The sequence below is a fragment of the Triticum urartu genome, chromosome 2A (genome assembly GCF_056163025.1).
Source record: "Triticum urartu cultivar PI428250 chromosome 2A, HENAU_Tu73, whole genome shotgun sequence".
NCBI lineage: Eukaryota > Viridiplantae > Streptophyta > Magnoliopsida > Poales > Poaceae > Triticum > Triticum urartu.
The window spans coordinates 199,317,649-199,461,827 of NC_141874.1; positions in this window are offsets into that span (position 1 = coordinate 199,317,649).

The following is a 144,179-nucleotide window of genomic DNA, read 5'->3' on the forward strand; positions in this document are numbered from 1 at the left end:
ACAGGATCGCCCATTGTAGCCCTGTGTAAGTACATGGACAAGCATGTTAAGTACAACAGGGTTAGCATCCACCAAAAATAGCAAATGGGCAGCAACTGTTAATTGCAACAGGCTTAACAGACATTGAAGCCGATACTGATAAAAATGCAATGGGCATAGTTAAACATCACAAGGCAGGTGCTACCAGAGCAGAGAATGGCCCAGATGTCTATAAAAAGGTAGGGAAAGTAGCAAAAATGTGTTAGGCATGTTTACTAGAACATGCTTAATACATCGACCGTACAGAACATAGCCATTAATTGCAACTGGTATTGGTAAGATTGAACTGGTGAGTACATACTTGGTAAGTCCTAAGAGGTAGTTGCTAGGGCACTTCATCTTGGCCAGAGCTCGCCCAAAGTTAGTGACGACGGAGGCGAGCTGTTCCTCTGGGTCAAAGCGTGGATCAGTGCCACTGACATGTGTAACTACAGGAAACCAGTAAATGGTAGAAGTTCAACTGCAATTGCACAAATTATGTGAAATACTGTAAGACATGGGATGCAGCTCACCTTGACGGCAAACAAAAGCATCGGCCGTTATGACCCTGCGTAAGTACATGGACATGCATGTTAAGCACAACTGGGTTAGCATCCAGTAAAAATAGCAAATGGGCAGCATCTCTAGTGATATCCTGAGTCATGTATTGTAAGTTTGTTGCTGGTATTGGTGAAATTGAGCTGGAGACGGTAATATTTGAACATCACACAGTGTGCAGTACTAAAATAAACAAGGCACGAACATGCTTAATAAATCAATTGTACAAATCATAGCCGTTGCAAGTGGTATTGGTAAGATTTAGCTGGTCAGATATTACCTGTTAAGTCCTGGGGAGTAGTCGCTGGGGGACTTCATCTGGGCCAAAGCCTGCACCATGTCGGCGGTGGCGGCGGAGGCGAGGTGTTCCTAGGGGTCAACACGCATAGCGGCCATCGCGCCATGGACCGCCATAAGCTCCTGGCGGGGGGGGGGGATTTGGAGGCATGAGGATGTTTCGCAGGCGCCATTTAAGCAATCAGGCCGGGGACGTGATAGAGATCGGTGGGTTACCTGACTGGATCCGAGCAGAACGTAGATGTGGTTGAAGCTGTGGTTGCGGCGGTGGCGGTTTGAGATGCCGGTAGGGGAAGGCGCGAGGGAGGGGGAACTGAGGGGAAGGGGATGTGGTTGGCGGAATAAATTCTGAAATCGCACACGTAATGAAAATTTTGGTGCGAAACTTGAAACTTGGGCGGGGAAACACACAACGCAGACGAAGCGCGTAAAATACTCGTGTGCGAGAAAAAAGAAAGTTGGCAGATCCCATCTCCACACGTGTACTTGATTTTTTTCGGTCAATGGTACGCCTGGTTACTTAGGAAACATCCAACAAGTAACTGACTTATGGGTCATTAACGCAAAAAACGCGGATGGGTACGGCATAGAAACCGTGTGTTTTATGATCTTCTAATGATTAACGCAAAAAAACGCACATGGGCACACATGCTAATCAACGCTCAAAGCCCTCAAAGGATGCTCTTACCGACATTGTACGTTAATACTACAAACTTAAAGTACTACGGGTAATTTGCTCTAATACTACAAACTTAAACTACTTCTCACATGCTGCCATCGGGGCATGCTGGCCAGACGCCGACGTTCTCCTTCCCGGCCTTGTAGGCGGCAACCCACCATGCTTCGATCTCCGCCAAGCTCTCCTCACCACGGCGTGCGGCCTCTTTTTTCTTGTGGCGGCGGTACTCTCTTTTCTTGACTGCTTCTGCCTTTTCCGCTCCTTTTGTGCGGCTTTGGCCGCCTCTAGATCCACCACCCATTCGGCCATGGCAGCCTCAAAGTCCGCCCATGTAACTGTCTGGCCGCCGGCAGCGATGAACTCGGCGCGACGAGATGCTGTTGCTTCCTTACCAAGTGTGCGGTCGCGGGCGGCGAGGAACGCGGCGCGGCGGGATGCCATCGCTTCCTTACTAGATACTGTCCGCCGCGGTGCCATGGACGATGCCTGGTGAGAGCTCTGGAACAGAGGGGCCGAGCAGCCGTACAATGCGGTGGTATTCAAGAGCTCAACAACAAACGACAACAGAAATTTGGCTTCCCTTACAATTTTGCCCGTTCATTATCGCACACGGTTCATCTCCGCCGCTTTCGGAAACAGTGTGCGCTGAGCCTATTATGTGTTGCGTTATGATTGGCCAGAACCCCGGCCATGTGGATCGCACGTGTGCACCATAGGATGTCCCGCGATCGAACGGCAAACCACATCCCTCACATCACACCCGTGCACCTGTAGCGGATTGGATTTATATGCGCTAAATGCCTAGAAAATGCACATAATCCCCTAAATATGGTAAATGACCCCGGAAAAATGCCAAATTTGAACACGGTGATTTGCAGGGTGCATGTTCATCATAGATAAAAACTCTAGGGCAAAGAATGAAGAAAAATTGAATTCCCCTTCAATCTTGGGGATTTCCCTCTCGAAAGCATGGAACTTCATCGATGATGGTTCGATTTATGAAGGGCGTGCATGACGACATAAGCCAAGCCTTCTCAAATGTTTACCAGTGCATGGTGAGGTCATACCATGGCACCATGCCATGCATCATGTTTTTAAGTATTTATTTCATTTTTTCTATAGTTGAAAACCCAACAAACAAACATTTGTGGTTGACTATTGCCACACATTTCATCGAAATATTTGTCCACTCCTTGTAAAAGGCATGAGAATTTGTGGTTTTCTAGGCCATTCTTGTGGACCCTTTCATGCACCGATTGTTTGAACTTGAATTATGCGCATTAATGCCTAGGAAATGCACATAATCCCCTAAATATGGCAAATGAACCCGGAAAAGTGCCAAATTTGAACACGGTGATTTATAGGTTGTATGTTCATCATAGAAAAAAACTCGTGGACAAAGGACAAAGGAAATTTGGACCCACCCTTCAATCTTGATGATTTCCCCCTTGAAACCATGAAACTTCCTCGATGATGGTTCGATTTATGAAAGGCGCGCATCACGACATAAGGAAAACATTCTCCAAATTTTACCAGGGCATGGTGAGGCTATACCATGGCACCACACCAGGCGTCATGTTTTCTAACCATGTGTTTCATTTTTTGTATAGTTGTTAACCGAGTAAACGACGCGTTTATGGTTGACTATTGCCACACATTTCCTTGAAATATCTTCCCATTCCTTGTAAAAGGCATGAGAATGTACTAAAATAACATGAGCATGCTTTTCCAGACCGTTCTTGTGCACCTTTTCATGCACCAATTGTTTGAATTTGATTTATGTCCATTAATGCCTAGAAAATGCACATAATCCCCTAAATATGGTAAATGAGCCCGGGAAAATGTCAAATTTGAACACGTTGCATTTGAGGCGGTACGTTGATCATTGGAAAAAAACTGAATGACAAACTAGGATGGAAATTTGGATTCCCCTTCAATCTTGGGGATTTCCCTCTCGAAAGCATGGAACTTCCTCGGTGATGGTTCGATTTATGAAGGGCGTGCATGACGACATAAGCCAAACCTTCACAAATTTTTACCAGGGCATGGTGAGGTCATACCATGGCACCATGCCAGACGTCATGTTTTTTAAGCATTTATTTCATTTTTTCTATAGTTGAAAGCCCAACAAACAAACATTTGTGGTCGACTATTGCCACACATTTCATCAAAATATCTGTCCATTATTCCTTGTAGAAGGCATGGGAATTTACTAAATGGCACGAGCATGGTTTTCCAGGCCGTTCTTGTGGACCCTTTCATGCACCGATTGTTTGAACTTGGATTATGTGCATTAATGCCTAGGAAATGCACATAATCCCCTAAATATGGCAAATGAACCCGGAAAAGAGCCAAATTTGAACACGGCGATTTGTAGGTTGTATCTTCATCATAGAAAAAAAACTCGTGGATAAAGGACAAAGGAAATTTGGATCCCCCTTCAATCTTGGTGATTTCCCCCTCGAAACCATGAAACTTCCTCGGTGATGATTCGTTTTATGAATGGCGTGCATGACAACATTTTTACCAGGGCACGGTGAGGTCATACCATGGCACCACACCAAGCGTCATGTTTTGCATGCATGTATTCCATTTTTGTATAGTTGTTAACCCATTAAACGACGCGTTTACGGTTGACTATTGCCACACATTTCCTTGAAATATATGCCCATTCCTTGTAAAAGGCATGAGAATGTACTAAATAGCACGAGCATGGTTTTCCAGACCGTTCTTGTGCACCTTTTCATGCACCGATTATTCGAATTTGAATTATGTGCATAATTAATGCCTAAAAAATGCACACAATCCCCTAAATATGGTAAATGAGTTTGGAAAAACGTCAAATTTGAACACATTGCATTTGAGGTGGTATGTTGATCGTTGGAAAAAAACTGAATGACAAACTAGGACGGAAATTTGGATTCCCCTTCAATCTTGGTGATTTCCCTCTCGAAAGCATTGAACTTCCTCAGTGATGGTTCGATTTATGAAGGGCATGCATGACAACATAAATCAAACCTTCTCAGCTTTTAACCAGGGCGCGCTGAGGCCATACCATGGCACCACGCCAGCCGTCACATTTTTCAGGCACATATTTCATTGTTCTATAGTTGATAACCCAGTAAATGACGCGTTTGTGGTTGACTATTACCACACATTCCATTGAAATCTCTACCCATTCCTTGTAAAAGTCTTGAGAAATTACTAAATACCACGAGTATGGTTTTTCCAGACCATTCTTGTGCACCCTTTCATGCACCGATTGTTTGAATTTGAATTACGTGCATTAATGCCTACAAAATGCACATAATCCCCTAAATATTGTAAATGAACCCGAAAAAGTGTCAAATTTGAACACGGTGATTAGTAGGGTTTATGTTCATCGTAGAAAAAACTCATGGATGAAGGACAATGGAAATTTGGATTCCCATTCAATCTCGGTGATTTACTATCACACACGATTCATCTCCGTCGCCTCCGCGAACCGTGTGTGTTCACTCACACATGCAAAAGGAAAAAAGAAACCCTCACCCACTTCGTCCCCACTCACTCGCCGCAGACTCCTCCGCAACTCTCCACCCTAAGCTCTACGGCTGTTGGCGGCGGGTGTAGGTCGTGCTCCAAACCACACCAGATTTCACCCCTACCGCTTTCCGCCGCCTATCTGCACCGACATTCCAGACTCTAGTCGACTAGGGTTTTCTGCGGGATTCGGCCGGGGATTTTTCTCATGGAGAAGGTAATCAACTTAATTAGCAAAATATTCACTCATCTCTTATCACAGTCCGTCCCTCGCTGTTAATCAACTGACGGAAATCACCGTGGAATCATTTTTGTTCTAGCTGATTCGTGGGTCTTCATTCATGTGTCCACAGTGCAAGCACAAATCGGGCAACTGTGGTCATGGCCAGTCGGAAACTAAGTTCTATCTCACCATTCTATATGACTTCAGGGAGCGCTCGGTATGTTCAATCTCAACCTACCACGGCCAGCATGGCCTAAATTTGTGAACATATACCGTCTGTTGCTACATTATCTATATATTTGCATCAAATCTTTGTTACATTATATATTTTTAATTCTATATTTTTTTACTTTGCTTTCTTCTATATATATGGATCTATTCTATCAGTTACTCCCATATTTGCATCTTGCTCTGTTATTTCAATATATCTAATTTACGATATTAATTTTCATTTCAAGCACTACATCCCTTGCTTTGCAAGAACAAGAGTAGAAGGAAATCTTGGGCTTTACTTTGATGATGACTCCCAGGATGTCATATTGACAACGCAACATGGATTTACAATGACGGCTAGCGTAAAACTTGATAAAGATGGTCACTCCTATTTTAATGCGGACCTTTGGAGAAAAATGTCTAAGTGTTATGAACTGAAAGCTGGCAATAAAACTCTAGTGCGTGCACCACAGCCTGGTCTAATTAACATGGATGTTTACTTCCCCAACGTCATCGGCCAATCAAAGTCTGATCGAGGTTAGTGTCCTTTCAACTTTCTCCATGCTGTCATACTATTTAAGCAACCAATTGTGATATCATATTTTCACTCTGTTTCTAGGCAGTAACAAATTTTATTTACCAATTTATGTGCACTATATATTCTTCTGCCATGTTCTGAATAAATAATACCTTTCCACCTTTTAAGCAGGATATGTTGGATGCATAGTGAACTATCTGTATGTTACTAAGCGTACCAAATTTCATTGGAAGGACTTGAAGCATGTCATAAACTTTGTTGATAATCTGACAGAGATAGCACAACGTATGAACGCTGTATTTTGGATGGGCTTAATTAGACCTATGGTGCACACACTGAACAAGACCAATTGTGTGCACAAAACACTGGTAAAAAGTCTTATTTTAATGTTGATGCTCATAAACTATATATATCTTCAACGATATGTTACAATTGTTTTTTATTCTACATGTCAACAGAAATTTCCCCTGTAGTAGTTCCTGGATCGATTTCCCGTCGTGGTCGAATTACACTTGTGCCTGCTAATAACGCCAAAGTGATTCCAAGGTACTGCATTTCCCGCAGAAATGGAACCATTCAAATTAACAAGTTCTCGCTTCTCGTGGCAATGCATCCATATTGGAAAATTGGAGACATTGTTCTACTCATGCTCTACCAAGGCATAGGAGGTCTCTTCCTTTTCATTGACGAGATGTCGAGTCGCCGTGATCAAGCTGCTTCCAGTGGATAGTTGTGGTTGTTGGCCCTCAGCCTCTTAAAATGTGCTAGATGTTACTATATATGTTAAGTATGTAGATATGGACCATATGTAGATATGGACCATATGGTTGTCAAAACCGTGTTACGAAGATCCTCCTTTTGTCGAATGTGTAACCACTATATATATATGTTACTCAAATATTGTTACCCAAATTCATAAATTTTCATGGAAAGTATTAGTATCGTACACAGTTCATTGACTTTAAGCATGTGCCCGATGTCCAGAAGGCATTTGCATATTAATTGTCCATATTGCAAATTCACACACATGTTAACATAAGGAAACGTATGTGTAACATACTAATCATCGGACACGAGTACTCACAGATGCATCGTGTGCGATACTCGCCACTGTAAGCAACTAGTTTGCATTTTTCAAAGTTTTTTGTACACACAGAATCACACATGAAGTAACTGCATTGACCGTCTGTGTTGTAATTTCTTATCGCAAACAGTTCATCCGAGTCGGCTGTTTGCCACGTATCACACACATCTTGTTTACACGACTCATTTGTGTTCTTTTGGCTCATCGCAAACAGTTCATCCATGTGAACTGTATTCCGCGTATCACACACATCTTGTTAAGTTGATCCATTTCTGTTGTGTTCCCTAATTGAAAACAGTTCGTCTGAGTTAACCGTATGCCGTATATAGCACACACATTGATATGGCTGCCTTTTTCTGTTGTTCTACCTCATCGCAAACAGTTCGAATGGATTAACCGTGTGTCCTGGATCGCACACACATTGTTATGGCTGCTAGTTTTTGTTGTTCTGCCTCATCGCAGACAGTTTGAATGGATTAACCGTGTGTCCTGCATCGCACACGCAACTAAAATCTGAACCGTGTTTGATGGCTCCGCCATTGCAAACGTTTTGCACCTTTTTTGACGGTTTTTTACACCACCATTTGTGATTATCGCGTCGCACACAGTTTCGGCAAAGGGTCTCTGATCGTAGTGTCGCATTAGCAGTATCCCGCAGTTGTGGGTATTCAAATCTTTAATAGCCAAATTTGGCGAGATTGTCATGATGATATTGAATGATTGAGGTTTTCATACCGGATTATATTATTCAAATCTTGAATAGCCAACATGGCTGGATTATTATTATGGTTATCAATAACCAGTATTATGATTGAGGTTTTCAAAGTCTCTTCAGCGCAATGACTATTATTTTATCAATGGATATGATTTATTCTACAATGGAAGGAATAGTCCCGAGTCGCTGCAAGCTTACGACCCGACACTTGGGGGCTACATTATTCAAGTTGAGATTACATCAAATATGCAAGTCCCATGTCACTGCCAGCATGCACCATGGCACTTAGGGGCTAATGCAAAGTTATTTTTTGTTCGTCTTATTAAAGACCCGACTCATCACATCGTAATGAGCCGGCCCTTGGGGACTACTAATTGCTCCTGTCAAAAATTCAAAGTACACAAGCCTTAATCCATTACATTGTATGGTCCATTGCTCAGTTGGTAGAGCACAAGGCTCTTAACCTTGTGGTCGTGGGTTCAAGCCCTATGATGGAGGCTACATCCTATGATGTTATTTTCAATTAAGTATATATAAAGTCCTAGCTTAGTATTGTTTTGCTGAGCTGGCCCTTGGGGGCTACATGTTGTTGTTCAAGTCTACATGATCATATCTACAAAGTCCTTGCTCATTATTGCATAATGACCCGGTCCTTGGGGGCTACACTGGTAGAAATTTTCATGAGCATAAGGCAATTACAAGTCCCAGGTTGCTGCAAGCATGACAACCCAGTACTTGGGGGCTATATATGTTGAATGTTCAGTTTTGACTAGTGATTGAGATGAACAATTTGGATTTCAAGGTTGCAAACATTTATATTGAAGCAAGTCTTAAGCTATTACTATGCTCCTTTCTTAAGACTTGGGGGCTACAAGTGATATGCATATAAGGGAGGTACGCTTTCAAGTTTGATGTTAACAACAATTATGATCCGGTACCATCAATATTTAAAAACTGGCAATTTTGGCAATGATAAACCGGCAAGGACTAAATCTTCAAGCCGGCTGAATATCAGTTGAATATTTCAAGACCAATATTTTTGACAAGTCAGAGCATTGAAGGCTGACTCAAACGAATTATTCTTCACAACATTTTTTTTGTGAGAAACCAATGTCAGCAAATTGATTATGAGGCTGACCTATTGGCCCAGATTTTCTAGAAGAAGGAAATGACAAGGACTTAAGGATGATCAGGTGCCGGCTTACAAGAATATTTAACCCAGAGCACAACCTGTCAAATTTGTTCTTGTGTTTATGTTGTAGGATCAGTTTAACATGGATAAATCCAAATTAAACCGGGGGCTAATGTCGGGGATATACCCCGCGGTATGAACCGGTCGGAAATATGACCCGGCTGGACTTGGCGGCTCGCCAGAGACTCGACTGACACTTGGCGACTCACTTGAGACCCACCCGAGCCTCGGCGACCTATTAGTGACCCGGCGGGTGGGTCAAATGATCGACAAAGACCCAACGGCCCAGAAGGCGACTCGTGGGAAGGCCGGCTTATGTTCTGGTGGGCCTGCTTAAGAGGAAAGGCATGAGGAATATTTTCCTTACAAGGAATCAAGACCCGGACTTGTATCCGGCTTGTGTTAGAAGATAGACTAATCCTAATCCTATTGGGATTCCATATGTAACCCGCCCCTTCAACTTATATAAGGAGGGGCAGGGTACCCCAAGAGGGACACGCTGAATAATCTCGAGGGCTAGACACAACTAGAGGAGAGCCGGTTTATGCGGCAACTCCCTCATGAGCATACGAGATACGACCTAGCCACAAACAGCATATAGGGTTATTACCGGATGATGTTTCCCGGGGTCGAAGCTGTCTAAATCTTGTCTCATGTGTTAACCCGCCTCGACGATCTCCTCGCGCATCTCGGTTTCGACCAACCCCTCTCAAGCTACTATGTAGATGCGTTGGCCTCGCGACTAAGTCCTTTTCACGAGGACATCTGCCGTGACAAATCCACGACATCCCCCAAGGTTGGCTAAAGCCAAGGGGAGTGGCCATACCCGATACTTAATTCTCCTTTGGTGGTGAAGAAGGTGATGTTGGTGAAGAAGAAGAGATCTTGTCCTCGGATTTCCATGGCGATGGTCCACCATCATAAGAGGAGGAGTGAGTCTCATGGGTCCTGCAACTAGCAGCCAAACTCATACCTTTAAACCTCGCCTCATATTCAAAGACTTGGTTTTGAAGATCATAGATCTGGCTTTAGAGAAAGTTGATTTGCTCGTTGAGGGTGAAGATGACGTCCTTCATGGGCTTGCCATCCACCTTGAGATCACGGGAAAGGTCCGTGATAATGAGGTGATTGGCAATGAGCCCATGCTCCACCATCCCCTTACACCGGAAGACTTCCTGCTCCATGGCTTCAAGCCTGGCCTCCATGGTTCCCGTGCCCTTGGGACCTTGCTCATCGCGGATGTACAACGCCCCCTCATGCATCTAGATGGTTTGAGGGTGCTGCACCACCTCCCGCAGATATGGGTTGATGACATTCTTGAAGAACCTGTCCTTGGAGGTACTTGAAGAGGCCATGGTAGATGGGATCTGACAAAAAATAGCAAGAACAGATAACAGAGGATTTCTCCACGGTGATCAACAGGTTCGGGAAGTATGTATAGATTTTTTATCTTGGAGGACAAGCATATGGTAGAAAAACGGAGTTCGGAAGGTGTCCCAGGTGGGCACAACCCACCTGGGCGCGCGCCCTGGTGTCTTGTGCCCACCAGGGGACGCTTCCTGGAAGTTTCTTTATTTCCAAAATTTCTAAGTATTCCAAAACTGATAAAAATAGTTTTGCATATTTTTCGGAGTCCGTTTACTTACCGTATCACGTACCTCCTTATTTTCACGATTCTGGAGTGTTTCGGAAGGACTCTTTTATATGTTCTTTCGGTGTCAAAGTTTGGATAATATTACTTTCAACATCAATGGGCGTACTTGAGATATAATGTTTTATTTGTTGCCCATTGACAACCTTCGGGTTAGTACCTTCGGAATTATTTATTTTGATGGCTCCAGACCGGTAAACCTCCTCAATAACATAGGGGCCTTCCCATTTTGAGAGGAGTTTTCCTGCAAAGAATCTAAAACGAGATTTGTACAAAAGAACATATTCTCCGACTTTAAACTCACGCTTTTGGATTCTTTTGTCATGCCATCTTTTAACTTTTTCTTTGAATAATTTTGCATTTTCATAAGCTTGGGTTCTCCATTCATCTAGAGAGATAATATCAAATAACCTCTTTTCACCAGCAAGTTTGAAGTCATAATTGAGTTCTTTTATTGCCCAAAATGCTTTATGTTCTAACTCAAGAGGAAAATGAAAATCTTTTCCATAAACCATTTTATAAGGAGGCATACCCATATGATTTTTATATGTTGTTCTATAAGCCCAAAGTGCATCATCTAATTTCTTAGACCAATTCTTGCTGGACCTATTGACAGTCTTTTGCAAAATTAATTTTATTTCTCTATTGCTATGTTCAACTTGACCACTAGACTGAGGGTGATATGGTGATGCAATTCTATGGCTAACATCATACTTGGCAAGCATTTTACGGAAAGCACCATGGATAAAGTGTGAACCACCATTAGTCATTAAATATCTAGGGACTCCAAACCTTGGGAAAATTACTTCCTTAAGCATTTTAATAGAGGTGTTGTAATCAGAACTACTGGTCGGAATAGCTTCTACCCAGTTAGTAACATAATCAACAACAACCAAAATATGCGTATACCCATTAGAGGAAGGAAATGGTCCCATGTAATCAAATCCCCAAACATCAAATGGTTCAATAGCAAGTGAATAATTCATAGGCATTTCTTGGCGCTTACCGATATTACCTATTCTTTGACATTCATCACAAGATAAGAATAACTTACGGGCATCCTTGAATAGAGTAGGCTAATAAAATCCAGAATAATACTTTATGAGCAGTTCTATCTCCAGCATGATGCCCTCCATAGGCTTCGGAGTGACATTTTCATAGGATTTGCCCCTGTTCATGCTCAAGTACACAATGTCTAATAATACCATCTACTCCTTTATAAAGGTGTGGGTCATCCTAAAAGTAATGTCTTCAATCATAGAAGAAGTTTTTCTTTTGTTGGTATGTAAAGCTAGGTGGTAAATATTTAGCAACAATGTAATTAGCATAGTCAGCATACTAAGGAGTACTATGAGCAACATTTATTGCAGCTAACTGCTCATCAAGAAAACTATCATCAATAGGTAGGGGGTCATCAAGCACATTTTCAAGCCTAGATAAATTATCAGCTACTGGGTTCTCAGCTCCTTTTCTATCAATGATATGAAAACCAAATTCTTGTAACAAGAGAACCCATCGAATAAGTCTAGGTTTAGCATCTTTCTTTTCCGTAATATATTTAATAGCAGCATGGTCTCTGTTAACAGTTACTTTGGAATCAACAATATAAGGTCTAAACTTATCACAAGCAAACACCACTACTAAGAATTCTTTTTCAGTAGTAGCATAATTTCTTTGAGCACTGTCTAGAGTTTTACTAGCATAATGAATTACATTAAGTTTCTTATCAACTCTTTGTCCTAGAACAACACCAACAGCATAATCACTAGCATCACACATAATTTGAAAAGGCAAGTTCCAATCAGGTGGTTGAACAATAGGTGCAGATATTAAAGCTTTCTTAAGTGTTTCAAATGCTTCTAAACAATCATCATCAAAAACAAAAGGAATATCCTTTTGCAAGAGACTAGTGAGAGGCCTAGAAATTTTAGAAAAGTCTTTGATAAATCTCCTATAGAAACCAACATGACCTAGGAAACTATGAATACCTTTTATATATTTAGGACATGGCATTTTATTAATTGCCTCAACCTTAGCCTTGTCCACTTCAATACCTCTTTCAGAAATTTTATGACCCAAGACAATGCCTTCATTAACCATAAAGTGGCACTTCTCCCAATTCAAGACAAGATTTGTTTGTTCACATCTCTACAAAACTCGATGAAGATTGCTTAAGCAATCATCAAAAGACTTCCCATAAACAGAAAAGTCATCCATGAAAACCTCAACAATCTTTTCAAAAAAGTTAGAGAATATAGTAGTCATACATCTTTGAAAGGTAGCAGGTGTGAGGGAGTCCTGGATTAGGGGGTGTTCGGGTAGCCGGACTATACCTTCAGCCGGACTCCTGGACTATGAAGATACAAGATTGAAGACTTCGTCCCATGTCCGGATGGGACTTTCCTTGGCGTGGAAGGCAAGCTTGGTGATGCGGATATTCAAGATCTCCTACCATTGTAACTGACTCTATGTAACCCTAACCCTATCCGGTGTCTATATAAACCGGAGGGTTGTAGTCCGTAGGCAATCAACTCCATACACAACAATCATACCATAGGCTAGCTTCTAGGGTTTAGGCTCCTTGATCTCGTGGTAGATCTACTCTTGTACTACCCATATCATCAATATTAATCAAGCAGGAGTAGGGTTTTACCTCCATCGAGAGGGCCCGAACCTGGGTAAAAAACATCGTGTTCCTTGCCTCCTGTTACCATCCGGCCTAGACGCACAGTTCGGGACCCACTACCCGAGATCCGCCGGTTTTGACACCGACATTGGTGCTTTCATTGAGAGTTCCTCTGTGTCGTCGCCTTTAGGCCCGATGGCTCCTTTGATCATCAACAACGATACGGTCCAGGGTGAGACTTTTCTCCCCGGACAGATCTTCGTCTTCGGCGGCTTCGCTCTGTGGGCCAATTCGCTCGGCCACCTGGAGCAGATCGAAAACTACGCCCCTGGCCACCGAGTCAGGTTTGGAAGCTTAAACTACACGGCCGACATCCGCGGAGACCTGATCTTCGACGGGTTCGAGCCACGGCCAAGCGCGCCGCACTATCTCGAGGGGCATGATCTAGCTCTGCCTCCAGACAGTGTCCTAGAGGCCGCACACGCATCGGTTCCGACCCCTAACTCGGAGCCTATTGCGCCAATCGAGGATGAGCGGTTGGACGTCACCTCGGGGGCTGCGATCCCAAAAGCGATCGAGCCGAACGCTAGCCCCGCACTCTGCACGACCCGTGACTCCGAGGATCCGGACTCCTCCCCGGACTCCGAACCCCCCGCGCCCCTGCCAATCGAATCCGATTGGGCGCCGATAATGGAGTTCACCGCCACAGACATCTTTCAGCATTCGCCTTTTGGCGACATCCTAAATCCTCTTAAGTCTCTCTCTTTATCAGGAGAGCCCTGGCCGGACTACGGTCAGCGAGGATGGGATACAGACGATGAAGAAATTCAAAGCCCACCCACCACCCACTTTGTAGCCACTGTCGACGATCTAACCGACATGCTTGACTTCAGCTCCGAAGACATCAACGGCATGGACGACGATGTAGGAGACGAACAGGAACCAGCACCTGTAGGGCGCTGGAAGGCCACCTCGTCATATGACATATATATGGTGGATACTCCAAAAGATGGAGATGGCGATGGAACAGTGGGGGATGACGCCCCCAAAAAACAGCCAAAGCGCCGGCGTCAGCGGCGCCGCTCTAAATCCCGCCAAAGCAAAAACGGTGATTCCGGCACGGGAGATAATACTACCCTGGATAGCGCCGAAGAACACCCACCTCAGCAAGATTCAGCACTGGAAGATGGAGAAGCCAGCCCTCATGAGAGAGCGGCAGACCGAGAGGTCGAGGATGATAACTATACGCCTCCCTCCGAAGACGAGGCAAGCCTCGATGACGACGAATTCGTCATACCATCAGACCCCGCCGAACAAGAGCGTTTTAAACGCAGGCTTTTAGCCACGGCAATCAGCCTCAAGAAAAAGCAACAACAGCTTAGAGCTGCCCAAGATTTGCTAGCTGACAGATGGACTGAAGTCCTTGCGGCCGAAGAGTATGAACTCGAACGCCCCTCCAAGAGTTACCCGAAGCGCAGGCCGCTACCCTGATTAGAGGAGGAAGCACCTACATCACCAATGCATGACATGGCAGACCGGCCACCTCGCGGCCGCGACAGAGAGGCCTCTCGGCCCTCCACCCAAGCCATGCCCCGACGCCGCTCAACTAAGGCACGGGAAAATGCGCCCGACCTGCGAGACATACTGGAAGATAAGGCAAGACAAACAAGATCGATCTACGGATCGCGCAGGCGCCCTACGGCATGTGACAATGATCTTCATGCCGGATACAACAAATCCGGCCGGGCCGAACACAACAGACATAGCTCTTCCGAGCTGCGTCGTGATATAGCCCAGTACAGAGGCGCCGCACACCCGCTATGCTTCACGAATGAAGTAATGGATCATAAAATCCCAGAGGGTTTCAAACCCGTAAACATCGAATCATACAATGGCACGACAGATCCGGCGGTATGGATCGAGGATTATCTCCTTCACATCCACATGGCACGCGGCGATGATCTACACGCCATCAAATACCTCCCGCTCAAACTTAAAGGACCGGCCCGACATTGGCTTAAAAGCTTGCCAACAGACTCAATCGGTTCTTGGGAGGACCTGGAAGCCGCATTCCTCGATGACTTCCAGGGCACTTACGTGCGACCGCCGGATGCCGACGACTTAAGCCACATAATTCAGCAGCCAGAGGAATCGGCCAGACAATTCTGGACATGGTTCCTAACAAAGAAAAACCAGATAGTCGACTGTCCGGACGCAGAGGCCCTAGCAGACTTCAAGCATAACATCCGCGACGAGTGGCTTGCCTGGCACCTGGGACAAGAAAAGCCGAAATCCATGGCAGCCCTCGCGACACTCATGACCCGCTTTTGCACGGGAGAAGACAGCTGGCTAGCTCGCAGTAACAACTTATCAAAGAACCCTGGTAATTCGGATACCAAGGACAAAAGTGGCAGGACACGTCGGAATAAGCAAAAACGCCACGTTAACAGCGACGGCAATGAAGACACGGCAGTCAATGCCGGATTCAAAGGCTATAAATCCGGTCAGCGGAAAAAGCCATTCAAAAAGAATACTCAGGGCCCGTCCAGTTTGGACCGAATACTCGATCGCTTGTGCCAGATACATGGCACCCCCGAAAGGCCAGCCAATCACACTAACAGGGATTGTTGGGTGTTCAAGCAGGCAGGCAAGTTAAGGGCCGAAAACAGAGACAAGGGGCTGCACAGCGACGACGAGGAGCCCAAGCCGCCGAACAACAATGGACAGAAGGGCTTTCCCCCACAAGTGCGGACGGTGAACATGATATACGCAACCCACATTCCCAAGCGGGAGCGGAAGCGTGCGCTACGAGACGTATACGCGATAGAGCCAGTCGCCCCAAAGTTCAACCCATGGTCCTCCTGCCCGATCACTTTTGATCGAAGGGACCATCCCACTAGCATCCGTCATGGCGGCTTCGCCGCATTGGTTCTCGACCCAATCATCGACGGATTTCATCTCACAAGAGTACTCATGGACGGCGGCAGTAGCCTAAATCTGCTTTATCAGGATACAGTGTGGAAAATGGGCATAGATCCCTCAAGGATTAAGCCCACAAGAATGACCTTTAAAGGCGTTATACCAGGTGTAGAAGCCAATTGTACAGGCTCAGTAACACTTGACGTGGTCTTCGGATCCCCGGACAATTTCCGAAGCGAAGAGTTAATCTTCGATATAGTCCCGTTTCGCAGTGGCTATCACGCCCTGCTCGGACGAACCGCATTCGCAAAGTTCAATGCGGTGCCGCACTACGCATATCTCAAGCTCAAGATGCCAGGCCCTCGAGGAGTAATTACGGTCAACAGAAACACCGAATGCTCCCTCCGTACGGAGGAGCATACGGCGGCTCTCGCAGCGGAGGTACAAAGTAGCCTTCTCAGGCAATTCTCCAGTCCGGCCATTAAAAAGCCAGACACTGCCAAGCGCGCCCGGAGTAACCCACAGCAGGACCGCCCGGCACACTCTGAGCAAGCGTAGCAATGCGGCCCCAACCCCAGCTTTCGTGACATAGCGAAACCAGTACCTCGCGTACATAACTACGCCCTTGAAATACCATGGGCACAGGGGAAGGGTCACAATAACGGCACGCCCAGAATACGGCTTAAAACGTACTAGGGGCTGCCGGATTCTTTTTTTAATTTTTTCTTACTTTCAGGACTCCATACTTCGGACGACCTGTTCGGCAATTCGACTGCCGCACAAACGATGCAAGATCCAGGGAGGCAGACAAGACATGCCGCATTATGGAACTCCCAGGTGGTCTCTGTTACGAGCGGTATACCTGTTTTAAATACAATTCCGCGGCCTACCCCTGGTCAGGACATACTGAATAGTCCAATATATTTTGCTTACCGCACTATTTGTATTGTTCGGCTTTGATAAATTGCCTCTCCGCCCTTAAAGTCTCATCTAGTGACGTGCCACTCGCGCTCATTAAACCTGGGGGCTTCTTTAAACAGAAGCTTATTTATATGGGCTTCACGCCCAACACATGCGTTAAACTTCCGCATGTACCTTTTTCTTCACCATTATATGCATCGATATGACTTAAGTTTTGGCCAAGCTGGGTTGCCTGGCTCCTGTGCTTACCCCTACGTTCCCGATTGTTCGGCTAGGAGGTAAAGGGAGCACCTCTGCGATTGTTACTGCCGGGTCAGCCGGATGTGTACCTCAGACTGGGTGAAGCCGAAAGCTAGCGTTCTTAAGGGAATATTCGGTCGGTGAGATAAAAGATGATCTTTTTACTCATTTTATGTGCCCCCAGATGCTTTTTTCTGCGTCTTTTTACACAGTCCGGACATGCACTTTAGGGCATGCCTCCCAGCGAAAGGAACCCCTAACGGAACTATTCTCTCTGGAAAATGTTTCTTACTAACCATGTAATATAACATAACTTGTTGGGCACTTGTCTGATAAAGCACTAATGACCCCTACGCCTGGTCTCCACGCATACCACGGTTCTTATATAACCGCTATGGTATTCGGACACACTCCGGACCATCAGGTCCCGAGGTTGAAGCGAAAAGGTCGGCAACGACAAACGATCTACAATCCGGCTAGAAGGCATTACACATGTCAATTCAAAATTACATAGTCATTTTGACTGATTGTATTCCTCTTCTATACCATCTAACAGGTTGTCTAATTTATAATCCGATTGCCTGGTTCGATGTGCTGAGCGCCTCCCTCGAAGGACCCAACTATGGGAAAAAGAGCGCTCAGGTTTATCCCGAACACCCCAGCACTAGTGGCATGGGGGCAGAAGCCGACGACTGGCCATCTCTCAATTTTTTGATAAATGGCCGCACAGAAAATAATATTTTAAATTCAACAAGCATTGCTTAAGCGCCTATGAACAAGTTTTCAGCGCACAGGATAAAAACGAGCGAGTTTATTCAAAAATTACATCCTTGGTACATTCATCCGCCACAAGGCGGGCACCCGCAAGAACATCCTTGTAATAGTTGTCGGGTTTGCGATGCTCCTTCCCCGGCGGCGGCCCGTCCTTCACAAGCTTCTCACCGTCCAGCTTACCCCAGTGCACCTTTGCACGGGCAAGGGCCCGACAGGCACCTTCGATGCAGACGGAGCGCTTGATGACCTCAAGCCTTGGACAGGCCTCCACCAGCCGCCGCACCAGCCCGAAGTAGCTCCCAGGCAGGGCCTCTCCGGGCCACAGCCGAACTATGAAGCCCTTCATGGCCTGTTCGGCCGCCTTGTGGAGCTCGACCAGCTGTTTCAGCTGGTCGCTCAAAGGCACAGGGTGTCCAGCCTCAGCATACTGAGAGCAGAACACCTTCTCCGTCGAGCTTCCCTCTTCAGCTCGGTAGAATGCGGCGGCATCGGATACGCTGCGGGGAAGATCTGCGAATGCCCCTGGAGAACTCCGGATTCGGGTAAGTAACAAGTAGTTTACTTTTATATTTCTGCTTTGCATAAAGAATGCCTTACCCGCTGCTATCTTCTTCATCTCCTCCAACTCTTGGAGGGTCTTTTGGGCTTCGGGCTTGGCAGACTTGGCAGACTCAAGGGCCGCCGCAAGCTCGGACGCTTGGGTCTTTGACTCAAGCTCCAAACTCTCATGTTTTTTCATGAGAGCCTGAAGCTCTTGCTGCACCTCGCCGACCTGAGCCCCAAGTTTCTCTCGCTCGGTGCACTCCACGGCCATTTTCTTTTCGGCCTCGGACAGCGCCTGCTTGAGGGTCGCCACCTCAGTCGTGGCCCCTATAATAAGCAGTGCAATCCTGTTATTTTTTGCAATCACGCCTCTCTATAGGCACTTTTTCTGTAAGGTATCTCTTACCTTCTTTCTCCTCGAGCCGCCGCTTGGCAAGGCCGAGCTCTTGCTCGGTCTGCTCGAGGTCCTGCTTCAGGACACCCACCTCCGCAGTCAGTGCGGTGGTGGATAGCAGCGAAGCCTGCATACGCATATTGACTCTTTTTGTTAGACTCCTGCGAAATTTAATAGATCCTCTATTCGGCTTTTCTTTCCGAACGCCAAACAGAGCATCAGGGGCTACTGTCTATGCAGTTATATTTTTACATATTTTTACTTACCTCGAAGCCTGTTAGGAGGCTAGCGCAAGCTTCACTCAGTCCGCTCTTGGCGGACTGAACCTTCTGGATCACTGTACTCATAATAGTACGGTGCTCCTCGTCGATGGAGGCACCGTCAAGAACCTCGAGCAGATTGTCCGGCACCTCCGGTTGGACGGAGGCCGCCGGCTCAGAAGGCTTGCTCCTCTTGGAAGGAGTTCGCCTACCGCGGTCCGGAACTGTTGAAGATTCCGGCACGGTGTCCGGCACAAAGCCGGACTTGGAGCCCTGGGGGGCCTTATCCCCTTCACTCCTGGAGTCCGGGAGGTTGCCTTGCGGCTCCTCTGGGACCACCTCCTCCTACCCCGGAGCTTGTCGCGACGCCACTTCGGCGTTGTCTACAGTGCGGGGGGAGACAGCGGGCGGAACTGAGTTCACGTCCGATGAGTCCAGGGAGCCGCCTGATGATTCATCGAATTCGGCCCGGGGCGGACTGCATAATTACATTCAACATTAGGGAAAGCTGTGCAGCAAAGGAACATCATGAGTTATTCTGATATCCGAACTTACGATTTCGCCGGACGCTTGGCCCTGTTTGGCCACTCCTCTTTGCCCTCTTCGGCGTTGGGGGCGTAGTCCGGCGGAGGGGTCTTCCTTTTCCTAGACCCCTCGGCCTCCCCCGTTGGGGCGGCCTTCCTCTTCTCTCCTCCCTTCGCTGGGGGGGAGAGTTTTCTTCTTCCTCCTCCTTGTTTTCACGGGAAGAGGGCGTCTCGGACTCGTCGGACGACGAGTCCGACACCACCACGTTACGGGCACTCTTTAGAGTCCCCGTGGTCTTCTTCTTCTTGGCCTTCTTTTCCGGCACCACATAAGGCGCCGGAGCCAGCAGCTTCACTAGTAGAGCTGGGGCTGGGTCTTCGGGCAGCGGAGCCGGACAGTTAATCGGCCCAGATATCGCCCGCCAAGCCTGTCAAAGGTAAGGGAGTTTAGATCCCGCATAGAGTTAAACTATGAAAAAAGCTGAACACCCTATAAAAGGTGAAAATAGCTTACCTCGCTAGCGTGACGCTGCGAGCTGTATCTGCGGTCCTCGGAAGCGGATGCGGGAGCCTCGGCACCTTTGATTAGGTCTTCATACGTCGTGCCGAAGAGCCTGTTAAGGGTTCGGTGCTGTGCCGAGTTGAACTCCCACAGAGTAAAGTCCCGTTGTTGACACGGGAGGATTCGGCGAACGAGCATGACCTAGACTACATTTACAAGCCTGATTGGCTTGTTTACCAGGGACTGGATGCATGTCTTCAGTCCGGTCACCTCTTCCTCGTTACCCCATGATAGGCCCGTCTCTTTCCAGGACATGAGCCGCGTGGGGGGGTCCGGATCGGAACATGGGGGCTGCGATCCATTTTGGATCGCGTGGCTCGGTGATGTAAAACCACCCGGCTTGCCACCCCTTTAGGGTCTCTACGAAGGAGCCCTCGAACCACAGGACGTTGGCAATCTTGCCCACCATGGCGCCTCCGCACTCCGCCTGGCTGCCGCGCACCACCTTGGGCTTGATGTTGAAGATCTTGAGCCAGAGGCCGAAATGGGGGCGGACGCGGAGGAAAGCCTCGCACACGACGATAAACGCCGAGATGTTGAGGATGAAGTTTGGGGCCAGATCATGGAAATCCAGGCCGTAGTAGAACATGAGCCCCCGGACGAATGGGTGAAGTGGAAAACCCAGTCCGCGGAGGAAGTGGGGAAGGAATACTACCGTCTCGTGGGGACTTGGGGTGGGGAGGAGCTGCCCCTTCTCGGGAAGCCGGTGCGCGATGTCTTTGGACAAGTATCCGGCCTTCCTAAGCTTTTTGACGTCGCCCTCCGTGACGGAGGAGACCTTCCACTTGCCTCCCGCTCCGGACATCGCTGGAGAAGGTCGAGGTGGGAAGTGCGGGCTTGGGCGCTGGAGCTCGGGTGCGCAGGAGATGGATAGGCAAAGGAGGAAGAAGGCGTAGGTAAAAAGGGTGGATCCTTGTCCCCTTATATGGGCGGATGCGGTGGTGCGTCCCCACCAGCCTAGTAAAACTCGCTTGCCTCCCAAGCGCCGTGATAAATGGCGCGGTTAGGGTTACCCACGTCCGTATTGATGAGAATCCCGTAAAGGGGGTACACGATCTCTGCTTTGACAAGACGTGCCAAGGAAACCGCCTCGCAAAACATGCTGAGGTGGAAAAGTAAAAACGATTCGAGTAAAGGACTTGGCTGTAGTGTGATGACGCACTGCGGAATACGTCAGCAGATTTGATTTGTGTTAATATTATTCTCTCTATGGCAATATGTGGAAGCTTATTTTGCAGAACCGGACACTACTCTTGGTGTTTACAATCTTCTATGAAGGACTTGGAGGAGGAACCCGCCTTGCAATGCCGAAGACAATTTGCGCGCCGGACTCGTCATCATTGAAGCCTGGTTCAGGGGCTACTGAGGGAGTCCTGGATTAGGGGGTGTTCGGGTAGCCGGACTATACCTTCAGCCGGACTCCTGGACTATGAAGATACAAGATTGAAGACTTCGTCCCGTGTCCGGATGGGACTTTCCTTGGCGTGGAAGGCAAGCTTGGCGATGCGGATATTCAAGATCTCCTACCATTGTAACCGACTCTATGTAACCCTAACCCTATCCGGTGTCTATATAAATCGGAGGGTTGTAGTCTGTAGGCAATCAACTCCATACACAACAATCATACCATAGGCTAGCTTCTAGGGTTTAGCCTCCTTGATCTCGTGGTAGATCTACTCTTGTACTACCCATATCATCAATATTAATCAAGCAGGAGTAGGGTTTTACCTCCATCGAGAGGGCCCGAACCTGGGTAAAAAACACCGTGTTCCCTGCCTCCTGTTACCATCCGTCCTAGACGCACAGTTCGGGACCCCCTACCCGAGATCCGCCGGTTTTGACACCGACAAGGTGCATTACATAAACCAAAGGGCATACGTCTATAAGCATAGGTTCCAAAAGGACAAGTAAAAGTGGTATTTTCTTGATCAGGTTGAGAAACAGGTATTTGTGAAAAGCCAGAATATCCATCAAGGAAGTAAAAGTGTGTGTGCTTGGATAATCTTTCAAGCATTTGATCAATAAAAGGCAAAGGGTAATGATCTTTTCTAGTTGATTTGTTTAATTTTCTAAAATCAATCACCATCCTATAGCCTGTAACAATTCTTTGTGGAATAAGTTCATTCTTGTCATTAGGAACAACAGTTATACCTCCTTTCTTAGGGACACAATGAACAAGACTTACCCATCTACTATCAGCTATGGCATAGATTATACCTGCTTCCAGAAGTTTTAATATTTCCATTCTTACCACTTCTTTCATCTTTGGATTTAACCGACGTTGGTGATCAACAACGGGTTTAGCATCAGGTTCCATATTAATTTTGTGATGACATAGAGTGGGACTAATGCCCTTTAAATCGTCAAGAGTATATCCAATAGCAGCTCGGTTCTTCCTTAGAACTTTCAATAATCTTTCTTCTTCATGTTCTGAAAGGTTAGCAATAATAATAACATGATATATCTTATTTTCATCAAGATAAGCATATTTCAAAGTGTCTGGCAATTGTTTCAATTCAAACATAGGATCACCTTTAGGTGGAGGAGGACCTCCTAGAGTTTCAATAGGCAAATTGTGCTTAAGTAGAGGACGTTGTTCAAAGAAAATTTTATCTATTTCATTTCTTTCATGCATATGTAAATCATTTTCATGGTCTAGCAAATATTGTTCTAAAGGATCTGTAGGTGGTACAACAATAGAAGCAAGACCAATTAATTCATCCTTACTAAGTGTCGGTGTCAAAACCGGCGGATCTCGGGTAGGGGGTCCCGAACTGTGCGTCTAGGATCGATGGTAATAGTAGATGGGGGACACGATGTTTACCCAGGTTCAGGCCCTCTCTATGGAGGTAATACCCTACGTCCTACTTGATTGATCTTGATGAATATGAGTGTTACAAGAGTTGATCTACCACGAGATCGTAATGGCTAAACCCTAGATGCCTAGCCTAAATGACTATGGTCATGCGTATATCCTTTCCGGACTAACCCCTCCATTTTATATAGACACCGGGGGGATCTAGGGTTTACATAGAGTCGGTTACATAAGAAGGAATCTTCATAATCGGTTGCCAAGCTTGCCTTCCACGCCAAGGAGAGTCCAATCCGGACGCAGGTACAGTCTTCGGCCTTCATGTCTTCACAGCCCATCAGTCCGGCCCATGGATAACAGGCCGGACGCCTGAGGACCCCTTAGTCGAGGACTCCCTCACTAGGCAATTATTTTTCATGAAGATTTCTACTAAACTTGGAAAAATTAAACTCATGGGACTCATTACCAAAACTAACAGTGACAATTTGTTTCTCACAGTCTATTCTAGCATTAACAGTGTTCAAGAAAGGTATACCGAAGATAATGGGACAAAAGTCATCTTGCTGGGAACCAAGAACAAGAAAATCAGTAGGGTATTTAATTCTCCCACACAAGACTTCAACATCTCTAACAATCCCAATTGGTGATATAGTGCTTCTATTAGCAAGTTTAATAGTAACATCTATTTCTTCTATCTCTACGGGTGCTATGTCATTCATAATTTCTTGATATAAGGTATAAGGAATAGCACTAACATCTAGCACCTATGTCACATAAACCATGATAACAGTGATATCCTATTTTAACTGAGATGACGGGCATGCCAACAACAGGTCTATGTTTATCTTTTTTACCAGGTTTGGCAATTCTAGCAGCTTCTTCATAGAAGTAAATAACATGCCCATCCATATCTTCTTCTAAGAGATATTTAACCATAGCAATAATAGGTTCTACTTTAATTTGTTCATCAGGTTTAGGTGTTCTAATATAGCTTTTGTTAACCACAGTTGAAACTTTATGTTCCTTTATCCTAACAGGAAAAAGTGGTTTCTCAATATATAAGTAGAAGGAGCAACTGGATCAACATTATAAAGTATAGTTTCTTTTTTAACTGGTACCGGTTCTTTAATTTCTTCTTTAATAGATGGGTGACGTTTAAACCACTTATCTTTAGGGAGATCAACATTAGTAGCAAATGGTTCACAAAAGGAGGCTACTATCTGAGAGTGAAGTCCATATTTGGTGCTAAACTTTTGAAAAGCATCGGTATCCATAAAAGACTTAACACAATCATACTTAAGTTTAATACCTGACTCTTTACCTTTGTCGAGTTCCCAATATTCAGATTTGTGTTTAATTATTTCCAAAAGATCCCACTGGAATTCAATAGTCTTCTCCATAAAAGAACCGACACAAGAAGTATCAAGCATGGTTTGATCATTACGAGAAAGGCGAGCATAAAAGTTCTGGATAATAATTTCTCTTGAGAGATCATGATTGGGGCATGAATATAACATTGACTTAAGCCTCCACCAAGCTAGAGCGATACTTTCTCCTTCACAAGGCCAAAAATTATATATATAATTCCGATCACGATGAACTAGATGCATAGGATAAATTTTTTGGTGGAACTCCAATTACAAACAATTCCAATTCCAAGATCCAATATCATCGCATAGCCTATACCATGCCAATGCTTTTCCCTTAAAATATAAAGGGGAATCCTTCTTCATAACTTCATCCCTGGGTAGACCTGCAAGCTTAAACAATCCACAAATTTGTTCTACATATATCAAGTATCAGGATGTTCGGTTCCATCTCCTGCATAAGGATTAGCTAGCAGTTGTTCTATCATACCTGAAGGAATTTCATATTCAATATTTTCAGTAGGTGCAGTAGGTTGAGGGGTAATTAATTGTGGTCCCGAACGAGGTGAAGATACCCCAAACAAACCCCTCAAAGGATTGTTTTCCATGGTAACAAGTAACAATAAATTTCAGCACACTATATAAATGTTTCCTTACCAAATTCCACTTACCAAAGGCACTTCACTCCCAGGCAACGAGGCCTAAAAATAGCCTTGATGACCCACAAGTATAGGGGATCAATTGTATCTCTTTTAGATAAGTAAGAGTGTCGAACCCAACGAGGAGCAGAAGGAAATGGCAAGTAGTTTTCAGTAAGGTAATGTCTGCAAGCGCTGAAATTGTAAGTAGTGGAATAGTTTGATAGCAAGATAATTTGTAACAAGCAAGTAATGATAGTAGTAAAAAAGTGCAGCAAGGTAGCCCAATCCTTTTGAGGAAAAGGACAGGCCAAAACGGCCTCTTATGATAAGCAAAGCGTTCTTGATGGTAGACGGGGATTTCATCTAGTCACTTTCATCATGTTGGTTTAATTCATGTTCGGTACTTTGATAATTTGATATGTGGGTGGACCGGTGCTTAGGTGTTGTTCTTACTTGAACAAACCTCCTACTTATGATTAACCCTCCCGCAAGCATCCTCAACTATGAGAAAAAGTATTAAGAATAAATTCTAACCATAGCATTAAACTTTTGGATCCAATCGGCCCCTTACGGAATAGCGCATAAGCCGAGGTTTAAGCTTCTGTCACTCTCGCAACCCATCATCTAATTGCTACTCCACAATGCATTCCCTTTGGCCCAAATATGGTGAAGTGTCATGTAGTCAACATTCACATGACACCACTAAGGGAATCACGACATACATACTATCAAAATCTCGAACACATATCAAGTTTGAAGGAAATATGCCCTAGAGGCAATAATAAAGTTATTATTTATTTCCTTATAATCATGATAAATGTTTATTATTCATGCTAGAATTGTATTAACCGGAAACATAATACATGTGTGAATACATAGACAAACAAAGTGTCACTAGTATGCCTCTACTTGACTAGCTCGTTAATCAAAGATGGTTATGTTTCCTAACCATGAACAATGAGTTGTTATTTGATTAACGAGGTCACATCATTAGTTGAATGATCTGATTGACATGACCCATTCCATTAGCTTAGCACCAGATCATTTAATATGTTGCTGTTGCTTTTCTTCATGACTTATACATGTTCCTATGACTATGAGATTATGCAACTCCCGTTTGCTGGAGGAACACTTTGGGTGCTACCAAACGTCACAAGGTAACTGGGTGATTATAAAGGAGCATTACAGGTGTCTCCAAAGGTAGATGTTGGGTTGGCGTATTTCGAGATTAGGATTTGTCACTCCGATTGTCGGAGAGGTATCTCTGGGCCCTCTCGGTAATACACATCACATAAGCCTTGCAAGCATTACAACTAATATGTTAGTTGTGAGATGATGTATTACGGAACGAGTAAAGAGACTTGCCGGTAACAAGATTGAACTAGGTATTGGATACCGACGATCGAATCTCGGGCAAATAACATACCGATGACAAAGGGAACAACGTATGTTGTTATGCGGTCTGACCGATAAAGATCTTCGTAGAATATGTAGGAGCCAATATGGGCATCCAGGTCCCGCTATTGGTTATTGACCGGAGACGTGTCTCGGTCATGTCTACATTGTTCTCGAACCCGTAGGGTCCGCACGCTTAAGGTTACGATGACAGTTATATTATGAGTTTATGCATTTTGATGTACCGAAGGTTGTTCGGAGTCCCGGATGTGATCACGGACATGACGAGGAGTCTCGAAATGGTCGAGACGTAAAGATTGATATATTGGAAGCCTATGTTTGGACATCGGAAGTATTCCGGGTGAAATCGGGATTTTACCGGAGTACCGGGAGGGTTACCGGAACCCCCCGGGAGCTATATGGGCCATAGTGGGCCTTAGTGGAAAAGAGAAGGGGCTGCCCTAGATGGGATGCGCGCCTCCCCCTTCCCCTAGTCCTATTAGGACTAGGAGAGGTGGCCGGCCCCCTCCTCCTCTTTTCCCCTCTGAGGAATCCTAGTTGGACTAGGATTGGAGGGGGAATCCTACTCCCAGAGGGAGTAGGACTCTCCTGCGCCTCCCTCCTTGGCCGGCCAGCCTCCCCCCCTACTCCTTTATATACGGAGGCAGGGGACACCTCTAGAAACACAAGTTGATCCACGTGATCTATTCCTTAGCCGTGTGCGGTGCCCCCTGCCACCATATACCTCGATAATACTGTAGCGGAGTTTAGGCAGAGCCCTGCTGCTGTAGTTCATCAAGATCGTCACCACGCCGTCGTGCTGACGGAACTCTTCCCCGACACTTTGCTGGATCGGAGTCCGGGGATCGTCATCGAGCTGAACGTGTGCTCGAACTCGGAGGTGCCGTAGTTTCGGTGCTTGATCGGTTGGATCGTGAAGACGTACGACTACTTCCTCTACGTTGTGTCATCGCTTCCGCAGTCGGTCTGCGTTGGGTATGTAGACAACACTCTCCCCTCATTGCTATGCATCACATGATCTTGCGTGTGCGTAGGAATTTTTTTGAAATTACTACGAAACCCAACAGTGGCATCCGAGCCTAGGTTATTTATGTTGATGTTATATGCACGAGTAGAACACAAGTGAGTTGTGGACGATACAAGTCATACTGCCTACCAGCATGTCATACTTTGGTTCGGCGGTATTGTTGGACGAGACGACCCGGACCAACCTTATGCATACGCTTACGCGAGACCGGTTCCCTCGACGTGCTTTGCACAGAGATGGCTTGCGGGCGACTGTCTCTCCAACTTTAGTTGAACCAAGTATGGCTACGCCCGGTCCTTGCGAAGGTTAAAACGGAGTCTATTTGACAAACTATCGTTGTGGTTTTGATGCGTAGGTGAGATTGGTTCTTACTTAAGCCCGTAGCAGCCACGTAAAACATGCAACAACAAAGTAGAGGACATCTAACTTGTTTTTGCAGGGCATGTTGTGATGTGATATGGTCAAGGCATGATGCTGAATTTTATTGTATGAGATGATCATGTTTTGTAACCGAGTTATCGGCAACTGGCAGGAGCCATATGGTTGTCGCTTTATTGTATGCAATGCAATCGCGATGTAATGCTTTACTTTATTACTAAACGGTAGTGATAGTCGTGGAAGCATAAGATTGGCGAGACGATAACGATGCTACGATGGAGATCAAGGTGTCGCGCCGGTGACGATGGTGATCATGACGGTGTTTCGGAGATGGAGATCACAAGCACAAGATGATGATGGCCATATCATATCACTTATATTGATTGCATGTGATGTTTATCTTTTTATGCATCTTATCTTGCTTTGATTGACGGTAGCATTATAAGATGATCTCTCACTAAATTATCAAGAAGTGTTCTCCCTGAGTATGCACCGTTGCCAAAGTTCGTCGTGCCTAGACACCACGTGATGATCGGGTGTGATAAGCTCTACGTCCATCTACAACGGGTGCAAGCCAGTTTTTGCACACGCAGAATACTCAGGTTAAACTTGACGAGCCTAGCATATGCAGATATGGCCTCGGAACACGGAGACTGAAAGGTCGAGCGTGAATCATATAGTAGATATGATCAACATAACGATGTTCACCATTGAAAACTACTCCATCTCACGTGATGATCGGTCATGGTTTAGTTGATTTGGATCACGTAATCACTTAGAAGATTAGAGGGATGTCTATCTAAGTGGGAGTTCTTAAGTAATATGATTAATTGAACTTAAATTTATCATGAACTTAGTACCTGATAGTATCTTGCTTGTTTATGTTGATTGTAGATAGATGGCTCGTGCTGTTGTTCCGTTGAATTTTAATGCGTTCCTTGAGAAAGCAAAGTTGAAATATGATGGTAGCAATTACACGGACTGGGTCCGTAACTTGAGGATTATCCCCATTGCTGCACAGAAGAATTACGTCCTGGAAGCACCGCTGGGTGCCAGGCCTGCTGCTGGAGCAACACCAGATGTTATGAACGTTTGGCAGAGCAAAGCTGATGACTACTCGATAGTTCAGTGTGCCATGCTTTACGGCTTAGAATCGGGACTTCAACGACGTTTTGAACGTCATGGAGCATATGAGATGTTTCAGCTTGTTTGGAGTTATGCAGAATAGGTAGCCTGACGTAGCTTTTCCAGGTCTAGATTTCCAGCTGCCGGAATTCTCCCTCTTGGTGTGTACCTTGCAAATTATGAGAGAAAAGACATTAGAATTACTCCAAAAAGCATTATTATGGATAAAAACATCATAAATAACAGTAAGAAAACATGATGCAAAATGGACATATCAATGATCCGACTATATTAACAAAGCCTGTGATACATCAAGATTGTGACATCTCAAGAACACGAGAGAGAGAGAGAGATTAAACACATAGCTACTGGTTCAAACCCTCAGCCCTGAGGGTGGACTACTCCCTCCTCATCGTGGTGGCCACCGGGATGATGAATATGGCCACCGGAGATGATTCCCCCCCTCCGACAGGGTGCCGGAACGGGGTCTAGATTGGTTTTCAGTGGCTATAGTGGCCTGCGGCGGCGAAACTTCTGATCTAGGTTAACCTGAGGGTTTCTGGAATTTTTGGGAATTTATAGGGTAAAGAGGGGGTGCGGGAGGCCACCGAGGTAGGCACAACCCACCTGGGTGCACCTGGGCCCCTAGGCACGCCCTGGGGGGTTGTGCCCCCCCTCAGGGCACCCCCCAGGTGCTTCTCTGGCCCATCCCGGGTGTTCTGGTCCATAAAAAATCTCCAAAATTTTTTGTGGTGTTTGGACTCCATTTGATATTGATTTCTTGTGATGTAAAAAACAAGCAAAAAAACAACTGGCAGTGGGCACTCGGTCAATAGGTTAGTCCCAAAAAATGATATAAAGTTTCTATAAAATGATTGTAAAACATCCAAGAATGATAATATATTAGCATGAATACTTCATAAATTATAGATACGTTGGAGACGTATCAACATCCCCAAGCTTAATTCCTACTCATCCTCGAGTAGGTAAATGATAAAAGAAATAATTTATGAAGTGTGAATGCTAGCAAAGTGCATAAGTTTGATCAATGATAATTTCAATCATTTTTCCTAGCATCATGACATCAATTCTTTCTTATAAAACTTCTCATGTTATAGTAGCAACCAATTCACATGTTGAGGTTTAAACAATGAATTCTCTTGAAACTCAACAACCTATGTTCTCAGTCACCAAGCAATTGCAATTCAAATTATTCAGTAGAGTCTAAGTAAGAGCCTCAACCATCATATAGTCTTCTATGATTGCTAACACTCACCGCATACACATGAGCAACACATTTCAACCGGACACATAGAAAGATAGGGGCTTATAATTTCTTCTCCCAATGTATTCACCTCAAGGGTGATGTCAACAATAATAACTCATGCTACCCATATCCAACTAGATATATGTGCCTAGATCTTTCCTCACCACATGATGCTTGCCAAAAGATAAAAATAAAAAGGAACATAGAGAAAAACTTTGACTCTTTCATAAAAGTAAATACATAAAATTAAAAGATAGGCCCTTCGCAGAGGGAAGCAGAGGTTGCCATGCGCTTATTTGTTTGTATGCTCAACCCTTAGTGCAAAAGAACGCCATGTTGTATTGCCCCTTATGATAGCAACCTTTATTATGCAGTCTATCGCTTTTATTCTTTGCCATCACAAGTTCATACAACGCTCAATTTTCTCTTACACTAAATGATCTGACACTTTTAGAAGCAATTTTTATTTCCTTATTACACCAATGACAACTTACCTGAAGGATCTTGCTCAATCATTAGGTGGGTATTGTGGAATCTTGAAGATAAGATTTGGGTTTAAGGGTGTTTTGGATGCACAAGTAGTATATCTACTTGGTGCAGAATTTTTGGCTAGCAAAGATGGGGGGCAAGCACCACATGTTGAAGGATCTATGACAATATAACTTCTATGTGAATATGAACAAACATAAACCATTACATTGTCTTCCTTGTCCAACGTCAACAATTTTGGCATATAATATTTTGATGGGGGATCACAATCACAAAAGATTTCCATGATAGTGTATTTGCATGTGAAAGTTATCTTCCTTATACTAATTATTCATGAATTGCTTGTATGACCAATATTGTGATTGTCAAGCCACAAAAGATTTCACTTTCTAATCCCAATGTGAAGCTACCACTAGGCATGATATGATTTCAACTTCATGACATTCAATTCATTCAATGATTTACTCATAGGATATAAGTGAAGCACAATAGTAAATGACAAGCTACTCCAAAAACATATAAGTGAAGATCATGAGCATAATATTTCTTTCTCTCAAATTAATTTAAGTGAAGCAAGAGAGAATTTCTTCAAAAATACTAAAGCACACCATGCTCAAAAAGATATAAGTGAAGCACTAGAGCAATTCCATAGAAAAGAGCTTCGTTGATGGGATGTGAATGCCGCTTACCTAGCCTCCCTCGCAACTATTTGAGGTCTCTATTTCATTTAAAAACTTTCAGATCGATAATTGTTGAAGAAGAAAGGTGGGATGCCTACCGGGGCATCCCCAAGCTTAGATGTTTGAGAATTTTTGAAATATTATCTAGGGGTGCCTTGGGCATCCCCAAGCTTGAGTTTTTGTGTCTCCTTAATTCTTCTCATATCACGGTTTTCCTAAATCTCAAAAGCTTTATCCACACAAAACTCAACAAGAACTCATGAGATAAGTTAGTATAAACCAATGCAAAAACCTTATCATTATCTACTGTAGAAAATCACTAAAATTATTATTCAACATTTCATACTAAATTCCTTTGCATATTTAATACTCCTATCCTCAAATAGAATCATTAAACAAGCAAACATATGCAAACAATGCAAACACAACAGCAATCTGCCAAAACAGTACAGTCTGTAAAGAATGCAAGAGTATCAATACTTATTAAACTCCAAAGATTATGAAAATTTACCACACTGTAGAAAATTTATCAGAGATTATTCTGCAAAAAGTTTCAACATTTTATCACATACTGACTTGTCTAGGGAATTTTTGCAACAGCGGTAAACTTTCTGTTTCCAAACAGCAACATGTAGACTTGTAAAATAAGCATAGTAAAGGCTATCATTGCCACTTTTATTGAAATAAAAGATGCAAAACATTATTCTAAATAACAGAAAGCAAATACTACCAAAATAAAATTATGCTCCAAGCAAAACACATATCATGTGATGAATGAAAACATAGCTCCAAGTGAGGTTACCAATAATGTTGGAGATGAAAGAGGGGGTGCCTTCCGGGGCATCCCCAAGCTTAGTTGCTTGGATATTCCTTGAATATTACCTTGGGATGCCTTGTTCATCACCAATATTAGGGTCTTTTCACTCCTTATTCTCCTCATATTGACATCTCACCCAAAACTTGAAAACTTCAATCACACAAAACTTAACGGAACTTTGTGAGATAGGTTAGTATGATAAAGAGCAAACCATTTCACTTTTGGTATTGTCAAAGACAAGATTCATAATTGTTCTCACAGAATTCCTACTGTATCATATCATTTCCACAATTTATATTGATCAATATAAGCCATGGAAACTAGAAAACAAGCAAACTATGCATTGAAAACAGAATCTGTCAAAAACAGAACAGTCTGTAGTAATCTGTACTCCAACCATACTTCTGCTACTCCAAAAATTCTGAAAAAATATTAAAACCTGGGTAATTTGTCTATTGATCTTATTCAAAAAGAATCAGTATTTTATATCACTTCTGTTAAAAATTAGAATTGTTTTCCTAAGCACAAAAATTTCCGTTTTTAGCAAGATCAAATCAACTATCACCGTAAGCCGTCCCAAAGGTCTTACTTGGCACTTTATTGAAACAAAAGCAATAAAACATGATTACTACAGTAGCGTAATCATGTGAACACATAAAAACAGTAGGGAAAAGTGTTGGGTTGTCTCCCAACAAGCGATTTTCTTTAATGCCTTTTTAGCTAGGCATGATGATTTCAATGATGCTCGCATAAAAGATAAGAATTGAAACATAAAGAGAGCATTATTCTCATCAATAGTAGTGGGAGCGAACTCAACAAAATAAGAAAATTTATTCTCATCAATAGAAATAAGCAAACATAAAGAGAGCCCTTTTAGCTAAGCATAGAAATTTTGTTACTCTCCACATAAGCAAATTTATTCTCATCAATTGTAGTGGGAGCAAACTCAACAAAATAACTATCATGTGAGTGAAAATTAAAATCACGATGACAAGTTTCATGGTTATCATTATTCAATATAGCATACATGTCATCACCATAATCATCATAGATAGCAACTTTGTTACCATAGTCAATTAAAGCCTCGTCCAAAATGGTGGATTAATCACTAAATAAAGTCATGACCTCTCCGAATCCATGATAACCCACAAGTATAGGGGATCAATTGTAGCCTCTTTTGATAAGTAAGAGTGTCGAACCCAACGAGGAGCTAAAGGTAGAACTGATATTCCCTCAAGTTCTATCGACCACCGATACAACTCTACGCACGCTTGACGTTCGCTTTACCAAGAATAAGTATGAAACTAGAAGTACTTTGTAGGTGTTTTTGGATAGGTTTGCAAGAATAAAAAGTGCACGTAAATAAAAAGTAGGGGCTGTTTAGATAAAGAAGAAATAAAGTTAGTATAGAGAGTGTGGAAAAGTGGTGGTAAGAGTTGCGAAATTGTCCCTAAGCAATTGACTACGTTACTAGACCGATAGCAAGTTTTATGTGGGAGAGACCACTGCTAGCATGTCATCCCTGACTTGGAATTCTATGCACTTATGATTGGAACTATTAGCAAGCATCTGCAACTACTAACGTTCATTAAGGTAAAACCCAACCATAGCATTAAGATATATTGGCCACCCTTCAATCCCGCATGCATCAATTTCTATGCTAGGTTGAACCTTTTGTCACTCTTGCCCTCCAATACAACTTCCTATCAACATACAACTAACCCTATGGTGTGATCCACGCGCGCGCTCATATGATGGGCACCAAAGGACAGCAACACAACCACAAGCAAATTAAATCAATCATAGAAATTCACCAACCATCGATAGGACAACGAAAATCTACTCAGACATCATAGGATGGCAACACATCATTGGATAATAATATGAAGCATAAAGCACCATGTTCAAGTAGAGGGTACAACAGGTTTCGGGAGAGTGGACCACTGTAGATAGAGGGAGGAAAGTGATGGAGATGTTGGTGAAGATGGCGTAGGTGTTGGTGTAGATCGCGGTGATGATGATGGCCCCTGGCGGCGTTTCGGCGCCATCGAAAGCGAGGGGGAGAGGGCCCCCTCCTTCTTATTCCTTAACCTTCTCCCTAGATGGGAGAAGGGTTTCCCCTCTGGTCCATGGCCTCCATGGCATGGGAGGGGCGAGAGCCCCTCTGAGAATGGATCTGTCTCTCTCTGTTTCTGCGTTCTCGGATTCTGCCCTTTCACCGTTTCTTATATATCTAGATATCTGTAACTCCGATTGGATTGTAACCTTCGCCCCGATTTTTTTTTCCAAAAATTAGCTTTCTTGCGGCCAAAGAAGAGCAGTAACCACCTTACGGGGGGCCCACGAGGGTTAGGGGCGCGCCCAGGGGCGCCCCTGCCTCATGGCCCCCTCGGGCACCGTCTCGCGTTGATTTTCTTCCCATATCTCACAAATATTCCCAAAAATATTCTCCATCCGTTTTTATTCCGTTTGGACTCCGTTTGATATGGATTTTGTGCGAAACAAAAAACATGCAACAAAAAGGAGCTGGCACTGGGCACTGGATCAATATGTTAGTCCCAAAAATAGTATAAAAAATTGCCAAAAGTATATGAAAGTTGTAGAATATTGGCATGGAACAATCAAAAATTATAGATACAACGGAGACGTATCAGCATCGCCAAGCTTAATTCCTGCTCATCCTCGAGTAGGTAAATGATAAAAAAGATAATTTTTGATGTGAAATGCCACCTAGCATAATATTGATCATATATCTAATTATGGCATGAATATTAAGACATGAGTGATTCAAAGCAATAGTCTACCATTTGACATTAAGACAATAATACTTCAAGCATACTGTCGGTGTCAAAACTGGCGGATCTCGGGTAGGGGGTCCCGAACTGTGCGTCTAAGGCGGATGGTAACAGGAGGCAGGGGACACGATGTTTACCCAGGTTTGGGCCCTCTTGATGGAGGTAATACCCTACGTCCTGCTTGATTGATATTGATGATATGGGTATTACAAGAGTTGATCTACCACGAGATCGTAGAGGCTAAACCCTAGAAGCTAGCCTATGGTATGATTGTTGTTGTCCTACGGACTAAACCCTTCGGTTTATATAGACACCAGAGGGGGCTAGGGTTACACAGAGTCGGTTACAAGGGAGGAGATCTACATATCCGTATTGCCAAGCTTGCCGTCCACGCCTAGGAAAGTCCCATCCGGACACGGGATGAAGTCTTCAATCTTGTATCTTCATAGTCCAACAGTCCGGCCAAAGGATATAGTTCGGCTGTCTGGAGACCCCCTAATCTAGGACTCCCTCAGTAGCCCCTGAACCAGGCTTCAATGACGATGAGTCCGGCGCGCAGATTCGTCTTCGGCATTGCAAGGCGGGTTCTTCCTATGAATACTCCATAGAAGATTTTGAACACAAGGATAGTGTCCGGCTCTGCAAAACAAGTTCCACATACCAGCGTAGAGAGAATAATATTTCCACCAATCTAATCTGCTGACATGTTTATCAACATGACATCACGCCATGGCCCGGTCATTATTCGAACCGTTTTTCTCAACCAGCACTGCACATATTGCGAGGCGGTTTTCTTGACACGTCTTGTCGAAGTAGAGATCGTGTCCCCCTTATTACTTGATTCTCATAAATACAGACGTGGATAACCCAATTGTGCCCGTTGGTATGACTCCTCGATTTTAGGCAAGTCCCAAACGGCCACGGGGAGGACGCTTGATATTCACCCTCTTTATAAAGAGGCCAAGGCCTGTCCTTTTTTCCTTCTCGTACTCAATCGAATCCTTCCCCCGCCTTGAGTTCCAACACCCAAGGCTCAGGTCGGGTGCTTCGGACCTTCAACCATGTCCGGATCCAACCTTCAAGGTCGGTGGATGCCTTCCTCTGTCACAGAGGAAGACATCAAGAAGCTAAGAGAGGCCCGGTATTTGACCAGCGGAATCTGGCACAGGCTGCCTGCTCGAGGGCAGGTCATTCTCACTCCCAAACCCGGCGAGAGCGTTGTATTCATCTCTCACTTCCTCCGAGGGCTAGGCCTCGCTCTGGATCCCTTTGGTAGGGGGCTCATGTTTTATTATGGGCTGGATTTTCATGACCTGGCCCCGGATTCCCTCCTTCACATCTCGTCGTTCATCGTCGTATGTGAGGCCTTCCTCCGCATTACCCCACACTTCGGCCTGTGGCTCAAGACTTTCAATGTGAAGCCGAAGATGATCGAGGGGCGACACGCAGAGTGCGGAGGTGCCGTAATAAGCAAAAGCGCTGATGCTCCATGGCCAGAGGGTTCCTTCCTGGAGGTGTCTAGTTTATGGCAATGGGAGTGGTTTTATATCACAGCTCCCCAGAGTACCAAGTGGGTAGCCGCCCCTGCCTTTCGCTCAGGCCCCCCACCACAACTGACGTCGTGGATCAACAAGGGGCTGGACTGGGGGCCAGTAAATGATGTGCCGTTATTGCAGAGTCGCATCCGAGATCTCCTCGAGAGAGATGTCAGCCTGTTCACGGTGATGCAAGTCATGCTAGTTCGTCAGGCCCCGCCTTGTAAACGTCGACCCCTCCGTATGTGGGAATTTGTGATGGCCTGGCTTATTAGGGACGATAGACTACTCATATCAATAAGGAATTCCTTCTTTTTCCGGGATCCCATTCGGACAGAACTCCAAAGTTAAGCGTGCTCAGCTTGGATAGTGTCAGGATGGGTGACCGACCGGGAAGTTGCTCCCGGGTGCGCACGAGTGAGGACAAAGTGCGCAGAAAAGACTAGTATTGATCTGTGGGGCCAGTCTACATCCCGCCAGGAGTAACGACCATCGGCGGGTGTGTCTGGGGCGTTACAAGTTGGTATCAGAGCCGACCCTCGCGGTTACACGGATGTTTGCGGGCAGGTGCGCGGTCATGTTGTTCATGACGTTTGTGACCCGTCGTGGCACACGGCATGGTACATGTACCAGACTGGATGCACAGACGTATGTGCCAAGAGGGAACGTTCCTGTGGCCCGACGAGGACGTCGGTTCCTCTGAGTGGGGGTGTATGTGATGGCCTGGCTTATTAGGGATGATAGATTACTCATATCAATAAGGAATTCCTTTTCTTCCGGGATCCCATTCGGACAAAACTCCAAAGTTAAGCGTGCTCAGCTTGGAGTAGTGTCAGGATGGGTGACCGACTGGGAAGATGCTCGCGGGTGCGCATGAGTGAGTACAAAGTGCGCAGAAAAGACTAGTATTGATCTGTGGGGCCAATCTACATCCCGCCAGGAGTAACGACCACCGGCGGGTGTGAGTGAGGACAAAATGCGCAGAAAAGACTAGTATTGATCTGTGGGGCCAATCTACATCCCGCCAGGAGTAACGACCACTGGCGGGTGTGTCCGGGGCGTTACAGAATTCAACCCGGAGGGACCGTGAACTATTCAGCACTTCCTCAGCATGATGCTCGAAGAGATGTACAAATTGTTCTTCGGACCACAAATAAAGTGTCCGTACACCACCGAGGATGCGGGTCTAAGCTGTAATCGCCCAGATACCCAAGTAAGTAATCCCGTGGCCAAACACACTGTCTTTTTATTTATCACAACATCATTCTGAAAAGTCGCTCTTTGACCAGGATTGGGTAACAAAGGCAAAGATGATCAGGTGTTCGGCCCCCCTTCCCGAAGGCTCAGCAAATCCTGTACTAGCCAGAATGCTCGAGCCAGCGCCTTATCAGGCGCCCTCGGGGGAAGATAAATGGGGGAATAAACAGGCTGAAAGCGGGCCTCGCTCATTATTCATCCAAACCGGGGGAATTAGCGCCTCCGCGAAGGAGGATAACCAGGGAGAAGAATCTGAAATTCCCTCTCCTCAAGGAAGGAAGAGGACCACCTCTGAAGGCCCGAAAACAAAGGTTTCCAAGCGGGGGAAGAAATCTTCGCCAGAGGGTCCTGCCTCGGAGGGTACTCTTGCCGCACAGTGCCCGCAAGGGGATCAGCCCTCTACCGAGCTGTAAGTAAACAAAAAGTACTTAATAGTAAAAATATCCCACATTACTTCTGAAGATAATAACCAAAGCATATATCTTGTAGTTCAGGTCGTAGCCCTTCTCGACAGAGTTCATCTTCGGGGGATCTTCTTCCGGAGATAATGGAGAGCGAAACACCTCCCCCTGCCACCCTGCCTCATGAGGCGGGCGACCCTGAAGTGTCGTCGCGGAGGGTTTCTCCTGATCCGCCAAGGCCAGAGGGTAATCCTTTGGCCACCCGAAGTCCTCAGTATTCGGCTCCTAAAGAGAGCAACAGAAAGAGTCCGGAACTGTCCAGTGTGCGATCAGACGCACTGAAGGATCTTCTGGAGCAAGCGGCCATCTCAGAAGCGCATCGTATGCTAATGGGTACGGTGATTGAGAGGATTTCATCCGCCGAAAGAGGGTTTCATGAAGCTTTTATGAGTCTACGGAAAGGCTTTGAGGTGCGTGAAATAGTGTATGTTTTTGACAGTACCGCACACGTTAGGTATGCCCTATGCAGATAGTAGCCCCTGAGACTCTGGTTGCCGTCGAGAATGGCGGCAAACAGAGGATCATAGTCCTAGGTAATAATCAGGCCGCCTTCATGTGCAGGTGGCTGATAACCTACAAGTATAGGGGATCGCAATAGTTTTCGAGGGTAGAGTATTCAACCCAAATTTATTGATTCGACACAAGGGGAGCCAAAGAATATTCTCAAGTATTAGCACCTGAGTTGTCAATTCAACCACACCTGGAAACTTAATATCTGCAGCACAGTATTTAGTAGAAAAGTAATATGATAGTAGTGGTAACGGTAGCAAAAGGTAATGATAGCAAAAGTAATGTTTTTGGTATTTTGTAGTGATGATAGCAATAGAAACGGAAAAGTAAATAAGCGAGGAACAATATATGGAAAGCTCGTAGGCAATGGATCGGTGATAGAGACTTATGCCAGATGCGGTTCATCATGTAACAGTCATAACCTAGGGTGACACAGAACTAGCTCCAGCTCATCAATGTAATGTAGGCATGTATTCCGAATATAGTCATACATGCTTATGGAAAAGAACTTGCATGACATCTTTCGGCCTACCCTCCCGTGGCAGCGAGGTCCTAACGGAAACTAAGGGATATTAAGGCCTCCTTTTAATAGAGTACCGGAACAAAGCATTAGCACATAGTGAATACATGAACTCCTCAAACTACGGTCATCACCGGTAAGTATCCCGATTATTGTCACTTCGGGGTTAACGGATCATAACACATAATAGGTGACTATAGACTTGCAAGATACAATCTAGAACTCTCATATATTGATGAAAACATAATAGGTTCAGATCTGAAATCATGGCACTCGGGCCCTAGTGACAAGCATTAAGCATAGCAAAGTCATAGCAACATCAATCTCAGAACATAGTGGATACTAGGGATCAAACCCTAACAAAACTAACTCGATTACATGATAAGTCTCATCCAACCCATCATCGTCCAGCAAGCCTACGATGGAATTACTCACGCACGGCGGTGAGCATCATGAAATTGGTGATGGAGGAAGGTTGATGATGACGATGGCGACAGATTCCCCTCTCCGGAGCCCCGAATGGACTCCAGATCAGCCCTCCCGAGAGGTTTTAGGGCTTGGTGGCGGCTCCGTATCGTAAAACGCGATGAATCCTTCTCTCTGATTATTTTCTCCCCGAAACCAAATATATAGAGTTGGAGTTGAGGTCGGAGGAGCTCCAAGGGGCCCACGAGGTAGGGGCGCGCCCTAGTGGGGCAGGCGCGCCCCCACCCTCGTGGACAGGTGGTGGGCCCCCTGGCATTCATCTTTTGCGAGGATTTTTTATTATTTCTGAAAAGTTGCTCCATGAAGTTTCACGTCATTCCGAGAACGTTTGTTCCTGCACATAAATAACACCATGGTAATTCTGCTGAAAACAACGTCAGTCCGGGTTAGTTCCATTCAAATCATGCAAGTTAGAGTCCAAAACAAGGGCAAAAGTGTTTGTAAAAGTGGATACGACGGATACGTATCAACTCCCCCAAGCTTAAACTCTTGCTTGTCCTCAAGCAATTCAGTTGATAAACTGAAAGTGATAAAGAAAAACTTTTACAAACTCTGTTTGCTCTTGTTGTTGTAAATATGTAAAGCCAGCATTCAAGTTTTCAGCAAAGATTATGACTAACCACATTCACAATAATGCTTAGGTCTCATGTTCACTCATATCAATGGCATAATTAACTAGCGAGCTATAATAATAAATGTCGGATGACAACACTTTCTCAAAACAATCATTATATGATATAACAAGATGGTATCTCGCTAGCCCTTTCTAAGACCGCAAAACATAAATGCAGAGCACCTTTAAAGATCAAGGAATGACTAGATATTGTAATTCATGGTAAAAGAGATCCAGTCAAGTCATACTTAATGTAAACTAACAGTAATGAATGCAAATGACAGCGGTGCTCTCGAACTGGTGCTTTTTAATAAGAAGATGATGACTCAACATGAAAGTAAATAGATAGGCCCTTCGTAGAGGGAAGCAGGGATTTGTAGAGGTGCCAAAGCTCGATTTTGAAACAGAGGTGAATAATATTTTGAGCGGTATACTTTCATTGTCAGAATAACAACCAAGAGATGGCAATATCTTCCATGCTACACACATTATAGGCGGTTCCCAAACAGAATGGTAAAGTTTATACTCCCCCTTCCACCAACAAGCATCAATCCATGGCTTGCTCGAAACAACGAGTGCCTCCAACTAACAAGAGTCCCAGGGGGACTTTTGTTTGCAATTATTTTGATTTAGTTTGCATAAATCATGGGACTGGGCATCCCGGTGACCAGCCATTTATCTCGTGAGTGAGGAGTGGAGTCCACTCTTCTTGAGAATAACCCGCCTAACATGGAAGATACGGACAACCCTAGTTGATACATGAGCTATTCGAGCATACAAAACAGGATATTTATTTGAAGGTTTAGAGTTTGGCACATACAAATTTACTTGGAACGGCAGGTAGATACCGTATATAGGTAGGTATAGTGGACTCATGTGGAATAACTTTGGGGTTTAAGAGATTGGATGCACAAGCGGTATTCCCGCTTAGTACAGGTGAAGGCTAGCAAAAGACTGGGAAGCGACCAGCTAGAGAGCGACAACAGTCATGAACATGCATTAAAATTAATTGACACCGAATGCAAGCATGAGTAGGATATAATCCACCATGAACATAAATATCGTGAAGGCTATGTTGATTTTGTTTCAACTACATGCGTGAACATGTGCCAAGTTAAGTCACTTAAATCATTCAGAGGAGGATACCACCCTATCATACCACATCACAACCATTTTAATAGCATGTTGGCATGCAAGGTAAACCATTATAACTCATAGCTAATCAAGCATGGCACAAGAAACTATGATCTCTAGTTGTCATTGCAAACATGTTTATCCATAATAGGTTGAATCAGGAACGATGAACTAATCATATTTACAAAAACAAAGGAGGTCGAGTTCATACCAGCTTTTCTCATCTCAGTCAGTCCATCATATATCAGCATAATTGCTTTTCACTTGCACGACCGAACGATATGGATAATAATAATAGTGCACGTGCATTGGACTAAGCTGGAATCTGCAAGCATTCAATAAACAGGAGAAGACAAGGTAATATGGACTCTTTTTTCAGATCAACAATAATGCATATAAGAGCCACTTCAACAATTTAATTGTGGTCTTCTCCTATCGAGCCCCAAAGAAAAGAAATAAAACTATTTACACGGGAAAGCTCCCAACAAGCAAAAGAAGAACAAGAAATCTTTTTGGGTTTTCTTTTTAATTACTACTACAAGCATGGAAATTAAACTGATTAAAAGCTACAACTAATTTTGTTTTGTTTTTCTTAAGTTTTATTTAACACACAAGAAGAAAGCATAAAAAGGAAAATAAACTAGCATGGATGATACAATGAAAAAGTATGAGCACCGACATCTAGCAATGAGTGTGTGAACATGAATGTAATGTTGGTGAGAAATACGTACTCCCTGAAGCTTAGGCTTTTGGCCTAAGTTGGTCTATGGCCACGGTTGGCCTGGCTGATATCCGTAGCAGAAGTTGGGGTCGTACTGAGATGCAGCGGCTATCGCCTCATGAGCTACAGCGTGGCGACGAGCGGCCTCCGCCCTCCTCTCGTACTCATTTGCCTCCTCTCTGGTAATAACATATCTTCCTCTTGCCTGATAATCAAAGAAGGCAGGAGCATGGAGAGTAATACGGACAGCACGACGTCTGTCAAAAATTAAGTGATACTGGAGAGGTGATTCATTCCTCTCGACAAACTGGTGGTGAACCATAGCATTGAAGTCTAGGTAAGCAGGAGGTAATTCAATATCATCATTACGTATAGTTACACCAAGATAATCAGCTAAGTGGGTTGCATAAATTCCACCAAAGAAATCTCCATTAAATCTATTAAGATGCAACCTACGTGCAACAATGGCTCCCAAATTATAAGATTTGTCTCCCAACACAGCACTCCTAAGAATACTGAGGTCCGGGACACACATGTGACATGCTTCCTCTTTACCATTAATGCATCTACCTATGAAGAGAGCAAAATAATGTATAGCAGGAAAATGAATGCTCCCTATGGTAGCTTGTGTTATATCTCTAGATTCCCCCACAGTTATACTAGCAAGAAAATCTCTAAATTCCGATTTGTGAGGTTCCCTGATACTACCCCATTGTGGAAGTTTGCAAGAAGTGGTAAAATCCTCTAGTCCATAGTGTAAGAATTTTCATAAAGATCAAACAGGATAGTTGGAGAATTACGTGAATATGAAAATTCAAACCTCCTCACAAAGGAACTAGTGAGATGGTGATACCAGTTGCACTTCTGTTCCTCAAAGCTCACAAGATCAGTGTTACGCAAATATGCGTTAAATTCTTCCTTAATCCCCGCTCGATCCATAAAATTTTCCGAAGGCCATTCACAAGGACGCAATGGAGCGTCTTTTGGTGGCTCTTCATCAACATCACGCAATGCAGGCCTGGGTCCTTGCTTCCTTGAAGAACCACCTTGGAACATTTTCCTAAGCATATTTCTTCCTCTGAAAAATCTCTGAAATTTATAGTAACTTCAAAATAAAAGTAAAGTAAATCAAAATCAATAATATTGATAGCAACTACTCCTACAAGTGCCTAGGGCTTATATCATGCATCAAAACTACTTTTGACCATATAAATTTGACATGCAAGCTCAAGAACATGGTCACCTAGGCAACATAAATTTGCAATGGATAAAGCACTAGAACAAAAACTAATTGGACCAATTGAGGAGTCACATACCAAGGAACAATCTCCCCAAGCAGTTTTGTGAGAGGTGCTTTGAGCAAGGAGATCGAAAATGGCAGCAAAATGAGCTAGAACTCGTGCTTGAGTTGGATATTCGTGTTTGTGGGAGGAAGAAAGAGTGTGTGGGTGAAAGGATAAGTGGAGGAGGGCCACCGTGGGCCCACGAGGCAGGGGGGCGCCCAGGGGGGTAGGGCGCGCCCTCCACCCTCGTGGCCAGGTGGATGACCCCCCTGCTATGTTCTCAGTGCCAAATATTCTCAAATATTCTAGAAAAAAATCATATTTAAATTTCAGGGCATTTGGAGAACTTTTATTTTTGGGGTATTTTTATATTGCACAGATAATCAGATAGCAGACAAAAATGCTTATTTTTATTCTATTTAATATAAATAACAGAAAGTAAGAGGAGAGTACAACAACTTGTGCCTTCTAGTTTCATCCATCTCATGATCATCAAAAGGAATCCACTAACAAGGTTGATCAAGTCTTGTTAACGAACTCATTCCGAATAACATGGAACCGGAGAAATTTCAAATAACACTATGTTACCTCAACGGGGATATGCACATCCCCAATAATAAGAATATCATATTTCTTCTTGACAGTAGGAAGAGGAAATTCAAAACCTCCAAATATAATCGATGGGATTTTTTCCAATAGAGTTGATACTATGAACTTGAGGTTGTTTCCTCGGAAAGTGTACCGTATGCTCATTACCATTAACATGAAAAGTGACATTGCCTTTAGTGCAATCAATAACAGCCCCTGCAGTATTCAAAAAGAGTCTTCCAAGAATAATAGACACACTATCGTCCTCGGGAATATCAAGAATAACAAAGTTCGTTAAAATAGTAACGTTTGCAACTACAACAAGCACATCCTCACAAATACCGACAGGTATAGCAGTTGATTTATTAGCCATTTGCAAAGATATTTCAGTAGGTGTCAACTTATTCAAATCAAGTCTACGATATAAAGAGAGAGGCATAACACTAACTCCAGCTCCAAGATCACATAAAGCAGTTTTAACATAGTTTCTTTTAATGGAGCATGGTATAATTGGTACACTGGGATCTCCAAGTTTCTTTGGTATTCCACCCTTAAAAGTATGATTAGCAAGCATGGTGGAAATTTCAGCTTCTGGTATCTTTCATTTATTTGTAACAATATCTTTCATATACTTAGCATAAGGATTCATTTTGAGCATATCAGTTAGTCGCATACGCAAAAAGATAGGTCTAATCATCTCAGCAAAGCGCTCAAAATCCTCATCATCCTTTTTCTTGGATGGTTTGGGAGGAAAAGGCATGGGTTTCTGAACCCAAGGCTCTCTTTCCTTACCGTGTTTCCTAGCAACAAAGTCTTTCTTATCATAACATTGATTCTTTGATTGTGGGTTATCAAGATCAACAACAGGTTCAATTTCTATATCATTATCATTACTAGGTTGAGCATCATTATGAACATTATCATTAACATTATCACTAGTTTCAGGTTCATTACCAGATTGTGTTTCAGCATCAGAGATAGAAATATCATTTGGATTTTCATGTGTTTCAGTAATAGGTTCACTAGAAGCATGCTAAGTCCTATCCGTTTTCTTTTTCTTCTTCTTAGAAGAACTAGGTGCATCTATATTATTTCTCTGAGAATCTTTCTCAATTCTCTTAGGATGGCGTTCAGGATACAAATGTTCCTGAGTCATTTTACCACCTCTAGTCATAACTCTAACAGCATTATCATTATCCTTGCTATTCAATTCATTGAGCAAATCATTTTGAGCCTTAAGTACTTGTTCTACTTGAGTGGTAACCATAGAAGCATGTTACTAATAAGTTTAAGTTCACCTTTAACATTAGCCATATAATCACCCAAGTGTTCAAGCATATTTGAATTGTATTTCAATTGTCTACCAAAATAAGCATTAAAATCTTCTTGCTTAGCCATAAATTTATCAAACTCATCTAAGCATGGGCTAGCAAACTTAGTAAATGGGATTTCAGCTTTATCATATCTATAGAGAGAATTTACCTTTACTACCTATGTCGGGTCATTAAGATCATTTGTTTCTTCAATAGGCGGTAAATTAAGACCATGTATTTCTTCAATAGGAGGTAAATTCTTAACATCTTCAGGTTTAATACATTTTTCTTTCATAGATTTCTTGGCCTCTTGCATATCTTCAGGATTGAGAAATAGAATACCCCTCTTCTTCGGAGTTGGTTTAGGAATAGGCTCAGGAACTGGCTCAGGAGGTGTCCAATTATTTTCATTTGTCAGCATATTATTCAATAGAATTTCAGCTTCATCCGGCGTTCTTTCCCTGAAAACAGAACCATCACAACTATCCCGGTAATCTCTAGAGGCATCGGTTAGTCCATTATAAAAGATACCAAGTATTTCATTTTTCTTAAGAGGATGACTAGGCAAAGCATTAAGTAACCTGAGAAGCCTCCCCCAAGCTTGTGGGAGACTCTCTTCTTCAATATGCACAAAATCATACATATCCCTTAAAGTAGCTTGTTTCTTATAAGTAGGGAAATATTTAGCAGAGAAGTAATAAATCATATCTTGGGGACTACGCACACAACCAGGATCAAGAGAATTAAACCATATCTTAGCATCACCTTTTAATGAGAATGGAAATATTTTAAGGATATAAAAGTAATGAGTTCTCTCATCATTAGTGAACATGGTGGCTATATCATATAATTTAGTAAGATGTGCCATAATAGTTTCAGATTCATAGCCATGAAAAGGATCGGATTCAACCAAAGTAATTATATCAGGATCAACAAAGAATTCATAATCCTTATCAGTAACAAAGATAGGTGAAGTAGCAAGAGCAGGGTCAGGTTTCATCCTAGCATTTAGAGATTTCTTATTCCATTTAGCTAATAACCTCTTGAGTTCATATCTATCTTTGCAGGCTAAAATAGCTAAGGAAGCTTCTTTATCAAAAACATAACCCTTAGGAATAACAGGTGAATCTTCATCATCACTTTCATCAGTATTATCAGGTTCAATATTTTCATTCTCTCTAGCCCTAGCAAGTTGTTCATCAATAAATTCACCAAGTGGCACAGTAGTATTAAGCATAGAAGTAGTTTTATCATAAGTATCATATATAGCATAAGTGGCATCATCAATAACATGCGACATATCAAAACGAATAGCAGAAGCAGGTTTAGGTGACGCAAGCTTACTCAAAACAGAAGGTGAATCAAGTGCAGAGCTAGATGGCAGTTCCTTACCTCCCCTCGTAGTTGAGGGATAAATGTTGGTTTTTGGATCTCTCAAGTTCTTCATAATGATAAGCAGATGTAAATCCCAAGTGACTCAAAGAATAGAGCTATGCTCCCCGGCAACAGCTCCAGAAAATAGTCTTGATAACCCACAAGTATAGGGGATCGCAATAGTTTTCGAGGGTAGAGTATTCAACCCAAATTTATTGATTTGACACAAGGGGAGCCAAAGAATATTCTCAAGTATAGTAGCTGAGTTGTCAATTCAACCACACCTGAAAACTTAATATCTGCAGCAAAGTATTTAGTAGCAAAGTAATATGATAGTAGTGGTAACGGTATCAGAAGGTAATGATAGCAAAAGTAATGTTTTTGGTATTCTGTAGTGATGATAGCAATAGCAACGGAAAAGTAAATAAGCGAAGAACAATATATGGAAAGCTCATAGGCAATGGATCGGTGATAGAGAATTATGCCGATGCGGTTCATCATGTAACAGTCATAACCTAGGGTGACACAGAACTAGCTCTAGTTCATCAATGTAATGTAGGCATGTATTCCGAATATAGTCATACATGCTTATGGAAAAGAACTTGCATGACATCTTTTGTCCTACCCTCCCGTGGCAGCGGGGTCCTAACGGAAACTAAGGGATATTAAGGCCTCCTTTTAATAGAGTACCGGAACAAAGCATTAGCACATAGTGAATATATGAACTCCTCAAATTACGGTCATCACCGGTAAGTATCCCGATTATTGTCACTTCGGGGTTAACGGATCATAACACATAATAGGTGACTATAGACTTGCAAGATAGGATCTAGAACTCTCATATATTGATGAAAACATAATAGGTTCAGATCTAAAATCATGGCACTCGGGCCCTAGTGACAAGCATTAAGCATAGCAAAGTCATAGCAACATCAATCTCAGAACATAGTGGATACTAGGGATCAAACCCTAACAAAACTAACTCGATTACATGATAAATCTCATCCAACCCATCACCTTCCAGCAAGCCTATGATGGAATTACTCACTCACGGCGGTGAGCATCATGAAATTGGTGATGGAGGAAGGTTGATGATGACGATGGCGACGGATTCCCCTCTCTGGAGCCCCGAACAGACTCCAGATCAGCCCTCCCGAGAGGTTTTATGGCTTGGCGGCGGCTTCGTATCGTAAAACGTGATGAATCCTTCTCTCTGGTTTTTTATCCCCGAAACCAAATATATAGAGTTAGAGTTGAGGTCAGAGGAGCTCTAGGGGGCCCACGAGGTAGGGGGCGCGCCCTACCCTCGTGGACAGGTGCTGGGCCCCCTGGCCTTCATCTTTTGTGAGGATTTTTTATTATTTCTGAAACATTGCTCCGTGAAGTTTCAGGTCATTCCGAGAACGTTTGTTTCTGCACATAAATAACACCATGGTAATTCTGCTGAAAACAACGTCAGTCCGGGTTAGTTCCATTCAAATCATGCAAGTTAGAGTCCAAAACAAGGGCAAAAGTTTTGGAAAAGTAGATACGACGGAGACGTATCAGTGGCTGAAGGTCTGGTGGCTAGCCGGACTGGTGAGTTTGCCGAGCTGAGGCGGCAACTTGATGCGGCACATGCCGACATTGTGCTTGTCAACAAGCGGCTCGACGAGGCACAGGGTATGTGATTTCTCCGGTGATCAACACATAGTAAGAGGAGCATGATGCTAGTATCTTTAATATGTTGTGACTGCAGATGGAGCTGCCACCGTGGAGACCCTTCGGGCGAAACTTGCCCGAGCCAAGGAACAAGCCAGGAATAGCGATGCGGCCGCTCTAAAGGCGGTCGAATAGCTGAGGGAAGAACAGGCCACGCATTGCCAAAGCAAGGAAAGAATAGCCAAGATGGCCGTTGAGTTGAAAGATGCCGCCGACCGTTGCCAGCTTCTTGAAAAATAAATCCAAGCGAAGGCGACGGACCTGGAGAAGGCCATGGTAGCAGCCAAGGAAGCCCGCTCCAAAATCAGTGCGGCAATGGAGGAGCTGCGTCAACCTGGAGATATCGCGGCTGAGAAGCCCTTTTTGGTGCGGACTAAGTTCGGAGATCCGAAGTATGCCCCTCTTGATCAACTATGGAGTTCTGCAGACGCATACATGGATTTGGCAGCAAGTGCTGCTGATGCGGCCGAGTACTTCAAGGATCAAAAAGATCGTGAAGTGGAAAAGTTTTTTTGGTCACAGTTCCATGCTCCAGTGCGTCCGCTACTGTTGAATGAGCGAATGGCCGAGTGGGCCGAGCTCCATAGGTTGTCCGGACTTGCCATGAGGTCTGTTGTGGATCATCTGTGGCCGGAAGGGCCAAGGCCGAATAGTTACTTTAGTTTAGTGCAACAATTCCTTGGTGCTGTGCCGCACATCGACGCTATGAAGAGGTCGACGTGCATAGAGGGTGCGCGGATGGCACTTGCCCGTGTCAAGACATACTGGGTAGAGATGGAGGCCACCACTATTGCAACACAGGTTCGGCCGTGGGCCGAGTAGCTGCCGAGCATTACTTTGAAGAAGTCCTTGGAGGTGCTCGTTCGATAGAGGCTCAGTGCTCGAAGAATATTATGTTCTAGTGACATGTATTCCCATTGTAAAAACAATGTTTTATAGAATTATAAAGGATGTGTTTATACTTTTTCCTGAAAGTATTGTGATGCCTCCTGTGTGGCCGTTTATGTATATATGTATATGACCTGAAAGTTTGCAGTCGTCGGCTTCAGCCCCCACGCATATAATGCGGGGGTGTTCGCAAAAAACGCGTATTCACACTTGATCCAATGTCTTGGTCCATGAAGGAGGTGGTAGTGCAGCGAACGAGGCAATCAGACTATATTGCTTTAACACTTTCACTTAGCCATAGGAGTTTGACGGTGGGACTACTATATAGCCCCTGGTACTTCCACGCTCGTCCGAATACGGGGCACGTACGTACATGACCGGGAAACGTCCCTTTGTTAATGCGGAGGAATCCCGAAGATTCCGCTAAGTCATGGAGTGGTTGACCAGTCTCGCGCTTTATCATGGCAGTCAGTTTTCGGCTTTCTCTACTGAGGTGCTCATCCAGATGAACCAGGGCACAATCACAGTAGTTCTCCCGGTGCCGTCTTAGCCGGTAGAGCGGAACGTAAGGTAGCAAAACACGGGAGCCAGGCAAACCCAACATTTGACCAAAGACATGATTCGGAGTTGATGCATATAAGGCCAAACTCGCGACGCCGAACACTCCCTAAGGTATTCGGTCTTTATAACATATGCCGGGCCGAACAATGCCCTTAATAATAAACCCCGAGTGTCCAGGTATGTGCAATATTCTGACGTGGCCACATTCCAATACCGTCAGCATCCTTCTCGGTTGTATTGAGTATCCGGAGGATGTGAACAACAAGAGGCAGTAAAAAAGGTTTACGCAGGGTCTTAATCTGAAAAGAAACCTTTGAGCGGGTCCCTGCTGCACGTCTGCGCCTGTGTCTCTGTTGTGCCGTGTCCTGGACGGGTGTAGCACGATTGTCATCTATAAAAGAGAAGAACTTAGGTGAAAGTTGTCATGCCAGAAAATTGGTTATTATCAATAAACCGTTAAAATTCAAGATAAGTCAAGTTGAGCCGAACTAGCCCTGATTACACGCGGGAAGCCCCTGGTACCGTCTATGAGGGTTTAACCATCAAACCAATCTCATGTATATGTAGTGGTGCGCCGGACTCATCTAACCGTGTCCTCGGTCTTGACGACCTGTCATTTATTCTGGTTGGTGAGGCCGTCTAGTGCTCGGCTGTTAAAGCCGCCGCACGTTCTTCCGCGCGTAGAGAACGCTCAATATTTCCACTAACTGTGATGGTGCCATGTGGACCGGACATCTTAAGCTTGAGAGAAGCGTAATGCGGTACTGCATTAAAACGAGCGAAAGCCGCTCTTCCGAGTAGTGCTTGATACCCACTTCGGAATGGAGCGATGTAGAAAGTTAACTTTTCACTTCAAAAGTTGTCGAAAGAACCGAATACAACCTCTAGTAATAGAGAGCCCGTGCAGCGGGCCTCTGGGCCTGGTATTACTCCCTTGAAGGTAGTATTATTGCGGCCGATTTTTGTCGGGTCTATCCCCATTTTGCGGACTGTGTCCTGATATATCAGATTTAGACCACTTCCGCCGTCCATAAGGACTCATGTGAGATGGTATCCGTTTATTATTGGGTCTAACACCAAGGCAGCCAATCCTTCATGTCGGATGCTTGTCGGGTGATCCCTGCGATCGAAAGTGATCGGGCAGGCCAACCAAGGGGTGAACTTGGGGTTGACGGCTCTACAACGCGTATGTCTCGGAGTGCATGTTTGCTTCTCCTCTTCGTCACGTGGATCATGTTTACTGTTTTAACCTCTGGTGGGAATTTTTTCTATCCTCCAGTGCTTTGCTGGCGAGGTTCGTCCTCGTCTTCACTTGGTGTCTCCCTCCCCCTCTTGTGTTTGGCGTTTAGCTTACCGGCCTGCTTGAAGACCCAACATTGTCTGTGGGTGTGATTTGCAGGTTTGTCGGGGGTGCCATGAATCTGACATAGCTTGTCTAGAATCTTGTTTAGGCTAGACGGTCCATCTCTGCTGCCTTTGAAAGGCTTTTTCCGCTGACCTGGTCGAGAGCCCCTGAATCCGGCGTTTACCACCGTATTATCTGGGTTGTCTTCTTTATTTCGACGCTTGCTTTTACTACGTCATGGTTTTCCATTGCCATCCCTGACTTCGGATGTGCTTGGGTCACTGGTGCTACTACGGGCTAACCAGCTATCTTCGCCCGCGCAAAAGTGGGTCATGAGGCTTGTCAGGGCTGCCATTGTTCTAGGTTTTTCTTGGCCGAGGTGTCTGGCGATCCATTCGTCTCGAATGCTGTGCTTAAAAGGTGCTAAGGCTTCAGTGTCCGGACAGTCGACAATTTGGTTCTTCTTAGTGAAAAAACTGTCACAAAGCTTTCGGGCTGACTCTCCGGGCTGTTGAATTATATGACTTAAATCATCTGCATCCAGAGGTTGGACATAGGTCCCTTGAAAATTAGCCCAAAAAGCATCCTCGAGCTCCTCCCAACTTCCAATTGAGTTTTCGGGGAGGCTTTTCAGCCAATGCCGAGCTGGTCCTTTAAGCTTGAGGGGCAAGTACTTGATGGCGTGAAGATCGTCTCTGCGAGCCATATGGATATGGAGGATAAAGTCCTCAATCCAGACCCCAGGGTCTGTGGTCCCGTCGTACGCCTCTATGTTCACTGGTTTGAATCCTTCTAGGAATTCGTGGTCCAGCACCTCATCGGTGAAACATAGGGGCTGTGCGGCACCCCTGTATTTGGATGTATCATGGCGTTCAGACGGTTGTAGTATTCGGTTTTGATTTTGTGCCGGAGCACGCTTCCTAGATCCATAGATGGATCTGGTCATACTGGATTTTTGGTGCAAGTCCTCACATAGATCGTGTGTTGACTTATGTGCGGCCTTGTTAGCTGCTCTATCGCGGTCACAAGGTGGTTGATCCGGCCGGTTGGCCGTTTTATTTTTTGGCTGTGTGGGCTCTAAGGCCTCATCGTCGAATTCAGGTAATAGCTTGCGCTTTGGATAGCTCTTTGTGTGGTAACTTCCACCATACTTTTCTTTGTTGTCGAGCACTTTGTTCCACCTTCTGTTGAGCGTATTTTGTGCGGCCTTAAGCCTTTGCTTCTGTTTCTTCAGACTCCTCGCTGTGGCAATAAGCCTGCTGCGGAGGTTCTCTTGTTCCAAGTGCCATTCCGGGATGATGTGCGCATCTTCGTCCGGACTGTTTTCCTCCCCAGAGGGGGGTTGATGAGGTTTATCCGCGGCGTCTTTGTGTTCGGACATTGGATCCGTACTATGCTCGCCTTTTGTAGTTTCATCGTGCTCTGCCGCCGGGGCAATGTGGTCGTCGTTTCCTCTGGAGTCGACTGGAGTGTTATTTTCTCTTGCGTTGTTATCGCTGTTTTTGCCGAGGCGGGATTTGGAGCGGCGCCTACGCTGACGCTTTGTTTGCTTCTTGGAGGGGTCATCCTCCGCTGTCTCCTCCCGTTCCTCGTCATCGTTTTCTTTGGGTGTATCCACCATGTATATATCATATGACGAGGTGACAGTCCAGTGCCCTGTGGGCGGTGGTTCCTGTTCGTCTCCTGCATCGTCGTCCATACCGTCGATGTCTTCAGAGTCGAAGTCGAGCATGTCGGTTAAATCGTTGACAGTGGCTACTAATTGGCTGGTGGGTGGGTAGAGAATTTCTTCGTCGTCCGCATCCCATTCTAGCCGGACATAGTTCGGCCAAGGTTCTCCTGACAAGGAGAGACCTTAATGAATTTAGCACATCGCCGAAAGCTGAGTGCTGAAAGATATCGGCGGAGGTGAACTCCATGATCGGCGCCCAATCGGATTCGATAGGCACGGACTTAGGCGGCTCGGAGTCCGTGGCCGTAGATGAATCCAGTGGTTCGGCAACACGACTCTCCTAAGGGGTGAAGTCAGTATCCGGCTCTATCACCACTGAGAGTGCGACCTCCATGGCGGGGTCTATCCACCCGTCCTCAGATGGCGCAATTTGCTCCGGATTGAAGGCTGGAGTAGTTGCGGGTGTGATCTCCCGAACACTGTCCGACGGCAGAGCTAAATCACGCTCGTCGTGATTGTGCGGCGCACCTGACATGGGCTCGAATCCGTCGAAGATCAAGTCTCCGCAGATGTCGGTAGTGTTGTTTAAGTTTCCGAACCTGACCAGATGGCCAGGGGCGTGTCTCTCGATCTGCTCCAGATGGCCAAGCGAGTTGGCCCGCAGTGCGAAGCCGCCGAATACGAAGATCTGTCCGGGGAGGAAAACCTCACCCTGGACCGCATCGTTACCGATGATCGAAGGAGCCATCAAGCCTTATGGTGACGGCACAGTGGAACTCTCAATGAAAGCACCAATGTCGGTGTCAAAACCGGCGGATCTCGGGTAGGGGGTCCCGAACTGTGCGTCTAAGGCGAATGGTAACAGGAGGCAGGGGACACGATGTTTACCCAGGTTCAGGCCCTCTTAATGGAGGTAATACCCTACATCCTGCTTGATTGATATTGATGATATGAGTATTACAAGAGTTGATCTACCACGAGATCGTAGAGGCTAAACCCTATATGCTAGCCTATGGTATGATTGTTGTTGTCCTACGGACTAAACCCTCCGGTTTATATAGACACCGGAGGGGGCTAGGGTTACACAGAGTCGGTTACAAGGGAGGAGATCTACATATCCGTATTGCCAAGCTTGCCTTCCACGCCAAGGAAAGTCCCATCCGTACACGGGACGAAGTCTTCAATCTTGTATCTTCATAGTCCAACAGTCCGGCCAAAGGATATAGTCCGGCTGTCCGGAGACCCCCAATCCAGGACTCCCTCACATACTAACCAAGCAATTATGTCTTATGAAAATAAATAGCCAAAGAAAGCTCATCCCTACAAAATCATATAGTCTGGCTATGCTCCATCTTCACCACACAAAGCATTCAAATCATGCACAACCCCGATGACAAGCCGAGCAATTGGTTCATACTTTTTAACGCGCTTCAGCCTTTTCAACCCTCACGCAATACATGAGCGCAAGCCATGGACATAGCACTATGGGTGGAATAGAATATGATGATGGAGGTTTGTGTGAAGAAGACAAAAATGGAGGAAGTCTCACATCGATGCGGCTAATCAACGGGCTATGGAGATGCCCATCAATTGATGTCAATGTGGGATTTCCATGCAACGGATGCACTAAGAGCTATAAGTGTATGAAAGCTCAAACTTAAACTAAGTGGGTGTGCATCCAACTTGCTTGCTCATGAAGACCTAGGGCATTTGAGGAAACCCATCATTGGAATATACAAGCCAAGTTCTATAATGAAAATTCCCACTAGTATATGAAAGTGATAACTCAAGAGACTCTCTATATGAAGAACATGGTGCTACTCTGAAGCACATGTGTGGTAAAAGGATAGTAACATTGCCCCTTCTCTCTTTTTCTCTCATTTTTTTTGTTTTTGTTTTTTCGGACTTCTCTTTTTTTGGCCTTTCTCTTTTTTTCTCCTTTTTTCTTTTTTTTGTCCGGAGTCCCATCCCGACTTGTGGGGGAATCATAGTCTCCATCATCCTTTCATCACTGGGACAATGCTCTAATAATGATGATCATCACACTTTTATTTACTTACAACTCAATATTACAACTCGATACTAGAACAAAGATATGACTCTATATGAATGCCTCCGGCGGTGTACCGGGATGTGCAATGATCTAGCGTAGCAATGACATCAAAAAACGGACAAGGCATGAAAACATCATGCCAGCTATCTTACGATCATGCAAAGCAATATGACAATAAATGCTCAAATCATGTATATGATGATGATGGAAGTTGCATGGCAATATATCTCAGAATGGCTATGGAAATACCCTGATAGGTAGGTATGGTGGCTGTTTGGAGGAAGATATAAGGAGGCTTTTGTGTGACAGAGCGTATCGTATCACGGGGTTTGCATGCACCGGCGAAGTTTGCACCAACTCTCGAGGTGAGAAAGGGCAATGCACGGTACCGAAGAGGCTAGCAATGATGGAAGGGTGAGAGTACGTATAACCCTTGGACTCACATTAGTCATAAAGAACTCATATACTTATTGCAAAAGTTTATATGCCCTCGAAGCAAAGTACTAATACGCATGCCCCTAGGGGGGTAGATTGGTAGGAAAAGACCATTGCTCGTTCCTGACCGCCACTCATAAGGAATACAATCAATAAATACCTCATGCTCCAACTTCGTTACATAACGGTTCACCATACGTGCATGCTACGGGACTTCCAAACCTCAACACAAGTATTTCTCAATTTCAAAATTACTCAACTAGCACGACTCTTGTCGTGGGTTTGTCATGGCAGATGTCCTTGTGAAAGGACTTAGTCGTGGAGCCATCGCAACCGGTTAGCTTAAAGGGGTTAAACCGGACAAGGGGACACGGGTAGTTTTATACTAATTCGGCCCCTTCGATGAAGGTAAAAGCCTACGTCTAGTTGTGTTTGGTATTGCTAGGGTTTCGAAGGCCAGGGAGGGAATCCGCTTGTCTGGCTCTCGAGTTGTTGTCTGTTGTCTTGAACCGCTGCCGGGTCGTCCCCTTATATACATGGGTGGCGCCCGTCGGTTTATAGAGTCCCGAAACTGGCTCATAAACGTGTCCGGTTCGGTCTCCACTCTTTCTATCTTACAATACAAGTTTCATACAAATGCCGGTTCATGGCTACGGGCCTTAAACCGGTTCTGGGCCCTGGACCTTTCCTCTTCTGTCTACATGGGCTTCAAGCATAATCAACTACGAATGAAGTTAACCCAGCCTTTCCTAGCCGGTTTACGCCCAGTAGTATTATCCCCAACATTAGGGCCCAGATTGATTTGAACAGGTTCATGTCAATCCTTAGTAAAAACTTCGCCTTCAACATCTTCTCATAATTTTAGTAAACCGCCGTGACGTCATCTTCTCGGATCATGGTAAACCATCGTGACGTCATCTGTTTAAAAACTGTGTATGATACATATTCATTAATGGGTCTCCGACAATCGAGGCGACAGCTTCGCGTCACTTCCAAATTTCTGCCCCTCGATTTTTGTGCCTGACACTTATCCCTTGCCTTTATAAATAGGACCGAGGGGTCATTTTCACCTTTTCCACCTCGTGCCTCTTCGCGTCTTCTTCCTTGCGCTGCTCAGCCTCTGGAGCTCCACCGCCACCGTCGACCGTCGCCTCTGCTCCGACCCTGGCCGCTGCATCACTCTGAACGTACCATAATACTGCGGCGCCTTTCCGCTTCCTCATCAGCTCCGGTAAGTTCTCTGCTTTTTTTCGCCACAGATCTGTTCTAGGGTTTCGACGTTCTTCGTAGTTTTTCTGAAGTTCATCAGTGCTTCAGTGTTGTTCTTCCCTGTTCTGCCTTTAGTCCGTAGATGGACACTTCGTGCTTGACGTATCCCTTGCTATGACTAATCTTCTGTTACCACCACAAATCCTTATGCGCAAAAAACTGATCTAGTCCTTCATAAACTGTTTCGGGTCCTACTCTTTTTAGGTCAGAATATTTTTGCCTTTCTGTCTTCGGTAGATCCAAAATTCCCATGTGATCCTATGAAACTTGTTTTTCCTTACTTAGCCCTTTTCGCCTTAGATCTTCATCCTCTATAGGCGGTTTACCTTTGCAAAAACAATCTATCTCATACCATTAGTCCCCTAGTAAACCGACAAACCTTCTTTGATTGTAATAATCCGGTTTAACAACACATGCATGCCCTTGATATGATCTTGCCATTCGCTGTTGTATTCGTCTCCGGTTTACGCATTTCACATGCCTGTATAACTTTATTCCACTGCATCTTGTATACCACCGTGAATAATTTGCAACCCGGCATTTCTTTTCCAGCTTTTTGTTTGACAATGGCCAAACAGTTTGCCGCTTGCAATTGGGCTCGTTCCCGGGTCACCAAGGAACAGTTGAACGGGATGGTTGATACATCTCCGTCGTATCTATAATTTTTGATTGTTCCATGCCAATATTATTCAACTTTCATATACTTTTTGGCAACTTTTTATACTATTTTTGGGACTAACATATTGATCCAGTGCCTAGTGCCAGTTCCTGTTTGTTGCATGTTTTTTGTTTCGCAAAAAACCCATACCAAACGGAGTCCAAACGGAATAAAAACTGATGGAGATTTATTTTGGAATATTTATGAATTTTGGGAAGTGGAATCATCGCGAGACGGTGTCCGAGGGGGCAGGAGGTAGGGGGCGCGCCCCAGGGTGTCAGGCGCGCCCCTGACCCTCGTAGCCACCCCGTAAGGCGGTTGGTGCCCTTCTTTCGCCGCAAGAAAGCTAATTTCCGAATAGAGATCGTGTCAAAATTTCAGCCCAATTGGACTTACGGATCTCCGGGAATATAAGAAACGGTGAAAGGGAAGAATCTGAGAACGCAGAAACAGAGAGAGACAGAGACAGATCCAATCTCGGAGGGGCTCTCGCCCCTCCCGTGCCATGGAGGCCATGGACCAGAGGGGAAACCCTTCTCGCATCTAGGGAGGAGGTCAAGTAAGAAGAAGAAGGAGGGGGGCTCTCTCCCCCTTGCTTCCGGTGGCACCGGAGTGCCACCGGGGGCCATCATCATCACCGCGATCTACACCAACACCTCCGCCATCTTCACCAACATCTCCATCACCTTCCCCCCTCTATCTACAGCGGTCCACTCTCCCGCAACCCGCTGTACCCTCTACTTGAACATGGTGCTTTATGCTTCATATTATTATCCAATGATGTGTTGCCATCCTATGATGTCTGAGTAGATTTTCGTTGTCCTATCGGTGGTTGATGAATTGCTATGATTGATTTAATTTGCTTGTGGTTATGTTGCTGTCCTTTGGTGCCCATCATATGATTGCGCGCGTGGATCACACCCTAGCGTTAGTTGTATGTTGATAGGACTATGTATTGGAGGGCAAGAGTGACAGAAGCTTCAACCTAGCATAGAAATTGATGCATACGGGATTGAAGGGGTACCAATATATCTTAATGCTGTGGTTGGGTTTTACCTTAATGAACATTAGTAGTTGCGGATGCTTGTTAATAGTTCCAATCATAAGTGCATACAATTCCAAGTCAGGGATGACATGCTAGCAGTGGCCTCTCCCACATAATACTTGTTATCGGTCTAGTAAAGTAGTCAATTGCTTAAGGGGCAATTTTGCAACTCCTACCACCACTGTTCCACACTCACTATATTTAATTTATTGTTTCTTTATCTAAATAGCCCCTACTTTTTATTTACGTAATCTTTATTATCTTGCAAACCTATCCAACAACACCTACAAAGTACTTGTAGTTTCATACTTGTTCTAGGTAAAGCGAACGTCAAGCGTGCGTAGAGTTGTATCGGTGGTCGATAGAACTTGAGGGAATATTTGTTCTACCTTTAGCTCCTCGTTGGGTTCGACACTCTTACTTATCAAAAACTGTTGCGATCCCCTATACTTGTGGGTTATCAAGACCTTTTTCTGGCGCCGTTGCCGGGGATCAATAGCATGGGGTGAATATTCTCGTGTGTGCTTGTTTGCTTTATCACTAAGTAATTTTTATTTGTTGTTCTTAGTTGTTTTCTATCTTTAGTTATGGGTAGGAAACGCAAAATACCAAAAAAAATAGTTGTACCTACTAAACCAATGGTTGAAGAACCACTCAAAATCTATCACACTGCTGAAGCTTATTACTTGGATCATCTTTGATCCCTATGTGCTCGTGCTGAAACCCCAACTAGCATAGTTGAGGGCAAATCTTTAGATGAGCATGCTTGTTTTGTGCGACACCGAATATCTGAAAAAGGGAAAACTTTACTGGATCAAATTCATCGTCTGCAATGCTATGCTTGGAATTTATGTGAAATATATGATTTTACTTGTTGTTCTGAAAACCCTAAGGAACACCTTCCCTACCAATGTGAGTTTATTGATAATGGAATCGTATCTTCGTATGCTAAGGGTGTTTATAGTTACTATGATGTTCAACAAATTGAAGAATTTGTTGCTTTTAAGGGTGCTTATGAAATTGCTTCTTTGATTAAAAATTATGATGCTACTCTTTACCAATCTGAAAATTTTGCCATACTTAAATATTGCATTGATAATTGTGCTTCTAATGCTTATGTTAAATCATATATTGAGGAATACTCCGCTGTCCAAGAAGAGACTAATATTTTGCAGGAGTCTATGGAAGAAGAAACTGATGAAACTGTGAGCTCATTGGATGAAAAAGATGATGAGGAGAGCGAAGAACAAAAGGAGGAAGAGCGGATTAGCTACCTGTGCCCACCTTCTAATGAGAGTAACTCTTCAACTCATACATTGTTTAATTTCCCTTCGTGCTTACCAGAGGATGATTGCTATGATGACTGTTATGATCCCTTGGATTCTTTTGAAATATCCCTTTTTGATGATGCTTGTGGCCAAGATGCCAATATCAATTATGCTTATGGAGATGAACTTGCTATAGTTCCTTATGTTAAACATGAAATTGTTGCTGTTGTACCCACACATGATAGTCCTATTATCTTTTTGAATTCTCCCGACTACACTATATCGGAGAAGTTTGCTCTTATTAAGGATTATATTGATGGGTTGCCTTTTACCGTTGCACATGATGATTTTATTAGATATAATATGCATGTGCTTGCTGCCCCTACTTGCAATTATTATGAGAGAGGAACTATATCTCCACCTCTCTATGTTTCCAATATGATAAAATTGCAAGAAACTATTTATACTATGCATTGGCCTTTACTATGTGTGCATGAATTGTTCTTTTATGACATGCCGATGCATAGGAAGAGAGTTAGACTTCGTTTTTATATGATATATGTTACTTTGTGCTCACTACTAAATTACAAATCATTGCTAATTAAAATTGGCTTTGATATACCTTGGGATCCGGGTGGATTCACTACTTGAGAACTATATCCCTAGCTTAATGGCTTTAAAGAAAGCGCTGCCACGGAGACAACCCGGAAGTTTTAGAGAGTCATTTATTTCTGTTGAGTGCTTTCATATAGTTTAAAAACAACAAAAATAAAGAGGGGAACCCAAAACTTTTTCAAAAAGGAAAGCAAAAGTGAGAAAGACAAGCATTGTTGAAGTGGGAGCTAGCCTTCAACTTTGTTCATGCTCACGGAAACTTTGTGAATCTTGATTACAAAAACTTTTCAATAAAATAATTATACCCTTGTACAATTCCATTGTATTACAAAAATAATGTGCCAAGGTTTGCCTTTAGGATGTTTACATTTGCTTGATGGTTTGTACGGTGCAGGACAGAAACTTTGGCTGTAGTGAGCGATTTTAAATTTTTTGCTGGAATGTCAAATGGTTCTGATTATTTTTGAACTGTCTTGCTATACAAATTTTTTATTTTTCCTAATTTTGGTAGAATTTTTCAAGTATCAGAAGTATGGTGAATGTTCAGATTATTACAGACTGTTCTGTTGTAGACAGATTCTGTTTTTGATGCATAGTTTGCTTGTTTTGATGAAACTATTAATTCATATCAGTGGATTAATCCATGGAAAATTTATATTACAGTAAACACAATGCAAAAACAAAATATGAATTGGTTTGCAACAGTACTTAGAGTAGTGATTTGCTTTATTATACTAACGGATCTTACCAAGTTTTCTGTTGAAGTTTTGTGTGGATGAAGTGTTCGATGATCGAGAAGGTCTCGATGTGAGAAGAAGGAAGAGAGGCAAGAGCTCAAGCTTGGGGATGCCCGAGGCACCCCAAGTAAATATTCAAGGAGACTCAAGCGTCTAAGCTTGGGGATGCTGGGAAGGCATCCCCTCTTTCTTCAAAAAGTATCGGTATGTTTTCGGATTCGTTTCGTTCATGCGATATGTGCAATCTTGGAGCGTCTTTTGCATTTAGTTTTCATTTTTATTTTATGCACCATGCTGGTATGAGATAGCCCTTGGTTGATTTATAGAATGCTCATTGCACTTCACTTATATCTTTTGAGTATGGCTTTATAGAATGCTTCATGTGCTTCACTTATATCATTTGAAGCTTGGATTGCCTGTTTCTCTTTACATATACAACCGCCATTTGTAGAATGCTCTTTTGCTTCACTTATACTTGTTAGAGTGTGGGCATATCTTTTGTAGAAAGAATTGAACTCTCTTGCTTCACTTATATCTATTTAGAGAGATGACAGGAACTGGTCATTCACATGGTTAGTCATAAAATCCTACATAAAACTTGTAGATTGCTGAATATGATATGTTTGAGTCCTTGCAATAGTTTTGCGATATAAAGATGGTGATATTAGAGTCATGCTAGTGGGTAGTTGTGGATTGTAGAAATACTTGTGTTGAATTTTGTGGTTCCCGTAGCATGCACGTATGGTGAACCGTTATGTGATGAAGTCAAAGCATGATTTATTTATTGATTGTCTTCATTATGAGTGGCGGTCGGGTACGAGCGATGGTCTTTTCCTACCAATCTATCCCCCTAGGAGCATGCGCGTAGTACTTTGTTTCGATGACTAATAGATTTTTGCAATTAAGTATGTGAGTTCTTTATGACTAATGTTGAGTCCATGGATTATACGCACTCTCACCCTTCCACCATTGCTAGCCTCTCTAGTACCGCGCAACTTTCGCCGGTACCATAAACCCACCATATACCTTCCTCAAAACAGCCACCATACCTACCTATCATGGCATTTCCATAGCCATTCCGAGATATATTGCCATGCAACTTCCATCATCATATACATGACTTGAGCATTCATTGTCATATTGCTTTGCATGATCGTAAGATAGCTAGCATGATGTTTTCATGGCTTGTCCGTTTTTTGATGTCATTGCTACGATAGATCATTTCACATCCTGGTACACCGCCGGAGGCATCCGTATAGAGTCATACTTTGTTCTAGACATTGAGTTGTAAGTAAATAAAAGTGTGATGATCATCATTATTAGAGCATTGCCCCAGTGAGGAAAGGATGATGAAGACTATGATTCCCCCATTCGGGATGAGAATCCGGACTTTACAAAAAAATAAAAGAGGCCAAAGAAGCCCAAATAAAAAAAGAGGCCAAAGAAGCCCACCAAAAAATAAAAAAAATAAAAAATGAGAGAAAAAGAGAGAAGGGGCAGTGCTACTATCCTTTTTCCACACTTGTGCTTCAAAGTAGCACCATGTTCTTCGTATGGAGAGTCTCTTGAGTTATCACTTTCATATACTAGTGGGAATTTTCATTATAGAACTTGGCTTGTATATTCCGATGATGGGCTTCCTCAAATGCCCGAGGTCTTCATGAGCAAGCAAGTTGGATGCACACCCACTTAGTTTCAGTTAGAGCTTTCATACACTTATAGCTCTAGTGCATCCGTTGCATGGCAATCCCTACTTACTCACATTGATATCTATTGATGGGCATCTCCATACCCCGTTGACACACCTAGTTGATGTGAGACTATCTTCTCCTTTTTGTCTTCTCCACCATCATATTCTATTCCACCTATAGTGCTATGTCCATGGCTCATGCTAATGTATTGCGTGAAAGTTGAAAAGGTTTGAGAACGTCAAAAGTATGAAACAATTGCTTGGCTTGTCATCGGGGTTGTGCATGATGTGAATGCTTTGCGTGGTGAAGATGGAGCATAGCCAGACTATATGATTTTGTAGGGATAACTTTCTTTGGCCTTGTTATTTCGAAAAGACATGATTGCTTTATTAGTGGGCTTGAAGTATTATTGTTTTTATGTCAAATGATAGACTATTGCTTTGAATCACTCGTATCTTAATATTCATGCCGTGATTAGACATATGATAAAGATTATGCTAGGTAGAATTCCACATCAAAAATTATCTTTTTTATCATTTACCTACTCGAGGACGAGCAGGAATTAAGCTTGGGGATGCTGACACGTCTCCGTCGTATCTATAATTTTTGATTGTTCCATGCCAATATTATTCAACTTTCATATACTTTTTGGCAACTTTTTATACTATTTTTGGGACTAACATATTGATCCAGTGCCCAGTGCCAGTTCCTGTTTGTTGCATGTTTTTTGTTTCGCAGAAAACCATACCAAACCGAGTCCAAACGGAATAAAAACTGACGGAGATTTATTTTGGAATATTTATGAATTTTGGGAAGTGGAATCATCGTGAGACGGTGCCCGAGGGGGGCACGAGGTAGGGGGGCGCGCCCCAGGGTGCCAGGCGCGCCCTTGACCCTCGTGGCCACCCCGTAAGGCGGTTGGTGCCCTTCTTTCGCCGCAAGAAAGCTAATTTCCGAATAGAGATCGTGTCAAAATTTCAGCCCAATCGGATTTACGGATCTCCGGGAATATAAGAAACGGTGAAAGGGAAGAATTTGAGAATGCATAAACAAAGAGAGACAGAGAGACAGATCCAGTCTCGGAGGGGCTCTCGCCCCTCCCGTGCCATGGAGGCCATGTACCAGAGGGGAAACCCTTCTCCCATCTAGGGAGGAGGTCAAGGAAGAAGAAGAAGGAGGGGGCTCTCTCCCCCTCGCTTCTGGTGGCACCAGAGTGCCACCGGGGGCCATCATCATCACCGCGATCTACACCAACACCTCCGCCATATTCACCAACGTCTCCATCACCTTCCCCCCTCTATCTACAGCGGTCCACTCTCCCACAACCTGTTGTACCCTATACTTGAACATGGTGCTTTATGCTTCATATTATTATCCAATGATGTGTTGCCATCCTATGATGTCTGAGTAGATTTTCGTTGTCCTATCGGTGGTTGATGAATTGCTATGATTGATTTAATTTGCTTGTGGTTATGTTGCTGTCCTTTGGTGCCCATCATATGATTGCGCGCATGGATCATACCCTAGGGTTAGTTGTATGTTGATATGACTATGTATTGAAGGGCAAGAGTGACAGAAGGTTCAACCTAGCATAGAAATTGATGCATACGGGATTGAAGGGGGACCAATATATCTTAATGCTATGGTTGGGTTTTACCTTAATGAACATTAGTAGTTGCGAATGCTTGCTAATAGTTCCAATCATAAGTGCATAGAATTCCAAGTCAGGGATGACATGCTAGCAGTGGCCTCTCCCACATAATACTTGCTATCGGTCTAGTAAAGCAGTCAATTGCTTAAGGGGCAATTTCGCAACTCCTACCACCACTTTTCCACACTCGCTATATTTACTTTATTGTTTCTTTATCTAAACAGCCCCTACTTTTTTTACGTAATCTTTATTATCTTGCAAACCTATCCAACAACACCTACAAAGTACTTCTAGTTTCATACTTATTCTAGGTAAAGCGAACGTCAAGCGTGCGTAGAGTTGTATCAGTGGTCGATAGAACTTGAGGGGATATTTGTTCTACCTTTAGCTCCTCGTTGGGTTCGAAACTCTTACTTATCGAAAACTGTTGCGATCCCCTATACTTGTGGGTTATCAATGGTCAGCATTGGTACCTTACCTAAGAAAACTGAAATTCGATGGCGAGTTCCAGGAACAGAAAATCCTCCAACCCCAAGGCAGGGCGAGGTTGTGTTCTTCGTCGACCACATAGGCCGTGGTTTCAAACCACCAGGGTCAAAGTTCTACCGAGATGTGCTTGCCAGTTTCCAACTCCAGCCTCAGGATATCGGACCCAACTCGGTGTCCAATCTATGCAACTTCCAGGTCTTCTGTGAAGTGTACCTGCAAGAAGAGCCCACTGCTGAGCTGTTCTGGGACTTTTTTCATCTAAACCGGCGCACAGAGTTTGTAAATGGCCCCAACACTGAGCTTGGTGGTGTCTCAATTCAAAAGCGGAAGGAAGTTGAATTCCCTCATGCCGAACTGCACAGTCACCCGAAGGAATGGAACAGACTTGGTTTTACTACAGATCTACTTCTCCTGAAGATGAAAATCCCCTTCCAGGCTATTGTGATCACCGGCTTTCCAACACCCATCCTATGCCGCAACGCTTAAGTTCTGCAGAATGGGCCAAGTATGCCCCTCAACTCGCCAAGCTCTGGGCTTTTATGGCCAACGGTTTAACAGGCGTGGATTTCGTGCGCTGTTCGATATCTTGGAGCGTCTTGCTGCTAAGTCGGTGCCCCAGTTTAATGTGTGAGTACACCGGCGATGTTGAAGACCCTCAATGCCATTGCAACATTCAGGTGACCGATGAAGAGGTCATAGACAGTGTAAAGAAGATTTTGAATGAGTCGGAATCAGTCCGTAGTCAAACCGGCTTGAGCCCCTTCTATACTAAGAACAAGCCGCCTACTGTAAGCACTATACTTCCTTTTCATCTTTGATATCTTTAATTTGTTCAACTTTTAATCCTTCTTCTCTGTATGTATGTATAGGGTGACGATCCCTTCTGGAAACGGAAATCCGTAGATAAAGCAGTGAAGCCAACCGGGGATAAAGCGGTCAAACCATCTCGTCTCAAAACCAAAGCCGTCAAGCGGACCTCAAAGCGGAAAACAGCTGACCGGATCAACCTGGAACTTGATGACGATGCTGATGATCTGGAAGTTGAGGTAGAACTTGACTCACTTGGCTCCCTTTTCATGCACCTTATTAACAATGATCTTTATCATGAGGACATAGAAGGCAGTCAAGCTGATAATGTAGAGGTAATTACCCTTTCCTCCGGTTCAGACTCTATGCCAACACAAAAAACCCGTCAAGCAGTCCGGAAAGTAAGCTTTTCTCATCCTCTTGCTTACTTGGACCCAACATTTATTTTGAAGACACAGCAGCATGAAGCTCACCGGATAACCCGGCACAGTGGCCAACAAGTCACTTCGGCCGGTTTACCTGATACCCCGGTTCGGAAGCGCCGGTCTGAGGTCTCTTCCACTTCTGACCATTCTTATCCCAAGGCAGGTTATTTCAGACAACCTCTTAATCCGTCTGATTCAAATTATCAGGTGTCACCTCCCTCATCCTCTGGCGAGTCAACAGCAACCCAACTCCCTCCTTTAAAAACTGTGGCTGGATAAGCCTTTCTTCCAATGTGTTACAAAACTTGAATAGGATGCTAAACCTCTTCTATTTTTGTTTGCAGAGCCAAAGCCAGACCCAGCAAGAAAGCTCGGGCCACTAATCCGTCAGAAGACCAGGCTGTTGTTGAAGAAGAGCAAATAGGTGAACCAGACCAAACTCGTGACCCGGAAGGCCCTCTTCCTGAAGCCACCTCTGCTGAACTGCCCCTTCCAGACCGAAATACTGATGAACCAGCAGAAGCTGATCCTGCCGTTCCTGATACTGAACCGGCAGCTCAAAACCGGGCTAGTCCAATGAAAGATACTGAAACTCCGTCATCACCCGCAAAAACAACTGAAGGCCAAGGAGATGATGTTGTTGTTACTGGTATAGGACACAGCTCTCCTGGCCATCCTGTAATTTTGGCCCAACATAGTGCCAAAGAAGAGCGTGCTGCTAGGGAGAAGGGCAAATGGAGTACTGACTTATCAACTTATGCCCATCTCAACGCTGAAGAGCTTCACTCCGGTTTCTTAAACCGTCTGCACTCAAACCGTGACTATGAAGCCGGTTTGGTGAATTTGATGAAGGAACGTTATGAGGTATTTTCATCTCCCTTTACTTCTTGACTCCAAAGTAGAAATGCCAGCCCAAGTAGCCCCAAGGGCCGTTTTATGATGTTAATCGTGAACCGGGTCTTTGTAATACTTTAAGTTTCTCCCAATGACCCTCAAAATGTTAGATCCTTAGTGAAAACCAAGGCCGATACTTTACCAATGTAATGATATAGCTTTCCTCAGCGTAGCCCCCAAAGGCTGGTTTAGCTTTGCAAGGTAATCCGGGTTTTAATCAATGCGTCCGTTTTTGAACAGATATACATTAGCCCCCAAGTGTCAAGGATAATGCTTGCATTGTTCTGGAGACTTTATAAAAGATGTAGTGAATCAGAGCAAACAGACATTAGCTCCCAAGTACAAAGTCCATAACTTGTTGTACGCTTTGTACTTTAGAAAATATATATCCTGTTGTCTGACATTTCTTCATTGTTGTAGGCCGAAATAAGCAATAGAGATGCCCGGACTACTGATTTGCAAGAGAATGTGAAGTCCCAACAACCAGAAGCTGCAAAAGCTAAAGAGGAGCTGACCAAGGCCCTGGCAGCGATGGAAAAACTGAAAGAGTCTTTTAACAAAGATCGGGCTGACTGGGAAACCAAAAAATCCGGTTTAACCAAAAGAGCCGAAGATGCTGAAGCGGCCCTGAAACCAGTTGTGGATGAACTAACTGGGTTGAAATGGAAAATCAACACCATGACTTCCGCTATCTTTGGTAAGTATCTCCTTGTGCAGTTTATCCAATTCATTGAATTTTGTCATTGATCAGAACACTTGATTTTAAACCGTCACAGGCACTCGTATTGCTCATCTGGGCACAGATATGAGGATGAAGCTTAAAGCGGCTTATACCCTTATTGAACAGCTGTACTCTGGGTCCCAGCATGTGATTTGTACTGCATCTTACAATAAACCGGTGCCCTCACTAATAAAGGAAACACTTGAGAAGCTGGCTATGTTACCAGCCCGGATCACCGAACTGAAGAAGGCAGCTGCAAGAGCAGGCGCATTAACCGCGCTAATCCGAGCCAAGGCATGGATTCCAGACCTTGAAGCGGAGGATATCATCAAAGGATATCCAGGTGTGAAAGAGGACGGTTCAGACTTCGACAATGATGACCTCCGAAGGCTGACCAAAGAAATGCGGCCAATAGCTAGCAAGCTGGCAGAGGACACAGACTTGTCTCATTTCCAATCGGCTTATGACGCTGAAGGGAAGAGACAGCCTGCCGAAATCCATGAATTCAAAGAACTTGTAACTCCAATTCGTAAGCATACCTACGCTCCTGATATTAACCCTTCCAGCCTTATCCATGAAGAAGCTGCGTTTCAAGCGTTAACTGGAATTGATTGGTCGACGGTTGATTTCCAGCGTCTGGGGAGGGATGAATAAGAAGTGATGGCACCAACTGACCCTCAACCGTCAAACCGTCCAGATGAAGCATCTTAAACCGGATGCCGGTTTACCAGCCATTGTGTGTCAATGCTTAAAAACAATTATTCAATGGGAGCCGTTTTGAAAGCTTAATGTAATAGGATAGCAAAAACTCCTTGATCTGTCATGCCATCGAGCATGTTTTGTGACACTTAGATAATGTGAAAACCTGCTCTACTGTTTGGCATCTATTTATGCTTAACCCATAATGAACTGTGTTCCTGTAGACAAGAACGCAAAAAGTGTCCTAGTGGTTTACCACTGGACTGGTCATGATGCCTAAGAATAGACAATACTTGGATGGATAACCAAAGTTTGTATATAAAAATAACATGTGTAGCATACCTCATTGGCTGACCAACTACTTGTATGGTAAAGGTGTAAACACCAATCCGAAGCAGAGATAACTCCGTCTTTAATTTGCCGGATTATGATAATAAACCGTACCGGTATATGATAAACACCGGATTTTCCTTATAACACTGGCGACTTATTAGTCAAAACCAGACCGGGGTAGCGAATGCTAGTTTATAACTGATCATGTACTGACAACTTGTAGTTGAGAGCCAAGCCGGGTCAAGGACTCCGGTTTATCAGAAGACATTATAACCCTTAATAAAGTCAGAAAACTTAGCAAATAAGTTTCAAAAAAGAAATATGCAAGGCTTTTTACGAGCTGCCAGGCTCCAAATCGAGGCTTTTCATGGGCTCCCAGGTCTTTGAGTTAAACCATTTGACAAAGCCTTTTAAGATGGGCCTCCAATTAACCAATCGTCGTTTTAACTTTGACAAGTTCAGAGTCTATAGAAGATTGACTTGTCAAACGTTCGGCGGGTCATACCAGGATTACCTGGACAGGAGTGGCTTACTTGATGAAGGCAGGTTAACCCGGGGTTTTAGGTGAATACACCAGGCTTCCAAGCCGTGGCTTGATAGCCAATTACAAGGGTCCTTTCAAACTCTTTGTTGCTTTGCACAAAAAGCCCCCAAGTAACTTTGTGAGCTATGCTCAGTGGGTGCCCATGTTTGAGTTTGTGCTTTGTGCAACACTCTCTTTGGCCCCACATAATTTCCTTTGTGGCTAAACGCCTATCAAGAGATGTAGCTATGGTGTGATAACAACCAAGCCCCCTAGTGATATCCCTTTGTGGTTTTAAACCGATCAAGAGATGTAGCAATGGTTAAGATATGACCAAGCCCCCTAGTGATTTTCTGTACATTTGTGAGACCGGTTTAATAAAAAACTCCCCTTTGTCAGTAGAAACTCTTGTAAGCACACATATGATATAAAAAGAACAGATACCCCGCTTTAATGGAGGCTCCGGTTTATTATATAATATATATACATCGTCATAAATATGTACATATGAAGAGCCTCTGGCTCAAGTATAGTAAGGCCGAAGAAGAGCTATGTTCCATGGCCGCTTGGTCTCCTCCTCCGATTTACGTGAGTATTGGTGCTCTCGAACGTCAATGAGGTAGTATGACCCGTTGTGCAGATTCTTACTGACCACAAAAGGTCCTTCCCAAGGTGGGGATAACTTGTGCATATCAGTTTGATCCTGGATGAGCTGGAGCACCAAATCACCCTCTTGAAAGGTTCTGGTCTTAACCCGGCGGCTGTGATAACGTCGGAGATCTTGTTGATAAATCGTCGAACGTGCTGCTGCAAGATCACGCTCCTCATCCAACAGGTCCAGAGAATCCCGACGAGCTATCTCGTTATCCGCTTCAACGTAAGCCGCCACACAAGGCGAGTCGTGACGGATGTCACTAGGGAGAACCGCCTCCGCTCCATAAACCATGAAGAAAGGTGTGTAACCCGTCGATCTGTTAGGCGTGGTGTTGATGCTCCATAACACAGAAGGCAATTCCTCCACCCAACAACTCGGTGTCTGCTTCAAAGGAACCATAAGCCGGGGTTTAATACCTCTCAAAATTTGTTGATTTGCCCTCTCTGCTTAACCATTAGATTGGGGGTGAGCCACCGATGCTATATCAAGCCGGATGTGCTCACGTTGGTAGAACTCCTCCAACTCTCCCTTTGACAGATTAGTACCATTATTAGTGATGATACTGTGTGGAAAGCCAAACCGGAATATCACCTTTTTGATGAATTGAACCGCCGTGGCCGCATCACACTTACTGACTGGCTCTGCTTCCACCCATTTGGTGAATTTATCAACTGCCACTAACAAGTGGGTCTTTTTGTCCTTGGATCGCTTGAAGGGTCCAACCATATCGAGCCCCCAAGTCGCAAACGGCCAAGTTATTGGAATCATCCTCAACTCCTGAGCCGGAATGTGAGCACGGCGTGCGAATTTTTGACAACCGTCACATCTCTTGACCAAATCCTCTACATCAGCATGAGCTGTTAACCAGTAAAAACCGTGGCGAAAAGCTTTAGCAACCAAAGACTTTGAACCGGCGTGGTGACCACAATCCCCTTCATGGATTTCTCGCAAAATCTCACAACCCTCTTGAGGAGAGACACAACGCTGAATTGCTCCTGAAACGCTGTAACGGTGTAACTCCCCATTGAGTATGGTCATGAACTTGGAACGCCGGATTATCTGTCGGGCCAAGGTTTCATCGTCCAGTTACTCGCCCCAGTTCATGTAAGCCAGATACGGGATTGTCCAATCCGGTATGACATGAAAAGCCGCCACCAATTGAGCCTCCGGATCAGGAATAGCCAACTCTTCCTCTGTTGGTACCTTGACTGACGGATTATGCGATACGTCAAGAAAGACATTGGGTGGAACCGGTTTACGTTGAGAACCAAGGCAACTTAAAGCGTCCGCTGCTTCGTTCTTTCGCCGGTCTATATGGTCCACCTGATAACCCCTGAAGTGACCAGCCACAGTGTCCACCTCTCGCCGATATGCAGCCATGAGTGGGTCTTTAGAATCCCAAGTGCCAGACACCTGTTGAGCCACTAGATCTGAAGCCCCAAAGCACTTGACCCGGCTTAAGTTCATTTCCTTAGCCATCCGCAGACCGTGGAGCAGAGCCTCATACTCAGCTGCATTGTTAGTACAAGGGAACATTAGGACATAACAAAACTTGTCACCTCTTGGGGAAGTTAGTACGACTCCAGCCCCCGAGCCCTCCAACTGTCTGGATCCATCAAAGTGAATAGTCCAGTACGTATTATCTGGCTTCTCCTCTGGTGCCTGCAACTCCGTGCAATCGTTGATAAAGTCCACGAGTGCCTGGGATTTGATCGCTGTGCGAGGTATATATTTGAGCCCATGAGGTCCAAGCTCAATAGCCCACTTGGCAATCCGGCCCATTGCTTCTCTGTTCTGAATGATATCTCCCAAAGGGGCTGAACTAACCACTGTGATGGGATGGCCCTGAAAATAGTGTTTAAGCTTCCGGCTTGCCATAAACACTCCATACACTAGCTTCTGCCAATGTGGATACCTCTGCTTTGACTCAATGAGCACTTCACTGATATAATAAATCGGACATTGAACCGGATATTCCTTGCCAGCTTCCTTACGCTCCACCACAATAGCCACGCTAATAGCTCGGGCATTAGCAGCCACATATAACAATAATGGCTCCTTATCGATCGGTGCTGCAAGCACAGGCGGTTCAGCTAACTGCCTCTTCAGATCCTCAAACACTTTATCAGCTACCTCACTCCGGACAAAATTATATGTTTTCTTGAGCATCTGATATAAAGGGATAGCCTTCTCCCCAAGAAGACTGATAAACCGGCTCAAGGCCGCAATCCGGCCGGCCAGACGTTGAACATCATTGATACACGCCGATTTAGCCAAAGATGTAATTGCTGAATTTTTTTGGATTAGCCTCAATGCCTCTATTTGACACCAGAAAACCCAAGAGCTTGCCTGCCGGAACACCAAAGACACACTTCTCCGGATTGAGCATCATCTTGTAAACCCGGAGGTTGTCAAAGGTTTCTCTCAAGTCATCTATCAATGTTTCCTCCTTTCTGGATTTTATCACAATATCATCCACATATGCATGAACATTGCGCCCAATCTGCTTATGAAGACAATTCTGAACACAACGTTGATAAGTCGCCTAGGCACTCATGAGCCCAAAGGGAATGGAGACATAGCAGAAGGCTCCAGAGGGAGTGATGAAAGTTGTCTTCTCCTGGTCCTTAACTGCCAATTTGATCTGATGATAACTAGAGTAAGCATCCTAAAAACACAAACGGTCACAACCCGTCGTAGCATCAATGATCTGATCAATATGAGGGAGGGCAAAGGGGTCTGCAGGACAAGCCTTGTTCAAATCTGTGTAATCCACACACATACACCAAGTGCCATTTTTCTTAAGAACCAGCACCGGATTAGCCAACCACTCTAGGTGAAAGACTTCCACTATAAACCCTGCGGCCAACAATCGAGCTACCTCCTCACCAATAGCCTTGCGCCTTTCTTCATTGAAGCGGTGAAGAAACTGCTGGACCGGTTTAAACTTAGGATCAATGTTAAGTTTGTGCTCAACAAGTTCCCTCGGTACACCTGGCATGTCCGAAGGTTTCCATGCAAAGATGTCCCGGTTCTCATGGATGAACTCGATGAGCGCGCTTTCCTATTTGGGATCCAGGTTAGTGCTGATGCTGAACTGCTTGGATGAATCGTCAGGAACAAAATCAATCATCTTAGTGTTTGTGGCAGATTTGAATTTCAACGCCGGATCATGTTCCATAGTTGGCTTTTTCAAAGAGGTCATATCTGCCGGATCAACTTGCTCCTTATAGAACTTCAGCTCCTTCGTGGCACAAACTGACTCAGCATAAGCCGCATCACCTTCCTCACACTCCAAAGCGATCTTTCTGCTCCCATGTACTGTGATAGTCCTCTTATGACCTGGCATTTTAAGCTGTAGATAAACATAACACGGCCTCGCCATGAACTTAGCGTAAGCCGGCCGCCCGAACAAAGCGTGGTACGGACTTTTGATTTTCACCACCTCAAAAGTCAATGTTTCTGACCTTGAATCATAATAATCTCCAAAAGTCACCTCTAAGGCTATCTTGCCCACTGGATACGCAGACTTTCCAGGTACCACACCATGAAAAACAATATTTGACGGTTTAAGATTCTTATCTGTCAACCCCATACGGCGGAATGTATCATAATATAGAATGTTGATACTACTTCCCCCGTCCATGAGTACCTTAGTGAACTTGTATCCCCCAACTTGAGGGGCCACCACTAAGGCCAAGTGACCCGGATTGTCAATCCGGGGTGGGTGATCCTCTCTACTCCACAAAATGGGCTGCTCAGACCAGCGCAAATACTGAGGCACCGTCGGTTCAACAGAGTTTACTGCCCTCTTGTGAAGCTTCTGATCGCGCTTACACAAGCTAGTGGTGAAGACATGATATTGCCCACTATTTAGCTGCATAGGATTGCTCTAATAACCCGACTGCTGCTGCTGTTGGTTCCCCTGATGGTTGTAACCTCCCTGGTTGCCTTGGTGCCCTTGATTGATGTGTCCGGTTTGATTACCCTGAAGTCCTGAACCGGAACTGCCACCTCCGTAACCTGGCCCGTGGAAACCACCTCCTGAACCGCCAGGCGGACCATTATCGTACTGGAACATATTGGAGTTCTTGAAATCTCGCATGATATAACAATCCTTCCAAAGATGCGACGCCGGCTTCTCCTTTGATCCATGCTTTGGACAGGGTTGATTTTACAGGCGCTCCAAATTGGGGTCTAAACCTCCGCCCCTCTGGGGCTGCTTGCCCTTACAGTGCTGGCCATTCTCCTAAGCATTGGTGTTAGCGACAAAGTCTAGGCTGTTGTCTGCTTTGCGCTTACCACTGTTCCCATGGCCTGCTGGATTATGCTGCTGACCCTTCATGTTGTCATTCTTTTTCCCTTTCCCCGGTTTGTCCTCCTCTAAGTCAGGGTCTTTGGTATTATCTTAATCGGCGTACTTAACCAAAGCGGCCATAAGCGTTGACATATCATTGCAGTGACGTTTGAGCCTTCCTAGCTTCTGTTTGAGCGGAAGAAAACGAGAATTGCCCTCCCACATTAGCATTGCGGTATCTGCATTGATACGATCTGATGAATGCAAAATTGCTGAGACCCGCTTGACCCAATGGGTCATGGACTCCCCCTCCTCTTGGACACAAGCGGCCAAATTCACGATTGACATGGGCTGCTTACAAGTATCTTTGAAGTTCTGGATAAACCGGTGCTTCAATTCGGCCCATGATCCGACAGAGTTAGTTGGTAAGCTCTTCAACCAAGTATGAGCTGTTCCTTCCAACATCATGGTGAAGTATTTAGCACATACTGCCTCATCCACATCTAACATATCCATTGCCATCTCGTAGCTTTCAACCCACGCCTCTAGTTGTAAATCGGCGGTGTAATTTGGTACCTTACGAGGTCCCTCGAAGTCCTTGGGCAATCTCATATTACGCAAAGCGGGGGTGAGACACGGCACCCCTAAGGAGCTGAATACCACACCTGGCTCTACTAAAGCGGTAGGGTGAACCGGAGTATGTTGACGAGCTCCGTGCCAGGCTGCTAACTCGGCCTCTCGACGTGCGCGACCATGATCCACTACATCCTGTGCATTAGCACCTCCTCCTGCCGGGTTGTGTCCTCGCGGTGAATTACGGCGACATGCACTGCTTGACACGGCCGGTTCATCCTCAATGTGTCTGCTATAGCTCCGTCTTGGACGGGGAGTGGAATGAATCCTCTCACGACTGTGCGAATATGCCTGCTACTAATTTAGCGCTGTTTGAAGGAGATCTCTAGCCCGACATGCCTCAATCGCAACTGGTGATTCGCCGTCGATTGGGAGGGCTGCCAAGCGTGAAGCAGCGGCCACAATGTTGTCCAATGGGTTGGAGTAATGCCCGGGAGGCGTTGGTACATACTGTGGCACAATGTTGTTCTGACGAGGCGGGTCCATCGTGTGTGGCTGAACCGGCGCTCCTGTTCCTGGTACCTCCATCCGGTTTAATATTGGTTGGTTACTAGTTCCTGCTCCTGGTGTATTGAAGAGATTTCGTGGCTCGTAACCCGACGGGAGATGCGATCGGTACCTCCTTCTCATGACTTCTTCGGAAGTGTTCTGATCGAGCCTAATCCGGTAGGCCTGAGCTTCCAACTCCGCCCGCTCTGTAGCCATCCTAGCGGTCTCTGCCGCTAGGTCCGCTTTGGCCTGAGCTATCTGATCCTTCACCTTTGCAATCTCCGCGTTGTGCTGATCCCGGGCTACTGCATCCACTTCTGCGGCCATCAACGCTGCCAAAGCATCGAACATGTCAGACAGGACTTGAGCCGGAGGTGGCGCAGAGCTTCCTGCCCCTGTCGGCGTGGCTGTCGTTGAACCGGAGAGTATTGCTGCGGCAGTTGATGAATGAGGCGTCGACTGTGTACCGGCCATGAAGATAGCGGCCCGGTTTGCCAGATCAGGGGAGTCCAGAATACTGTTGCCCTTGGATCCTCCGCTAATCCGGCCATCCTGCAACTGATAGAGCGATTCGGTCTCTCCAAAAGACTCGTTGTCGGAGTAGACAACGGTTTCTCCATTGGACGCCAGTCCGTCCTTGTATTCTGCTCCATGGATGACGCCTACGAAAACATGCTTCGCCACGGGCTGAACCGGCGAAGGGCTTGCACGCTGAGCCGTCTCGATGATGTCGATGCAGATGTCCGGCTCCGGGGCCGGTTCGCCAATCTTGCCAATGAAGACGTGAATCCCACCAAAGGGGACCCGGTACCTGTATTCGATTGAATCGGCCTCGGGACCCCATCCTGCATTGTCGATGTAGAGCTTGCCGCAATGACTCTTCGTCATCCGGCCCACAGCGTATCCCTTGAGTCCATCAAAGCTGCCCTTCAAGAACTCAAAACCATCATGCGATAGCCCCACGGTGGGTGCCAACTGTCGCGGGTTTGTCACGGCAGATGTCCTTGTGAAAGGACTTAGTCGTGGAGCCATCGCAATGGGTTAGCTTAAAGGGGTTAAACCGGACAAGGGGACACGGGGAGTTTTATACTAGTTCGGCCCCTTCGATGAAGGTAAAAGCCTACGTCTAGTTGTGTTTGGTATTGCTAGGGTTTCGAAGGCCTGGGAGAGAATCCACTTGTCTGGCTCTCAAGTTGTTGTCTATTGTCTTGAACCGCTGCCGGGTCGTCCCCTTATATACATGGGTGGTGCCCGTCGGTTTACAGAGTCCCGAGACCGGCTCATAAACGTGTCTGGTTCGGTCTCCACTCTTTCTATCTTACAATACAAGTTTCATACAAATGCCAGTTCACGGCTACGGGCCTTAAACCGGTTCTGGGCCCTGGACCTTTCCTCTTCTATCTACATGGGCTTCAAGCATAATCAACTACGGATGAAGTTAACCCGGCCTTTCCTGGCCGGTTTACGCCCAGTAGTAATATCCCCAACAACTCTAATATCACCACCTTTATATCGCAAAACAATTGCAAGGAATCAAACATATCATATTCAGTGATCTAAAAGTTTTATGTAGGATATTATGACTAACCATGTGAATGACCAATTCCTGTCAACTCTCTAAATGGATATAAGTGAAGCAAGAGAATTTAATTCTTTCTACAAAAGATATGCCCACGCTCTAACAAATATAAGTGAAGCAAAAGAGCATTCTACAAATGGCGGTTTTATATGTGAAGAGAAACAGGCAATCCAAACTTCAAATGATATAAGCGCAGCACATGAAGCATTCTATAAAGCCATACTCAAAAGATATAAGTGAAGTGCAAAGAGCATTCTATAAATCAATCATAGACTATCTCATACCAGCATGGTGCATCAAAGAAAAGTGAAAGCTAAATGCAAAATACGCTCCAAGATTTGCACATATCGCGTGAACAAAACGAATCCGAAAACATACCGATACTTGTTGAAGAAAGATGGGATGCCTTCCGGGGCATCCCCAAGCTTAGACGCTTGAGTCTCCTTGAATATTTACTTGGGGTGCCTCGGGCATCCCCAAGCTTGATCTCTTGCCTCTCTTCCTTCTTCTCACATCGAGACCTCCTCGATCTTCGAACACTTCATCCAGACAAAACTCAATAGAAAACTCGGTAAGATCCGTTAGTATAATAAAGCAAATCACTACTCTAAGTACTGTTGCAAACCAATTCATATTTTGTTTTTGCATTGTATCTACTGTAATATAACTTGTCCATGGCTTAATCCACTGATATCAATTGATAGTTTCATCAAAACAAGCAAACTATGCATCAAAAAAAGAATCTGTCTTAAACAGGACAGTCAGTAGTAATCTGAACATTCACCATACCTCTACAACAATTATGAAAAATAGAAAATTTGTATATAAAGACAGAGCAAGAAGTTTCAGAACCGTTTGACGTTCCATTAAAGAATGTAAAATCGCGCACTACAGCCAAAGTTTCTGTCCTGCACCGCACAAACCAACAAGTAATCTAAAACATCCTAAAGGCAAACTTTGGCACATTATTTTTATTTTTAAACTTTATAAAATCACACAATAGAAATAAATGACTCTCTAAAACTTCTGGGTTGTCTCCCTAGCAGCACTTCCTTTAAAGCCATTAAGCTAGGCATATAGTGCTCAAGTAATGGATCCACCCGGATCCCAAGGTATATCAAAGACAATTTTAATTAACAATGATTTGTAATTTAGTAGTGATCATAAAGTAACATATATCATGTAATGACGAAGTATAACTCTCTTCCTATGCATCGACATGTCATACAAGAACAATTCATGTACATCAAGTAAAGGCCAATACATGCATAAGCAGTTTCTTGCAATTTTATCGTGTGGGAAACATAGAGAGGTGGAAATATAGTTCCTCTCTCATAATAATTGCAAGTAGGAGCAGCAAGCACATACATATTATATCTATCAAAATCATCATGTGTAGTAGTAAAATGCAACCCATCAATTTAATCCTTAACAAGAGCAAACTTCTCTGATATAGTGTAGTCGGGAGAATTCAAAAAGATAATAGGACTATCATGCGTGGGTGCAATAGCAATAATTTCATGTTTAACATAAGGAACTATAGCAAGTTCATCTCCATAAGCATAATTCATATTGGCATCTGATAACCCACAAGTATAGGGCATCGCAACAGTTTTCGAGGGTAGAGTATTCAACCCAAATTTATTGATTCGACACAAGGGGAGCCAAAGAATACTCTCAAGTATTAGCAGCTGAGTTGTCAATTCAACCACACCTGGAAACTTAGTATCTGCGGCAAAGTATTTAGTAGCAAAATAATATGATAGTAGTGGTAACAGTAACAAAAGGTAATGATAGTAAACGTAATGTTTTTGGTATTTTGTAGTGATGATAGCAATAGCAACGGAAAAGTAAATAAGCAAAGAACAATATATGGAAAGCTCGTAGGCAATGGATCGGTGATGGAGAATTATGCCGGATGCGGTTCATCATGTAACAGTCATAACCTAGGGTGACACAGAACTAGCTTCAGTTCATCAATGTAATGAAGGCATGTATTCCGAATATAGTCATACGTGCTTATGGAAAAGAACTTGCATGGCATCTTTTGTCCTACCCTCCCGTGGCAGCGGGGTCCTTACGGAAACTAAGGGATATTAAGGCCTCCTTTTAATAGAGAACCGGAACAAAGCATTAACACATAGTGAATACATGAACTCCTCAAACTACGGTCATCACCGGTAAGTATCCCGATTATTGTCACTTCGGGGTTAACGGATCATAACACATAATAGGTGACTATAGACTTGCACGATAGGATCAAGAACACTCATATATTGATGAAAACATAATAGGTTCAGATCTGAAATCATGGCACTCGGGCCCTAGTGACAAGCATTAAGCATGGCAAAGTCATAGCAACATCAATCTCAGAACATAGTGGATACTAGGGATCAAACCCTAACAAAACTAACTCGATTACATGATAGACCCCATCCAACCCATCACTGTCCAGCAAGCCTACGATGGAATTAGTCACGCACGGCCGGTGAGCATCATGAAATTAGTGATGGAGGATGATTAATGATGACGATGGCGACGGATTCCCCTCTCCGGAGCCCTGAACGGACTCCAGATCAGCCCTCCCGAGAGGTTTTAGGGCTTGGCGGCGGCTCCGTATCGTAAAACGTGATGATTTCTTCTCTCTGATTTTTCTCTCCCCAAAACACAATATATGGAGTTGGAGTCGGAGTCGGAGAGGCAACAGGGGGCCCACGAGGTAGGGGGCGCGCCCCCACCCTCATGGACAGGTGGTGGGCCCCTGGCCTTCATCTTTTGCAGGTATTTTTCATATTTTCTGAAAAGTTGCTCCGTTAAGTTTCAGGTCATTCCGAGAACGTTCGTTTCTGTACATAAATAACACCATGGTAATTCTGCTGAAAACAGCGTCAGTCCGGGTTAGTTCCATTCAAATCATGCAAGTTAGAGTCCAAAACAAGGGCAAAAGTGTTTGGAAAAGTAGATACGACGGAGACGTATCAATTCCCCCAAGCTTAAACCTTTGCTTGTCCTCAAGCAATTCAGTTGATAAACTGAAAGTGATAAAGAAAAACTTTTACAAACTCTGTTTGCTCTTGTTGTTGTAAATATGTAAAGCCAGCATTCAAGTTTTCAGCAAAGATTATAACTAACCACATTCGCAATAACGCATAGGTCTCAAGTTTACTCATAGCAATGGCATAATCAACTAGCGAGCCATAATAATAAATCTCGGATGACAACACTTTCTCAAAAAAATCATAATATGATATAACAAGATGGTATCTCGCTAGCCTTTTCTGAGACCGCAAAACATAAATGCAGAGCACCTTTAAAGACCAAGGACTGACTAGACATTCTAATTCATGGTAAAAGAGATCCAGTCAAGTCATACTCAATGTAAACTAACAGTAATGAATGCAAATGACAACGGTGCTCTCCAACTGGTGCTTTTTAATAAGAAGATGATGACTCAGCATAAAAGTAAATAGATAGGCCCTTCGCAGAGGGAAGCAGGGATTTGTGGAGGTGCCAGAGCTCGGTTTTGAAACAGAGGTGAATAATATTTTGAGCGGTATACTTTCATTGTCAACATAACAACCAAGAGATGGCGATATCTTCCATGCTACACACATTATAGGCAGTTCCCAAATGGAATGGTAAAGTTTATACTCCCGCTTCCACCAACAAGCATCAATCCATGGCTTGCTCGAAACAACGAGTGCCTCCAACTAACAAGAGTCCCAAGGGGACTTTTGTTTGCAATTATTTTGATTTAGTTTGCATAAAGCATGGGACTGGGCATCCTGGTGACCATCCATTTATCTCGCGAGTGAAGAGTGGAGTCCACTCTTCTTGAGAATAACCCGCCTAACATGGAAGATACGGACAGCCCTAGTTGATACATGAGCTATTCGAGCATACAAAACAGGATATTTATTTGAAGGTTTAGAGTTTGGCACATACAAATTTACTTGGAACGGCAGGTAGATACCGTATATAGGTAGGTATAGTGGACTCATGTGGAATAACTTTGGGGTTTAAGAGATTGGATGCACAAGCGGTATTCCCGCTTAGTACAGGTGAAGGCTAGCAAAAGACTAGGAAGCGACCAGCTAGAGAGCGACAACAGTTATGAACATGCATTAAAATTAATCAACACTGAATGCAAGCATGAGTAGGATATAATCCACCATGAACATAAATATCGTGAAGGCTATGTTGATTTTGTTTCAACTACATGCGTGAACATGCGCCAAGTCAAGTCACTTAAACCATTCAGAGGAGGATACCACCCTCTCATACCACATCACAACTATCTCAATAGCATGTTGGCACACAAGGTAAACCATTATAACTCATAGCTAATCAAGCATGGCACAAGAAACTATGATCTCTAGTTGTCATTGCAAACATGTTTATTCATAATAGGCTGAATCAGGAACGATAAACTAATCATATTTACAAAAACAAAAGAGGTCGAGTACATACCAGCTTTTCTCATCTCAGTCAGTCCATCATATAACATCATAATTTCCCTTCACTTGCACGACCGAATGATGTGAATAATAATAATAGTGCACGTGCATTGGACTAAGCTGGAATCTGCAAGCATTCAATAAACAGGAGAAGGCAAGGTAATATGGGCTCTTTTGTCAGATCAACAATAATGTATATAAGAGTTACTTCAACAATTTAATCATGGTCTTCTCCTATCGACCCCCAAAGAAAAGAAAAGAGATAAAACTATTTACACGGGAAAGCTCCCAACAAGCAAAAGAAGAACCAGAAATATTTTTGGGTTTTATTTTTAATTACTACTTTTAGCATGGAAATTAAACTGATTAAAATCTACAACTATTTTTTTGTTTTTTCTTAAGGTTTATTAAACACACAAGAAGAAAACATAAAAAGGAAATAAACTAGCATGGATGATACAAATGAAAAAGTATGAGCACCAACATCTAGCAATGAGTGTGTGAACATAAATGTAATGTCGGTGGGAAATACGTACTCCCCCAAGCTTAGGATTTTGGCCTAAGTTGGTCTATGGCCACGGCTGGACTGACGAATATCCATAATAGTAGCTGGGGTCGTACTGCGATGCAGCGGCTATCGCCTGCTGAGCTGCAGCGTGAAAAGGAGCAGCCTCCTCTCTCCTCTCGTACTCATCTGCCTCCTCTCTGGTAATAGTATATCTTCCTCTTGCCTGATAATCAAAGAAGGCAGGAGCAGGGAGAGTAATATGAACAGCACGACGTCTGTCAAAGATTAGTCGATACTGGAGAGGTGATTCATTCCTCTCGACAAACTGGTGGTGAACCATAGCATTAAAGTCTAGGTAAGTAGGAGGTAATTCAATATCATCTTTGCGTATGGCTATACCAAGAAAATTAGCTATGCGGGTTGCATAAATTCCACCAAAGAAATCTCCATTAAATCTATTAAGATGCAACCTACGTGCAACAATGGCTCCCAAATTATAAGATTTATCTCCTAACACAGCACTCCTAAGAATACTGAGGTCAGGGACACACATGTGACATGCCTCATCTTTACCATTAATGCATCTACCTATGAAGAGAGCAAAGTAATGTATAGCAGGAAAGTGAATGCTCCCTATGGTAGCTTGTGTAATATCTCTAGATTCCCCCATAGTTATGCTAGCAATAAAATCTCTAAATTCAGATTTGTGAGGATCCCTTATACTACCCCATTGTGGAAGTTTGCATGCAGTGGTAAAATCCTCTAAGTCCATAGTATAAGAATTTTCATAAAGATCAAACAGGACAGTTGGGGAATTACGTGAAGTTGAAAATTCAAACCTCCTCACAAAGGTACTGGCGAGGTTGTGATACTGGCTGCACTTCTCTTCCTCGAAGCTCACGAGATTAGCGTTACGCAAATATGCGTTGAATTCTTCCTTAATTCCCGCTCGATCCATAATGTTCTCAGAAGGCCATTCACAAGGACGCACTAGAGCGTCTCTTGGTAGCTCGTCATCAGCATCACGCATTGCAAGCCTGGGTCCTTGCTTCCTTGAAGAACCACCTTGGAACATTTTCCTAAGCATATTTCTTCCTCTGAAAATTTTTAGTAACTTCAAAATAAAAGTAAACCAAACTCAATAATATTGATAACAACTACTCCTACAAGTGCCTAGAGCCTATATCATGCATCAAAACTACTTGGAACCATATAAATTTGACATGCAAGCTCAAGAACTTGGTCACCTAAGCAGCAAAAATTTGCAATGAATAAATCACTAGAACAAAAACTAATTGGACCAATGGAGGAGTCACATAACAAGGAACAATTTCCCCAAGCAGTTTTGTGAGAGGTGCTTTGAGCAAGGAGATCGAAAATGGCAGCAAGAAGAGCTAGAACTCGTGCTTGAGCTAGTTATTCGTGTTTGGGGGAGGAAGAAGGAGTGTGTGGGTGAAAGGATAAGTGGAGGAGGGCCACCGTGGGCCCACGAGGCAGGGGGCGCGCCCAGGCGGTAGGGTGCGCCCTCCACCCTCGTGTGCAGGTGGTTGACCCCCCTGCTGTGTTCTTAGTGCCAAATATTCTAGAAAAAATCATATTTAAATTTCAGGGCATTTGGAGAACTTTTATATTCGGGGTATTTTTAAATTGCATGGATAATCAGATAACACACAGAAAAATATTTATTTTTATTTTATTTAATATAAATAACAGAAAGTAAAAGTGGGGTAAAGAAGTTGTGCTTTCTAGTTTCATCCATCTCATGATCATCAAAAGGAATCCACTAACAAGGTTGATCAGGTCTTGTTAACAAACTCATTCCAAATAACATGGAACTGGAGAAATTTCAAATAACACTATGTTACCTCAACGGGGATATGCACATCCCCAATAATAAGAATATCATTTTTCTTCTTGACAGTAGGAAGAGGAAATTCAAAACCTCCAAATATAACCGATGGAATTTTTCCAATAGAGTTGATACTATGAACTTGAGGTTGTTTCCTCGGAAAGTGTACCGTATGCTCATCACCATGAACATGAAAAGTGACATTGCCTTTAGTGCAATCAAGAACAGCCCCTGCAGTATCCAAGAATAATAGACATACTATCGTCCTCGGGAATATCAAGAATAACAAAGTCCGTTAAAATAGTAACGTTTGCAACTACAATAGGCACATCCTCACAAATACCGACAGGTATAGCAGTTGATTTATCAGCCATTTGCAAAGATATTTCAGTAGGTGTCAACTTATTCAAATCAAGTCTACGATATAAAGAGAGAGGCATAACACTAGCTCCAAGATCACATAAAGCAGTTTTAACATAATTTCTTTTAATGGAGCAAGGTATAGTTGGTACACCGGGATCTCCAAGTTTCTTTGGTATTCCACCCTTAAAAGTATAATTAGCAAGCATGGTGGAAATTTCAGCTTCCAGTATCTTTCTTTTATTAGTAACAATATCTTTCATGTACTTAGCATAAGGATTCATTTTAAGCATATCAGTTAATCGCATACGCAAAAAGATAGGTCTAATCATTTCAGCAAAGCGCTCAAAATCCTCATCAACTTTTTCTTGGATGGTTTGGGAGGAAAAGGCATGGGTTTCTGAACCCATGGTTCTCTTCCTTTACCATGTTTCCTAGCAACAAAGTCTTTATTATCATAAAGTTGATTCTTTGATTGTGGGTTATCAAGATCAACAGCAGGTTCAATTTCTATATCATTATCATTACTAGGTTGAGCATCATCATGAACATTTTTATTAACATTATCACTAGTTTCAGGTTCATTACCAGATTGTGTTTCAACATCAAAAATAGAAATATCATTTGGATTCTCAGGTGTTTCAGTAATAGGTTCACTAGCAGCATGCAAAGTCCTATCATTTTTTTTCTTCTTTTTAGAATAACGAGGTGCAACTATATTATTTCTCTGAGAATCTTGCTGAATTCTCTTAGGGTGGCCTTCAGGATACAAAGGTTCCTGAGTCATTCTACCAGTTCTAGTAGCCACTCTAACAGGATTATCATTATGTTTACTATTCAATTCATTGAGCAAATCATTTTGAGCTTGAAGTACTTGTTCTACTTGAGTGGTAACCATAGAAGCATGTTTACTAATAAGTTTAAGTTCACCTTTGACATTAGCCATATAATCGCCCAAGTGTTCAAGCATATTTGAATTGTATTTCAATTTTCTACCAAAATAAGCATTAAAGTCTTCTTGCTTAGCCATAAATTTATCAAACTCATCTAAGCATGGGCTAGCAAATTTAATAAATGTGATTTCAGATTTATCATATCTATAGAGAGAATTTACCTTTACTACCTGTGGCGGGTTATCAAGACCATGAGTTTCTTCAATAGGTAATGGATTAGGATTATATGTTTCTGAAGGAAATATGCCCTAGAGGCAATAATAAAGTTATTATTTATTTCCTTATATCATGATAAATGTTTATTATTCATGCTAGAATTGTATTAACCGGAAACATAATACATGTGTGAATACATAGACAAACAGAGTGTCACTAGTATGCCTCTACTTAACTAGCTCGTTGATCAAAGATGGTTAAGTTTCCTAGCCATTTACATCGGTTGTCATTTGATTAATGGGATCACATCATTAGGAGAATGATGTGATTGACATGACCCATTCCGTTAGCATAGCACACGATCGTTTAAGTGTGTTGCTATTGCTTTCTTCATGACTTATACATGTTCCTATGACTATGAGATTACGCAACTCCCGTTTACCGGAGGAACACTTTGTGTGCTACCAAACGTCACAACGTAACTGGGTGATTATAAAGGTGCTCTACAGGTGTCTCCGAAGTTACTTGTTGGGTTGGCGTATTTTGAGATAGGGATTTGTCACTCCGATTGTCGGAGAGGTATCTCTGGGCCCTCTCGGTAATGCACATCACATAAGCCTTGCAAGCATTGCAACTAATGAGTTAGTTGCGGGATGATGTATTACGGAACGAGTAAAGAGACTTGCCGGTAACAAGATTGAACTAGGTATTGAGATACCGACGATCGAATCTCGGGTAAGTAACATACCGATGACAAAGGGAACAACGTATGTTGTTATGCGGTCTGACCGATAAAGATCTTCGTAGAATATTTAGGAGCCAATGTGAGCATCCAGGTTCCGCTATTGGTTATTGACTGGAGACGTGTCTCGGTCATGTCTACATAGTTCTCGAACCCGTAGAGTCCGCACGCTTAACGCTACGATGACAGTTATATTATGAGTTTTATGTTTTGATGTACCGAAGGTTGTTCGGAGTCCTGGATGTGATCACGGACATGACGAGGAGTCTCAAAATGTTCGAGACATGAAGATTGATATATTGGAAGCCTATGTTTGGATATCGGAAGTGTTCCGGGTGAAATCGAGATTTTACCGGAGTACCGGGGGGTTACCGGAACCCCTCGGGGGCTTAATGGGCCTACATGGGCCTTAGTGGAAAAGGAGGGAAGCAAGGGAAGTGTGGGGTGCCCCCCCAAGGCCCAAACCGAATTGGTTTAGGGCAAAGGGGGTCGGCCCCCTCTTTCCTTCTTCCCCCCTCCCAAGTCCTAATCCAACTAGGAAAAGGGGGGAGTCCTACTCCCGGTGGGAGTAGGACTCCTCCGGCGCGCCTCTCCCCTTGGCCGGCCGCACCCCCCCTTGCTCCTTTATATACAGGGGCAGGGGGCACCTCTAGATACACAAGTTGATCAAGTTGATCGTCTCTTAGCCGTGTGCGGTGCCCCCTCCGCCATAGTCCACCTCGATAATACTGTAGCGGTGCTTAGGCCAAGCCCTGCGGCGGTAGAACATCAACATCGTCACCACGCCGTCGTGCTGACGAAACTCTTCCTCAACACTTGGCTGGATCGGAGTTAGAGGGACGTCATCGGGCTGAACGTGTGCTGAACTCAGAGGTGTTGTGCGTTCGGTACTTGATCGGTCGGATCATGAAGACGTACAACTACAACAACTGCGTTGTGCTAATGCTTCTACTTTCGGTCTACGAGGGTACGTGGACAACACTCTCCCCTCTCGTTGCTATGCATCACCATGATCTTGCGTGTGCGTAGGAATTTTTTCTGAAATTACTACGTTCCGCAACAGTGGCATCCGAGCCAAGTTTTATGTGTTGATGTTATATGCACGAGTAGAACACAAGTGAGTTGTGGGCGATATAAGTCATACTACTTACCAGCATGTCATACTTTGGTTCGACAGTATTGTTGGATGAAGTGGCCCGGACCGACATTACGCGTACGCTTACGCGAGACTAGTTCTACCGACGTGCTTTGCACATAGGTGGCTGGCGGGTGTCAGTTTCTCCATCTTTAGTTGAACCGAGTGTGGCTACGCCCAGTCCTTGCGAAGGTTAAAACAGCACCAACTTGACAAACTATCGTTGTGGTTTTGATGCGTAGGTAAGAACAGTTCTTGCTAAGCCCGTAGCAGCCACGTAAAACTTGCAACAACAAAGTAGAGGACGTCTAACTTGTTTTTGCAGGGCATGTTGTGATGTGATATGGTCAAGACATGATGCTATATTGTATGAGATGATAATGTTTTGTAACCGAGTTATCGGCAACTGGCAGGAGCCATATGGTTGTCGCTTTATTGTATGCAATACAATCGCCGTGTAATGCTTTACTTTATCACTAAGCGGTAGCAATAGTCGTGGAAGCATAAGATTGGCGAGATGACAACGATGCTACGATGGAGATCAAGGTGTCGCGCCGGTGACGATGGTGATCATGACGGTGCTTCGGAGATGGAGATCACAAGCACAAGATGATGATGGCCATATCATATCACTTATTGATTGCATGTGATGTTTATCTTTTATGCATCTTATCTTGCTTTGATTGACGGTAGCATTATAAGATGATCCCTCACTAAATTATCAAGTATAAGTGTTCTCCCTGAGTATGCATCGTTGCGAAAGTTCTTCGTGCTGAGACACCACGTGATGATCGGGTGTGATAGGCTCTACGTTCAGATACAATGAGTGCAAAACAGTTGCACACGCGGAATACTCAAGTTAAACTTGACGAGCCTAGCATATAACAGATATGGCCTCGGAACACGGAGACCGAAAGGTCGAGCGTGAATCATATAGTAGATATGATCAACATAGTGATGTTCACCATTGAAACTACTCCATCTCACGTGATGATCGGACATGGTTTAGTTGATTTGGATCACGTGATCACTTAGAGGATTAGAGGGATGTCTATCTAAGTGGGAGTTCTTAAGTAATATGATTAATTGAACTTAAATTTATCATGAACTTAGTACCTGATAGTATCTTGCTTGTCTATAATGATTGTAGATAGATGGCCCGTGATGTTGTTCCGTTGAATTTTAATGCGTTCCTTGAGAAAGAAAAGTTGAAAGATGATGGTAGCAATTACACGGACTGGGTCCCTAACTTTAGGATTATCCTCATTGCTGCACAGAAGAATTATGTCCTGGAAGCACCGCTGAGTGCCAGGCCTGCTGCTGATGCAACTGACGACTCTAAGAACGTCTGGTAGAGCAAAGTTGATGACTACTCGATAGTTCAGTGTGCCATGCTTTACGTCTTAGAACCGGGATTTCAATGACGTTTTGAACGTCATGGAGCATATAAGATGTTCCAGGAGTTGAAGTTAATATTTCAAGCAAATTCCTGGATTGAGAGATATGAAGTCTCTAATAAGTTCTATAGCTGCAAGATAGAGGAGAATAGTTATGTCAGTGAACATATACTCAGAATGTCTGGGTACCATAATCACTTGACTCAACTGGGAGTTAATCTTCCGGTTGATAGTGTCATAGACAGAGTACTTCAATCACTGCTACCAAGCTACAAGAGCTTCGTGATGAACTATAATATGCAAGGGATGAATAAAAAAATTCCTGAGCTCTTCGCAATGCTAAAGGCTGCGGAGGTAGAAATCAAGAAGGAGCATCAAGTGTTGATGGTCAACAAGACCACTAGTTTCAAGAAAAATGGCAAAGGGAAGAAGAAGGGGAACTTCAAGAAGAACATCAAGCAAGTTGCTGCTCAAGAGAAGAAACCCAAGTCTGGACCTAAGCCTGAAACAGAGTGCTTCTACTGCAAGCAAACTGGTCACTGGAAGCGGAAATGCCCCAAGTATTTGGCGGATAAGAAGGATGGCAAGGTGAACAAAGGTATATGTGATATACATGTTATTGATGTGTACCTTACTAATGCTCGCAGTAGCACCTGGGTATTTGATACTGGTTCTGTTGCTAATATTTGCAACTCGAAACAGGGGCTACGGATTAAGCGAAGATTGGCTAAGGACGAGGTGACGATGCGCGTGGGAAATGGTTCCAAAGTCGATATGATCGCAGTCGGCATGCTACCTCTACATCTACCTTCGGGATTAGTATTAGACCTAAATAATTCTTATTTGGTGCCATCGTTGAGCATGAACATTATATCTGGATCTTGTTTGATGCGAGACGGTTATTCATTTAAATTAGAGAATAATGGTTGTTCTATTTATATGAGTAATATCTTTTATGGTCATGCACCCGTGAAGAGTGGTCTATTCTTATTGAATCTCGATAGTAGTGACACACATATTCATAATGTTGAAGCCAAAAGATACAAGGTTGATAATGATAGTGCAACTTATTTGTGGCACTGCCGTTCAGGTCATATCGGTGTAAAGCGTATGAAGAAAATCCATATTGATGGACTTATGGAACCACTTGATTATGAATCCCTTGGTACTTGCGAACCGTGCCTCGTGGGCAAGATGACTAAAACGCTGTTCTCCGGAACTATGGAGAGAGCAACATATTTGTTGGAAATCATACATACAGATGTATGTGGTCCAATGAATGTTGAGGCTCGTGGCAGATATCGTTATTTTCTCACCTTCACAGTTGATTTAAGCAGATATGGGTATATCTACTTAATGAAGCATAAGTCTGAAACATTTGAAAAGTTCAAAGGATTTCAGAGTGAAGTTGAAAATCATCGTAACAAGAAAATAAAGTTTCTACGATCTGATCATGGAGGAGAATATTTGAGTTACGAGTTTGGTCTACATTTGAAACAATGCGGAATAGTTTCACAACTCACGCCACCCGGAACACCACAGCGTAATGGTGTGTCCGAACGTCGTAATCGTACTTTACTAGATATGGTGCGATCTATGATGTCTCTTATAGATTTACCGCTATCATTTTGGGGTTATGCTTTAGAGACGGCCGCATTCACATTAAATAAGGCACCATCGAAATCCGTTGAGACGACGCCTTATGAACTCTGGTTTGGTAAGAAACCAAAGTTGTCGTTTATGAAAGTTTGGGGCTGCGATGCTTATGTGAAAAAGCTTCAACTTGATAAGCTCGAACCCAAATCGGAGAAATGTGTCTTCATAGGATACCCAAAGGAGACTGTTGGGTACACCTTCTATCACAGATCCGAAGGCAAGACTTTTGTTGCTAAATTCAGAGTTTTTCTAGAGAAGGAGTTTCTCTCGAAAGAAGTGAGTGGGAGGAAAGTAGAACTTGATGAGGTAACTGTACCTGCTCCCTTATTAGAAAGTAGTTCATCATAAAAACGGTTTATGCGGCACCTACACCAATTAGTGAGGAAGTTAATGATAATGATCATGAAACTTTAGATCAAGTTGTTACTGAACCTCGTAGGTCATCCAGAGTAAGATCCGCACTAGAGTGGTATGGTAATCCTGTTCTGGAAGTTATGTTACTAGACCATGACGAACCTACGAACTATGAAGAAGCGATGGTGAGCCCAGATTCCGCAAAATGGCTTGAGGCCATGAAATCTGAGATGGGATCAATGTATGAGAACAAAGTGTGGACTTTGGTTGACTTGCCTGTTGATCGGCAAGCAATTGAGAATAAATGGATCTTCAAGAAGAAGACTGACGCTGACGGTAATGTTACTGTCTATAAAGCTTGACTTGTTGCGAAAGGTTTTCGACAAGTTCAAGGGATTGACTACGATGAGACCTTCTCACCCGTAGCGATGCTTAAGTCTGTCCGAATCATGTTAGCAATTGCCGCGTTTTATGATTATGAAATATGGCAGATGGATGTCAAAACTGCATTCTTGAATGGATTTCTGGAAGAAGAGTTGTATATGATGCAACCGGAAGGTTTTGTCGATCCAAAGGGAGCTAACAAAGTGTGCAAGCTCCAGCGATCCATTTATGGACTAGTGCAAACCTCTCGGACTTGGAATAAACGCTTTGATAGTGTGATCAAAGCATTTGGTTTTATATAGACTTTTGGAGAAGCCTGTATTTACAAGAAAGTGAGTGGGAGCTCTGTAGCATTTCTGATATTATATGTGGATGACATATTACTGATTGGAAATGATATAGAATTTCTGGATAGCATAAAGGGATACTTGAATAAAAGTTTTTCAATGAAAGACCTCGGTGAAGCTGCTTACATATTGGGCATTAAGATCTATAGAGATAGATCAAGACGCTTAATTGGACTTTCACAAAGCACATACCTAGACAAAGTTTTGAAGAAGTTCAAAATGGATCAGGCAAAGAAAGGGTTCCTGCTTGTATTACAAGGTGTGAAGTTGAGTAAGACTCAATGCCCGACCACTGCAGAAGATAGAGAGAAAATGAAAGATGTTCCCTATGCTTCAGCCATAGGATCTATCATGTATGCAATGCTGCGTACCAGACCTGATGTGTGCCTTGCTATAAGTCTAGCAGGGAGGTACCAAAGTAATCCAGGAGTGGATCACTGGACAGTGGTCAAGAACATCCTGAAATACCTGAAAAGGACTAAGGATATGTTTCTCATTTATGGAGGTGACAAATAGATCATCGTAAACGGTTACATTGATGCAAGCTTTGACACTGATCCGGACAATTCGAAATCGCAAACCGGATATGTGTTTACATTGAACGGTGGAGCTGTCAGTTGGTGCAGTTCTAAACAAAGCGTCGTGGCAGGATCTACATGTGAAGCGGAGTACATAGCTGCTTCGGAAGCAGCAAATGAAGGAGTCTGGATGAAGGAGTTCATATCCGATCTAGGTGTCATACCTAGTGCATCGGGTCCAATGAAATTTTTTTTTGACAATACTGGAGCAATTGCCTTAGCGAAGGAATCCAGATTTCACAAGAGAACCAAGCACATCAAGAGACGCTTCAATTCCATCCGGGAGCTAGTCCAGGTGAAAGACATAGAAATTTGCAAGATACATACGGATCTGAATGTTGCAGACCCGTTGACTAAGCCTCTTCCACGAGCAAAACATGATCAGCACCAAGGCTCCATGGGTGTTAGAATCATTACTGTGTAATCTAGATTATTGAGTCTAGTGCAAGTGGGAGACTGAAGCAAATATGCCCTGGAGGCAATAATAAAGTTATTATTTATTTCCTTATATCATGATAGATGTTTATTATTCATGCTAGAATTGTATTAACCGGAAACATAATACATGTGTGAATACATAGACAAACAGAGTGTCACTAGTATGCCTCTACTTAACTAGCTCGTTGATCAAAGATGTTTAAGTTTCCTAGCCATTGACATGGGTTGTCATTTGATTAACGGGATTACATCACTAGGAGAATGATGTGATTGACATGACCCATTCCGTTAGCATAGCACACGATCGTTTAAGTATGTTGCTATTGATTTCTTCATGACTTATACAGGTTCCTATGACTATGAGATTATGCAACTCCCATTTACCGGAGGAACACTTGGTGTGCTACCAAACATCACAACGTAACTGGGTGATTATAAAGGTGCTCTACAGGTGTCTCTGAAGGTACTTGTTGGGTTGGTGTATTTCGAGATTAGGATTTGTCACTCCGATTGTCGGAGAGGTATCTCTGGGCCCTCTCGGTAATGCACGTCACTTAAGCCTTGCAAGCATTGCAACTAATGAGTTATTTGCGGGATGATTTATTACGGAACGAGTAAAGAGACTTGCCGATAACGAGATTGAACTAGGTATTGAGATACCGACGATCGAATCTCGGGCAAGTAACATACCGATGACAAAGGGAACAACGTATGTTGTTATGCATTCTGACCGACAAAGATCTTCGTAGAATATGTAGGAGCCAATATGAGCATCCAGGTTCCGCTATTTGTTATTGACCAGAGACGTGTCTCGGTCATGTCTACATAGTTCTCGAACCCGTAGGGTCCGCACGCTTAACGCTACGATGACAGTTATATTATGAGTTTTATGTTTTGATGTACCGAAGGTTGTTCGGAGTCCCAAATGTGATCACGGACATGACGAGGAGTCTCGAAATGGTCGAGACATGAAGATTGATATATTGGAAGCCTATGTTTGGATATCGGAAGTGTTCCGGGTGAAATCGGGATTTTACCGGAGTACCGGGGGGTTACCGGAACCCCCCGGGGGCTTAATGGGCCTACATGGGCTAAGTGGAAAAGGAGGGAATCAAGGGAAGTGTGGGGCGCGCCCCCCAAGGCCCAAATCGAATTGGTTTAGGGCAAAGGGGGCCAGCCCCCCCTCTTTCCTTCTTCCCCCCTCCTAAGTCCTAATCCAACTAGGAAAAGGGGGGAGTCCTACTCCCGGTGGGAGTAGGACTCCTCCGGCGCGCCTCTCCCCTTGGCCCGCCGCACCCCCCTTGCTCCTTTATATACAGGGGCAGGGGGGCACCTCTAGACACACAAGTTGATCGTCTCTTAGCCGTGTGCGGTGCCCCCCTCCACCATAGTCCACCTCGATAATACTGTAGCGGTGCTTAGGCGAAGCCCTGTGTCGGTAGAACATCAACATCGTCACCACACCGTCGTGCTGACGAAACTCTCTCTCAACACTTGGCTGGATCGGAGTTAGAGGGACGTCATCGGGCTGAACATGTGCTGAACTCGGAGGTGTCGTGCGTTCGGTACTTGATCGGTCGGATCTTGAAGACGTACGACTACATCAACCGCGTTGTGCTAACGCTTCCGCTTTTAGTCTACGAGGGTACGTGGACAACACTCTCCCCTCTCTTTGCTATGCATCACCATGATCTTGCGTGTGCGTAGGATTTTTTTGAAATTACTACCCCAATAGTTTCTTTAATAGATGGTAAATTAAGACCATGTATTTCTTCAATAAGAGGTAAATTCTTAACATCTTCAGCTTTAATACCTTTTTCTTTCATAGATTTCTTTGCCTCTTGCATATCTTCAGGACTGAGAAATAGAATACCCCTCTTCTTCGGAGTTGGTTTAGGAATAGGCTCAGGAATTGGCTCCGGAGGTGTCCAATTATTTTCATTTGTCAACATATTATTCAATAGAATTTCAGCTTCATCTGGTGTTCTTTCCCTGAAAACAGAACCAGCACAACTATCCAGGTAATCTATGGAGGCATCGGTTAGTCCATTATAAAAGATATCAAGTATTTCATTTTTCTTAAGAGGATGATCAGGCAAAGCATTAAGTAATTGGAGAAGCCTCCCCCAAGCTTGTGGGAGACTCTCTTTTTCAATTTGCACAAAATTATATATATATCCCTTAAAGCAGCTAGTTTCTTATGAGAAGGGAAATATTTAGCAGAGAAGTAATAAATCATATCCTGGGGACTACGCACACAACCAGGATCAAGAGAATTAAACCATATCTTAGCATCACCCTTTAATGAAACGGAAATATTTGAAGGATGTAAAAGTAATGAGTTCTCTCATCTTTAGTGAACAGGGTGGCTATATCATTCAATTTAGTAAGATGTGCCACAACAGTTTGAGATTCATAACCATGAAAAGGATCAGATTCAACCAAAGTAATTATATCAGGATCAACAGAGAATTCATAATCCTTATCAGTAACAAAGATAGGTGAAGTAGCAAAAGCAGGGTCAGGTTTCATTCTAGCATTTAGAGTTTGCTTACTCCATTTACCTAATAACCTTTTGAGTTCATTTCTTTTTTTGCAAGCTAAAATAGCTAAAGAAGCTTCTTGGTCAAAAACATAACCCTTAGGAATAACAAGTGATTCTTCATCATCTGTCGGTGTACTAGAGTAGGGGTACCCTAGTATCCCGAACTTGTGCACGGGCAGTCGCAGCATCCCGCGGCAAGGCTTGCCGGGTGACCGCCAAGGTCCTCCGTGGTTCCTTTGGAGCCATTCAAGAACAAAGTATCCAAGTCAAGGCCCCGGCAAGAGGAGCTTGCCGGGAAGGCCAACCAAGGCACCTCAAGACCCCGGCAAGAGGAGCTTGCCGGGAAGGCCACCCAAGGCATCTCAAGGAACTTGCCGCGGCGCGCCACACGTCCCGACAAGGCCCGGTGAGCGACAAGCTCCCGGACGCGACAAGACAACGACCGCGGCAAGGCGCTTGCCGCGGCAAGCCACCACTCTGTGCCCGCGCTCCACCACATCCACCAACATGTCGCTCTGGGACCCTTCCAGGCGTGCGTGGCGGGCGGCTGTGCAGCCAGCGGTGAGCGGTGGCAAGCGGCGCTGACAAGATTGCCATCGTGGCGAGCGGTGGCGTCCCTGACGGTCCCTTTTACACTGTTTAGGCGACGCAGACGGGCATTTAAGGCCCTTGTCCCCTGCCGTCAGGGTTAGGTATGATACACTATAGCAGGTAGCTGTACCTACCGCATCACCTTTTTCATATTTACCCTTTGTCTCCGTTGCCACCTGTCGGTGACCCCTTGAGCATATAAAAGGAGGCCCATGCGCAATGTAGAGGGGGGTTCGGAGAAACAGAACACTGACGCTCGGTCTCGTTAGCTGCTGGTGTGTACTGTAGCACTCCGCGCTCCCGAGTAAGAACTCAATACAAGCCACAAAGCAGGAGTAGGGTTTTACGCATCCGTGCGGCCCGAACCTGGGTAAACTGCTCGTGTGCTTCGCCTCGATCCGCTCTTTGCATGACCTCCGCCCCCGCCGAATCGAAAGGGACTCGGTCCGCCGGTCCCATAGGTGTTCGTGGATTAGTCCCCCGACATCTTTGGCCGCCAGGTAGGGGCGTCGAGGTTGTGTGAACCAGATCCGGCGTTCACACGAGCTAGATCTTCATCATCTTCATCGACATTCCGCCGAAGAAGAAGGCTTCGGAAGCGGCTGCTCCGTCCGCCCCGCTACCACCGGAGCAAACGGCTGATGGGGCAGACGCCGGCGGAAGAACGGGCGTCGACGAGGGAGCTCACGGTGCTGCCAGGTCCAAGGACAAGGCTGCGCTGCCCATCGGCGGCGTAGCCGGCTCCCACAACGACCGGGCGCACTCCAAGACCTCGGCGTCCGTACATGCACCGCGCCCACCTCATGAGGCGCGAGACCGGCAGAGTCACGGTGCTCACAGTACCATGCGTTTGCTGGACCAAGATCGAGCTGGTGGATCTCGGAGTGCTCAAGACCACGATGCACGCCAACCTGCTGGCGCGAGCGAGACACGGTCGCCTGGACGGGATACTGCGCCTTCTAACATAGTTAGAAGTCCGAGCATATCCCGCTCCTCGCACCGTTCGCCACCACCACCCGCCACTGCAGCAGAAGCTTTGGCGCGAGCTCAACTGCTCCTAGACTACCCTCCAACAGCAGACAAGATCGACGACTGGAGGGCCACCATTCAGAATCTCATCGGCTTCGCCAACAGCGACACTCAGCGGCAGCCAAGCACGTCGCAGCCGCGTCAAGTCAGCTAGGCACGAGCCGGTGGCGACAAGACCGGTGGGGGTGCAACCACTGTGCACTCTCCGCCCCGAAGGCCAAGATCGCCGACTCACCGGATCCACCTCGACAGTGACTCCACCGCGTCATCAGATCCACGAGCTCGTCGCGATCAGCGCCAAGTTCTTCACGAACGACAGCAAGAAGACGCTCGTACTCGCACCGAGCGCCGAAGAGAAGCGCGACGTCAATCAGACCAGCGCGCTGGGCCCTCTGTTGACATGCATGCGCCAGGGGAACGAGGCGACTTACCGTACGCGGTAGGTTGCCCTGCGTTTACTCGTGAGCTGCGGCAAGTCTAGTGGCCCAGCATGAAGAATTTCAAGCCAGACGTACCAGAGAAGTACGACGGCAAGTCGCATCCGTCGGAGTTCCTCAGCATCTACACCATCGCGGTGCATGCTGCCGGGGCCGGGACGACAAGATCCTTGCCAACTACTTCCCGCTGGTGCTCAAGCCCAACGCCAGGTCCTGGCTCATGCACTTGCCGGACAACTCCATATCCTCCTGGGCAGACCTGTGCCATCAGTTTGTCGGCGCCTTTACAGGCGGACACAAACCTCATGGCCAAGAGAGTGACCTTCATCTACTCGCCCAGAAGGAAGGAGAGCCCCTGCGCAAGTATATTCAGAGATTCAGCCGTGTGCAGCACAACATCCCAGATGTCCACCCTGCCGCGGTCATCAGCGCGTTCCATCAGAACGTGCGTAACCGCAGGATGCGGGAGGAGATGGCGATGTGCAAGATCAGAGACGTCAGTGAGCTGTATGCCCTGGCCGACAAGTGTGCACGTGCTGAGGAAGGGAGGAAACTCCCTGGAGAGAATACAGGAGCAGGAGGATCTGACAGCAAGGATGCAGCCCCGGCAAAGAAAAACCGGCGGCGGAACAGGAAGAAGAAAGGCAAAGATGTGCTAGTCGTTGAGCAGTCCGGCAATGAAGGTGGCGCCAAGAAAGCCAAAGTTGGTAGCTCCGGCAAGGAGATTGCCGCATGCACCAACTGCCAGGCTGTGGCGGTCGCCGACAAGCAGGACGGCACCGACAAGCAGTACTGCAAGATCCACCGCACCAAGGGCCACGACCTCCAGAGCTGCAAGAAGGTCGAGCAGCTTGTCCAGCAGCAAAAGGCTGAATACGAGCAACGCGACAAGGAGAGGGCCCAAGGAGGCACTGGAGAATCTGGCAAGAAGCACGCCGGCCGGGGAGGACGCCGCGGCAAGGCCAAGCAGCAGCAAGGAGACAGACCTCCCCGCGGCCGTGACAAGGATGAAGACGACGACGACGATGAAGACATGGATGATGTTGAGACCAGCGAACAGGAGTTCCAGAAAGCCACAGAGGTCTTGTGCGTTGACGGTGGTGCTTCTCTGCATACTTCGCACCGCCAACTCAAGCAGTGGGTGCGGGAAGTCAATGCGGCAGAACCACCTGTCGAGTCACGCAAGCTTCTGAAATGGTCCAGCACGCCTATCATCTTTGATATTGAGGACCACCCTAACCGCACAACTGCGGTCGGGTGCTTGCCGGTGTTGGTTTCACCAACTATCCGCAACCTCAAGGTCACTAAGATGTTAGTTGACGGCGGGGCCGGCTTGAACCTGATCTCCTTCGCTGTACTCCAGAAACTCCAGATCCCTGACGGCGAGCTCGAAGAGACCGGCACATTCCAAGGAATCAACCCGGGAAGGAGTAAGCCGAAGGGGAAGGTCATGTTGCTAGTAACATTTGGCAGCGAGCTGAACTTCAGGACTGAGAGGGTCACTTTTGACGTTGTCGATATTCCATTGCCTTACAATGGGATACTTGGCCGTCCAGCACTCGCCAAGTTCATGGCAGCCTCTCACTACGCATACAACATGCTGAAGATGCGAGGCCCGATAAGCGTCATCTCTGTCCCCGGTGACAAGAAGGATGCTCTTATCTGCGCCGACAAGATCTACCGGGAAGCGGCAGCCGCAACAGACCGCAAGTCACTTGCCGTTGAAGCTCCCGGGGGGAAGAAGAAGACCGAGTCCGGCAAGAGCTCTAGTGCCCAATCCGGCAAGCGCACCTCTTCGGAGTGCTGCGCCGCCGTCGAGGACGCACCATCGGGCTCCACCGGCAAGTGTAAGAAGACAATGGCGGCTCCGCCAGGGACGAAGAAGGTGTCCGCCAAGGAGGACGGCACTGGTGGTACCTTCACCATCAGTGCCACTCTCGACCCCAAATAGGAAAGCGCGCTCATTGCTTTCCTGCGGGCGAATGTCGACGTCTTTGCGTGGCAACCGTCTGACATCCCCGGTGTTCCCAGGAAAGTAATTGAGCATCACCTTGCCGTTTGTCCTCATGCGCGGCCCGTCAAGCAGAAGGTCAGGAAGCAAGCAGTGGAGCGCCAAGAATTCATTGCAGAGGAGATCAAGAAGTTGGAAGCAGCAGGCCTTGTCAGAGGAGTGCTCCATCCTACGTGGTTGGCCAATCCTGTAGTCGTGCGCAAGGCGAACGGGAAATGGAGACTTTGTATCGATTTTACCGATGTTAACAAAGCTTGTCCCAAAGACCCATTTCCTTTGCCGCGCATTGACCAGATTGTTGAATCCACAGCCGGATGTGATTTGCTTCCATTTCTTGACGCATACTCAGGATACCATCAGATCTTCATGGCAGAAGAGGATGAGGAGAAGACCGCATTCATTACTCCATGTGGCACGTACTGTTTCATACGGATGCCTTTCGGATTAAAAAATGCTGGCTCAACATTTGCAAGAGTAGTCCATGTCGCTCTTGAGCCACAAATACACAGGAATGTTGAAGCCTACATGGATGATATAGTGGTCAAGAGCAAGGACAAGGCAACTCTGATCCAAGATTTAGACGAGACCTTTGCAAATCTGCGCAAGATTAGCCTCAAGCTCAACCCCGAGAAATGTGTGTTTGGAGTCCCCTCCGGCAAGCTTCTCGGGTTCTTCGTGTCTCAGCGGGGAATTGAAGCCAATCCCGACAAGATCAAGGCCATTGAGCAGATAGAAGCACCAAAGAGCGTCAAGGATGTACAAAGACTTGCCGGTTGCGTGGCTGCTCTCAGCAGGTTTATCTGTAGGTCTGCTGAGCGCGCCCTGCCATTTTTCAAATTATTGAAAAAGGCAGGTCCAGTGAAATGGATTCCGGAAGCGGAGGCTGCGCTGCAAGACTTGAAGAGATACCTGTCCTCCCCTCCAATACTTGTCGCACCTAAACCACAAGAGAAGTTGCTGCTGTATATAGCAGCAACCAATCAAGTGGTTAGTGCTGCGTTAGTAGCGGAGAGGGAGGCAGATGACAAACCAACAACCATGGCAGGCACATCCAGCGACAAGCAGGGGGCTTCCCCGACAAGCTCTGGTCCCGACAAGGATGGGTCTGCGCAGGCGCGCAAGGAGATACAGAAGAGAATGGTGCAGCACCCAGTTTACTTTGTCAGTTCCCTTCTGCAGGGGGCTAGGTCAAGGTACTCTGGCATGCAGAAATTGCTTTTCGGCCTTCTCATGGCCTCGAGAAAGCTGCGCCATTACTTCCAAGCACATGAGGTCACAGTTGTCACTCGCTTTCCGCTGAAGAGGATACTACAGAATCCAGAAGCGACAGGCAGGATTGTTGAGTGGGCACTGGAACTGTCAAGCTTTGGCCTCAAGTTTGAGAGTACTTCAACTATCCAAAGCAGAGCATTGGCAGAATTCATCGCAGAATGGATGCCAACACCAGATGAAGAAATTCCAGAAACGAGCATCCCCGTCGACGAAGCAAGCAAGGAGTGGCTGATGTACTTTGACGGTGCCTTTTCGCTGCAAGGCGCCGGCGCTAGTGTGCTGCTTATCGCACCCACCGGAGAGCACCTCAAGTACGTAGTCCAGATGCACTTTCCCAAGGAGCAAGCAACAAACAATACTGCAGAGTATGAAGGCTTGCTTGCCGGTCTCAGGATCGCGGCAGACCTTGGGATCAAGAAGCTCATTGTCCGGGGTGACTCACAGCTTGTCGTACGCCAAGTGAACAAGAGCTATCAGAGTCCGTTGATGGAAGCCTACGTTGACGAAGTGAGAAAGCTAGAAGAGCACTTTGACGGCCTACAGATGGAGCATGTTCCAAGAGCTCAGAACGCTATTGCTGATGGCCTGTCAAAGTACGCCGCACTTAAGTTACCTGTGGAACCAGGGATCTTTGAGCTCAAGCTGACTCAACCGTCCGTAACGCCATCAACTGGACAGAGCAAGAAGAGGAAGTTGATTTCTGGTGACTATTTTCCGGCAGAGCTTCCCGAAGCCGCCGCCAAGAAGGTCCCCAAGATCAACGCTAAAAGCGCTGAGGAGCAATATGCTCCGGCAAGCCCTAGGGTTTGTTCCGTTGAAGTAGAAGCTCCCGACAAGCTTTGCTCCGGCAAGCTTGCTGGGGAACGTCAAGCTCCGGCAGAGCCGCAGGTTCTCGCCGTAGAAGCGGATGTTCCCGCAGCAGCAGATTTTCCTTTAGTCCTTGTTGTCGAGCCACAAGCTCCAGCATGGGCGCAGCAGATTGTCCGTTTCCTTCAGACAGGAGAACTTCCCGAAGAGCAAGAAGAAGCGGAAAGAGTAGCCCAGCAGTCAAGTATGTACCAGTTTATCGACAAGACACTGTACAGAAGAAGACTCAACGGTGTGAAATTGAAGTGTATTCACCGGGAAGACGGACAAAAGCTGTTGGCAGAGATACATGGAGGCATATGTGGACACCACATTGGCGCAAGAGGACTTGTCGGCAAAGCATTCCGGCAAGGTTTCTTTTGGCCGACAGCCCTCCAGGATGCAACTGCACAAGTAACCAAGTGTGAAGCGTGCCAGTTCCATTCCAAGAAGATACACCAACCAGCTCAAGCTCTCCAGACAATCCCTTTATCCTGGCCATTTTCAGTCTGGGGGCTCGACATCCTCGGCCCCTTTCCCCGAGCAATCGGGGGCTTTGAGTACTTGTACGTTGCAATCGACAAGTTCACAAAGTGGCCGGAAGTGGAACCAGTGAGGAAGGTGACAACACAGTCAGCAGTCAAGTTCTTCAGGTCGATTGTTTGCCGCTTCGGGATCCCTAACAGGATAATCACCGACAACGGTACGCAATTCACGAGCCGCACCTTCATGCAGTACGTCCAAGATCTTGGCGCCAATGTCTGCTTCGCTTCTGTTGCTCACCCGAGAAGCAACGGTCAATCAGAGAGGGCAAATGCTGAAGTGCTGTGTGGGCTCAAGACCAGAACTTTTGACAGGCTGCACAAGTGCGGAAGAAACTGGATCGAGGAGCTGCCGGTGGTTCTTTGGTCGATCAGAACGATGCCAAATCGAGCCACTGGACAGACACCTTTCGCTCTAGTCTATGGAGCAGAGGCAGTTCTCCCCACGGAACTCGTATACGGGTCACCTCGAGTGCTCGCTTATGATGAGCTTGAGCAAGAGCAGCTGCGACAAGATGACACGCTGCTCCTTGAGGAAGACCGTCTTCAGGTTGCTGTGCGAGCTGCTCGCTACCAGCAAGCTTTGCGCCGCTACCATAGCCGCAAAGTTAATGCCAGAAGTTTCGAGGAAGGCAACCTTGTTCTTCGGCGTGTTCAGTCCGCCAAGAATTCCAACAAGTTGACGCTGAAGTGGGAAGGCCCTTACCGGGTGAAACGAGTCACTAGGCCTGGCGCTGTCCGCCTTGAGACCGAAGATGCCATTCCGGTGAGCAACTCCTGGAACATTGAGCATCTTCGTAAGTTTTACCCGTAAGGCGCGGTTGCCGGAACCTGTTCCGGCAACCACCTTTTGTACAAGTCTTGCCGCTGTTGCATGTAATCCTATGTACAAAGCCGGGCGCAGACCCCGTGCATAAGTAAAGCTCATGTGCTCCGCACATCTTGTCAATTTCATGCTTTCTATTTTTTGCATGTGTTATCTGACACTTTGTGTAGCACCTACTCCCCGGTAAGCAATAACGAGCCGTAAGGCTCCATATCTTTATTTTCTCTTCTTTCTTTTTTCTCAAGGAAAGGAAGGTTCCCTCGCCCACAAGTTTGCCGGGGGGGAAAGGAGAAGATAATGGTATGGACCAGGCGTCGTCCAAGAAAGTTTCGCCTTGCCGGGAAGCAAACAACAGAAAAGCTACGTTGCCAAAGTTTGAGCAATCAGATTTTTTTTAAAATTTTTAAGTTATCTCCCTTGAACGACCGCACTTTGTATGGAAAACCTGTGCGCGGAGGAACCAACTCGTAGCTAGTTGCGCCCTTACTTTGTTTCGAGTCCACTCAATAACTTAAGTGAGCTGCGACTAGTTGCGACAAGGTTTCTTGTTGGTAGCAGCACCGCCAGCAGGCTGCTGACGTCCCGCACTCAGCGCACGCGGCCAAGGTGCCTGCACCGGCAAGTTCCCTAAAAGCGTAAGGCAAAAACATACAAAGGGAGGAATCAAGTAAAGGGAATAACATTGCAATCATTACCCAGAATAGAGCTATATTACAAGATATCTTGTCGCGGCTCTAACGGATTGTTTTCATAACATGATAAACAGCGACAAGGAAAGAAGAAACAGGCGGCCTAGTCTACACGATCGCCTTCGATCCTCTTGATCCTGCTCACCTTGTCCACAATGGGTGCGACAAGGGTCTTGAGCGCCTCCAGATCAGCATCCGGCGGCAGGGTCTTGAGGACGTTGGTGAGGTTGAGGCCCGGATTGCGGAAGGCCACCTTCACCAATACTTTCTGAAGAGCTCCCGCGCAGATCTTGCGCGACTCGTCGGCCAGCTGCTTTGGGATCTTCTCCCGGAGCCGCTGAAGGGCCATCGCCACACCTTTGAAGAACAAGACGAGCTTGGCGCTGGGTTGGAGGTTCTCGTCGGAGGGATACCCGAGATCCTCCATCCCCAGCTGCGCCAACTCCCTGTCAATGTCTGTGGCAGCATTCACAAGACTCTCCGTCCAGTGCTCCACAGTCTCCCTGAAAGGATTCTGGGTGGTGGCAACACTCTCCAGCAGTGCCTTGTCGGCCTTGATCTCCTCCTTCAAGGCCACCTCCTGCTCCTTGGCGCCGTCCAGCGTCTTGGTCAAAGTAGTCAGCTTCAACTCAAGATCCGCGTTGGAGTCCTTGGCGGCGCTGAGCTCTTTGCCCTTCTCGGCGAGATCGGCCTCCAGCTGCGCCACCTTCGCCTCCAGCTCCTTCTTGGCGGCTTTGGCGGCTGCGGCAGCATCCTCCGCTTGCTTGAGGGCTTTGCCGAATGTTCGCTCGCGCGCGGCAAGATCCTCCTCGTGGGCGTCAAGGTTGACCTTCCGCTGCGCCAGCTCGCCTTCCTGCGCAGACAGCTTCTCAGCGGCAAGCCGCTGTTGCTCTCTGACTTCAGCCTTCTCGAGGAGGAAGGCCTTCTGCGCTTCGGCGAGCTGCTCCCGCTCCTCCGCTAGGGACCGGAGGGCTTCTTGGTGGAAACCCCCGAGCTCCTCTGCGCGCTTCTCGATGTATGCTCCCGCCTTCGCGACAAGCGCCTCACGGGATTCCAGCTTGGCTTGCCGCGCGCGGTAGAGCGACAACAACTTCCACAGCAGCCGCTCTTCCTCGGGCTCGTTGCTGCTGCTGCTCGGCACGACAACCAGCGTCAGCCCAGCAGAGGCGAGCACCTCCCCGTCGAAGATCTCTCCCTCGACCGGCGCCCTGGAGCTTGACGCCCAGGGGAGGTTGATGAAGACGCCATCGCCGGCCTTCAAGTAGACGCCTGGCTGGGGCTCTTCGGAGCCTGGCGCTACGGCAGCGGCGGACGGGTTGGCGGTCGACGTAGCGCCTGGCGCTCCTGCGGCCTCAGGGTCGTCAGTACGATCGCCAGACCCCTCGCCAGTTGCTGCGGCGGCAGCCTTGGCGGCCTCTGCGCCGGCGGGATCGTCAGCACCGGCTGCTTCTTCAGCGACAACCTCGGTCTCCATCGGCTCCGTAGCAGATGGGTCTGACAGCCGGAAAAGGGAGAAGAGTCAAGCAAAAACCCAAGAAGATCAAAAGAAGAAGAACCCAAGGTAAGTTTCGAAGCAAGAGGATTACCTGTACCGGGTTCTCCAGTCGTGGTCTCCGCCGTCGGGGGGCCGCTGGTGCTGTCCCTTGCCGGAGAACTCTCCCTTGCCGGAGACTTCTCCCTTACCGGAAAGCTCTCCCTTGCCGGAGGACTCTCCCTTGGCTCCTGGTGGGGCTGCTCTGCTCCTACATAGACCAGCAGTCAGATATCAGCAAAGACAGAGTATCCATGCGCGCCTCACAGCAAAAAGCAAACCAGATACTTACGCTGGGGGCTGCTCTGAAGAAAAGTTGCCGGGTCCGGCAAGGTTGTCTCGGGTGCACCCCCCGCTATCGCCGTGGGTTCATCCTCGATGATAATCACCGGGGCCTTGGCTCTCTTCGCTGCTCTCTGGGCCAGAGTCCTGAAAAGGAATAAGTTCAGAGTAAAGCAAGTGAGATACAAGACAAAACAGCAAGAATCGAAGAACTACGAGTACAACAAGAGGATCTTACTCTTCTTCTTCTTCCTCGTCGGAGCTGAACGCGGAGAAGTCGAAGTCCGGCTCACGTCCGGCGCGAGGAGGCGGAGGAGTGGCTTCCCTCGACCGCTTGGCGGGAACAGTGGCGGTGGTCTGCGACGACCCCGCTCTAGCTGTCGTCGCGGCATGAGAAGCGGAGGAACAGAAGCGGTGGTCCGGGAGGACCCCGCTCCAGTTGCCGCTGCAGCGTGAGATGCTCACGCGGCAACGGTGCTTGCCGCGGTGGAGCGTGTCGCGCGGCGCGGAGGCTGTTGACTCGTCCGCCGCTCCGCTACCTCCCCGGCCTTGCGGAGGCGCCTTCTTGGTGGAGATGGAGGCTCTGCTTGCGGCGAGCTGTCTAAAGATGAGGTGGAAGACGAGTTGATCTCCAGCGAGCCGCTCGTATCCTTGGCGGGCTCGCTCGACCCGGCGCCATGCCCGGCAAGTCCTTTCTCGCCGACGCGCTCCTCTCGCTCGGCACGGCTTCCCGCCTCTGCTGCATCTGCCTCCTCCACGGTGAATCCAAATTCGCCCGCGGCTGCGGCTGCCGCCGCCTCTTCCAGCCTGGTGGCGATGCGTGTCATCTCCTCATCGGTGGTGTCGCGGGTAAGGCTGTCCTTCTCGTCGGGACGGATCGGCACTTCTACCAAGCCATCGAAGAATTGTTGCACGACGTCGTCCACAGGCTCTTGCCAAGTTGGGACAATCCCGTGCGAGTCGCACTGCGGCATCATTGCCCGGATGCGGTCGAGCGAGGAATTGTTGCACAGCGGAACAACACCCCCCGGCAACCTGAAGACTTCGGGATGTTGGGGGTCATACTTGAACAGCTCCTGGAGCATCGCGTTGAGCTCCAGAACAGTGAAGTTGAAGTTGAGGCCCGGCCGCAGCCTCATGATATCCGCCGCATTCTTGAACTCCCAGGCGGGTCTTCCTCGTTCCTGCAGAGGGGCGATGCAGCGGCGAAGGAAATCTGCGCCAACAGCGCCTACAGTGAGCCCGGCAAGCCTGAGGCGTAGGATCCGGGTGACAGCAATCTTCAGCCTGTCGTCTTATGGGGCCACGTCACTCCAGTCGCTGCCGCGTGCTACTGGGGTTTGGCGCCGGGTGGTAAACGGCTGCGGGTTCTCCTCGTCAATCCAGCACCAGTCTGCTCTCCATTCCTCCCACTTGCCGCGGTACTCTCCCTCCAGATAAGTTTCCTTCTTGCCGGCCCTTGAGATCCAGGCGATTCCGCCGGATAAAGGCTCTCCTCTCTCTACCCGGGGTATAAAGAAATGGCGAAAGAGGGCTACATTGGGATGGACTCCGACAAAGTTTTCGCAGAGATGCGCGAAAACTGCCATGGTCAGAACGGCATTGGGGGTGAAGTCAAGGAGGTGGAACCCGTAGGTGTTCATGATATCGCAGAAGAATTCAGAGAAGGGCGGACAGAGCCCGCAGTAGAAGAACAAGGCAAAGAAAGGGTATCCGTTCGGAGCCTTCTTCCAAGCGGCGGCAGGAAGTACCTTCGTGCGCGGGTGCGCCCGCGTCTCCGTCGACCAGAAGAGGTAGTAGTTCTCCCTCAGCTCCTTCGCGGCGAGCTTGGGGGGGAAGACTGCCCGCTCCTTCCGCAGCGCCGCAAGCCGCTGCGCCTCGGTCGACTTCACAACCTTCCCCTTGTCGGCTTTTGGAGCCATGGCGGAAGTGGTGGAGGAGGTCGATGGCGTTGGTGGTGCTGGTGGCGATGGGGGGCGGAGCGCTGCTCTCTTTCAACTTTTGGGAAGACAAGGGAGCAGCGGAGATTTCCGAGATTGAAGCAGCAACTGGCAAATGGGCGAACTACCCCTGTTTCCTCTGCTTATAAAGAGGGAGGGGGCGGACGTTCTGCATTTCCGAATAAAGAAACCCCCCACGATCTCTCCCACGACGCCGCATTCAACGCGTGCCGTTCGGGGAGGGCGCGGTGGATGCGGAGAGAGATACGGCGTAACCTAGGCCGCGCGTGCCCGTGCCCTGTTTTGGGCCTGGCCCAACAGCGCTCGGCACCGTGTATGGCCCAGGCCCGGGGGCTCCTGTTAGTGTACTAAAGTAGGGGTACCCTAGTATCCCGAACTTGTGCACGGGCAGTCGCAGCATCCCGCGGCAAGGCTTGCCGGGTGACCGCCAAGGTCCTCCGTGGTTCCTTTGGAGCCATTCAAGAACAAAGTATCCAAGTCATGGCCCCGGCAAGAGGAGCTTGCCGGGAAGGCCAACCAAGGCACCTCAAGACCCCGGCAAGAGGAGCTTGCCGGGAAGGCCACCCAAGGCATCTCAAGGAACTTGCCGCGGCGCGCCACACGTCCCGACAAGGCCCGGTAAGCGACAACCTCCTGGACGCGACAAGACAACGACCGCGACAAGGCGCTTGCCGCGGCAAGCCACCACTCCGTGCCCGCGCTCCAGCACATCCACCAATGTGTCGCTCTGGGACCCTTCCAGGCGTGCATGGTGGGCGGCTGTGCAGCCAGCGGTGAGCGGTGGCAAGCAGCGCTGACAAGATTGCCATCGTGGCGAGCGGTGGCGTCCCTGACGGTCCCTTTTACACTGTTTAGGCGACGCAGATGGGCATTTAAGGCCCTTGTCCCCTGCCGTCAGGGTTAGGTATGATACACTGTAGCAGGTAGCTGTACCTACCGCATCACCTTTTTCATTTTTACCCTTTGGATCCGTTGCCACCTGTCGGTGACCCCTTGAGCATATAAAAGGAGGCCCATGCGCAACATAGAGGGGGGTTCGAAGAAACAGAACACTGACGCTCGGTCTCGTTAGCTGCTGGTGTGTACTGTAGCACTCCGCGCTCCCGAGCAAGAACTCAATACAAGCCACAAAGCAGGAGTAGGGTTTTACGCATCCGTGCGGCCCGAACCTGGGTAAACTGCTCGTGTGCTTCGCCTCGATCCGCTCTTTCCACGACCTCCGCCCCCGCCGAATCGAAAGGGACTCGGTCCGCCGGTCCCATAGGTGTTCGTGGATTAGTCCCCCGACATCATCACTTTCATCAGTATCATCAGATTCAATATTTTTAATTTCTCTAGCTCTAGCAAGTTGTTCATCAAGAAATTTACCAAGTGGCACAGTATTATCAAGCATAGAAGTAGTTTCATCATAAGTATCATGCATAGAAGAAGTGGCATCATCAATAACATGCGACATATCAGAACGAATAGCAGAAGCAGTTGTAGGTGTCGCAAGCTTACTCAAAATAAAAGGTGAATCAAGTGCAGAGCTAGATGGCAGTTCCTTACCTCCCCTCGTAGTTGACGGATAAATCTTGGTTCTTGGATCTTTCAAGTTCTTCATAATGATAAGCAGATATAAATCCCAAGTGACTCAAAGAATAGAGCTATACTCCCCGGCAACGGCGCCAAAAAATAGTCTTGATAACCCACAAGTATAGGGGATCACAACAGTTTTCGAGGGTAGAGTATTCAACCCAAATTTATTGATTCGACACAAGGGGAGCAAAAGAATACTCTCAAGTATTAGTAGCTGAGTTGTCAATTCAACCACACCTGGAAACTTAGTATCTGCAGCAAAGTATTTAGTAGCAAAATAATATGATAGTAGTGGTAACGGTAACAAAAGGTAACGATAGTAAACGTAATGTTTTTGGTATTTTGTAGTGATGATAGCAATAGCAACGGAAAAGTAAATAAGCAAAGAACAATATATGGAAAGCTCGTAGGCAATGGATCGGTGATGGAGAATTATGCCGGATGCGGTTCATCATGTAAAAGTCATAACCTAGGGTGACACAGAACTAGCTCCAGTTCATCAATGTAATGTAGGCATGCATTCCGAATATAGTCATACGTGCTTATGGAAAAGAACTTGCATGACATCTTTTGTCCTACCCTCCCGTGGCAGCGGGGTCCTTACGGAAACTAAGGGATATTAAGGCCTCCTTTTAATAGAGAACCGGAACAAAGCATTACACATAGTGAATACATGAACTCCTCAAACTACGGTCATCACCGGTAAGTATCCCGATTATTGTCACTTCGGGGTTAACGGATCATAACACATAATAGGTGACTATAGACTTGCAAGATAGGATCAAGAAAACTCATATATTGATGAAAACATAATAGGTTTAGATCTGAAATCATGGCACTCGGGCCCTAGTGACAAGCATTAAGCATGGCAAAGTCATAGCAACATCAATCTCGGAACATAGTGGATACTAGGGATCAAACCCTAACAAAACTAACTCGATTACATGATAGATCCCATCCAACCCATCACCGTCCAGCAAGCCTATGATTGGAATTACTCACGCACGGCAGTGAGCATCATGAAATTGGTGATGGAGGATGGTTGATGATGACGATGGCGACGGATTCCCCTCTCCGGAGCCCCGAACGGACTCCAGATCAGCCCTCCCAAGAGGTTTTAGGGCTTGGCGGCGGCTCCATATCATAAAACGCGATGATTTCTTCTCTCTGATTTTCTTTCTCCCTGAAACACAATATATGGAGTTGAAGTCGGAGTCGGAGAGGCAACAGGGGGGCCACGAGGTAGGGGGCGCACCCTCACCCTCGTGGACAGGTGGTGGGCCCCCTGGCCTTCATCTTTTGTAGGTATTTTTCATATTTTCTGAAAAGTTGCTCCGTGAAGTTTCAGGTCATTCCGAGAATGTTTGTTTCTGCACATAAATAACACCATGGTAATTCTGCTGAAAACAGCATCAGTCCGGGTTAGTTCCATTCAAATCATGCAAGTTAGAGTCCAAAACAAGGGCAAAAGTGTTTGGAAAAGTAGATACGATGGAGACGTATCAGCATCTTGGCCACAAGCATAGCAAGCATCATCAAAAAGGGATATTTCAAGAGAATCAATGGGATCATAACAGTCATCATAGCAATCATCCTTAGGTAAACACGAAGGGAAATTAAAAAATGTATGAGTTGAAGATTTAATCTCATTATAAGGTGGGCACGGGTGATCAACCCGCTCTTCCTCCTTTTGTTCCTCGCTCTCCTCATCATCTTTTTCATCCAATGAGCTCATAGTTTCATCAATTTCTTCTTCCATAGACTCCTGCAAAATATTAGTCTCTTCTTGGACAGCGGAGACTCTTTTAATAAAATCATCAATATCGGAATTGAATTCATAATTCTCATAGCAATATTTAAGGATAGCTAAATTTTCAGGTCTATAAACTGAATCATCAAAAATTTCACACTCTTTAAACAAAGATTCAATTTCATAAGCACCCATAAAAGCAACAAATTCTTCTATTTGTTCCACATCATAGTAATCATATATACCATTAGCATAAGAAGCCAAGGTTTTATCATCATTAAATTTGCATGAAAAGGGAAGGTGTGGAGCCTTCATCCTAGAGCAACAAGTATAATCATATCTCAAGCATAGTTCCCGAGCATACCAATGCAACATATGAATTTGATCCCATAATAGTTTCCCTTTTTGAGTCAAGTGATAATCCCTAAAGTATTCACGTTGATCCAACGTTTCTCCCATAACATAATTGAATGGGGTGTTCTGAGGATTATCAAAGTAGTACATAATCTCTTTCACATAATGAGCATCGAGGGTTTTAGAAGGTTCCCCATCTCCATGAGTAGCAAGTAAACCTAATTTTTTTGGTATTTCATGTTCCATATCCATAACTAAAGATAGAAAACAACTTCGAAGAGCAAATAAAAATTACTTAGTGATAAAGCAAACAAGCACACACGAGAATATTCACCCCACGCTATGGCTCCCCAGCAACGGTGCCAGAAAAAGGTCTTGATAACACACAAGTATATGGCTCAATTGTAGCCTCTTTCGATAAGTAAGAGTGTCGAACCCAACGAGGAGCTAAAGGTAGAACAAATATTCCCTCAAGTTCTATTGACCACCGATACAACTCTACGCACACTTGATGTTCGCTTTACCTAGAACAAGTATGAAACTAGAAGTACTTTGTAGGTGTTGTTGGATAGGTTTGCAAGAATAAAAAGTTCACGTAAATAAAAAGTAGGGGCTGTTTAGATAAAGAAGCAATAAAGTTAGTATAGCAAGTGTGGAAAAGTGGTGGTAAGAGTTGCGAAATTGTCCCTAAGCAATTGACTACATTACTAGACCGATAGCAAGTTTTATGTGGGAGAGACCACTGCTAGCATGTCATCCCTGACTTGGAATTCTACGCACTTATGATTGGAACTATTATCAAGCATCCACAACTACTAATGTTCATTAAGGTAAAACCCAACCATAGCATTAATATATATTGGCCCCCCTTCAATCCCATATGCATCAATTTCTATTCTAGGTTGAAGCTTCTGTCAATCTTGCCCTCCAATACATAGTCCTATCAACATACAACTAACCCTATGGTGTGATCCACACGCACGCTCATATGATGGGCACCAAAGGACAGCAACACAACCACAAGCAAATTAAATCAATCATAGAAATTCACCAACCACCGATAGGACAATGAAAATCTACTCAGACATCATAGGATGGCAACACATCATTGGATAATAATATGAAGCATAAAGCACCATGTTCAAGTAGAGGGTACAGCGGGTTGCGGGAGAGTGGACCGCTATAGATAGAGGGGGAAAAGTGATGGAGATGTTGGTGAAGATGGCGGAGGTGTTGGTGTAGATCGCGATGATGATGATGGCCCCCGGCGGCGTTCCGGCGCCACCGGAAGCGAGGGGGAGAGGGCCCCCTCCTTCTTCTTCTTCCTTGACCTTCTCCCTAGATGGGAGAAGGGTTTCCCCTCTGGTCCATGGCCTCCATGGCATGGGAGGGGCGAGAGCCCCTCCGATATTGGATCTGTCTCTCTGTCTCTCTCTGTTTCTGGATTCTCAGATTCTGCCCTTTCACCGTTTCTTATATATCCGGAGATCCATAACTCCGATTGGATTGAAACCTTCACCTTGATTTTTTTTCTGAAAATTAGCTTTCTTACGGCCAAAGAAGAGTAGTAACCTCCTTACGGGGGGGCCACGAGGGTCAAGGGCGGCCCAGGGGGCGCGCCCCTGCCTCGTGCCCCCCTTGGGCACCGTCTCGCGTTGATTTTCTTCCCATATCTCACAAATATTCCAAAAATATTCTCTGTCCGTTTGTATTCCATTTGGACTCTGTTTGATATGGATTTTCTGCGAAACAAAAAACATGCAACAAACAGGAACTGGCATTGGGCACTGGATCAATATGTTAGCCCCAAAAATAGTATAAAAAGTTGCCAAAAGTATATGAAAGTTGTAGAATATTGGCATGGAACTATCAAAAATTATAGATACGACAGAGATGTATCAATCCACTTTCATCATTATAATCATCATAAATAGGAGGCATGCAATCATTATAACAAATTTGCACATCAAATCTTGGGGGATTAAAAATATCATCTTCATCAAACATATCATCCCCAAGCTTTTGGTTTTGCATATCATTAACATCATGGATATTCAAAGAATTCATCCTAACAACATTGCAATCATGCTCATCATTCAAATATTTTGTGCCAAACATTTTATTGACTTCTTCTTCTAACAATTGGGCTCAATTCCATTTTTATGTAGTTTTCTTTTATAAACCAAACTAGTGATAAAACAAGAAACTAAAGGATTCAATTGCAAGATCTAAAGATATACCTTAAAGCACTCACCTCCCCGGCAACGGCGCCAGAAAAGAGCTTGATGTCTACTATGCAACTTTATTCTTGTAGACATGTGTTGGGCCTCCAAGCGCAGAGTTTTGTAGGACAGTAGCAATTTTCCCTCAAGTGGATGACCTAAGGTTTATCAATCCGTGGGAGGGATAGGATGAAGATGGTCTCTCTCAAACTACCCTGCAACCAAATACAAGAAATCTCTTGTGTCCCCAACACACCTAATACAATGGCAAATTGTATAGGTGCACTAGTTGGGCGAAGGGATGGTGATAAAAGTGTAATATGGATGGTAGAAATATATTTATATAATCTGAATAAATAAAAACAGCAAGGTAGCAAATAGTAAATGGGCACAAAAATGGTATTGCAATGCTTGAAAATGAGGCCTAGGGTCCATACTTTCACTAGTGCAATCTCTCAACAGTGCTAATATAATTGGATCATATAACCACCCCTCAAAGTGCAATGAAGAATCACTCCGAAGTTCCTATCTAGCGGAGAACATAAGAATAAATTGTTTCTAGAGTACGAAACCACCTTAAAGCTATGCTTTCCATTCAATCTATTCAAGAATTCATACTAAAATAACACAAAGCTATTCTTTCCGTTTGATCTATACTAGAGTTCGTACTAAAATAACACCAAAGCAAATTCATATTCATAATACTCAATCCAACACAAAGAACTTTAGAGAGTGCCCCAAGATTTCTGTTGGAGAAACAAAGACAAGAACGTGCATCAACCCCTATGCATAGATTACCCCAATGTCACCTCGGGAATCCGCGAGTTGAGTGCCAAAACATATATTAAGTGAATCAATACGATACCCCATTGTCACCATGAGTATTCAATTGCAAGACATATATCAAGTGTTCTGAAATCCATAAAAGTATTCAATCCGATAACAACGTAATCTCAAAGGGAAAAACTCAATTCATCACAACAAGATAGAGAGGGGGAAACACCATATGATATGACTATATTAACAAAGCCCGCGATACATCAAGATCGTGCCATCTCAAGAACACGAGAGAGAGAGAGAGATTAAACACATAGCTACTGGTACAAACCCTCAGCCCTGAGGGTGGACTACTCCCTCCTCATCGTGGTGGCCGCCGGGATGGTGAAGATGGCCACCAGAGATGAGTCCCCCCTCTAGCAGGGTGCCGAAATGGGGTCTAGATTGGTTTTCGGTGGCTACAGAGGCCTGAGCGGTGGAACTTCTGGTCTAGGTTAACCCCGAGGGTTTCTGAAATTTTTGGGAATTTATAGGGTAAAGAGGGAGTGCGGGAGGCCACCGAGGTGGGCACAACCCACCTGGGCATGCCCTGGTGGGTTGTGCCCCCCTCGGGGCACCCCCACGTGCTTCTTTGGCCCATCCTGGGTGTTCTGGTCCATAAAAAATCTCCAAAATGTTTCGCGGTGTTTGGACTCCATTTGATATTGATTTCCTATGATGTAAAAAACAAGCAAAAAACAGCAAGTAGCACTGGGCACTGGGTCAATAGGTTAGTCCCAAAAAATGATATAAAGTTGCTATAAAATGATTGTAAAACAACCAAGAATGATAATATATTAGCCTGAATACTTCATAAATTATAGATGCGTTAGAGACGTATCAATCTAGATCTACATTTCCACCAATTATTTTCCTCTAATTGAGGGTAACCTTGTGGATCTAGATTTTGGAGTTCTCTGTTGTTCTCCTCTTTTATTCTTCCTATCATATTCCTCCATAGAATTAGTTGTTATGGTGGGATTTGGGAGGGAAGGACTTGGGCACTCCGTGTGCCCTTGCCATTGCATTTGGTGCATCGGTTTGAGTTCTTCACAGTGATACGTGGAAGTGGAAGTTTAGAAGCTTATTACTCTTGGGTGTTTGGCACCCTAGAGCTTGTTCCTCTTGGGTGCTTTGGTGCCCTAGACACACGGTTGATGTTGTCAAAGCTCAATTATTGTGGTGTAAATCTTCGGGCAAGCATCGAGAGACTCCAATTAAGTTGTGGAGAGTGCCCCAAGCAATTGTACGGGTTCAGTGATCGCCCCAAAGGGTCACCATTTGTATGGGTTCGATGACCGCCCTCAAGGGCCCCTCAGTGGAATCACGACATCTTGCATTGTGTGAGGGCGTGATGAGATTTCGATGACCATAGTGGAATCTTGGGGAGCATTGTGCCTCCACACTTCTCCAAATGGAGATTAGCATCCACAAGGGTTTGAAATTCAGGATACCCCACCGGGTGCACTGAACATGCCCCCGAGACCAACCGAACCGACTGAAAAAACTTGCTGCTGAAAGGAAAATATTCGACGAGTCAACTCACTTCTACCTTGTGAGCTTGCGTTGGTTTTTCCCTTGAAGAGGAAAGGGTGATGCAGCAAAGTAGCATAAGTATTTCCAGTAGGAGACAACACGCAAGCCATCGAATACCTACACAAACAAACACCAACCTTGCACCCAACCCGATAAAGGGGTTCTCAATCCCTTCACGGTTATTTGCGACATGAGATCTGATAGAGATGGATAAACGGTAAAGTAATATTTTTGGTATTTTTGGTTTATGGAATGAAAAGTAAAAGATTGCAAAAGAAAGTAAATAGGAAACTAGAATTGTAGATCGGAAACTTATATGATGTAAAATAGACCCGGGGGCCATAGGTTTTGAAGGAAATATGCCCTAGAGGCAATAATAAAGTTGTTATTTATATTTCCTTATATCATGATAAATATTTATTATTCATGCTAGAATTGTATTAACCGGAAACTTGATACATGTGTGAATACATAGACAAAACAAAGTGTCCCTAGTATGCCTCTACTTGACTAGCTCGTTAATCAAAGATGGTTAAGTTTCCTGACCATAGACACGTGTTGTCATTTGATGAACGGGATCACATCATTAGGATAATGATGTGATGGACAAGACCCATCTGTTAGGTTAGCATAATGATCGTTAAGTTTTATTGCTATTGCTTTCTTCATGACTTTTACATATTCCTCTGACTATGAGATTATGCAACTCCCGAATATCGGAGGAACACCTTATGTGCTATCAAACGTCACAATGAAACTGGGTGATTATATAGATGCTCTACAGGTGCCTCCGAAGGTGTTTGTTGGGTTGGCATAGATCAAGATTAGGATTTGCCACTCCAAGTATTGGAGAGGCATCTCTGGGCCCTCTCGGTAATGCACATCACTATGAGCCTTGCAAGCACTCTGACTAATGAGTTAGTTACGGGATGATGCATTACAGAATGAGTAAAGAGACTTGCCGGTAACGATATTGAACTAGGTATAAAGATACCGACGATCGAATCTCGGGCAAGTAACATACCGATGACAAAGGGAATAAGGTATGTTGTTATTGTGTTTTGAACGATAAAGATCTTCATAGAATATGTAGGAACCAATATGAGCATCCAGGTTCTGCTATTGGTTATTGACCGGAGATGTGTCTCGGTCATGTCTACATAGTTCTCGAACCCGTAGGGTCCGCACGCTTAACGTTCGATGACTATTTGTATTATGAGTTATGTGTTTTGGTGACCGAAGTTTGTTCGGAGTCTCGGGTGAGATCACGGACAAGACGAGGAGTCTCAAACTAGTCATGAGGTAAAGATTGATATATTAGAATGTGGTATTCGGACATTGGAATGGTTTCGAGTGGTTTGGGTATTTTACCGGAGTACCGAGGGGTTACCGGAACCCCCGGAGGAAGTCATGGGCCTCATGGGCCATGGGAGAGAGAGGGGACAGCCAAAAAGGGGTGGCCGCCCCCCCATAGGAGTTCGAATTCAACTAGGGGAGGGGGCGGCGCCCCCTTTCCCCCTTCCCTCTCCCTCTCCCTCTCCTTCCTTTTCCCCCTCCGGTGAAAAAGGAAAAGGGGGGCGAATCCTACTAGGAGTGGAGTCCTAGTAGGACTCCCCCCATGGCGCCCCCCTCCTGGAAGGCCTCCTCCTCCCTCCTCCTGTATATACGAGGGTAGGGGGCACCCCAAGGCACAACATTTGTTCTCTTAGCCGTGTGTGGTGCCCACCTCCATAGTTTGCTCCTCCGGCCATAGCGTCGTAGTGCTTAGGCGAAGCCCTACACGGATCACATCACCGTCACCACACCGTCGTGCTGACGAAACTCTCCCTCGATCCTCTGCTGGATCAAGAGTTTGAGGGACGTCATCAAGTTGAACGTGTGCTAAACTCGGAGGTGTCGTACGTTTGGTACTAGATCGGTAGGATCGTGAAGACGTTCGACTACATCAACCGCGTTAACCTAACACTTCCGCTTTCAGTCTATGAGGACGTGTGGACACACTCTCCCTCTCTCATTGCTATGCATCTCCTAGATAGATATTGCATGATCGTAGGAAATTTTTTGAAATTGCATACTACGTTCCCCAACAGTGGCATCTGGGCCAGGTCTATGCGTAGATGATATGCACGAGTAGAACACAAAGAGTTGTGGGCGATAATAGTCATACTGCTTACCACCAACGTCTTATATTGATTCAGCGGTATTGTTGGATGAAGCGCCCCTGACCAACCTTACATGACCACGTTCATGAGACTGGTTCCACCGACAGACATGCAACTTGTTTTGCATAAAGGTGGTTGGCGGGTGTCTGTTTCTCCAACTTTAGTTGAATCGAATTTGACTACGGCCGGTCCTTGTTGAAGGTTAAAACAGCGCACTTGATGAAAAATCGTTGTGGTTTTGATGCGTAGGTAAGAACGGTTCTTGCTAGAAGCCCGTAGCAGCCACGTAAAACTTGCAACAACAAAGTAGAGGACGTCTAACTTGTTTTTGCAGGGCATGTTGTGATGTGATATGGTCAAGATGTGATGAGATATAATTTGGTGTATGAGATGATCATGTTTTGTAAAAATTTATCGGCAACTGGCAGGAGCCTTATGGTTGTCGCTTTATTGTATGAAATGCAATCGCCATGTAATTGCTTTACTTTATCACTAGGCGGTAGCGATAGTCGTAGAAGCAATAGTTGGCGAGACGAGAACGATGCTACAATGGAGATCAAGGTGTCAAGCCGGTGACGATGGAGATCATGATGGTGCTTTGGAGATGGGGATCAAAAGGCACAAGATGATGATGGCCATATCATGTCACATATTTTGATTGCATGTGATGTTTATCTTTTATGCATCTTATTTTGCTTAGTACGGCGGTAGCACTATAAGATGATCCCTCACTAAATTTCAAGGTATAAGTGTTCTCCCTGAGTATGCACCGTTGCTACAGTTCGTCGTGCCAAGACACCACGTGATGATCGGGTGTGACAAGCTCTACGTTCACATACAACGGGTGTAAGAAAGTTTTGCACGCGCAGAATACTTGGGTTAAACTTGACGGGCCTAGTATATGCAGATATGGACTCGGAACACTGAGACTGAAAGGTCAAACGTGAATCATATAGTAGGTATGATCAACATAGAGATGTTCACCATTGAAAACTAGTCCATCTCACGTGATGATCGGACATGGTTTAGTTGATATGGATCACGTGATCATTTAGATGACTAGAGGGATGCCTATCTAAGTGGGAGTTCTTAAGTAATATGATTAATTGAACTTAAATTTATCGTGAACTTAGTCCTGATAGTTTTTGCATATCTATGTTGTCGTAGATCAATGGCCCGTGCTACCGTTCCCTTGAATTTTAATGCGTTCCTAGAGAAAGCTAAGTTGAGAGATGATGGTAGCAACTACACGGACTAGGTCCATAACTTAAGGATTATCCTCATTGCTGCACAGAAGAATTACGTCCTAGAAGCACCGCTAGGTGCAAGATCTGCTGCAGGAGCAACTCCGGATGTTATGAATGTCTGGTAGACTAAATTTGATGACTACTCGATAGTTCAACGTGCCGTGCTTTACGGCTTAGAGTTGGGACTTCAAAGACGTTTTGAACGTCATGGAGCATATGAGATGTTCCGAGAGTTGAAGTTAATATTTCAAGCAAATACCCGAGTTGAGAGATATGAAATCTCCAACAAGTTCTATAGCTGCAAGATGGAGAACAGTTCTGTCAGTGAACACATACTCAGAATGTCTGAGTACCATAACCACTTGACTCAGCTGGGTGTTAATCTTCCTGATGATAGTGTCATTGACAGAGTTCTTCAATCACCGCCACCAAGCTATAAAGTCTTCGTGATGAACTATAATATGCAAGGGATGGAAAAGAAAATTCCTGAGCTCTTCGCAATGCTTAAGGCTGCGGAGGTAGAAATCAAGGAGGAGCATCAAGTGTTGATGGTTAACAAGACCACTAGTTTCAAGAAAAAGGGCAAAGGGAAGAAGGGGAACTTCAAGAAGAATAGCAAGCAAGTTGCTGCTCAAGGGAAGAAGCCCAAGTCTGGACCTAAGCCTAAAACTGAGTGCTTCTACTGCAAAGTGATTGGTCACTGGAAGCGGAACTGCCCCAAGTATTTGGCGGATAAGAAGGATGGCAAAGTGAAAGGTATATTTGATATACATGCTATTTATGTGTACCTTACTAATGCTCGTAGTAGCGCCTGGGTATTTGATACTGGTTTCATTTCTCATATTTGCAACTCGAAACAGGGGCTACGGATTAAACAAAGATTGGCTAAGGATGAGGTGACGATGTGCATCGGAAATGGTTCCAAGGTTGATGTGATCGCCGTAGGCATGCTACCTCTACATCTACCTTCGGGATTAGTTTTAGAGCTGAATAATTGTTATTTGGTGCCAGCGTTGAGCATGAACATTATATCTGGATCTTGTTCGATGCGAGACGATTATTCATTTAAATCAGAGAATAATGGTTGTTCTATTTATATGAGTAATATCTTTTATGGTCATGCACCCTTGATGAGTGGTCTATTTTTGTTGAATCTCGATCCTAGTGATACACATATTCATAATATTGAAGCCAAAAGATGCAAAGTTAATAATGTTAGTGCAACTTATTTTTGGCACTGCCTTTAGGTCATATTGGTGTAAAGCGCATGAAGAAACTCCATGTTGATGGGCTTTTGGAATCACTTGATTATGAATCACTTGATGCTTGCGAACGATGCCTCATGGGCAAGATGACTAAGACTCCGTTCTCCGGAACAATGGAGCGAGCCATTGACTTAATGGAAATAATACATACCGATGCATGCGGTCCGATGAGTGTTGAGGCTCGCGGTGGGTATCGTTATTTTCTGACCTTCACAGATGATTTGAGCATATATGGGTACATCTACTTAATGAAACATAAGTCTGAAATATTTGAAAAGTTCAAAGAATTTCGGAGTGAAGTGGAAAATCATCGTAACAGGAAAATAAAGTTTCTACAATCTGATCGTGGAGGTGCATATTTGAGTTATGAGTTTGGTCTTCATTTGAAACAATGTGGAATAGTTTCTCAACTCACGCCACCTAGAACACCACAGCGTAATGGTGTGTCCGAATGTCGTAACCGTACTTTATTAGATATGGTGCGATCTAAGATGTCTCTTACAGATTTACCACTATCATTTTGGGGTTATGCTTTAGAGACGGTTGCATTCACGTTAAATAGGGCACCATCTAAATCCGTTGAGACGACTCCATATGAACTGTGGTTTGGCAAGAAACCTAAGCTGTTGTTTCTTAAAGTTTGGGGCTGCGATGCTTATGTGAAAAAGCTTCAACCTGATAAGTTCGAACCCAAATCAGAGAAATGTGTCTTCATAGGATACCCAAAAGAAACTGTTGGGTACACCTTCTATCACATGTCTGAAGGCAATATATTCGTTGCTAAGAATGGATCCATTCTAGAGAAGGAGTTTCTCTCAAAAGAAGTGAGTGGGAGGAAAGTAGAACTTGATGAGGTAATTGTACCTTCTCCTGAATAGGAAAGTAGTTAATCATAGCAATCAGTTCCAATGATGCCTACACCAATTAGTGAGGAAGTTAATGATGATGATCATGAAACTTCAGATCAATTTACTACCGAACCTCGTAGGTGAACCAGAGTAAGGTCTGCACCAGAGTGGTACGGTAATCCTGTTTTGGGAGTCATGTTGCTAGATCATGACGAACCTACAAACTATGAGGAAGCGATGATGAGCCCATATTCCGTGAAATGGCTTGAGGCCATGAAATCTGAGATGGGATCCATGTATGAGAACAAAGTGTGGACTTTGGTTGACTTGCCCGATGATCGGCAAGCCATAGAGAATGAATGGATCTTTAATAAGAAGACTGACGTTGATGGTAATGTTACTATCTACAAAGCTCCACTTGCTGCGAAAGGTTTTTGACAAGTTCAAGGAGTTGACTATGGTGAGACCTTCTCACCGCATTTTATGATTATGAAATTTGGCAAATGGATGTGAAAACTGCATTCCTTAATGGATTTCTTAAAGAAGAGTTGTATATGATGCAACCAGAAGGTTTTGTCGATCCTAGAGGTGATAACAAAGTGTGCAAGCTCCAGTGATCCATTTATGGACTGTTGCAAGCATCACGGAGTTGGAATATATGATTTGATAGTATGATCGAAGCATATGGTTTTATACACACTTTTGGAGAAGCCTGTATTTGCAAGAAAGTGAGTGGGAGCTCTGTAGCATTTCTAATATTATATGTGGATGAAATATTGTTGATTGGAAATAATACAGAATTTCTGGATAGCATAAAAGGATACTTGAATAAGAATTTTTCAATGAAAGACCTCAGTGAAGCTGCTTATATATTGGGCATCAAGATCTATAAAGATAGATCAAGGCACTTAATTGGACTTTCGCAAAGCACATACCTTGATAAAGTTTTGAAGAAGTTCAAAATGGATCAGTCAAAGAAAGGGTTCTTGCCTGTGTTACAAGGTGTGAAGTTGAGTCAGACTCAATGCCCGACCACTTCATAAGATAGAGAGAAAATGAAAGTCATTCCCTATGCTTCAACCATAGGTTCTATCATGTATGCAATGTTGTGTACCAACCCTGATGTGTGCCTTGCTATAAGTTTAGCAGGGTGGTACCAAAGTAATCCAGGAGTAGATCACTGGATAACGGTCAAGAACATCCTGAAATACCTGGAAATGACTATGGACATGTTTCTCGTTTATGGAGGTGAAAAAGAGCTTGTCGTAAATGGTTACGTCGATGCAAGCTTTGACACTGATCTGGATGACTCAAAGTCGCAAATCGGATATGCATTATATTGAATGGTGGAGCTGTAAGTTGGTGCAGTTCCAAGCAGAGCGTCGTGGCGGGATCTACGTGTGAAGCGGAGTACATAGCTACTTCGGAAGCAACAAATGAAGGAGTCTGGATGAAGGATTTCATATCCGATCTAGGTGTAATACCTAGTGCATCAGGTCCAATGAAAATCTTTTGTGACAATACTGGAGCAATTGCCTTAGTGAAGGAATCCAGATTTCACAAGAGAACCAAACACATCAAGAGACGCTTCAATTCCATCCGCTATCAAGTCAAGGAAGGAGACATAGAGATTTGTAAAATACATACGGATTTGAATGTTGCAGACCCGTTGACTAAGCCTCTTCCACGAGCAAAACATGATCAGCACCAAGACTCCATGGGTGTTAGAATCATTACTACGTAATCTAGATTACTGACTCTAGTGCAAGTGGGATACTGAAGGAAATATGCCCTAGAGGCAATAATAAAGTTGTTATTTATATTTCCTTATATCATGATAAATGTTTATTATTCATGCTAGAATTGTATTAACCGGAAACTTGATACATGTGTGAATACATAGACAAAACAAAGTGTCCCTAGTATGCCTTGATACGTCTCCAACGTATCTATAATTTTTGATTGTTCCATTCTATTATATTATCTGTTCTGGATGTTTGATGAGCTTTAATATGCTCTTTCATATTATTTTTGGGACTAACCTATTAACCGAAGGCCCAACCGGTTTCTGTTTTTTTGCCTATTTCAGTGTTTTGCAGAAAAGGAATACCAAACAGAATGAAACCTTCGCGATGATCTTTCTTGGACCGAAGGCAAACCAGAAGACTTGGTGTTGAAGTCTGGAACTCCGTGAGGCAGCCATGAGATAGGAGGGCGCACCCAGGGGGTAGGCACGCCCCCACCCTTGTGGGCCCCATCAACGGCGCCAGAAAAGAGCTTGATGTCTACTACACAACTTTCTTCTTGTAGACGTTGTTGGGCCTCCAAGTGCAGAGGTTTGTAGGACAGTAGAAAATTTCCCTCAAGTGGATGACCTAAGATTTATCAATCCGTGGGAGGCGTAGGATGAAGATGGTCTCTCTCAAGCAACCCTACAACCAAATAACAAAGAGTCTCTTGTGTCCCCAACACACCCAATACAATGGTATATTGTATAGGTGCACTAGTTCGGCGAAGAGATGGTGATACAAGTGCAATATGGATTGTAGATATTGGTTTTTGTAATCTGAAAATATAAAAACAGCAAGGTAGCAAGTGGTAAAAGTGAGCGTAAATGGTATTGCAATGCTAGGAAACAAGGCCTAGGGTTCATACTTTCACTAGTGCAAGTCCTCTCAACAATAATAACATAATTGGATCATATAACTATCCCTCAACATGCAACAAAGAGTCACTCCAAAGTCACTAATAGCGGATAACAAACGAAGAGATTATGGTAGGGTACGAAACGACCTCAAAGTTATCCTTTCTGATCGATCTATTATAGAGTTCGTACTAGAATAACACCTTAAGACACAAATCAACCAAAACCCTAATGTCACCTAGATACTCCAATGTCACCTCAAGTATCCGTGGGTATGATTATACGATATGCATCACACAATCTCAGATTCATCTATTCAACCAACACAAAGAACTTCAAAGAGTGCCCCAAAGTTTCTACCGGAGAGTCAAGACGAAAACATGTGCCAACCCCTATGCATAAGTTCACGAACTCGCAAGTTGATCACCAAACCATACATCAAGTGGATCACGTGATATCCCATTGTCACCACAGATAAGCACATGCAAGACATACATCAAGTGTTCTCAAATCCTTAAAGACTCAATCCGATAAGATAACTTCAAAGGGAAAACTCAATCCATCACAAGAGAGTAGAGGGGGAGAAACATCATAAGATCCAAACATAATAGCAAAGCTCGTGATACATCAAGATCATGCCGACTCAAGAACACGAGAGAGAGAGAGAGAGAGAGAGATGAAACACATAGCTACTGGTACATACCCTCAGCCCCAAGGGTGAACTACTCCCTCCTCGTCATGGAGAGTGCCGGGATGATGAAGATGGCCACCGGAGAGGGATTCCCCCCCCCCCTCCGGCAGGGTGCCGGAATGGGTCTAGATTGGATTTCGCTGGCTACGGAGGCTTCTGGCAGTGGAACTCTCGATCTATTCTATTCTCGGATGTTTTAGGGTATATGGATATATATATATAGGTGAAAGAAGTCAGTCAGGGGAGCCATAAGGGGCCGACGAGGGTGGGGGGCGCGCCCAGGGGGTAGGGCACGCCTCCCTGCCTTGTGGCTTCCTCGAAGCTTCCCTGTCGTCTACTCCAAGTCTCTTGGATTGCTTCCGTTCCAAAAATAACTCTCCCTAAGGTTTCATTCCATTTGGACTCTGTTTGATATTCCTTTTCTTCGAAACACTGAAATAGGCAATAAAACAGCATTTTGGGCTAGGCCTCCGGTTAATAGGTTAGTCCCAAAAATAATATAAAAGTGTATAATAAAGCCCATAAACATCCAAAACAGACAATATAATAGCATGGAACAATCAAAAATTATAGATATGTTGGAGACATGTCAGACTTATAAATATTCCTCTGACTATGAGATTATGCAATTCCCGGATACCGGAGGAACACCTTGTGTGCTATCAAACGTCACAACGTAACTGGGTAATTATAAAGATGCTCTACAGATGTCTCCAAAGGTGTTTGTTGGGTTGGCATAGATCAAGATTAGGATTTGTCACTCCGAGTATCGGAGAGGTATCTCTGGGCCCTCTCGGTAATGCACATCACTATAAGCCTTGCAAACAATGTGACTAATGAGTTAGTTACAGGATGATGCATTACGAATGAGTAAACAGACTGATACGTCTCCATTGTATCTATAATTTTTGATTGTTCCATGCCAATATTCTACAACTTTTATATATGTTTGGCAATTTTTTATACTTTTTTGGGACTAACATATTGATCCAGTGCCCGGTGCTAGTTCCTGTTTGTTGCATGTTTTTTGTTTCATAGAAAATCCATATCAAACGGAGTCCAAACGGGATAAAAACTGACGGAGATTTTTTTGGAATATATGTGATTTTTGGGAAGAAGAATCAACGCGAGACGATGCCCGAGGGGGCCACGAGGTAGGGGCGCGCCCCAGGGGGTCAGGCGCGCCCTGGGCCCTCGTGGCCACCCAGTAAGGCGGTTGGTTCCCTTCTTTCGCTGCAAGAAAGAGAATATCCGGATAAAAATCGTGTCCAAAATTCATCCCAATCGGAGTTACGGATCTCCGGGAATTTAAGAAACGGTGAAAGGGCAGAATTAGGGAACACAGAAACAGAGAGAGACACAGAGACAGATCCAATCTCGGAGGGTCTCTCGCCCCTCCCAAGCCATGGAGACCAAGGACCAGAGGGGAAACCGTTCTCCCATCTAGGGAGAAGGTCAAGGAAGAAGAAGAAGAAGGGGGGCTCTCTCCCCCTCTCTCTCGGTGGCGCCGGAACGCCGTCGGGGCCATCATCGTCGCCGCAATCTACACCAACAACTTCACCGCCATCATCACCAACTCTCCCCCCTCTATGCAATGGTGTAACCCCTCTTTTACCCGCTGTAATCTCTACTTAAACATGGTGATCAACACTATATATTATTTCCCAATGATGTATGGCTATCCTATGATGTTTGAGTATATCCATTTTGTCCTATGGGTTAATTGATGATCGTGATTGGTTTGAGTTGCATGTTTTATTATTGGTGCTGTCCTATGGTGCTCTCCGTGTCGCGCAAGCATGAGGGATCCCCGCTGTAGGGTTTGCAATATGTTCATGATTTGCTTATGGTGGGTGGCGTGAGTGACAGAAGCACAGACCCGAGTAAGTAGGTTGTTTGCATATGGGAATAAAGAGGACTTGATACTTTAATGCTATGGTTGGGTTTTACCTTAATGATCTTTAGTAGTTGCGGATGCTTGCTAGAGTTACAATCATAAGTGCATATGATCCAAGAAGAGAAAGTATGTTAGCTTATGCCTCTCCCTCAAATAAAATTTCAATAATGATTACCGGTCTAGTTATCGATTGCCTAGGGACAAATAACTTTCTTGTGTGACAACAAGCTCTCTACTAAAACTAACTTAGTTGTGTCTTCATCTAAACAGCCACTACTTTTATTTACATGCTCTTTATTATCTTGCAAATCTATCCAACAACACCTACAAAGTACTTCTAGTTTCATACTTGTTCTAGGTAAAGCGAACGTTAAGCGTGCGTCGAGTTGTATCGGTGGTCGATAGAACATGAGGGAATATTTGCTCTACCTTTAGCTCCTCGTTGGGTTCGACACTCTTACTTATCGAAAGAGTCTACAGTTGATCCCCTATACTTGTGGGTTATCAGAGACTTGCCGGTAATGAGATTGAACTAGGTATGAAGATACCGACGATCGAATCTCGGGCAAGTAACATACCGATGACAAAGGGAATAACGTATGTTGTTATTGCGGTTTGACCGATAAAGATCTTCGTAGAATATCTAGGAACCAATATGAGCATCCATGTTCCACTATTGGTTATTGACCGGAGATGTGTCTCAGTCATGTCTACATAGTTCTCGAACCCGTAGGGTCCGCACGCTTAACGTTCGATGACGATTTGTATTATGAGTTACGTGTTTTGGTGACCGAAGTTTGTTCGGTGTCCCGGATGAGATCCTGGACATGACGAGGAGTCTCGGAACGGTCGATAGGTAAAGATTGATATATTAGAAGGTGGTATTCGGACATCGGAATGGTTTCGAGTGGTTCGGGTATTTTACCGGAGTACCGAGGGGTTACCGGACCCCCCCCCCCCGGGGGGGGAAGTCATGGGCCTCATGGGCCATGGGAGAGAGAGGGGACAACCCACAAGGGGTGGCCGAGCGCCCCCCCATGGGAGTCCGAATTGGACTAGGGGAGGGGGCAGCGACCCCCTTTCCCCCCTTCCCTCTCCCTCTCCTTCATTTCCCCCCTCCGGTGAAAAAGGAAAAAGGGGGGAATCCTACTAGGAGTGAGGTCCTAATAGGACTCCTCCCCCATGGCGTGCCCCTCCTGGCTGGCCGCCTCCTCCCCTCCTCCTTTATATACGGGGGCAGGGGGACCCCAAGGCACAACAGTTGTTCTCTTAGCCGTGTGCGGTGCCCCCTCCACAGTTTACTCCTCCGGTCATAGCGTCATAGTGCTTAGGCGAAGCCCTGCGCGGATCACATCACCATCACCGTCACCACGAAATCGTGCTGACGAAACTCTCCCTCGACCTTTTGCTGGATCAAGAGTTCGAGGGACGTCATCGAGCTGAACGTGTGCTGAACTCGGAGGTGCCGTACATTCGGTACTAGATCGGTTGGATCGTGAAGACGTTCGACTACATCAACCATGTTAACCTAACGCTTCCGCTTTCGGTCTACGAGGGTACGTGGACACACTCTCCCCCTCTCGCTGTTATGCTTCTCCTAGATAGATCTTCCGTGATTGTAGCAAATTTTTTGAAATTGCATACTACGTTCCCCAACAGGTTTCACTAGAGGCTTCTCTCAAAGTAGAAATTATTACGGTGGGTCAGCAAATTATTGCCAAGCAATTGATAGAAAAGCGCAAGGTTATGACGACATCTAAGGCAATCATCATGAATATAGGCATCACGTCCGTGTCAAGTAGACCGAAACGATTATCCATCTACTACTATTACTCCACACATCGACCGACTCCTGCCTGCATCTAGAGTATTAAGTTCATAAGAACAGAGTAACGCATTAAGTAAGATGACATGCTGTAGAGGGATTAACTCAAGCAATATGATGAAAACCCCATCTTGTTATCCTCGATGGCAACAATACAATACGTGTCGGTCCCCCTTCTATCACTAGGATCGAGCATCGCAATATTGAACCCAAAGCTAAACACTTCTCCTGTTGCAAGAAAAACCAAACTAGTTGGCCAAACCAAATCGATAGTTTGAGAGACTTGCAAAGATATCAAATCATGCATAAAAGAATTCAGAGGAGATTCAAATAATATTCATAGATAAGTTGATCATAAATCCACAATTCATCGGATCTCAGCAAACACACCGCAAAATAGTGTTACATCGAATAGATCTCCAAGAACATCGAGGAGAACATGGTATTGAGAATCAAATAGAGAGAAGAAGCCATCTAGCTACTAGCTATGGACCCGTAGGTCTGAGGTAAACTACTCACGCTTCATCGGAGAGGCAATGGTGTTGATGTAGAAGCCCTCCGTGATCGAATCCCCCTCCGGCATGATGCCGGAAAAGGCCCCAAGATGGGATCTCACGGGTACAGAAGGTTGCGGTGGTGGAAAAGTTGTTTCGTGGCTCCCCCGGAAGTTTTTAGGGTATAAGAGTAGGAGGAAGATCTAGGTCAGGGGGTCATCGAGGGGCCCACAAGGTCGGGGGGCGCGCCCTCCACCCTTGTGGATGCTTCGTGGTTCTTCTGACTTGCACTCCAAGTCTCCTGGGTGTCTTCCGGTCCAAGAAAAATCATCACGAAAGTTTTATTCCGTTTGGACTCCATTTGGTATTCCTTTTCTGCGAAACTCTAAAACAAGGAAAAAACAGAAACTCACACTGGGCTCTAGGTTAATAGGTTAGTCCCAAAAATCATATAAAATAGCATATTAATGCATATAAAACATCCAAAATAGATAATATAATAGCACGGAACAATAAAAAATTATAGATACGTTGTAGATGTATCAAGCATCCCCAAGCTTAATTCCTGCTCATCCTCGAGTAGGTAAATGATAAAAACAGAATTTTTGATGTGGAATGCTACCTAACATATTTATCCATGTAATTCTCTTTATTGTGTCTTGAATTTTCAGATCCATAAGATTCAAAACAAAAGTTAAATATTGACATAAAAACAATAATAATACTTCAAGCATACTAACAAAATAATTATGTCTTCTCAAAATAACATGGCCAAAGAAAGCTTATCCCTACAAAATCATATAGTTTGGCTATGCTCCATCTTCATCACACAAAATATTCAAATCATGCACAACCCTAATGACAAGCCAAGCAATTGTTTCATACTTTTGACGTTCTCAAACCTTTTCAACTTTCACGCAATACATGAGTGTGAGCCATGGACATAGCACTATAGGTGGAATAGACGGTGGTTGTGGAGAAGACAAAAAAGGAGATAGTCTCACATCAACTAGGCGTATCAATGGGATATGGAGAATCCCAATAATAGATATCAATGTGAGTGAGTAGGGATTTCCATGCAACGGATGCACTAGAGCTATAAGTTTATGAAAGCTCAAAAAGAAAACTAAGTGGGTGTGCATCCAACTTGCTTGCTCATGAAGACCTAGGGCGTTTGAGGAAGCCCATCATTGGAATATACAAGTAAAGTTCTATAATGAAAAATTCCCACTAGTATATGAAAGTGATAACATAGGAGACTCTCTATCATGAAGATCATGTTGCTACTTTGAAGCACAAGTGTGGAAAAAGGATAGTAACATTATCCCTTCTCTCTTTTTCTCTCATTTTTCTCTTCTTTTTTTATTTCCTCACATGAGACAATGCTATAATAATGAAAATCATCACACTTCTATTTACTTACAACTCAAGAATTACAACTCGATACTAGAACAAAATATGAATCTATGTGAATGCCTCCGGTGGTGTTCCGGGGTGTGCAATGAATCAAGAGAAACATGTATAAAATATGATGAACGGTGGCTTTGCCACAAATACGATGTCAACTACATGATCATGCAAAGCAATATGACAATGATGATGTATGTCATAATAAACGGAACGGTGGAAAGTTGCATGGCAATATATCTCAGAATGGCTATGGAAATGCCATAATAGGTAGGTATGGTGGCTGTTTTGAGGAAGGATATGTGGTGGGTTTACGGTACCGGCAAAAGTTGCGTGGTACTAGAGAGGCTAGCAATGGAGGGAAGGTGAGAGTGTGTATAATCCATGACTCAACATTAGCCATAAAGAACTCACATACTTATTGAAAAAATCTATTAGTCATCGAAACAAATTACTACGCGCATGCTCCTAGGGGGTAGATTGGTAGGAAAAGACCATCGCTCATCCCCGACCACCACTCATAAGGAAGACAATCAAAAAAACATCTCATGCTCCAACTTCGTTACATAACGGTTCACCATACGTGCATGCTATGGGACTCACAAACCTTAACACAAGTATTTATCAAATTCACAACTACTCACTAGCATGACTCTAATATCAACATCTTCATATCTCAAAACAATCATAAGGAATCAAATGTCTCATAGTATTCAATGCACTTTATATGAAAGTTTTTATTATATCCCTCTTGGATGCCTATCATATTACGACTAATTTTATAAAAGCAAATTACCATGCCGTTCTAAAGATTCTCAAAATGATATAAGTGAAGTACGACAGTTCATCAATTTCTGTAAAATAAAACCACTGCCTTGCTCTACAAAGATATAAGTTAAGCACTAGAGCAAAATTGCCTAGCTCAAAAGATATAAGTGAAGCACATAGAGTATTCTAATAAATCACGATTCATGCGTGTCTCTCCCAAAAGGTGTGTACAGAAAGGATGATTGTGGCAAACTAAAAAGCAAAGACTCAAATCATACAAGACGCGCCAAGCAAAACACATATCATGTGGTGAATAAAAATATAGCCTCAAGTAAAATTACCGATAGACGAAGACGAAAGAGGGGATGCCTTCCTGGGGCATCCCCAAGCTTAAGCTTTTTGACATCCTTGAATATTACCTTGGGGTGTCTCGGGCATCCCCAAGCTTAGGCTCTTGCCACTCCTTATTCCATAGTCCATCAAATCCTTACCCAAAACTTGAAAACTTCACAACACAAAACTCCAACTGAAAATCTCGTAAGCTCCGTTAGTATAAGAAAATAAATCACCACTTTTGGTAATGTTATTAACTCATTCTTTATTTATATTGGTGTAATATCCACTGTATTCCAACTTTTCCAGGGTTCATACCCCCCGATATTAGCCATAGATTCATCAAAATAAGCAAACAACACGCGAAAAACAAAATCTGTCAAAAATAGAACAGTCTGTAGTAATCCCCCCATACTTCTGCAACTCCAAAAAATCCTAAGAAATTAGGAAGTCCTAGACAATTTTTTTATTAATCTTGTGTAAAAAATTCAAGAATTTATCGTGTTCCAGCAGCTCAAATCAATTTTGTTACTGGGTGCAAAAGTTTTTTGTTTTTCAGCAGGATCAAATCAACTATTACCGTAAGTTATCCCAAAGGTATTACTTGGTGTCGGGAGTTTGGTGCGACATATGCCAAAGGATGGCTAATCATGATGGGGGCTAGTAGGATGTCGCCGGTGCCAGGAAACGGGATGAGGCGAAGACATGCACGCCGGCGAATCTTACCCAGGTTCGGGGCTCTCCTAGGAGATAACACCCCTGGTCCTGCTCTGTGGGGTCTCCGCATGATCACTAAGGCTCTAGCAAGTACAATGGTGCTCCTTGAGCTGTATGCTAGAGGTAGAAGAAAGCGGGGCTGGCTCTCCTCTCCCTCTATGGGTGTTTGGATCTAACAGGTTGGGAACCCTTTGCATGGGTGCCCTGGGGGGTTTATATAGGCCTACCCCTAGGGGTACAATGGTAATCTTGCCGGGTGTAGGACCCGGCTGTCAGTTTCTTCTGTCGCCGACTCCTCCGCCGGCTGCTGGGGCCCGCCGCCTGGTGGGCCCTGTCGGCTAGTATGGTACAGAGCCGACAGGCCGCCTCCGCCGCTTGCGGGTCTGGCTGGCTGCTTGTTACTGTAGTCGTAATGCTAATGACGCATGCTTGGCCGGGGGCGTGGCTACAGTCCCGCCGTCTGGTGGGAGATCACTATAGCCACACCATGTCTCCTCTGGTTGACGGCACGTGGACTCTGAGGGGGAAATGGGCCGCCTGCTGGAGGCCGGCCTCCCTCGGGTCCGACTGGTCAGGTGTTGCCGCTCTCTGTGTTCACGCTGCCTGGTAGGGCCCACCGCTTGCAGGTCGTACCGATAGGCCGTCGTGGGAACAGGGGTCCGCCTGACAGGGGTGACGTCAAGGGTGAGATGGCAACAGTGCCGCGCCGTCTGGAGATCTCGGCCAGTACGGGACACTGTGGCCATGCCCAGCCCTGGATGCGAGGGTGATGGGCTATACTGTAGCCACATCCTATCTTGTCTTCTTTATGGGGGCGCACACTTTGAGGGAGCCATGGGCCGCCTGCCAGGAGCCGGCCTCTCTGGAGGCCGCCTACTGGGAGTCGGCTCGTCTTGGAGCCGTCTTCTGGCACTTTGCCGTCCTCTAATAGCCGGCTGCTTGAGACAGTCGGCCGCCAGAAGGCGGCGCTTTATCCTTGACGCTTGTGGGGCACACCGGCCCCAATGTCTTGAAATGCTCAGGGACCCGGGTTAGGCTACTCGTGGCCCATTACTCCGACAGTAGTCCCCGAAGCTGGCGAGGTGCCGCAGCTGACAAGCTGAGGTACCTCAACAGCTTCCTTCTCCGAGTGCTCTTCCTGAATGTTCCATCCGCCTTCTGGAATGCCGCTCGCTGGAAGTCGGCCATGACCGGGTGGATTCATCTTGCGATTTGAAATGCCAGGGAGGGAACCAGGTGGTGTGCCTTCTACGCCTCTAAGCCCACCGCCCGTTGCAAGCACGCCATGCGGCGCCAGCTTGCCGGGCCAGCCTGCCAGCCCACGCACGTGATGGGACGTGACAGCAGACTAGGCCCGGCACAACCGGGCCTCGGCGCGCGTGCGGATCCACTGCGGCCGAGGCAAACCGTTGTGATTCTGTGCGGAGTTACTATGCATAATAACTCGTGCAATAACTGCGGGGACGTGGGGTCATGGGCGTAGTTAATCCCACGATCCCATGCCCTGCCCCCTCGGCTTTGCAGCCCAGGGGCTATAAGTAGGGGGGAAAGGGGGAGCGGTGGAGCACACACACCCTCCTCCCCTTTGCCATTTCCAACCTACTCCTCCTCTCGCTACCGCCGCACTTCTGCACTCCACTGAAGCGCTGCTGCAGCTCGTCACCGACAATCTCCCCCGCGCCAAGCTTCTTGCTTCGTCGTGGTCCTCGCCTCTGCCGCCACGCTATTTGCACGCCGAGCTCGGACTCCATGACGTGCGAGAAGGGAGGGGACTAGGATGGCTCGGTCGTCATCGACGACCACCTCGCCTTTCTTCGCGCCACACGGCGGCTGCCCGGCGCGAACTACGTCAAGGTGCGCATGCTGCCAGAGGCAGAGATCTCGTCGGTGCCGCAAGGAGGCGAGCGGGTTATCTTCTGCTCGCACTTCCTCTGTGGCTTCAGCCTGCGGGCGAGCGGATTCTTCCGCTCCTTCCTCAACCTCTACCACCTCCAGCCGCATCATCTGATGCCCAACACCGTGACGCTGCTGTCCGCCTTTGTCACGATGTGCGAGGGCTACCTCGGCATCCTCCCCAACGTCGAGCTATGGGGAGAATTCTTCTACACCACCTCCGCCAGGGAGAAGGTGGCCCAGTGTGGCGCCTTCGTCGCGGTGCGCCGCCCGTCCGTGAAGAACACCTTCCCCGCCATCAAGCTGTCACAGTCGGTCAAACTGTGGCAGAAATAATACTTCTACGTGGAGAACGTCGACCCCGCCCTTGACTTCATCAACTTGCCGCCCTACGAAGCCGACCCTCCGGCTGAACCTCGGGCCAATTGGGGCTACAAGCCGAAGCCCTTGTCAACCGACGCCACCGACGCCATAAACCATCTCCGGGTGCTGAGGGACATGGCAGGCCTCAAGGCGTCCGACCTGCTGGTCGCCTTCGTCGAGCGCCGGGTTCTCCCGCTCCAAGGCCGGCCTCATCTGATCTGTGGGATGAGTAGGCACCGGGCCCGAGTCAGACATGCCGACTGGCGAGGTCGCCCGCATGGTGAACGAGATCTCCGACCTCAAGTTGCCGGAGGGGTCTTGGTGGTTTGGTATGCGGCCATACTCCCGGGCCAACCCGCCGCCTCCTGTAAGTTCTTCAACTCTTTCCTTTTTAGTATTTGTTTTGGTTTTGGTTTTGCCTTCTTGAATAGTCGGTCTTGTGAACACAGATCTTCATGTCTCCGGTGACGGCCGCCATCGTAGGGCCGGGTGGAGACTACCTGCCGGACCAGGCAGTGAGCGATGTGGACGACCCCGACTTGGGGGCGGCCGCCATGGAGGAAGACACTATAGGCGACAGCGATGGAGCGGGCGCCTCCGAAGATGTGGGAGGCATCGAGACCTGGCCCGATGACGACGAAGACGAGGACGAGCCATGCCATGTGCGAGGTGCCGGCAAGGCAGATGTGGGCCCTTCCGTCGAGCCAGCTGCTCAAGGCGGCACGCGCAAGTGCAAACAAGGCGCCGCCTTGTTCGGCAGCGCGCCGAAGAAGACCAAGAACCCGACCACCGCGACCAGGCAAAAGGAGGCCGCTGCGAAGGCGGCCAAGTTCCAGAAGCTTCCAAAAGTGCCCCCTATGGTGTCGGCGTGATGTCTACTACACAACCTTCTTCTTGTAGACGTTGTTTGGCCTCCAAGTGCAGAGGTTTGTAGGACAGTAGAAAATTTCCCTCAAGTGGATGACTTACGGTTTATCACTCTGTAAGAGGCGTACGATGAAGATGGTCTCTCTCAAGCAACCCTGCAACCAAATAACAAAGAATCTCTTGTGTCCCCAACACACCCAATACAATGGTAAATTGTATAGGTGCACTAGTTCGGCGAAGAGATGATGATACAAGTGGTATATGGATTGTAGATAAAGGTTTTGGTAATATGAAAATATAAAAACAGTAAGGTAACTAATGATAAAAGTGAGCACAAACGGTATTGCAATGCATTGAAACAAGGCCTAGGGTTCATACTTTCACTAGTGCAAGTTCCCTCAACAATAATAACATAATTGGATCATGTAACTATCCCTCAACATGCAACAAAGAGTCACTCCAAAGTCACTAATAGCGGAGAACAAACGAAGAGACTATGGTAGGGTATGAAACCACCTCAAAGTTATTCTTTCCAATCAATCCGTTGGGCTATTCGTATAAGTGTCACAAACAGCCCTAGAGTTCGTACTAGAATAACACCTTAAGACACAAATCAACCAAAACTCTAATGTCACCTAGATACTTGATAGGTCCATTTTGCATCATGCTTTTATATTGATATTTATCGCATTATGGACTGTTATTTCACTTCATGTCACAATACTTATGGCTGTTTTCGCTTATTTTACAAGGTTTACATAAAGAGGGAGAATGCCGGCAGCTGGAATTCTGGTCTGGAAAAGGAGCAAATATTAGAGACCTATTCTGCGCAACTCCAAAAGTCCTGAAACTCCACGGAACGTCTTAAAATAAATAAAGAAAAATCCACGCCAAAGATGAAGGCCAGGGGGCCCACACCCTTCTCACGAGGGTGGGGGGCGCGCCCTAACGTCTTAAAAGAAATAAAGAAAAATCCATGCCAAAGATGAAGGCCAGGGGGCCCACACCCTTCTCACGAGGGTGGGGGACGCCCCCCCTAGGGCGCGCCCCCTCCCTCGTGGGCCCCCTGGTGGCTCTCCGACGCCCATCTTCTCCTATAAGAGGTCTTTCGATGAGAAAAAAATAGAGAGGAACTTTTCGGGACGAGACTCCGCCGCCACAAGGCGGAACCTTGGCGGATCCAATATAGAGCTCCGGCAGAGCTGTTCTGCCGCGGAAACTTCCCTCCCGGAGGGGGAAATCATCACCATCGTCATCACCAACGCTCCTCTCATCGGGAGAGGGCAATCTCCATCAACATCTTCACCAGCACCATCTCATCTCCAAACCCTAGTTCATCTCTTGTATCCAATTCTTGTCTCGAAGTCCGGGATTGGTGCTAGTAGGTTGCTAGTAGTGTTGATCACTCCTTGTAGTTGATGCTAGTTGGTTTATTTGGTGGATGATCATATGTTCAGATCCTATATGCATATTATTACCCCTCTGATTATGAACATGAATATGCTTTGTGAGTAATTACGTTCGTTCCTGAGGACAAGGGAGAAGTCTTGCTATGAGTAGTCATGTGAATTTGGTATTTGTTTGATATTTTGATAAGATGTATGTTGTCTAGCCTCTAGTGGTGTTATGTGAACGTCGACTACATAACACTTCACCATTATTTGGGACTAGAGGAAGGCATTGGGAAGTAATAAGTAGATGATGGGTTGCTAGAGTGACAGAAGCTTAAACCCTAGTTTATGCGTTGCTTCGTAAGAGGCTGATTTGGATCCATTTGTTTCATGCTATGGTTAGGTTTACCATAATACTTTTGTTGTAGTTGTGGATGCTTGCAATAGAGGTTAATCATAAGTGGGATGCTTGTTCAAGTAAGAACAGCACCCAAGCACCGGTCCACCCACATATCAAATTATCAAAGTATCGAATGCGAATCATATGAACGTGATGAAAACTAGCTTGACGATATTCCCATGTGTCCTCGGGAGCGCCTTTCCTATTATAAGAGTTTGTTCCGGCTTGTCCTTTGCTACAAAAGGATTGGGCCACCTTGCTGCACTTTATTTACTTTTGTTACTTGTTGCGCGTTACAATCTATCTTATCACAAAACTCTCTGTTACCACTTATTTCAGTACTTGCAGAGAATACCTTGCTGAAAACCGCTTATCATTTCCTTCTGGTCCTCGTTGAGTTTGACACTCTTACTTATCGAAAGGACTACGATAGATCCCCTATACTTGTGGGTCATCAAGACTCTTTTCTGGCGCCGTTGCCGGGGAGTGTAGCGCCTTTGGTAGGTGGAATTTGGGATGGAAAAATTTATATAGTGTGCTGAAATTTATTGTCACTTGTTACTATGGAAAGTAATTCTTTGAGGGGCTTGTTCGGGGTATCTTCACCCCGTCCAGTAGAGCAAAGAGTTGCTCCTCAACCTACTAAACCTATTGAAAATGAAATTCCTTATGAGTATCCTTTGGGTATGATAGAAAAACTGCTAGATAACTGAGGGAGTCCTGGATTAGGGGGTGTCCGGATGGCCGGACTATACCTTAGCCGGACTCCTGGACTATGAAGATACAAGATTGAAGACTTCGTCCCGTGTCCGGAAGGGACTTTCCTTGGCGTGGAGGGCAAGCTTGGCGATACGGATATGTAGATCTCCTACCATTGTAACCGACTTTGTGTAACCCTAACCCTCTCTGGTGTCTATATAAACCGGAGGGTTTTAGTCCGTAGGACAACATACAGAACAACAATCATACCATAGGCTAGCTTCTAGGGTTTAGCCTCTCTGATCTCGTGGTAGATCTACTCTTGTACTACCCATATCATCAATATTAATCAAGCAGGACGTAGGGTTTTACCTCCATCAAGAGGGCCCAAACCTGGGTAAAACTTCGTGTCCCTTGCCTCCTGTTACCATCCGGCCTAGACGCATAGTTCGGGACCCCCTACCCGAGATCCGCCGGTTTTGACACCGACATTGGTGCTTTCATTGAGAGTTCCTCTGTGTCGTCTCCGTTAGGATTGATGGCTCCTACGATCGTCAATAGCGATGCAGTCCAGGGTGAGACCTTCCTCCCCGGACAGATCTTCGTCTTCGGTGGCTTCGCACTGCGGGCCAATTCATTTGGCCATCTGGAGCAGATCAAAAGCTACGCCCCTGGCCGTCAGGTTAGATTTGGAAGTTTAAACTACACTGCTGACATCCGCGGGGACTTGATCTTCGACGGATTCGAGCCACTGCCGAGCGCACCGCACTGTCACGACGAGCATGATCTAGCTCCATCGCCAGACAGTGCCCTGGAGGCTGCACCCGCATTGGCTTCGACCCTTAATTCGGAGCAAACTGCGCCGATCGAGGATGGGCGGTTGGACGCCGCCTCGGGGGCTGCGATCCCAACGGCGATCGAGCCGAACACCAGCCCCGCACCCCACGAGACTCGTGACTCCAAGGAGCCGGACTCCTCTCCGGACTCCGAACCCTCCACGCCCCTGCCGATCGAATCCGATTGGGCGCCAATCATGGAGTTTACTGCCGCGGACATCTTTCAGCACTCACCTTTCAGCGATATTCTGAAGACACTAAAGTCTCTCTCTTTATCAGGAGAGCCCTCGCCGGACTACGGTCAGCAAGGTTGGGATACGGACGATGAAGAAATTCAAAGACCACCCACCACCCACTTTGTAGCCACCGTCGACGATTTAACCGACATGCTCGACTTTGACTACGAAGACATCGACGGTATGGACACCGATGAAGGAGACAATGAAGAACCAGCGCCTATTGGGCCCTGGAAAGCCACCTCGTCATATGACATATACATGGTGGACACCCCAAAAGAAGGAGATGGCGATGGAACAACGGAGGATGACCCCTCCAAGAAACAGCCTAAGCGTCGGCGTCAGCGGCGCCGCTCAAAATCCCGCCAAAACAAATACGGTGACTCCAGCAAGGGAGATAATAATACTCCGGAAAGTGCCGAAGAAAACCCCCTCCAGCAAGATTTAGCACAGGAGGATGGAGAAACCAGCCCTCATGAGAGAGCGGCAGACAGAGAGGTCGAGGACGATAATCATATGCCTCCCTCCGAAGACGAGGCAAGCCTCGACGACGATGAATTCGTCGTGCCAGAAGATCCCGTCGAGCAAGAGCGTTTTCAACGCAGGCTTATGGCCACGGCAAGAAGCCTCAAGAAAAAACAGCAACAGCTTAGAGCTGATCAAGATTTGCTAGTCGACAGATGGACTGAAGTCCTTGCGGCCGAAGAGCATAAACTCGAACGCCCCTCCAAGAGCTACCCAAAGCGCAGGTTGCTACCCCGATTAGAGGAGGAACCACTTAAACCTACATCACCAGCACTCGATACGGCCGATCGGCCACCTCGTGGCCGTGATAGAGAGGCCTCTCGGCCCTCCACTCAAGCCGCACCCCGTACCAAGGCACGGGAAAGTGCGCCTAACCTGCGAGATATGTTGGATCGCGTGGGCGCCCCACGACTCGAGACGGTAACCGTCACACCGGACACAAATCCGGTAGGGCCGAACACAGTAGACAAAGCTCACTGGAGCTATGTCGTGATATAGCCCAGTACAAAGGCGCCGCACACCCACTATGCTTCACAGACGAAGTAATGGATCATCAAATCCCCGAGGGTTTCAAACCCGTAAACATCAAATCATATGATGGCACAACAGATCCTGCGGTATGGATCGAGGATTATCTCCTTCATATCCACATGGCCCGTGGCGATGATTTCCACGCCATCATATACCTCCCACTCAAGCTTAAAGGACCAGCTCGGCATTGTCTTAACAGCTTGCCAACAGGATCAATCAGTTGTTGGTAGGACCTAAAAGCCGCATTCCTAAATAATTTCCAGGGCACTTATGTGCGACCCCCAGACGCCGACGACCTAAGTCACGTAATTCAGCAGCCAGAGGAATCGGCCAGGCAATTCTGGACATGGTTCCTAACAAAGAAAAATCAAATATTCGACTGTCCGGACGCAGAGGCCCTAGCAGCCTTCAAGCACAATATCCGTGACGAATGGCTTGCCCGACACCTTGGACAGGAAAAGCCAAAATCTATGGCAGCACTCACAACACTCATGACCCGCTTTTGCGCGGGAGAAGACAGCTGGCTTGCTCGTAGTAACAATATGACCAAGAACCCTGGTAATTCGGATACCAGGGATAGTAGTGGCAGGTCGCGTCGCAACAAGCAGAAGTGCCGCATTAACGGCGACAATGCTGAGGATACGGCAGTTAATGCCGGATTCAGAGGCTATAAATCCGGTCAGCGGAAAAAGCCATTCAAAAGAAATCCTAGGGGGCCGTCCAGTTTGGACCGAATACTCGACCGCTTGTGCCAGATACATGGCACCCCTGAAAAGCCGGCCAATCACACCGACAGGGATTGTTGGATGTTCAAGCAGGCAAGCAAGTTAAATGCCGAAAATACAGACAGGGAGCTGCATAGCGATGATGACGAAGAGCCCCGGCCGCCGAACAACAGTGGACAGAAGGGTTTTCCCCCACAAGTGCGGACGGTGAACATGATATACGCAACCCACATCCCCAAGAGGGAGCGGAAGCGCGCGTTAAGGGACGTATACGCGATAGAGCCAGTCGCCCCAAAGTTCAACCCATGGTCCTCCTGCCCGATCACCTTTGATCGAAGGGACCATCCCACTAGCACCCATCATGGTAGATTCGCCCCATTGGTTCTAGACCCAATTATTGACGGATTTCATCTCACTAGAGTCCTTATGGACGGCGGCAGTAGCCTGAACCTGCTTTACCAGGATACAGTGCGGAAAATGGGCATAGATCCCTAGAGGATTAAGCCCACCAAAACGACCTTTAAAGGCGTAATACCAGGTGTAGAGGCCAACTGTACAGGCTCAGTCACACTTGAAGTGGTCTTCGGATCTCTGAACAATTTCCGAAGCGAGGAGTTAATCTTCGACATAGTCCCATTCCGCAGTGGCTATCACGCACTGCTCGGACGAACCGCATTCGCCAAGTTCAATGCGGTACCACACTACGCATACCTTAAGCTCAAGATGCCAGGCCCTCGAGGAGTAATTACGGTCAATGGAAACACCGAACGCTCCCTCCGAACGGAGGAGCACACGGTGGCCCTTGCAGCGGAAGTACAAAGCAGCCTCTCCAGGCAGTTCTCCAGTCCGGCCATTAAACGTCCGGACACCGTCAAGCGCGCCCGGAGTAACATACAACAAGACCGCCTGGCATGTTCCGAGCACGCGTAGCAATGCGGCCCCAACCCCAGCCCTCGCAAAAATGAGACGACAGTGCTTCGCGTACATAACTACGCTCTAGAAATACCATGGGTACAGGCGGAGGGGCACCATCACGGCCCGCCCGAAACACGGCTTAAACCGCACCAGGGGCTGCCAATTTTTTAATTTTCTCTTACTTTCAGGACTCCATTCTTCGGAAGGCATGTCCGGCAGTTCAATTGCCGCACAAACGATGCAAGAACCAGGGAAGCACACAAGCCATGCCACATTACGGAACTCCCAGGTGGTCTCTATCACAAGCAGTATACCTGTTTCGCATACCATTCCGCAGCCTGCCCCTGGAACGGACATGTTAAACAGTCCAACCTTTTGCTTATCGCATTATTTGTATCGTTCTGCTTTGATCGCAGCCCCTTTTTCATAAACAATGCATAGCTTTTGTCTATTTTCGCATTACTTTTTTTACAAATATATGTTCCTTAACGACATGTTGCACCCGTACACTTCGGTACGGCCAAAATACGCCAGGGGCTTTAGTACCCCTCAACATGGTGTGAAAAGTCTGAACACTTTAACAAGTGCGGCACCCCGAACTTATAGCATTATATGCATCGGCTCCGAATCATGTCTTGGGTCAATAGTTGGGTTTGCCCGGCTCCTATGTTTTGGTGCCGTACGTTCCGCTATATCGGCTAAGGTAGCACTAGGATAACTACTGCGATTGTGCCCCAGTTGAGCTGGGTCGAGCACCTCAGTAGAGAAAGCTAAAACTGACTGTCATGATGAAGCGAGAGCTGGTCGCTGTTCGAGAGGTTTTTCGAGTCCCTAAAGACTTATGCCGCTTAGAGCAAGGAGCCGGCTCTGTCCGACCAAGGCGTGGGTAGCGCCCCAAACTCGGTCTTCCGAATGCTAGGGGCTTCGCTGAAATTTAAAATTATAGAATTCTATGGCTAAGTGAGAGTGTTCAAGCATTATAGTCTGATTGCCTTGTTCGTTGTGCTGAGCGCCTCCCTCGAAGGACCCAAACATGGGAAAAAGAGTGCTCAGGTTTATCCCCGAACACCCCAGCACTAGCGGCACGGGGCAGAAGCCGACAACTCGCCATCTCTCAGAATTGATAAACAGCCGCACAGAAGATAATATTTTAAATTCCAACAGCATTGCTTAGCGCATATGAACAAGTTTTCAGCGCACAGGACAAAACAAGCGAATTTTACTCAAAAATTACATCCCTAGAACATTCATCCGCCATAAGGCAGGCACCCTTCAGAACATCCTTATAATAATTCTCGGGCTTGCGATGCTCTTTCCCCGGCGGTGGCCCGTCCTTCACAAGCTTCTCAGCATCCAGCTTGCCCCAGTGCACCTTAGCACGGGCAAGGGCCCTACGAGCACCTTCAATGCAGACGGGGCGCTTGATGACTTTGAGCCTTGGATAGGCCCCCACCAGCCGCCGCACCAGCCCGAAATAGCTCCCAGGCAGAGCCTCTCTAGGCCACAGCCGAACTATGAGGCCCTTCATGGCCTGTTCGGCCGCCTTGTGGAGCTCGACCAGTTGCTTCAGCTGGTCGCTCAGGGGCACGGGGTGTCCGACCTCAGCATACTGAGACCAAAACACCTTCTCTATCGAGCTGCCCTCCTCGGCTCGATAGAAGGCGGCAACATCGAACACGCTACGGGGAAGATCCGCGAAGGCTCCTGGAGAACTCCGGATTCGGGTAAGTAACAAGTAACTCACGTTTACATGTTTACCCGCCGCTATCTTTTTCACCGCATCCAACTCCTGGAGGGTCCTCTAGGATTCGGCCTTGGCAGACTTGGCATATTTAATAGCCACCGCGAGCTCGGACGCTCGCGTCTTTGAGTCAAGCTCCAAACTCTCATGTTTTTTCATGAGAGCCTGGAGCTCTTGCCGCACCTTGACAACCTGGGCCTCATACTTCTCCCGCTCGGTGCGCTCCGTGGCCTCCCTCTTCTCGGCCTCGACCAGCGCTTGCTTAAGGGTCGCCACCTCAGACGTGGCCCCTACAATAACCACGATACTCCTGTCATTTTTTGCAATTGCACTTTATATATATATACTTAAACAAGGTATTTCTTACCTTCATTGTCCTCAAGCTGCTTCTTGGCACGCCCGAGCTCTTGCTCGGACTGCTCGAGGTTCTGCTTTAGCGTGTCCACTTCCGCAGTCAGTGCGGCAGATGCCAGCAGAGAAGCCTGCATGCGCATATTGACTCCTTTTTGTTAGACTCCTGCGAATTTTATTTGATCCTCTATTCGGCTTTTCTTCCCGAACGCCAAACAGAGCATTAGGGGCTACTGTCTATGCGGTAATATTATTTACACATTCTTTACTTACCTCAAAGCCTGTTAAAAGGCTAGTACAAGCTTCAGTCAATCCACTCTTGGCAGACTGAACCTTCTGGACCACCGCACTCATAATGGTGCGGTGCTCCTCGTCGATGGAGGCGCCTTTGAGCACCTCCAACAGATTGTCCGGCGCCTCTGGTTGGACGGGGGTCACCGGCATGGTGGGCTTGCTCCTCTTGGAAGGAGGTCCCCCGCCGGACTCTGGAACCTTTGAAGGTTCCAGAGCGGTGTCCGGCCTAGAGCCGGACTTGGAGCCCTGGGGGGGGGGGGGTTATCCCCTTTACTCCTGGAGTCCGGGAGGTCTCCTCGCGGCGCCTCCAGGACCACCTCCTCCTGGCTTGGAACCTGTTGGGACAACACTTCGGCGTCGTCCGTAGGGCGGGGGGAGGAAGCCGTCGGAAGCGAATTCACGTCTGACGAGTCTAGTGAACCGCTCGACGACGCATCGAGCCGGTCTTTGGGTGGGCTGCATAAACATATTCGACATAAGGGAAAGCTGTGCAGTAAAGGAATACTATGAATTACTCTGGTATCCGGATACTTATGATTTCGCCAGGGGCTTGGCCCTGAGCGGCCACTCCTCTCTGCCGTTGTCGGCGTCGGTGGAGTAGTCCGGAGGAAGGGTTTTCCCCCTCTTGGACCCTTCGGCCTCCCCAGTAAGGGCGGCCTTCCTTTTCTTCTCTCCTCCCGCTGGGGGGGGGGAGAGGCCTCGTCTTCCTCCTCCTCGTCTTCACGGGAGGAATGCGCCTTGGAGTCATCGGATGATGAACCCGACACCTCCTGGCGCCGGGCACTCT